Source organism: Ranitomeya variabilis, chromosome 2 (genome assembly GCF_051348905.1).
Source record: "Ranitomeya variabilis isolate aRanVar5 chromosome 2, aRanVar5.hap1, whole genome shotgun sequence".
Classification (NCBI taxonomy): domain Eukaryota; kingdom Metazoa; phylum Chordata; class Amphibia; order Anura; family Dendrobatidae; genus Ranitomeya; species Ranitomeya variabilis.
This window is the reverse complement of record NC_135233.1, coordinates 1078303082-1078407180: the sequence shown is the minus strand read 5'-3', so window position 1 is coordinate 1078407180 and position 104099 is coordinate 1078303082. Positions and strand designations below refer to the sequence as shown.

Below are 104099 nucleotides of genomic sequence, written 5' to 3'. Positions count from 1 at the left end.
GTGGCTGGCAGATATGCCACTAACAGGACTGGCGCAGATGCACAGATTTGGCAATATTAAACTCCCTTTTTTTGTTTCTGGGAAACTAGTGAATAAATCAGGCCCACGGTATTACAGCACAGTTTCTATGTCAGAAAATGACTGACAGAGATACCACAGACAGGACTGGCGCAGATGCACTGATTGGCAATATTAATCTCCTTTTTTTTTTGTTTTTGGGAGACTACTGAATAAATCAGGCCCACTGTATTACAGTATAGTTTCTGTGGTAGAAAATGACTGACAGAGATACCACAGACAGGACTGGCGCAGATGCACAGATTTTGCAATATTAAACTCCCTTTTTTTGTTTCTAGGAAACTAGTGAATAAATCAGGCCCACGTTATTACAGTATAGTTTCTGTGGTAGAAAATGACAGACTGAGATACCACAGACAGGACTGGCGCAGATGCACAGATTTGGCAATATTAATCTCCCTTTTTTTGTTTTTGGGAGACTACTGAATAAATCAGGCCCACTGTATTACAGTATAGTTTCTGTGGCAGAAAATGAGTAACAGAGATACCACAGACAGGACTGGCACACATGCACAGATTTTGCAATAATAAACTCCCTTTTTTGGGGGGAGAATAGTGAATAAATCAGGCCCACTGTATTACAGTATAGTTTCTGTGGCAGAAAATGACTGACAGATACCACAGACAGGACTGGCACACATGCACAGATTTTGCAATAATAAACTCCCTTTTTGTTTTGTTTTTGGGAGATTAGTGAATAAATCAGGCCCACTGTATTACAGTATAGTTTCTGTGGCAGAAAATGACTGACAGAGATACTACAGACAGGACTGGCGCAGATGCACAGAATTGGCAATATTAAACTCCTTTTTTTTGTTTTTGGGAGACTAGTAAATAAATCAGGCCCACTGTATTACAGTATAGTTTCTGTGGCAGATAATGTCTGACAGAGATAACACAGACAGGACTGGCACAGATGCACAGATTTGGCAATATTAATCTCCCTTTTTTTTGGGGGGGAGACTAGTGAATAAATCAGGCCCACTGTATTACAGTATAGTTTCTGTGGTAGAAAATGACTGACAGAGATACCACAGACAGGACTGGCGCAGATGCACAGATTTTGCAATATTAAACTCCCTTTTTTTGTTTCTGGGAAACTAGTGAATAAATCAGGCCCACGTTATTACAGTATAGTTTCTGTGGCAGAAAATGACAGACTGAGATACCACAGACAGGACTGGCGCAGATGCACAGATTTGGCAATATTAATCTCCCTTTTTTTGTTTTTGGGAGACTACTGAATAAATCAGGCCCACTGTATTACAGTATAGTTTCTGTGGCAGAAAATGAGTAACAGAGATACCACAGACAGGACTGGCACACATGCACAGATTTTGCAATATTAATCTCCCTTTTTTGGGGGGAGAATAGTGAATAAATCAGGCCCACGGTATTACAGTATAGTTTCTGTGGCAGAAAATGACTGACAGAGATACCACAGACAGGACTGGCACACATGCACAGATTTTGCAATAATAAACTCCCTTTTTGTTTTGTTTTTGGGAGATTAGTGAATAAATCAGGCCCACTGTATTACAGTATAGTTTCTGTGGCAGAAAATGACTGACAGAGATACTACAGACAGGACTGGCGCAGATGCACAGAATTGGCAATATTAAACTCCTTTTTTTTGTTTTTGGGAGACTAGTAAATAAATCAGGCCCACTGTATTACAGTATAGTTTCTGTGGCAGATAATGTCTGACAGAGATAACACAGACAGGACTGGCACAGATGCACAGATTTGCACAATATTAATCTCCCTTTTTTTTGGGGGGGAGACTAGTGAATAAATCAGGCTCACTGTATTACAGTATAGTTTCTGTGGCAGAAAATGACAGACTGAGATACCACAGACAGGACTGACACAGATGCACAGATTTGGCAATATTAATCTCCCTTTTTTTGTTGTTTTTGGGAGTCTACTAAATAAATCAGGCCCACTGAATTACAGTATAGTTTCTGTGGCAGAAAATGACTGAATGAGATACCTGTTATGGACCTGGTGGTTAGGAGCACCTGAAATGACCTGATAGTCAAACTGCAAAAATAGGACGAGCTCTGGGAAGTGGGAGCTCTGCTGACCGCAACCCTAATCCTATTATCACACACACTAGAATTAGCCGTGGATCGTGCCTAACTCTGCCTAGATGACTCTTCACAGCCTGAGAGGTAACTACCCCTAAAGAGAAACAAGCCTAACCTTGCCTCAGAGAAATTCCCCAAAGGAAAAGGCAGCCCCCCACATATATTAACTGTGAGTTAAGAGGAAGGTACAAACACAGGAATGAAACAGGTTTCAGCAAAGGAGGCCAGTCTTACTAAATAGACAGAGTATAGATAAAGGGATCTTTGCAGTCAGCACAAAAATCTACAAAAAGCCACGCAGAGAGTGCAAAAAGACCCCCGCACCGACTCACGGTGCGGTGGTGCCACTCTGCTACCCAGAGCTTCCAGCTAGCAAGACAATATCATGATAGCCAGCTGGACAGAAACTTAGCAGGTACTAAGGAAAATATCCAGTACACAAATGAACAACAAATGAGCTTAGCAGGGACTTAGTTTCTGCTGAAGTAGACAGGTCATCAGAAAGATCCAAGAGAGATCTGAACCAGTACTGATACATTGACAGCTGGCATCAAGTAATGATCTGAGCGGAGTTAAATAGAGGAACCAGCCCAGTCCTAAACGATGCAGCTGAGGAAGCCACTTGAAGACCAGCAGCTCCACTTTCAGCCACAAGAGGGAGTCCACGGACAGAACTCACAGAAGTACCATTCCTGACCAAAGGAGGGAGTTCGAGAATGGAGTTCACAACAGTACCCCCCCTTGAGGAGGGATCACCGAACCCTCACCAGAACCCCCAGGCCGATCAGGACGAGCCAAATGAAAGGCACAAACTAAATCGGCAGCATGGACATCGGAGGCAAGAACCCAGGAATTATCCTCCTGGCCATAACCCTTCCATTTGACTAGATACTGAAGTTTCCATCTCGAGATACGAGAATCTAAAATCTTCTCCACCACATACTCCAATTCTCCCTTGACCAACACCAGAGCAGGAGGGTCAACGGAAGGAACCATAGGCGCCACATATCTCCGCAACAACGACCTATGGAACACATTATGGATGGCAAAAGAAGCTGGAAGGTCCAAACGAAATGACACAGGATTGAGGATTTCAGAAATCTTATAAGGCCCAATAAAACGAGGCTTAAACTTAGGAGAAGAAACCTTCATAGGAACATAACGAGACGACAACCAAACCAAATCCCCAACACGAAGTCGGGGACCAACATGGCAATGGCGGTTAGCGAAACGTTGAGCCTTCTCCTGTGACAATGTCAAATTGTCCACTACATGAGTCCAAATTTGCTGCAACCTGTCCACCACAGAATCCACACCAGGACAGTCCGAAGGCTCAACCTGCCCAGAAGAAAAACGAGGATGGAAACCAGAATTACAATAAAAAGGTGAAACCAAAGTAGCCGAACTGGCCCGATTATTAAGGGCGAACTCAGCCAATGGCAAGAAGGTCACCCAATCATCCTGATCAGCAGAAACAAAGCATCTCAGATAGGTCTCCAAAGTCTGATTGGTTCGTTCAGTTTGCCCATTTGTCTGAGGATGGAAGGCCAAAGAAAAAGACAAATCAATGCCCATCTTAGCACAAAAGGACCGCCAAAACCTCGAAACAAACTGGGAACCTCTGTCCGACACAATGTTCTCCGGAATGCCATGCAAACGAACCACATGCTGGAAAAACAACGGAACCAAATCAGAGGATGAAGGCAATTTAGGCAAGGGTACCAAATGGACCATTTTAGAGAAACGATCACAAACCATCCAGATGACCGACATCCTTTAAGAGACAGGGAGATCTGAAATAAAATCCATGGAAACATGCGTCCAGGGCCTCTTCGAGACCCGCAAGGGCAAGAGTAACCCACTGGCACGAGAACAGCAGGGCTTCGCTCGAGCACAAGTCCCACAGGACTGCACAAAAGAACGCACAAAGAAGGCCACCAAAAGGACCTAGCCACCAAATCTCTGGTACCAAAAATTCCAGGATGACCAGCCAACACCGAACAATGAACCTCCGAGATAACCCTACTAGTCCATCTATCAGGGACAAACAGTCTCTCTGCTGGACAGCGGTCAGGTCTATCCACCTGAAACTCCTGTAGAGCCCGCCGCAAATCAGGGGAGATGGCAGACAAAATTACCCCCTCTTTGAGAATACCAGCCGGCTCAGAAACTCCCCGAGAATCAGGCACAAAACTCCTTGAAAGGGCATCAGCCTTCACATTCTTAGAACCCGGAAGGTATGAAACCACGAAATCGAAACGGGAGAAAAACAGTGACCATCGAGCCTGTCTAGGATTCAGCCGCTTGGCAGACTCGAGATAAGTCAGATTCTTGTGATCCGTCAAGACCACCACGCGATGCCTGGCGCCCTCAAGCCAATGTCGCCACTCCTCGAATGCCCACTTCATAGCCAACAACTCCCGATTGCCAACATCATAATTACGCTCAGCAGGCGAAAACTTTCTAGGAAAGAAAGCACATGGCTTCATCACAGATCCATCTGAACTTCTCTGAGACAAAACAGCCCCTGCTCCAATCTCAGAAGCATCAACCTCGACCTGAAAAGGGAGCGAAACATCTGGCTGACACAACACAGGGGCCGAAGAGAAACGACGTTTCAGTTCCTGAAACGCCTCAACGGCCGCAGAGGACCAATTCACCACATCCGCACCTTTCTTGGTCAAATCAGTCAGTGGTTTAACAACACTAGAAAAATTAGCGATAAAGCGACGGTAAAAATTTGCAAAGCCCAGGAATTTCTGAAGGCTCTTTACAGATGTAGGTCCAATCATAAATGGCCTGGACTTTAACTGGATCCATCTCGATAGTAGAAGGGGAAAAAATGAAGCCCAAAAAGGAAACCTTCTGAACCCCGAAGAGACATTTAGACCCCTTCACAAACAAGGAATTAGCATGAAGGGCTTGGAACACCATTCTGACCTGCTTCACATGAGACTCCCAATCATCCGAAAAGACCAAAATATCATCCAAATATACTATCATGAATCTATCCAGATACTTTCGGAAGATGTCATGCATAAAGGACTGGGACACAGATGGCGCATTAGAAAGCCCGAATGGCATCACCAGATACTCAAAATGGCCCTCGGGCATATTAAACGCGATTTTCCATTCATCGCCCCGTTTAATACGCACCAGATTATATGCCCCTCGAAGATCTATCTTGGTAAACCAACTAGCCCCCTTAATCCGAGCAAACAAATCAGACAATAGAGGCAAAGGGTACTGAAATTTGACCGTGATTTTATTAAGAAGGCGGTAATCTATACAAGGTCTCAGAGAACCATCCTTCTTGGCCACAAAAAAGAACTCTGCTCCTAACGGTGATGACGACGGGCGAATATGCCCTTTTTCCAAGGACTCCTTTATATAACTCCGCATAGCGGCGTGTTCTGGCACAGATAAATTGAAAAGTCGGCCCTTAGGAAACTTACTACCAGGAATCAAATTAATAGCACAATCCCTATGAGGAGGCAGGGCACTGGACTTGGGCTCATCAAATACATCCTGGTAATACGACAAAAACTCGGGTACTTCAGAAGGAGTGGAAGAAGAAATTGATAACAATGGAACATCACCATGGACCCCTTGACAACCCCAACTGGACACAGACATTGATTTCCAGTCCAATACTGGATTATGGACCTGTAGCCATGGCAAACCCAACACGACCACATCATGCAAATTATGCAACACCAAAAAGCGAATATCTTCCCGATGTGCAGGAGCCATGCACATGGTCAACTGGGTCCAGTACTGAGGCTTATTCTTGGCCAAAGGCATGGCATCAATTCCCCTTAATGGAATAGGATGCTGCAAGGGCTCCAAGAAAAAACCACAGCGCCTGGCATACTCCCAGTCCATCAAATTCAGGGCTGCGCCTGAATCCACAAACGCCATAACAGAGTAGGATGACAAAGAGCAAATCAGAGTAACGGACAAAAGAAATTTAGGCTGTATAGTACCAATGGTGACAGACCTAGCGGACCGCTTAGTGCGCTTAGGACAATCTGAGATAGTATGAGGAGAGTCACCACAGTAAAAACACAGCCCATTCTGACGTATATGTGTTCTTGCTGTTCAGCTCTGGTCAAAGTCCTATCACATTGCATAGGCTCAGGCCTCTGCTCAGAGGACACCACCATATGATGGAGAACTTTACGCTCCCGCAAACGCCGATCGATCTGAATGGCCAAGGACATTGATTCATTCAGACTAGCAGGCGTGGGGAACCCCACCATAACATTTTTAAGGCCCTCAGAAAGACCCATTCTGAAAATTGCTGCCAGGGCACACTCATTCCATTGAGTAAGCACAGACCACTTTCTAAACTTCTGACAATACATTTCAGCATCATCCTGACCCTGACATAGAGCCAGCAAGATTTTCTCTGCCTGATCCACAGAATTTGGTTCGTCATAGAGCAATACATGCGCCAGAAAAAACGCATCTACATTAAGCAATGCAGGATCTCCTGGCGCAAGGGAGAATGCCCAGTCTTGAGGGTCGCCCCGCAACAAGGAAATAATGATTTTTACTTGCTGACTAGGGTCACCAGAGGAGCGAGGTTTCAGAGCAAGAAACAGTTTACAATTATTCTTGAAATTCAGAAACTTAGATCTATCCCCAGAAAACAAATCAGGAATTGGTATTCTAGGCTCTAACATAGGATTCTGAACTATATAATCCTGAATGCTTTGTACCCGTGCAGTGAGATGATCCACACAAGAGGACAGACCTTGAATGTCCATATCTACACCTGAGTCCTGAACCACCCAGAGGTTAAGGGGAAAAGAAAGACAAAACACACTGCAGAGAAAAAAAATGGTCTCAGAACTTCTCTTATCCCTCTATTGAGATGCATTAACACTTTATGGCCAGCTGTACTGTTATGGACCTGGTGGTTAGGAGCACCTGGAATGACCTGATAGTCAAGCTGCAAATATAAGATGAGCTCTGGGAAGTGGGAGCTCTGCTGACCGCAACCCTAATCCTATTATCACACACACTAGAATTAGCCGTGGATCGTGCCTAACTCTGCCTAGACGACTCTTCACAGCCTGAGAGGTAACTACCCCTAAAGAGAAACAAAGCCTAACTTTGCCTCAGAGAAATTCCCCAAAGGAAAAGGCAGCCCCCCACATATATTAACTGTGAGTTAAGAGGAAGGTACAAACACAGGAATGAAACAGGTTTCAGCAAAGGAGGCCAGTCTTACTAAATAGACAGAGTATAGATAAAGGGATCTTTGCGGTCAGCAAAAAAATCTACAAAAAGCCACGCAGAGAGTGCAAAAAGACCCCCGCACCGACTCACGGTGCGGTGGTGCCACTCTGCAACTGTTGTGAATTCGCTTTTTGCTCCCTCTAGTGGTTACTAGTTTTTTGACTCTGGTTTTTCTGTCATTCCTTTTATCCGCACCTGGGTCGTTAGTTAGGGGTGTTGCTATATAAGCTCCCTGGACCTTCAGTTCAATGCCTGGCAACGTAGTTATCAGAGCTAGTCTGCTGTGCTCTTGTCTACTGATCCTGGTTCCAGTTATATCAGCTAAGTCTGCCTTTTTGCTTTTGCTATTTGTTTTGGTTTTGTATTTTTGTCCAGCTTGTTCCAAATCTATATCCTGATCTTTGCTGGAAGCTCTAAGGGGCTGGTGTTCTCCCCCCGGACCGTTAGACGGTTCGGGGGTTCTTGAATTTCCAGTGTGGATTTTGATAGGGTTTTTGTTGACCATATAAGTTACCTTTCTTTATTCTGCTATCAGTAAGCGGGCCTCTCTGTGCTAAACCTGGTTCATTTCTGTGTTTGTCATTTCCTCTTACCTCACCGTTATTATTTGTGGGGGGCTTCTATCCAGCTTTGGGGTCCCCTTCTCTGGAGGCAAGAAAGGTCTTTGTTTTTCCTCTACTAGGGGTAGTTAGATTCTCCGGCTGGAGCGTGTCATCTAGAATCATCGTAGGAATGATCCCCGGCTACTTCTAGTGTTGGCGTTAGGAGTAGATATATGGTCAACCCAGTTACCACTGCCCTATGAGCTGGTTTTTTGTATTCTGCAGACTTCCACGTTCCTCTGAGACCCTCGCCATTGGGGTCATAACAGCAACCCAGAGCTTCCAGCTAGCAAGACAATATCATGATAGCCAACTGGACAGAAACTTAGCAGGTACTAAGGAAAATATTCAGTACACAAATGAACAACAAATGAGCTTAGCAGGGACTTAGCTTCTGCTGAAGTAGACAGGTCATCAGAAAGATCCAAGAAAGATCAGAACCAGTACTGACACATTGACAGCTGGCATCAAGTAATGATCTGAGCGGAGTTAAATAGCGGAACCAGCCCAGTCCTAAGCGATGCAGCTGAGGAAGCCACTTGAAGACCAGCAGCTCCACTTTCAGCCACCAGAGGGAGTCCACGGACAGAACTCACAGAAGTACCATTCCTGTCCACAGGAGGGAGTTCGAGAACTGAGTTCACAACAGATACCACAGACAGGACTGGTGCAGATGCACAGATTTGGCAATATTAAAATCACTTTTTTTTGTTTCTGGGAGACTAGTGAATAAATCAGGCCCACTGTATTACAGTATAGTTTCTGTGGCAGAAAATGACTGACAGATACCACAGAGAGGACTGGCGCAGATGCACAGATTTGGCAATATTAAACTCCCTTTTTTTGTTTCTGGGAAACCAGTGAATAAATCAGGCCCACTGTATCACAGTATAGTTTCTGTGGCAGAAAATGACAGACTGAGATACCACAGACAGGACTGGTACAGATGCACTGATTGGTAATATTAATCTCCCTTTTTTTGTTTTGGGAGACTAGTGAATAAATCAAGCCAACTGTATTACACCACAGTTTCTATGTCAGAAAATGACTAACAGAGGTACCACAGACAGGACTGGCGCAGATGCACTGATTGGCAATATTAATCTCCGTTTTTATGTGTGGGAGACTAGTGAATAAATCAGGCCCACAGTATTACAGTATAGTTTCTGTGGCAGAAAATGACAGACTGAGATACCACAGACAGGACTGGCACATATGCACAGATTTGGCAATATTAATCTCCCTTTTTTGTTTTTGGGAGACTAGTGAATAAATCAGGCGCACTGTATTACAGTATAGTTTCTGTGGCAGAAAATGACAGACTAAGATACCACAGACAGGATTGGTACAGATGCACAGATTTGGAAATATTAATCTCCTTTTTTGTTTTTGGGAGACTACTGAATAAATCAGGCCCACTGTATTACAGTATAGTTTCTGTGGCAGAAAATGACTGACAGAGATACCACAGACAGGACTGGTGCAGATGCACAGATTTGGCAATATTAAACTCCCTTTTTTTGTTTCTGGGAGATTAGTGAATTAATCAGGCCCAAGGAATTACAGTATAGTTTCTATAGCAGAAAATTACAGACTGAGATACCACAGACAGGACTGGCACAGATGGACAGATTTGGCAATATTATTCTCCCTTTTTTGTTTTTGGGAGAATACTGAATAAATCAGGCCCACTGTATTACAGTATAGTTTCTGTGGCAGAAAATGACAGACTGAGATACCACAGACAGGACTGGCACAGATTTGGCAATATTATTCTCCTTTTTTGTTTTTGGGAGACTACTGAATAAATCAGGAACACTGTATTGCAGTATAGTTTATGTGGCAGAAAATGAGTAACAGAGATACCACAGACAGGACTGGCACAGTTGCACAGATTTGGCAATATTAATCTCCCTTTTTTTGGGGGACTAGTGAATAAATCAGGCCCACTGTATCACAGTATAGTTTCTGTGGCAGAAAATGACTGACAGAGATACCACAGACACGACTGGTGCAGATGCACAGATTTGGCAATATTAAACTCCCTTTTTTTGTTTCTGGGAGATTAGTGAATTAATCAGGCCCAAGGAATTACAGTATAGTTTCTATAGCAGAAAATTACAGACTGAGATACCACAGACAGGACTGGCACAGATGCACAGATTTGGCAATATTATTCTCCCTTTTTTGTTTTTGGGAGAATACTGAATAAATCAGGCCCACTGTATTACAGTATAGTTTCTGTGGCAGAAAATGACAGACTGAGATACCACAGACAGGACTGGCACAGATTTGGCAATATTATTCTCCTTTTTTGTTTTTGGGAGACTACTGAATAAATCAGGAACACTGTATTGCAGTATAGTTTATGTGGCAGAAAATGAGTAACAGAGATACCACAGACAGGACTGGCACAGTTGCACAGATTTGGCAATATTAATCTCCCTTTTTTGGGGGGACTAGTGAATAAATCAGGCCCACTGTATCACAGTATAGTTTCTGTGGCAGAAAATGACTGACAGAGATACCACAGACACGACTGGCGCATATGCACAGATTTGGCAATATTAAACTCCTTTTTTTTGTTTTTGGGAGACTAGTGAATAAATCAGGCCCACTGTGTTACAGTATAGTTTCTGTGGCAGAAAATGACTGACAGAGATAACCCAGACAGGACTGGCACAGATGCACAGATTTGGCAATATTAATCTCCCTTTTTTTGTTGTTTTTGGGAGACTACTTAATAAATCAGGCCCATTGTGTTACAGTATAGTTTCTGTTGCAGAAAATGACTGACAGAGATGCCACAGACAGGACTGGTGCAGATGCACAGATTTGACAATATTAAACTCCCTTTTTTTGTTTCTGGGAAATTAGTGAATAAATCAGGCTCACGGTATTACAGTATAGCTTCTGTGGCAGAAAATGACAGACTGAGATACCACAGACAGGACTGGCACAGATGCACTGATTGGCAATATTAATCTCCCTTTTTTTGTTTTGGGAGACTAGTGAATAAATCAGGCCCACTGTATTACACCACAGTTTCTATGTCAGAAAATGACAGACTGAGATACCACAGACAGGACTGGCACAGATGCACTGATTGGCAATATTAATCTCCCTTTTTATGTGTGGGAGACTAGTGAATAAATCAGGCCCACTGTATTACAGTATAGTTTCTGTGACAGAAAATGACTGATAGAGATACCACAGACAGGACTGGCGCAAATGCACTGATTGGCAATATAAATCTCCCTTTTTAGGTGTGGGACAGTGCAGAAAAATACAGGCCCACTGTTTTACACTACACCGTTTCAGGGGCAGAAAGTGGCTGGAAAATATATATATATATATATATATATATATATATATATATATATATATATATATATATATATATATATATATATATATATATATATATATAAAAAGGGACTGTACTACAATTACTATCTCCCTATAACAATCTCAGAAAAGTATGGCAGGCAACAATAAAAAGGACTGCTGCACACAAAAGTGTGGACAAACAAACAAGATAGCTGTGCAGAAAGGAGGGAGCAACTAGATTTGTGCTTTTAAAAAAGCAGTTGGTTTGCACAGCGGCGTACACACAGCAACGCAGCTATCAGGGAGCCTTCTAGGGCAGCCCAATAGGCTACAGAGCTGATGAAGAACAATCTAGCCTCCACTGTCCCTGCAAAGAAAAGGTGGTGTTGGACAGTGGAAATCGCTACAGCACAAGCGGTTAATGTACCCTGCCTAATGCTATCCCTGCTTCTGACGAAGTGGCAGCAACCTCTCCCTATGCTCAACTCGGCAGCAGTAAGTTGGCGGTTGGCATGCACACCCCTTTATAGCCCCTGTGACGCCGCAGAAAGCAAGCCAATCACTGCCATGCCCTTCTCTAAGATGGTGGGGACCGAGACCTATGTCATCACGCTGCCCACGCTCTGCGTCCACCTTCATTGGCTGAAAAAAAGGCACTGAAAGCATCATACGAAATGCGACTTTGGCGCGAAGATCACCGACCGCGTGGCCGACCCCACACTAGGATGGGGTTGGGTTTCACGAAACCCGACTTTGCCAAAAGTCGGCGATTTATGAAAATGACCGAGATGTTTCGCTCAACCCTACTGTTTATCAATGTTAATAGACTGTTTCAGTGTATAGTGGGCGGGGGGGATGGGGGATAGGTCTGTGCTGAAATAATGCCAATCTCCATTTTTTTTTTCTTTCCCGCATTTACAGTGGGGTGGTGCAGTCTCTCAGCCTATCAGCAGTGCACACACACAGCAATGTGCATGTGATGCACACAAGCAAGGGCATGTGTCATTGGCTGTGTATATCACATGTCTTTGCCCTATAAGAACCAGCCATTTGCCCCATCGCCACCATTTCCTCACTGCTGCAGCTTAGTGTTAGACGGCACCGCTGCTGCTGTGGGCGCTATACAGACTAAGAGTGTTTTTGGGAGCAAATTGTAAGAGAGATAGATTTAGGGAGTCGGGAGTCAGCCCTTTTCAGGGTAGGTTGCGGCAGTTCATAGCACTTTTTGCCAGGCAGGTCTGAGCCAGTGCTGTGCAAGTGTTAGTCACAGCATTTGGTGTAATCTAGCTCAGCCAATCCTTTTGGGCTAGTAGCATTGTCTGATAGTCATCTGAGGAGCCCACCTGTGAAGCTAGCTACACCACCTGTGTATCTCAATATTTACTGCATTTAACCCAGTAACTAGTTTTGGGTCTAGGAGCAGTGTCTGCACGTCAGCGGAGTAGCCCACCTGTGAAGCTAACTACACCGCCTGTGTATCTAAATTCTTACTGCACCTAACCCAGTAATTAGTTTTGGGCCTAGAAGCAGTGTCTGCATGCCTGTGTATCTAAATTTTTACTGCATCTAACCCAGTAAATAGTTTTGGGCCTAGGAGCAGTGTCTGCAAGTCAGCGGAGTAGCCTGCCTGTGAAGCTAACTACACCGCCTGTGTATCTAAATTTTTACTGCACCTAACCCAGTAATTAGTTTTGGGCCTAGAAGCAGTGTCTGCACGTCAGTGGAGTAGCCCCCCTGTGAAGCTAACTACACCGCCTGTGTATCTAAATTTTTACTGCATCTAACCCAGTAATTAGTTTTGGTCCTAGGAGCAGTGTCTGAACACCTGTGTATCTAAACTTTTACTGCATCTAACCAAGTAAATAATTTTGGGCCTAGGATCAGTGTCTGCACGTCAGCGGAGTAGCCCGCCTGTGAAGCTAACTACACCGCCTGTGTATCTAAATTTTTACTGTATCTAACCCTGTAAATTGTTTTGGGCTTAGGAGCAGTGTCTGTACGCTTGTGTATCTAAATTTTTACTGCATCTAACCTAGTAAATCATTTTAGGCTTAGTAGCAGTGTCTGCACGTCCGTGGAGTAGCCCGCCTGTGAAGCTAGCTACACCGCCTGTGTATCTAAATTTTTACTGCACCTAACCCAGTAATTAGTGTTGGTCCTAGGAGCAGTGTCTGCATGCCTGTGTATCTAAATTTTTACTGCATCTAACCCAGTTAATAGTTTTGGGCCTAGGAGCAGTGTCTACAAGTCAGCGGAGTAGCCTACCTGTAAAGCTAACTACACCGCCTGTGTATCTAAATTTTTACTGTATCTAACCCAGTAAATTATTTTGGGCCTAGGAGCAGTGTCTACACGCCTGTGTATCTAAATTTTTTCTGCATCTAACCCAGTAAACCATTTTAGGCTTAGTAGCAGTGTCTGCACGTCCGCGGAGTAGCCCACCTGTGAAGCTAGCTACACCGCCTGTGTATCTAAGTTTTTACTGCATCTAACCCAGGAAATAGTTTTGGGCCTAGGAGCAGTATCTACACGTCAGCGGAGTAGCCCACTTGTGAAGCTAACTACACTGCCTGTGTATCTAAATTTTTGCTCTGCACATGTTGCAGCGACTGTGGCAGCACTGACGAGCCCTGGTGCAGTATGTTATGACATATAGCCTTGGCCAAAAAGATCCAGAGGTGGGGCAAATCACACTGCAGGAGTGGTGTCAGATCAGGGACCTATGCACCCTTCTGCACAGTTTTGAAATAGCGATGAAGATGTTTAGTGCTGATGATGCCATTATCAGCATGACTATGCTGGTGATTTACATGCTGGAGCACACCTTAAACAATATTCGGAGTCAGGTGGTGGAACAAGAGGAGGAGGAGGAGGAGGAGAAGGAACAGGAGGAGTCATATGTGGAAGGGATAATATCTCCAAGGTCCAGATGGTCGGCAGCACCAAGGCGGCTGGCATTGGAGGTTGGGGGAGAGGGATTACCGAGGGCGCATGGTAGCAGCCAAACTGTTGAGTAAGGTGCAGGAGGTGAGGAAGAAGTGGAGGACGAACTGGCGTTGGGCATGGAAGACTCATCAGATGAGAGAGACCTTGAACAAATTCTTGTTTTCCGTGGTTGGGGGGAGAGGGCAGACAAAGGAAGCATAATTCTCACCTCGCCGCCACCAAGACAACAAGGATTTGGTCCTCCTGGATGCGCAATACACATTAGTGCCTTTTTGCTGCACTACCTGCAACATGACCCTCGGATTGTCAGAATCCGAAGTAATGCCGATTACTGGGTTGCCACACTCTTAGATCCCCGGTACAAAAGTAAATTTGTCGAAATAATTTCTGCCATAGAAAGTGATTCACGCATGCAGGCGTATCAGCAGAGCATGTTACAGAATCTTACATCTGCTTTTCCACAAAACACCAGTGGTGCATGTAGTGAATCTCTGAGTTCTAACTTGCCAACCATGGGACTATCGAGTCATCACTCAAACCGTAACAGTAACATCGTATCTGGTGGTAACAGCAATTTTTTCCAATTGTTTCAAGATTTTTTTAGACCATCCTTTGCAAGGCCACAGGAGACAAGAAGTCAGACGCACAGCCAACGCCTAGAGAGGATGGTACAATAGTATCTCCAAGTTAACATCGATGTCATGTCTGTGGAAATGGACCCTTGCTCATTTTGGGCTTCCAATTTTGAAAAAATGGACTGAGCTCGCCACTCACACCTTGGAGATCTTATCGTGCCCACAGCCAGCGTTCTCTCTGAACGTGTGTTCAGCGCTGCTGGTGGTGTGCTGAAAGATAAGCGCACGCGGCTGTCCAGTGACAATGTAGACAGACTAACGTTCATCAAGATGAACAAATCCTGGATCCGCAAGGACTTTTCTACCCCTGTGTCATTCTGAGGAGACTAAAAGCTTGATGATTTTTGAAAATCACCTCACCAACCGTTTTAAAAAACTCTGGCAAAATTGATGCCACTTAAGTGGTGTCTGTGGCCGAAATTTTTGGAAAAAATGGAGACTCTTTATTGAGTCCCCTTGCTGTGTGTTACATGACGTTGCCATCTTCAATTCCAGGTGGGTGGGGTCATCTATAGAGTTGTTTACTCATACTATGGCCTGGGATTCAGAGGTCTGCTCCAAAGCTTTAGTGTTTGCTAGTCAGCAGAGTAGCCCACCCACCCACCGTCTGTTTAGCTAAGTAATATTTTTTAACGGCATCTTGCCCAGGAAATCCTTTTGGGCCTAGTAGCATTTTGTGCTACTCAGCAGAGTACCCCACCCATGAAGCAAGATACACCGCCTCCTTCCTTTCTCAGTCTAACCCCTCGGCTCTGGGGTGTCCACTCTCCCTCCAGCTCTCTCCTTCTCACAGGTGGACTACGACGTGTATTCACACTGTGGCAAATCTTTTGGGCCCAGGCATAAGAAGTCGTAGAGGTAATGAATAATATGTGCCGCCTTACAAAAGTCCATGATGACCCATTCGAGGAAGCAACTAAACGCCTCAAATAGTGAGCAGGATATGGAGCACCCCATGGGCAAACAGCGATCTATGTAGTATGCTCCTTCACAGAAGCAGTCCAATGGGAGGACACTATTCAGAGGCACAGGTAATAACCGGAATGCCCCCTCAATGTCTGTTTTGGCCATTAGGGTGCCCCTTCCCAACTTCTTGACCTGCCTGATTGCCTCGTCAAAGGAGGTACAGTACATAGTACTGTAATTGGTTCCACGTCGATGTTGTCTTTTACTGACCTGCCCCTTGGATATGACAAATGGTGGATTAGTCTGAATGTATTGGGTTCCTTTTTTGGCACAACTCTCAACGGGGGTACCACTATGTCTTCTAAGGAAAGTGTTCTGAATGGACCCGCCGCCATTCTACCTAAAGATATTTCTTTTTTTTTTCTTTTGTCATGACGTCTGGGTGTTGGTAGGGTGATTTTAGATTTTTACTCCAGCCTTTCTTGATTTTAGAAGGGCATGACATGCCTATATCTGTGTCTCCTCCTCCTTTTACTCCTCCACCTCTTTTCCTTTCGCATGACTATATGTAGTTGTGACTAGGGTTGAGCGAAACGGGTCGATCATTTTCAAAAGTCGCCGACTTTTGGCTAAGTCGGCGTCTCATGAAACCCGATCCGACCCCTGTGCTTGTCGGCCATGCGGTACGCGACTTTCGCGCCAAAGTCGCGTTTCAATGACGCGAAAAGCGCCATTTCTCAGCCAATGAAGGTGAACGCAGAGTGTGGGCAGCGTGATGACATAGATCCTGGTCCCCACCATCTTAGAGAAGGGCATTGCAGTGATTGGCTTGCTGTCTGCGGCGTCACAGGGGCTATAAAGGGGCGTTCCCGCCGACCGCCATCTTACTGCTGCTGATCTGAGCTTAGGGACAGGTTGCTGCCGCTTCGTCAGAAGCAGAGAGAGCGTTAGGCAGGGTCCACTAACCACCAAACCGCTTGTGCTGCAGCGATTTCCACTGTCCAACACCACCTTCGGTGTGCAGGGACTGTGGAAGCTATTTTTTTTTTTTTCCCCTCAGCGCTGTAGCTCATTGGGCTGCCCTAGAAGGCTCCGTGATAGCTGTATTGCTGTGTGTACGCCACTGTGGAAACCAACTGCTTTTTTCAAAGCACATATCCTCTTGTTCCTTCCTTTCTGCACAGCTATCTTTTTTGTTTGTCCACACTTTTTATTTAATTTGTGCATCAGTCCACTCCTATTGCTGCCTGCCATACCTGGCTTACATTACTGCAGGGAGATAGTAATTGTAGGACAGTCCCTGCTTTTTTTTTGTTTTTTTTGTGGGAGATTAAGATTGGCATTTCTGCTACAGTGCCATCCCTGTGTGTGCCATCTCTCACTGAGTGGGCCATAGAAAGCCTATTTATTTTTTCCGTGATTTGTGTTCTAAATTCTACCTCAACACAAAAACACTACATCAATCAGTGGGAGAAAAATATTGGCCTCAGTCAGGGCTTGTGTGCCACTGCTGTGTGTGCTATCTCTCATTCAGTGGGCTATAGCAAGCCTATTTTTTTATTTTTTTTTTTTAATATTATTTGGTTTCTAAAGTCTCCCTGAAAAAAAAAAAAAACCTAAAAAAACAGTGGGAGAGTAATATTGCCCTTTCAGCTTGTGTGCCAGTCTTGACTCCTGGGTGTGCCACCTCTCTCCCTCTCATTCAGTGGGCCATAGAAAGCCTATTTATTTATTTTTTTTTAAATATTATTGGGTTTCTAAAGTCTCCCTTAAAAAACAAAAAATACATAAAAAAACAGTGGGAGAGTAATATTGCCCTTTCAGCTTGTGTGCCAGTCTTGACTCCTGGGTGTGCCACCTCTCTCCCTCTCATTCAGTGGGCCATAGAAAGCCTATTTATTTTTTTTTTTAAATATTATTGGGTTTCTAAAGTCTCCCTTAAAAAACAAAAAATACATAAAAAAACAGTGGGAGAGTAATATTGCCCTTTCAGCTTGTGTGCCAGTCTTGACTCCTGGGTGTGCCACCTCTCTCTCATTCAGTGGGCCATAGAAAGCCTATTTATTTTTTCCGTGATTTGTGTTCTAAATTCTACCTCAACACAAAAACACTACATCAATCAGTGGGAGAAAAATATTGGCCTCAGTCAGGGCTTGTGTGCCACTGCTGTGTGTGCTATCTCTCATTCAGTGGGCTATAGAAAGCCTATTTATTTATTTATTTTTTTTCTTATTATTTGGTTTCTAAAGTCTCCCTGAAAAAAAAAAATACATAAAAAAACAGTGGGAGAGTAATATTGCCCTTTCAGCTTGTGTGCCAGTCTTGACTCCTGGGTGTGCCACCTCTCTCCCTCTCATTCAGTGGGCCATAGAAAGCCTATTTATTTATTTTTTTAAATATTATTGGGTTTCTAAAGTCTCCCTTAAAAAACAAAAAATACATAAAAAAACAGTGGGAGAGTAATATTGCCCTTTCAGCTTGTGTGCCAGTCTTGACTCCTGGGTGTGCCACCTCTCTCCCTCTCATTCAGTGGGCCATAGAAAGCCTATTTATTTTATTTTTAAAATATTATTGGGTTTCTAAAGTCTCCCTTAAAAAACAAAAAATACATAAAAAAACAGTGGGAGAGTAATATTGCCCTTTCAGCTTGTGTGCCAGTCTTGACTCCTGGGTGTGCCACCTCTCTCCCTCTCATTCAGTGGGCCATAGAAAGCCTATTTATTTTTTTTTTAAAATATTATTGGGTTTCTAAAGTCTCCCTTAAAAAACAAAAAATACATAAAAAAACAGTGGGAGAGTAATATTGCCCTTTCAGCTTGTGTGCCAGTCTTGACTCCTGGGTGTGCCACCTCTCTCCCTCTCATTCAGTGGGCCATAGAAAGCCTATTTATTTTTTTTTTAAATATTATTGGGTTTCTAAAGTCTCCCTTAAAAAACAAAAAATACATAAAAAAAACAGTGGGAGAGTAATATTGCCCTTTCAGCTTGTGTGCCAGTCTTGACTCCTGGGTGTGCCACCTCTCTCCCTCTCATTCAGTGGGCCATAGAAAGCCTATTTATTTTTTTTTTTTAAATATTATTGGGTTTCTAAAGTCTCCCTTAAAAAACAAAAAATACATAAAAAAACAGTGGGAGAGTAATATTGCCCTTTCAGCTTGTGTGCCAGGCTTGACTCCTGGGTGTGCCACCTCTCTCCCTCTCATTCAGTGGGCCATAGAAAGCCTATTAATTTTTTTTTTTAAATATTATTGGGTTTCTAAAGTCTCCCTTAAAAAACAAAAAATACATAAAAAAACAGTGGGAGAGTAATATTGCCCTTTCAGCTTGTGTGCCAGTCTTGACTCCTGGGTGTGCCACCTCTCTCTCATTCAGTGGGCCATAGAAAGCATTTTTTTTTTTCCTTGATTTGTGTTCTAAAATCTACCTCAACACAAAAACACTACATCAATCAGTGGGAGAAAAATATTGGCCTCAGTCAGGGCTTGTGTGCCACTGCTGTGTGTGCTATCTCTCATTCAGTGGGCTATAGAAAGCCTATTTATTTATTTATTTTTTTTCTTATTATTTGGTTTCTAAAGTCTCCCTGAAAAAAAAAAAAAAACATAAAAAAACAGTGGGAGAGTAATATTGCCCTTTCAGCTTGTGTGCCAGTCTTGACTCCTGGGTGTGCCACCTCTCTCTCTCATTCAGTGGGCTATAGAAAGCCTATTTTTTTTTTTTATTTTTTTTTTTTTTTTTTTTTTATATTATTTGGTTTCTAAAGTCTCCCTGAAATAAAAAAAAAACTTAAAAAAACAGTGGGAGAGTAATATTGCCCTTTCAGCTTGTGCGCCAGTCTTGACTCCTGGGTGTGCCACCTCGCTCTCTAATTGTGGGCCATAGAAAGCCTTTTTTTTTTTTTTTTTTTTAATATTATTTGGTTTCTAAAGTCTCCCTGAGAAAAAAAAAAAAATAAATTAGGTGGGAGATTAATATTGACATTAGTGCTTGAGTGACAGTCCTGCGTGTGTGTCATCTCTGTGATTTTGTGCCACAGAAAACAGAGTGTGTAACATTGTGCCTGATTTTCCTTGTGGTCTCACCAACCTGTTAAGGGATATTGAAATCATACTGAAGTTATAGCTCACCGTGTAAGTTGTTTGACAGCAACAAATAAAGTTACTTTGGTTAAGATTTTAAAACAATGAGGAAGTCTGGTGCAAGAGGTCGTCGTGGGCGTTCATTGTCAGCTGGTAATGATGGTAGTGGTAGTGGAGCATCAGGTGGTCGTGGGGATAAAAATATTCCACCTAAGTCTGGAGCTGTGGAGCCAGTTTCGTCGTCAGGCTGCACAAGGCCTCGAACGCTCTCTTTTCTGGGAGTAGGAAAACCGCTTTTAAAGGCGGAGCAGCAACAGCAAGTTTTGGCTTACATTGCAGACTCAGCCTCTAGCTCTTTTGCCTCCTCTTCCGAAACTGGTAAATGTAAAAGCAGCGCGTCGCTTGTGGATGTTCACGGTCAGGGACAAGTCGCTTCCTTGTCCTCCTCAGCAAAAACTACAACAAGAGAGAAGGATGCAGCAGGCGACACAACGGGTCACTCCATGGAGCTCTTTACACATACCGTCCCTGGCTTAGAAAGTGAAACATTTAACAGGCCATGCCCATTACAAGTATATTCTGACATGGAGTGCACTGATGCACAGCCACAGCCAGAGTACTATGCTGCTCCTTTGACTCAGACCACCACATTGCCCTCTCAGGGTACAGATCCACAATCAGACCCTGATGAGACTATGTTGCCGCGCCACGAACGCTATACCACCGACCGACACAGTGACACAGACGAAGTTGCACACGAGCTCGAAGAGGAGGTAATAGATGACCCAGTTATTGACCCCGATTGGCAGCCATTGGGGGAACAGGGTGCAGGCGGCAGTAGTTCAGAAGCGGAGGTGGAGGAGGGGCCGCAGCAGGCATCAACATCGCAACAGGTTCCATCTGCCGGGCCCGTATCTGGCCCAAAACGCGTGTCAAAGCCAAAACCTGTTGGAGCACAGCGTTGCCATCCGGTTAAAGCTCAGTCTGCAATCCCTGAAAAGGGATCCGAGTCTAGGAAGAGTGCAGTCTGGCATTTTTTTAAACAACATCCAACTGATCAGCGCAAAGTCATCTGTCAAAAATGTTCAACTAGCTTAAGCAGAGGTCAGAATCTGAAAAGTCTAAATACTAGTTGCATGCATAGACACTTAACCACCATGCATTTTCAAGCCTGGACTAACTACCAAACGTCCCTCAAGGTTGTAGCACCCTCGGCCAATGAAGCTAGTCAGCAACGCAACATCCCTTCCGTCACTGTAAGGCCACCATTTTCCGCACCACCGGCAGTATCTGTGCAGGTTTCTTTGCCAGCCAAAAGCAGTCAGGGTCAGGGAATCACCAGTTTTGTAGGAGGAAATATTGCATCTAGGGCACCGGCGGAAACAATACCGTCTCCAACCGTCTCTCAGTCTGCCATGTACACCGGCACACCCGAAAGTTCCACGATCTCCAGCTCTCCAGTCCAGCTCACCCTACATGAGACTCTGGTTAGAAAAAGGAAGTACTTATCCTCGCATCCGCGTACACAGTGTTTTAACGCCCACATAGCTAGACTAATCTCGTTAGAGATGATGCCCTACCGGTTAGTTGAAAGCGAAGCTTTCAAAGCCCTGATGGAGTACGCTGAACCACGATACGAGCTACCCAGTCGACACTTTTTTTCCAGAAAAGCCATCCCAGCCCTGCACCAGCATGTTAAACAGCGCATCGTCCATGCACTCAGGCAATCTGTGAGTACAAAGGTGCACCTGACTACAGATGCATGGACCAGTAGGCATGGCCAGGGACGTTATGTGTCCATCACGGCACACTGGGTGAATGTGGTGGATGCAGGGTCCACAGGCGACATCAATTTAGGGACAGTTGTGCCTAGCCCACGGTCTAGGAAACAGTTGGCTGTAGGCGTTCGCACCCCCTCCTCCTCCTCCTCCTCGTCCTCCTGCAGAAGCTACAGCTCTTCCACAGAACGCAGTCTGCCAACCACTCCATCGGCAGATGACACTGTTGCACACCAGTTGTCCCATTATGGGCCAGCTACTGCCAAGCGTCAGCAGGCTGTATTGGCTATGAAGTGCTTGGGCGACAACAGACACACCGCGGAAGTTCTGTCCGAGTTCTTGCAACAAGAAACACAGTCGTGGCTGGGCACAGTAGATCTTGAGGCAGGCAAGGTAGTGAGTGATAACGGAAGGAATTTCATGGCTGCCATCTCCCTTTCCCAACTGAAACACATTCCTTGCCTGGCTCACACCTTAAACCTGGTGGTGCAGTGCTTATTGAAAACTTATCCTGGGTTCTCCGACCTGCTCCTCAAAGTGCGTGCACTTTGCTCACATATCCGACGTTCGCCTGTACACGCCAGCCGTATGCAGACCTATCAGCGGTCTTTGAACCTTCCCCAGCATCGCCTAATCATAGACGTTGCAACAAGGTGGAACTCAACACTGCACATGCTTCAGAGACTGTGCGAACAGAGGCGTGCTGTTATTTATTTGTGGGAGGATACACGGGCAGGCAGTAGGATGGCAGACATGGAGTTGTCAGGTGTGCAGTGGTCTAAGATACAAGACATGTGTCAAGTCCTTCAGTGTTTTGAGGAATGCACACGGCTGGTTAGTGCAGACAATGCCGTAATAAGCATGAGCATCCCCCTAATGCGTCTGCTGATGCAAAGTTTGACGCACATAAAGGAGCAGGCGTCTGCACCAGAGGAAGAGGAAAGCCTTGATGACAGTCAGCCATTGTCTGGTCAGGGCAGTGTACAGGACGAGGTAGCGGGCGAAGAGGAGGTGGAGGACGAGGAGGATGATGGGGATGAGTATATTTTTAATGCCGAACCTTTCCCGGGGGCACAGGAAATTGGTTGCGTGTCACGGCCGGGTTCTGGTTTTTTGAGGGACACAAGTGACGTAGATTTGCCTGCAACTGCCCCTCAACCAATCACAACCGGAGATTTGACAACTGGAACTTTGGCCCACATGGCGGATTATGCCTTACGTATCCTAAAAAGGGACACACGCATTACGAAAATGATGAACGATGACGATTACTGGTTGGCCTGCCTCCTTGATCCACGCTATAAAGGCAAATTGCAAAATATTATGCCACATGAGAACTTGGAACTAATATTAGCAACCAAACAATCAACTCTTGTTGACCGTTTGCTTCAGGCATTCCCAGCACACAGCGCACGTGATCGTTCTCACACGAGCTCCAGGGGGCAGCAGACTAGGAGTGTTAGGGGTGCACACATCAGAAGTGGCGTTGGACAGAGGGGTTTTCTGACCAGGTTGTGGAGTGATTTTGCTATGACCGCAGACAGGACAGGTACTGCTGCATCAATTGAAAGTGACAGGAGACAACATTTGTCCAGTATGGTTACTAACTATTTTTCATCCCTTATCGATGTTCTCCCTCAACCGTCATTCCCATTTGATTACTGGGCCTCCAAATTAGACACCTGGCCAGAATTGGCAGAATATGCATTGCAGGAGCTTGCTTGCCCGGCAGCAAGTGTCCTATCAGAAAGAGTATTCAGTGCTGCAGGTTCAATATTAACCGAAAAAAGGACTCGTCTGGCTACCCAAAATGTTGACGATCTAACATTCATTAAAATGAACCACAACTGGATTTCGAAATCTTTTGCCCCACCTTGCCCGGCCGACACCTAGCTTTCCTATGAAAGGCTCTTGCCTGTGAATTACTTTTCTAATGTCTAATTTGCTGCAGCTGATTGTACAGCATACGACATGTTTACACCTCCCTAAATGGCCAAACTCCCCACACGGGGCCGTGGTATCGCGACTTGGCGCAAGCACCCGTGAGACTGCTGTTTGTCTGAAGAGGTGGGTGTGCTCGCTTTTGGTTGACGGCATTGCTACTGGGTCCCTCATAGTACAATGTAGTGTCTCTGGCGGTGGTGGTGCACACCCAACGTCAGACACACCGTTGTAACATGAGGGGCCCTGGGGCGGTCCCGCCGGCCTCTAGAGAGTTCCCCCCTACCCCAGCTCAAAATGTGCTCTACCACATGCAAAATTATGTCGCACAGCTCCACCAATCTTTAGTCTATTCGCTGACATCATTCAATGTCTGGCACTGACAATACAAATTTGTAGACATCTACGATGCAACTTAAAGTAGTCTGTGTCTGTGTCCTATATTGGCACCATTAAATAGTTACTGCCAAATTACTATGTCAGAAACTCAGCAGATGAGCCCACCCCTGTACCTAAGTATGCCACCTTTTTTTTTGTTTTGGTTGTTTTGCGAGACATTAACATCTATTTATATTTTGGGAGTACTGGGACAGACACTCCTTGCACTACTCCTCCACTCACCACCAAGCTGCCCGTGTATCCATGTAACCGCTGTAAAACTGCCATGAGCCTATTGTTTGTTATTTTAGGCCTTTGAAGCCTGTCTGCGGTCCCTCCTTCCACTAGTCCTCCACTGACCAGACCACTGCTGCCCGTGTACCCCTGGAACCAATTATAAAGTGCCTACAGCCAGCCCATTTTCTTATGTTAGGCCTTTGAAGCCTGTCTGCGGTCCCTCCTTCCACTAGTCCTCCACTGGCCAGACCACTGCTGCCCGTGTACCCCTGGAACCAATTATAAAGTGCCTACAGCCAGCCCATTTTCTTATGTTAGGCCTTTGAAGCCTGTCTGCGGTCCCTACTTTAAATACTCCTCCACTGACCACCAAGCTGCCTGCCCGTGTATCCATGTAACCGCTGTAAAACTGCCATGAGCCTATTGTTTGTTATTTTAGGCCTTTGAAGCCTGTCTGCGGTCCCTCCTTCCACTAGTCCTCCACTGACCAGACCACTGCTGCCCGTGTACCCCTGGAACCAATTATAAAGTGCCTACAGCCAGCCCATTTTTTTATGTTAGGCCTTTGAAGCCTGTCTGCGGTCCCTCCTTCCACTAGTCCTCCACTGGCCAGACCACTGCTGCCCGTGTACCCCTGGAACCAATTATAAAGTGCCTACAGCCAGCCCATTTTCTTATGTTAGGCCTTTGAAGCCTGTCTGCGGTCCCTACTTTAAATACTCCTCCACTGACCACCAAGCTGCCTGCCCGTGTATCCATGTAACCGCTGTAAAACTGCCATGAGCCTATTGTTTGTTATGTTAGGCCTTTGATAGCCTGTCTGCGGTCCCTACTTTAAATACTCCTCCACTCACCACCAAGCTGCCTGCCCGTCTATCCATGTAACCGCTGTAAAACTGCAATGAGCCTATTGTTTGTTATTTTAGGCCTTTGATAGCCTGTCTGCGGCCCCTACTTGCAATACTCCTCCACTGACCACAATGCTGCCTGGAGTGCCTGCCTGTGTATCCATGTAACCGATGTAAAACTGCCATGACTGCCTACTGTTTGTTATTTTAGGCCTTTGATAGCCTGTCTGCAGCCCCTACTTGCAATACTCCTCCACTGACCACACCAATGCTGCCCGTGTACCCCTGGAACCTATTTAAAAGTTCATAGAGCCTAGTTATATATTTTATTTACTATTAATAAGGCCATGATGGACTACGCTGTACCACGCTACAAGCTAACCAGTCGACACTTCTTTTGCGAGAAAAGCCATCCCAACCCTCCACCAGCATGTAGAAGACCGCATTGTCCATGCACTCTGGCAATCTGTGAGTACAAAGGTGCACCTGACAACAGACGCATGGACCTGTAGGCATGGCCATGGAAGATTACGTGTCCATTACGGCGCAATGGGTTAATGTGGTGGATGCATGGTCCACAGGGGACAGCCTACTAAGTCTGTCTGCAGTCCCTAATTCAAATTGCCCTCCACTGTCTAAATCGGAGCTTCCACCTTCTGGCTTTCGGCCTATAGTATCAGAAATTAAACTGCATTTGGCCTTCAACTTTGGTTAGGGCCTACTAACGGCTTCTGCCCCTCCCTGGTGTTGCCCTCAACTAAATAAAGCTGAGCTTCAACCTTCCGGCTCTCATTAAGTGGTTTTAAAAAAAAAAAAATGGTGGTTAGGGCCTACTAACGGCTTCTGCCCCTCCCTGGTGTTGCCCTCAACTAAATAAAGCTGAGCTTCAACCTTCTGCTCCAAATTACCATTTTAAAAAATGCAATAGGCTTTTCCGGCCTACTAAAGGTGTCTGCCCCTCCCTGGTGTTGTCCTCAACTGAACAAAGCTGAGCTTCCACATTCTGGCTTTTGCCCTATACTATCAGATATTAAACTGCATTTGGCCTACTAGTGTGGTTAGGCCCTTGAAACAGTGTCTGCTGCTCTTGGGTTTGCTACTCCACTGAACAAAGCAATGCCGCCTGTTTAGTCCTGTTACCAATTTTGAACTGCATGTAGCCTACTTTATTCTTTGGCCCTATATCTGTTTCCTCCTCATCCTGCCCATTGCCCAGCCACTGCTAAATGAGTCTGCTGGTACATTGACCTAGACCACTACATTCCCCTTGTACTCTACACAGCCAGAATCTGACCCTGCTGAAAGTAAGGTTCCCCTTCCCGCATGTTATACCACCTTACACAGGGACAAAGAGGAAGGTGCAGATGAAAGTGCAGGTTCCTTCATCAGGTGGGGGGGCATACTCGTTGGCGACGTCACTGGCACAGGGCCCCTCAGAGTACGCAAAAGTGTCGCTGCTGGTGGGAGGCGCCCCCGCCATGCAAACACACCGCCGTACTTTGAGGGGCCCTGTGCCAGTGGCAATGCGAACGAGTGGGCCCCCCCCTGCTTGCTCAGGATCACAGCACTTGCAACTTTTAAATACTTACCTTTCCCTGCAACACCGCCGTGACGTAGTCCGCATTTCCTGGGCCCACGAAAAACTTGAGCCAGCCCTACTCCCCCCACAACTTTCCCCCAATTCCCTATGCCCAACTATTATTATACAGTTAATTAAGATTGGCAAGCTTCAGAAACAAGAATGGATGTTTTTGGCATTAAAATGGGCACTGTAGGTGTTTTCCTGGCCTCTACTCACTGCCGACTATGCTTCCCCATTGACTTGCATTGGGTTTCGTGTTTCGGTCGATCCCCGACTTTTAGCGATAATCGGCCGACTGCACTCGACTCGACTCTGGACAAAATCGGGTTTCCCAAAACCCTACTCGATCTTAAAAAAATGAAAGTCGCTCAACCCTAGTTGTGACTTTTCCATGTGTTTGTTGTGTCTTCTGAGCAGTTTGTCAGCTTTTGGACAACTTTTAATGTGTTTTTTATGTGTTTTCTATGTGTTTGTGTTTGCCTGCCATTGGTTTCAATGGTGTTCGACGGTGTTCGTCGAATGTTCGATGAACATTCATTGAACATGCCCCAGTTCGACGAACAGAACTCGAACACTAGGGGGGTGGCTCAACACTAGTCACAAGCTCTCAATGTACGTCTATGAGAGCCTTGTTCTGGCCTTCTTCAGACTGACATTGTGTTATGCCTTCCAGCTGGCCCAGCAGACACTGCATCTATCCAACAAGTCAAAAACTGCTGTGTGGAGAATAGATAAATTATAGATAGAGAATAGATAAAGATAAAGATGGCAGCCGGTGAGTGTAATGCTAGGGACAAGGAACTTGCATTAGTAGCACCACTCCAGTGGTAAAATAAAATAAAAAAACAAGAAAACATTGGAGTAGTGCTTTTAGACCAAGATCAAGTCCTACTTTGCTTGGGGTTGCCGTAATCAGAAACAGAGGGGATTAGTTAATAGCCCTGGGGTCACATATTGAAAGGTAAAAGCTTTAACCCCATTTTAAAGCAATGTTGAAGTAACGACCCTAACCAATTACTTACAGAATACATTTATTTAGGTCACTATAGTGTACCTATCATATAGATTTGAAACCAAGCAACAAAAAGCTAAAATACCATATATGAGGTCATTATTCCCGTTACCAATATGACCCTCATTTTCACCTATCTCTATGTCACACATCCTCTAATCTTCTCCTCTCTAATCTCTATTGTCTTCTCTCTTCTTCTGATTCCCAACCTCCAATGTTGTCATTCCCCACTAGGCTGCATATCATCATGTGGGGTGTGTAGATTATGTAGGGTCTAGTGAAGAACATCAGCACTGGAGACACGAAAACAAAAGAAGAAATAAAAGAGAAGATTCAGGAGCTGATGGAAGGATGCGTAGCAGAAGGGCAGGTGTGGAGAGAACTCAGGAGACGTGCATATCAGATATATTTTTACTCCTTCCTGACCCTTACTGGTTGTCCCCTATTTTACTGGAATTTGTGGTACTAAAACCAGATTAAGGCAAATATTAAGTTTGGGGGGAATTTGTAATGAATTTGATTTGCTATGAATTCATTTGCTCATGTGCTGTTTTATTCTTATGATAGACCATCACTGTTTGTTTTGTGGGAGTTTTGCCAGTTAAACTCCCAGCTGATCAATGGAATGAAGGACCTCCATTATTTTTTAACCCCAAACAGCACCATACATAGTTGCATACATACAAATGGGATGTAACTGTGTTCACTTATAGTACTGGACACAACCTCAAGAGTGTTTGTAGAGCTTGGAAAGGGTAAAAGGTCCATAGGCTACTTTGGTTAGCTGGTCAGCAGGGATTATGGATCTCGATTTCCTCAGTCACCAATCCCTTATTGATGGACATCCTTAGAATAAACCTTTAAAGCCAGTTTTATAGATAATCATATGATCTAAAGATAAGACCCCCCACTTCATAGTCATAAATATTTTTAGCATATATTTCAAATACATAAAAGTGAAAGCCGCATAAATCTTAAACATATCTGCTTTATTCCATATGTAATTTTCCATGTTCACATTACCATTAAACAATTTAGGCAATTTCTGGGAATTTGAGCCGTCCATCTGTAATTGATGGGGTTACAAGACCTGGAGTTGGAGCGCCCCCACTGCCGCAGGGCCAAGGGGTACCCGTTACCGGGCCTCTGAGTCTCTGCTCTGGGGTTGTCACGGTGGCTAGACCCGGTCCGTGACACTGCTGAGGGGCGTCCAATGAAAGGGTGTGGATGGTGGTGTGCGGTGCAGGTCGCGGTAAATAACGAGGACATCAGGTTGCAGTCTCTTTACCTCTTTACTGAAGGCTTCTGGGTCCTCAGTCCGGAATACGGTTAACCAGGCTGTCTGAGACCGGCCGGTCCAATGGCACCTCCAGAGTTCCCTTTGCAGGTGGAAATCTGTGCCTACCTTCTAGCGCTTGTATGTTGTAGTCCTTCCCTGCTGAGCTTACGGGATAGTCCTCACAACTGTTGTGTCTGTTTCTGAAGTTCCCTCACAACTTATTCTGTTTTTCTTCGTCCCCTCAGATGATATGGCTAGGACGCACCCGTATGACCGGTAGGCTCGGAGGTCTTCCGGGACCCTAGAGTCGCCCCTCTCCAATTGTTGCCCCCTATGTCTGCTTAGGTGATTGGGGTGAAACAGCCAGCCTATAACTGACTGTCTTGCCGTAGGTTTGAAGTATGGCCTGGAGCTCAATACTTCCTTGGCGTTTCTGACCACCGGCTTCGCGCCTCAGTAGGATGTTGCCTCGTCTTACAGCACGACTCCTACTGGTGTTTCTCCTTGTTGCGTTGATCTCGTTTCTCACTCAGCACAATAAACCTTGCTTCTTGTCCTTTCTTGGGGTACCGCCGCAATGAAGTGCAGGCGCGGTCCCGTAATGTTCTTTCTGTTCGCTAGGCCTCTGTCAGGCTCCCACCCCTGACAGGGACCCCCCTGAATCTTCCCCTGCAACACCCTCTGCCACAGGATGTTGCCTGGTCCCAACCCAGTCAGCTTTCTGTCTTACTTCCTATCTAACCCCCAGTTTTACCAGATTGTGAGGAGTGGCCTAATACATAGCACCCTTAGCTCCCCCTGGAGGCCAGACTGTGAAGTGTATTGGTGTCTGTGATACCTGGTCAGGTGAACTCCTTCAGTGCCATTGGACATACCATAGCCCCCCTTAGTGGCGGAGCATCAGTACTGCAACTACCAGGACTCTGGGGCGCTGCAGAACCATGTCAAGTCACCGAGCAAATTGTCAATTATGCTCCATTGTCTTCTTTAGTGTTCATCCAAGAACAAGGGTGGAATTGGTACGAAGACATCCACTGGTACCAAAGTTCAGCAGCAGGTACTGATTTGGGGCAAGATAAAGACTAACGAAGCTGTGGTACCGTTAGGTACATTCTACTGAAATGTGAACTTCTTGGATGACAGACCCCAACTTCCCACAATGATGGCTTATCCCAAGGACAACAAATCCTCAGTGTAGGTTGGTTGCTCCGGCTTCGATGCAGCGGAGGCAGATTTTTAAAATTTTTAAATAATGGAGACAGACTGTTTTTTTTTTTTTTTTTTTAAAGAAAATGTATCAGCTAGGTATGGCACAAATTTCATGTGATTGAGGAGCATTTGTAGTCCCCTGCCAAGGTGTGAGGTCCAATTTTGCACCAGGAGGGGCCTGGAACATAAAGTTTTGTAATAATGTTGTGAAGAACAGGAAGAGCTCCATTTTAGCCAATGTTTCCCCAGCACAACTTCTCTTTCCTAGAAATAGATAAAAGAAAAAAATGTTTATTGAGAGTTACATTGTTTTTTAAATTAATAATACATTTTTAGGAGGCCACAAAATCTAGATATTGGAAAGAAATTATGCTTTTTGTGGAATTCTAGTAGGTAGTGTAAGATTGTACTTACTTGCGGGTTGGGGAATACTCGCTTGGCAGCGATAAAACACTCAGCAATATGTTTTCTTCTAAAGAGTCAACTGGGTTTATTGCTCCATAAACCTCAGTGGCAGAAAACACAAAACAACAATCTTCATATCAGACAAAAAAAAGTAACAATGTTCACAGTGTGATTCTGTTCCATCAGGACAGTGACCATACTCTCTTGGTCGAGTCCAATATTCAGGCTCGCTCTGGATCCAAATGCACAGTCTGGTATTACCTGCTGACTCTTTGTCAGTGCTGCAGGCTTTCCAATGCAGTTCCACATGGGACCTGTTTCTGGCTCTGCGGATTCTTGTCCTCACCTCGTGCTATTCAGGGATCCAGTCCTCCTCCCAGGACCTCCCAACACCCAGGTTACTCGGGATCACACAGATGGCCTGTCCGGGTACTATTCAGGTCTACACACTCAGACCTACAGGAACCAAACACTCTCTCAGCCATGTGCCAAACACACCTCCATTATGTAGGTGTAGCCACACCCAGGTACCTGTCACATGGCTAGTCAGGTGAGTGTGACATCACCACAGGTCCTTCAAGATATACCATCTTAGGTGTTGAAACACGCCTCTTTGGGTGGGTTTGTAGGTGACTGAACCCACCCATCTCTCCAGTCACCTGGAAGCCTTCCCAATGTAAACAAAGGCCTCAGCAGTAGATCTGCTTGAGCAAAACATACCCAGGCTTCCATCACGGGGCCACCCACCTCTGTGATACATACCGTCCATCAATCACATGACCAGTTGCTGTTTCAACACAATTATGTCTCCAAGTGCATCTTGAAGTGCACATACAGCGCCCCCTGGCTGTAACATTGGTCACTGCACCACATACCTCCCTCCTTTGTTCAACCCTATTGGGGTGGACACATGACATAAACCCAGGGTTCCGATATCGGGAACCCACGTCACCTTTGATAGGCCTCCCCCAGCCCCAGCGGTCAGGTTGTCGGTCCTGGGCTTCAACCCTTGAGTCACCATCCATTTGTGTCAGCAGACCCTTTTTGGTCAACCCACTTACAGTCGAGCTGACTGTCTGGTCTGAGTCTGAGCCTCCGCTACTACCAGGTCTCCCACCTCGGTCACTCAGCCCTGAGTTACCAGAAGAGTCATTTCTTTGGACTGTTCTACTCTTTAGGGTGCCTTTTCGTATCCCCATACTCTGGGTTGGAAGTGGTCGCCATCTTATATTCTGCAGTAGTTTATTAATCTTCCGACGTTCCAGTCTTAGCTGCTCTATCTCCTTTAGATACGTCACGCGGTATTCAAGAAGCACTCTAATGTTCCTAAGGCTATCTACTGAGCCAATTACAACAAATGGAACCATGTCATCTTCACCACTTACCTGGACTTCACCATCATCCGGAATCCTCAGTCTTACCACACCGGATCTATTCACCAGGTCTTGCATCACTTTTCCAAGTCTTCCAATGACTTTCCCCACCAGACTTCTGGGTACTTGAACAATGTCTTCCACAAAGCCCAGCTGACTTTGAGCTTTCCTGGCATGCTCCAAACGTCGAGCGGCTTCCTTATTTCTCGACAAGATCAACTGTTTTGTCCAGAGACATTGTAGGTGCATATCCTTCAGGATAGCCACCCGCTTCACTGTGACTTCCATAGTCGACAGTATCACCAACTGTTTAGACTCTGGTGCCCAGTGCACACTACATGCTTCCACTGCTTTTCTGAAGGCCTCATGCACACCTTCACCAGTACAGGCTTCTTGCACTTCTTTGGGTACACCAACTACGGTCTTGAAGAGCGGGGTCTCACTCTCTTCATGGACAGACGGCTCCCCTTTTGCCATGGACTTTTCCATTAAGACATCTGCCATGACCGGGTGACTGTCTTGTTCTGTTTTTAGTGCCAATTCTTCCTCCGCTTTACAGTCTTCCAGAACCCTGGCCAGGACGGGCACTGGCAACTTCACCTCGTTACCACTCTGGTACCACTGCTGTGAGTCTGTGACCAGCATCTCCTTCTCTTGCAGAAGACCATTTAATGCTTCCCTGAGCACATCCACATCTTCCCTTAAGGCTTTGTTCACACTTTGCCATGTTGACAGGTGATGTTTGAGCTCAGAGACTTCCTTCTCCAGTTCATCTACTCTGTGCTCAGTGGCTTGTTTCAGATGCCTTAACTCAGCCTTGACTGCTGAGAGCTCGGACTCCAGGTAATGCACCTGATCCAGCTGCGCGGAGTTTGTAACTTCTATCTCAGGGACATTATCTTTGTTGGCACCTGTCCCTGTCTCCTCTTTAACACTCTTCTCGGAGGGTGCAATTTGTTCAGCCCCTTTCCCTCTTTTACGTCTCCGGCGACGGGAGGAAGCTTTGCCATTTATTCGAGAGCCAGTCTTACTGTCTTCTTTTCCACTTTCGTCGCCGTCTGACTGGGAGTCACCACCACCCGATCGGTCATCCGGGAACCAGCCGTCCCCATCTAGACAGGTCACATTTTCTGGAATGGCTGCCACCGCTATCATGACTTCAGCCTGTGGAGCCCTGATGTCATTTCTCTGTGTCAGTACCTCTGATAGCACAGCGTCACACTCCGCTCTAGCGCCCGTTACTGGCCAAGACATGTCACAGTCACCCCCAGAGCCAGTCTCACCCCCCACAATATGGTGAACCTTCCCGCTGTTCCCTAACCGGGTGTCAGCTTCAGGGTTTTTTTTAACCACGTCATTTACAGTCTTCTTGGGGTACACATCAGGTGACATGTCCGTAAGTTGGGCAGACACTCCCTTCTCCCACAAGTCTCTGAACAACTCAGAGTCCCGACCAATTATCACTGGGCAGGGTAAGGTTGAGACTATGGCCACATCATGGAGTGCATGGTCCTTGGCCGTCTCTAGGACCACCCTGACTACTGGAAAACTCTTAGTGTGCCGATGGATGCAGGTGACCTTGATCTTCCTACCGGGTATTTCGAGTCCCTCAGGTGCAACCCTCAGTAGAGTCACCGGGCCCCCAGAATCAACCAGTCCATACATTTCCATGTCATGCATCCGCAGGATACACCCCCGTAAATTTTCACCAGGTGGATAGTTCACAGAGCATACCAGACACACATAACTTACAGGCCCCGGGCCCCAATTTGTCTGCGGTACCTCTTTGGGACGCTCTGCCCCCTTTTGGGAAACCTCTATTTCCAAAGATTCCACCTCTTTTTGGGCTACTACCCCTCTTCGGGTTACCGCCCCTTTTCGGGACTCCGCCCCCTTTTGGGCAATCATCCCCATTTGGGTCACCGCCCACTTTTATGGACACCACCCCTTTTAGGGACACCCCGTGGACTTCCCCACGGCACTCAGGCCCCAGTTCGCCCAGTACACCCTAATGTCTCTGGGCTTGTACTGGCCCTTTAAGAGTCTACACGACTTGAGAGAAAAAAAAATAATTAATTATTTTTTTTCTTCCTTTATATGTCCCTTCACCAGCTGCTGCTGGTACTCCGGCAGCTCCTGCTGCAGTCACATACAACCGGCACCTCCGGGCGCTGACCACAAGCCACCGCTGCAACCGCGGCTACACTCCACAAGGCTCTACCGTAGACTTCGTGGACCCGCCGATCCACAGCAAGCCGCTTGTCACCTTCGTGGACCCGCCGATCCACAGCATGACGCTTGTCACCTTCGTGGACCCCCCGATCCACAGCAATTAACTCCACCTGTGCGTGCTGGATCGTTGCCCGCTTCGAGCACCATATGTAAGATTGTACTTACTTGCAGGTTGGGGAATACTCGCTTGGCAGCGATAAAACACTCAGCAATATGTTTTCTTCTAAAGAGTCAACTGGGTTTATTGCTCCATAAACCTCAGTGGCAGAAAACACAAAACAACAATCTTCATATCAGACAAAAAAAAGTAACAATGTTCACAGTGTGATTCTGTTCCATCAGGACAGTGACCATACTCTCTTGGTCGAGTCCAATATTCAGGCTCGCTCTGGAGCCAAATGCACAGTCTGGTATTACCTGCTGACTCCTTGTCAGTGCTGCAGGCTTTCCAATGCAGTTCCACACGGGACCTGTTTCTGGCTCTGCGGATTCTTGTCCTCACCTCGTGCTATTCAGGGATCCAGTCCTCCTCCCAGGACCTCCCAACACCCAGGTTACTCGGGATCACACAGATGGCCTGTCCGGGTACTATTCAGGTCTACACACTCAGACCTACAGGAACCAAACACTCTCTCAGCCATGTGCCAAACACACCTCCATTATGTAGGTGTAGCCACACCCAGGTACCTGTCACATGGCTAGTCAGGTGAGTGTGACATCACCACAGGTCCTTCAAGATAAAACCATCTTAGGTGTTGAAACACGCCTCTTTGGGTGGGTTTGTAGGTGACTGAACCCACCCATCTCTCCAGTCACCTGGAAGCCTTCCCAATGTAAACAAAGGCCTCAGCAGTAGATCTGCTTGAGCAAAACATACCCAGGCTTCCATCACGGGGCCACCCACCTCTGCGATACATACCGTCCATCAATCACATGACCAGTTGCTGTTTCAACACAATTATGTCTCCAAGTGCATCTTGAAGTGCACATACAGCGCCCCCTGGCTGTAACATTGGTCACTGCACCACAGTAGACACTGACTTATGTTGGTTTCACATGTTAAAAAAGGAATAACCGTCCGTGTATGGACTGCGATGTGTGGACCAGGCATGAGTCTCTTGAGATAAACTCAACAGTCTGAATTACATAAAAAACTGTGAACTCGGATATGTAAGAGTTGCTACTTGAAACAGTTATACTCCCCCTGGAGGAACACTATGTTGCTTAGTCAAAATCTAACATAATTTTTTGAATGTTTACATTATTTTTACATTGAGCCCATGTTTTTATATTTCCATAGAATCTAACTGATTCTTTAAAAGGGTTAAAATAATGGACACATATATTTTTTCATTTTTGCCAATATAAGCCACTTTTAAATCTGCACTTTCTATATATCACCCCCTATGTATGATCCCCCATGCCCTCTTTACCCTGCAATTGCCACTGGAACTAATGCACAGTATTTATTGTTGCCTTGGTCGATCATGCACAAGTACAGTCTTTCTCAGCTGCCTTCCTGTCACCATAGCTCTGCTTCACGATTTGTCTAGATCAAATCTTTTACTGTGAGGGATAAGGTCATGGAAAGGGGGGATGCCTTCTTCATTACAGTGCAGAGATCTCATGCAGTAGTGTGTAGGCTCTGTACATAGGGGTCTGAGAGGAGAGATATACTGCAGGATAGAGCTCTGCATACAGAGGGCTGAAAGAAGAGATACAGGATGGGAATCTGTATTTAGGCACTGGGTGGAGAGATATACTTCAAGATGGTGCTCTGTATACAGGTGTTTTAGAGGCGAGATATACTGCATGTAAGAGAGGATTGTATAAAGAGACTGAGATTAGTTTAGCTGTATTTGTTTGCTAATGCTGAGAGAATAGTGATGTGGAACTGCAAACACCATTGTATTGATTCATATGGCAGAGGATTATCTTCTAATACAAGCATCAATAGAGAGTTATATGCAGTTACACAAAACTTATCTGCAACAAATGTCAAAACCCTAACCATGGCATACAAAGCCATCCACAACCTGTGTCCTCCATACATCTGTGACTTAGTCTCCCATTACTTATCTGCACGCATCCTCCGATCCTCCCAAGTTCTCCTTCTCTACTCTCCTCTTTTCTCCTCTCCCCACAATCACATACAAGATTTCTCCCCTGCATCCCCCTACTCTGGAACTCTGTAGCCCAAATTCATTTCAAATTAACTGACGTGTGTAATGGAACAAGAAGAGCAGAGTCATTAATATCCTTAGCGAGTATGCAAGTTAATTGCAGAGTTATTGTACTGCTTGAGACCTAGTTGCAGCAGTATTGTTAAGGCCAGTTTACATGGACATAATGAAAAAAATCAACTAGCCCTCACTAGAGGCCCTCAGACCAATAAATTATCTATGAGAACTAAACAAACCATAGTGCCAGTTACTCATACTTAATAATCTTCACTTTTTTTGGCAGCACATCCCCTCTTTAAATGGGAAAATGTGCTGCTGAAAATGATGATATTTAGACTGCATGAAAAAGGCCATAAGATGTCAAGTAAGTACCGTAATTTTTGCTGATAAATCTGTTGTCATGACTCTGGACAGGATGGTTCCGGCTCCATCCTGGTCAGGTCAGGGTTAATTTTGGTCCGCCTCTCTTTGGTTCTGGGGCGGCTATTTAATGTTGGCAGTTCCTGGATTTGGTGTCGGTGATATTTCTGTATACTCGATTTGTGTTTGCTGACCCAGGTTACTCGTCCGTAAACGTTGTGCCTCTGTGCTTTAGAGCTTTGCGTGTATGACCCGGTTTGTCCCCTAACTTTTACCTCTGTATCCTGCTTTGTACTGCCCTGTCCCTCCTGGTTATCTGACCCTTTGGCTTGTCTCCATTTACTCTTTGTCTTATCCCTAGGTACTACTCTCTCCAGATTTTTGACCCTCGGCTTTCTTTGACCACGTTTTCTGTCTGTGCCCTGCACTCTGCGTGCCCAGTTTTCTTCCCTGTACTCCTTAGCTGACTGCTTAGTGCCAGGTCCTGCGCTTGCTGCATTAGTTTCAGGTCATTGTGCACTGTGTGCCTTGTTCCTGCATTTCCTGCGGTCATTCATGCGCCCCCTGACAGCGCCATCTAGGAAGCGCCAGTGACATCTTTGGTGTCATTACATCTGTGGAAAAGGACCTTACACACAGATAAAGCTCAGCATGCAGTCTCAGGGAGCAGAGGCTGCACTCTATTATTATCTGGTGGAAAAGTCCACGACATTTGTCTAGTGACTGTCTCGCATCAATTGCAGCTTCACGCACAAAAATTCCCTAAATTAATTTCAATGTATTTATCATCCAGATCTCGGATTGTTATTACCTAGCGAGAATGGTATGAAGGCCTCGTTCTTCAAGAAGTTTCCACTGGAGTCAAGAAAGTGTTCTGGATAAAATTCATCAGCTTTCTCAAAACAAGTTTTATCTCTCAGTACTGAATGCAGTAATGGGATAACAATAGTGCCCTGTGGGGAAAAGTCATACATTGTATCACAGAAAAAGGATTTACAACTTCACCATTACAAGGTCTTTAAAAACAAATATAGCATCAAGGAAATCTAAGGCCATGTGCACACGTTCAGTATTTTTCACGTTTTTTTCACGTTTTGTCACTATAAAAACGTGATAAAAACGTGAAAAAAACGCGAAAAAAACGCTTACATATGCCTCCCATTATTTTCAGTGTGTTCCGCATATTTTGTGCACATGCTGCTTTTTTTTCCGCGAAAAAAATCGCATCTCGGAAAAAAAAGCAACATGGTCATTAAAATTGCGGAATTGCAGGGATTCCGCACACCTAGGAGTGCATTGATCTGCTTACTTTCCGCACGAGGCTGTGCACACCATGCGGGAAGCAATCAGATCATGTGCGGTTGGTACCCAGGGTGGAGGAGAGGAGACTCTCCTCCACGGACTGGGCACCATATAATTGGTTAAAAAAAGAATTAAAATAAAAAATAGTCATATACTCACCTTCGATGGCCCCCGGAGTGTTCCCGCCTCTCACCGCTGCATGCTGCCGCTTCCATTCCTATAGATGGTGTGGTGAAGGACCTGCGATGATGTCGCTGTCTTGTGATTGGTCGTGTGACCGCTCACGTGACCACGACGTCATCGAAGGTCCTGAACCACACCATCTATAGGAACGGACGCCGCTGAGGAGATCGGCTGTCTGCAGGTGAGTATAACCATTTTTTAATTTTTTTTAATTATTTTTAAACATTCTATCTTTTACTATTGATGCTGCATAAGCTGCATCTATAGTAAAAAGTTGGTCACACTTGTCAAACACTATGTTTGACAAGTGTGACCAACCTGTCAGTCAGTTTTCCAAGTGATGCTACAGATCGCTTGGAAAACTTTAGCATTCTGCAAGCTAATTATGGTTGCAAAATGATAAAAAAAGTGAAAAAACAGGAAAAAACCGCAAAAAAAAATACGGATTTCTTGCAGAAAATTTCCGGTTTTCTTCAGGAAATTTCTGCAAGAAATCCTGACGTGTGCACATACCCTGAAAACGTGATAAAAACGCGAAAAAAACGATTACATATGCCTCCCATTATTTTCAGTGTATTCCGCATATTTTGTGCACATGCTGCATTTTTTTCCGTGAAAAAATCGCATCGCGGAAAAAAAAGCAACACGTTCATTAAATTTGCGGAATTGCGGGGATTCCGCACACCTAGGAGTGCATTGATCTGCTTACTTTCCGCACGAGGCTGTGCACACCATGCGGGAAGCAAGCAGATCATGTGCGGTTGGTACCCAGGGTGGAGGAGAGGAGACTCGCCTCCACGGACTGGGCACCATATAATTGGTAAAAAAAAAAAAGAATTAAAATAAAAAATAGTCATATACTCACCTTCGATGGCTCACGGATTGTTCTCGCCTCTCACCGCTGTATGCTGCCGCTTCCGTTCCTATAGATGGTGTGGTGAAGGACCTGCGATGACTTCGCTGTCTTGTGATTGGTCGCGTGACCGCTCACATGACCACGACGTCATCGAAGGTCCTGAACCACACCATCTATAGGAATGGACGCCGCTGAGGAGATCGGTTGTCTGCAGGTGAGTATAACCATTTTTTTATTTTTTTTATCATTTTTAAACATTCTATCTTTTACTATTGATGCTGCATAGGCTGCATCTATAGTAAAAAGTTGGTCACACTTGTCAAACAGTATGTTTGACAAGTGTGACCAACCTGTCAGTCAGTTTTCCAAGCGATGCTACAGATCGCTTGGAAAACTTTAGCATTCTGCAAGCTAATTACGCTTGCAAAATGCTAAAAAAACGGAAAAAAACGGAAAAAAAAGCAGAAAAATGCGGATTTCTTGCAGAAAATTTCCGGTTTTCTTCAGGAAATTTCTGCAAGAAATCCTGTCGTGTGCACATACCCTCAATCTTGCTCAGGAGACCAGCAGGGATTTGGGATATCAGTTAGATGGGTCCAAATACTAATCTGGAGACCCCATCCATTGACCTCAATGATGCCACTTTAGGTAAAATCATTGTGATGGCAGGAATAACACTATACTATATGATGCACAATGCTTGCCAGAAACTATAGCAGTGACTATGAAATCATATGTGAACAGAGCCTTTAAAAAGCAAAACTAACAAACATGGCATATTGATGAACACAATAAAAACATTAGTTTATCTAATCCTCACCTTTGGTATAAAATACCCTCTAAATCTGACATCTTCAGAAGCCACATGAGGGACATTACGCGGCAAAATATCACCAAACCTCTGAATTTCATGAATGACGGCATCCGTATATGGCATTTGTTTCCTATGTTCTACATGAGGTTGAGCCGATCCGATCACTCGCTCAATTTCTTTTTGGACTTTTTCTGTTTGAGAAAAAAAAAAGGTTCTGTGTACATGGGATGGACTTCCTACATAAACAAACTGAAGGAAACCACTAGATCCTCCTGGACTTAAGCTCATGTATGTACTATGGTAGCATTATCATATGTTCTGTACAAGTGGATGGTGGACTTCAGAATAATTTTCTCTGATAGGTTCAAGAAACCACAGTAGTCATGAGCATATCAATTCACAATTTATCAAATTCGTTATGAATTTCTCTTAAAATTAAGGTTTGACAGAATGTATATTTTTTAGATTCAATTTACACAATTCAAAGGTAAAATTAAAATGAAAAAAAATGTTATTCTCAACTTTCCTGGACAGTTCTGCCACCTCATCCACCCAGGCACCTTCGGTCCTCCTCACTGGTCTTCTGTTCTTACGTCACTTTTGTGACTGGCCTTACAAGTTCATGTTATTATCTAATCTCAAAGGAGTGATGGTAGAAAAGAAGACAAAAGCAGAGGACTGGAGCTATGCTGGCAAATGCCTCAGAACAGGTGACGAACGTTGAGTGTAATTTTTTTTTTGTAACCCCTTCCACTCCTATTGGCAATTTAAAAAATTAAACTTGCCTGTTGAATTCCTGTGAATCTGACCAAATTAATTTTCTGGAAACTTGCTCTTCACTAAACCCAGTCAAACACTAAAAAGACCACTTTAGCTACTTGACAAATGTATTTAACAGTTTTGTATAAAATACAGGATTCCAAACACATTAAAAAAGAGAGATTACTAATGATTCTAAATCAGATCTTGAGTAGTGTTGAGCGATACCGTCCGATACTTGAAAGTATCGGTATCGGAAAGTATCGGCCGATACCGTCACAGTATCGGAATCCAATCCGATACCCGATACCAATACAAGTCAATGGGACTCATGTATCGGACGGTATTCCTGATGGTTCCCAGGGTCTGAAGGAGAGGAAACTCTCCTTCAGGCCCTGGGAACCATATAAATGTGTAAAAGAAAGAATTAAAATAAAAAATATCGCTATACTCACCTCTCCGACGCAGCCGGGACTTCAGCGAGGGAACCGGCAGCGTTGTTTGTTTAAAAATCGCGCTATTACTTGGTTACGTGAATTCCCGGCTTGTGATTGGTCAGGTCGGCCTTGTTGCCGGGACGCGGACCAATCACAGCAAGCCGTGACGAAATTACGTCACGGCTTGCTGTGATTGGTCCGCGTCCCGGCAATATGGCCGCCCTGACCAATCACAAGCCGGGACGTCACGGGAGGCTGGACACGCGCTCATTTTAAAATGGGCGCGTGTCCAGCCTCCCGTGACGTCACGGCTTGTGATTGGTTGCGCCGCGATCAACCAATCACAAGCCGGGAGGCTGGACGCGCTCATTTTGAAATGGGCGCGTGTCCAGCCTCCCGTGACGTCACGGCTTGTGATTGGTTGCGCCGCGATCAACCAATCACAAGCCGGGAGGCTGGACGCGCTCATTTTGAAATGGGCGCGTGTCCAGCCTCCCGGCTTGTGATTGGTTGACCGCGACGCAACCAATCACAAGCCGTGACGTCACGGGAGGCTGGACACGCGCCCTTTTTAAAATGAGCGCGTTTCCAGCCTCCCGTGACGTCACGGCTTGTGATTGGTTAATGGCGGCCATGTTGCCGGGCCGCGGACCAATCACAGCAAGCCGTGACGTATTTTCGTCACGGCTTGCTGTGATTGGTCCGCGGCCCGGCAACATGGCCGCCCTGACCAATCACAAGCCGGGACTTCGCGTAACCATGTAAAAGCGGGAATTTTAAACAAACAACGCTGCCGGTTCCTGCGCTGAGGTCCCGGCTGCGTCGGACAGGTGAGTATAGCGATATTTTTTATTTTAATTCTCTATTTTACACATTTTAACATTAATGTTGTTCCGATACCTGATACCCGATACCACAAGAGTATCGGAATCCCGGTATCGGAATTCCGATACAGCAAGTATCGGCCGATACCCGATACTTGCAGCATCGGAATGCTCAACACTAATCTTGAGTTTCAACACTCTGGAAAAGTTATGCAATAAACCCTTTATTTGATGACTGGTATAGCCTTTCATCTTACCTTGAACTTCTGGATATTTCATCATGAGCAGAATACCCCATCTCAATGTGGTTGATGTGGTTTCCATTCCAGCAATAAACAGATCGGCCACCAGAGCAATCAGGTTCTCGTTGTGGTAATACTGGGTTGATTCTGGCTTTCCCTGTAAATGATGTTCACGTCATACTGTTATTACTGTACCTTAGTACAGATGACATAAATAAAGTAGGTCTTGACCTGGATGTAGATAGAACCTGTATGCCTTAATATGATTGGTGATAGCTAAACCAAAGAGATAAGTCTATGACTATGTGCAAACCAAGATATTTTGCACAGATGTTCTCCAAAGACCACTATACAAATACCTTGAAAAGCACTTGAAAGACGACTACTCTTCATTTCAATGTTAATCCATTTTTCTGCTCTTATGAGCAGTTTTGAAACTATTTTTTTCCCTCTTTAGCTTATGAAAATTGCTTGGGGGGGGGGGAGAAAGTGCATGACAATTCTTTGCAGAAGCTCCAGATTGAATCCATGGTAAACTCAGAACTGTCCAATCACAAGGCATCAGAAAAAACTTCAGGAAAAAAATATTTTTCAGAAGTCTGCAAAAAACTTTTTAAAACTGCTTCAGGAAATGAAAACCTCCTGTAAAAACTTCCTTAGAAGGCGTGTTTCCTGAACTGGTATTCACTAGTAGAGATGAGCGAATATTTCAATGTTCAGTTCGGATTACGATTGTCAAATTTGCAATATTCGCCAATTTATTCGTCAAATATTTGCCAAACATAACCGAACACCATTAAAGTAAATGGGTGGCAAAAACAAATGCATAAACAAACCTGCAAAGGGACCCAAAAGCTGCCAAAACACATGAAATGAAGGACAGACACCAGGTAAGTGGCCTCAATTCACCGACAGTACAAATTGTAGCATGGCATGGCAGCAACAAGCCAGGCATGAGGTATCTGGGTGAGGGCCAGCATTTACAGCTTTGAAATGAACATCACAGTAAGACCAGGTGGGTGAGGGATCAGTGTAGGCCTGCTGTGCTTGGAGCCCTGATACTACATGCAAAAGCTCAACCTGATTTGATGCTCAGGATAGTGACATGGGTAATTGACTCAAAGGAAGTGGAGGCCTGCCTGTCTCGGAATCCTACTGCTACAGGCAACACGCATGAAGGAGACCCAACCAAGAGTTAAGACATTTACAAAAATTATTGGTAGACACCAACAAAATTGCATCAATTGCAACAGAGTATTATGGGGATAGACACCTTTTCTGCTACAGCCAACCCAGCAGATAGAGACTGTAACAGGCAAGGTGGTGGAACCACTGTGCTGTATCCCTTGGAAAGCATGGTTTGGCGTAACTAGGTGGCATCTGATCCCCTAGAGAGGATAGGCTGCTACAGCCCGAAGGAGGGATGAAGAATGCAGGCAGTCACTGTAGGGACACTGGAACCAAGGGTGCAGATGGGACCAGCTGACGTACAGAAAAGCACTGGCAGGTGCGATCTGGACCTGCTGATGGACAGAAGAGCAAAGACAGGTTCAAGCAGACGGGTACAGCTTAGACAAGTAGACGGGCGGACCTGACAACTAGCAAGGGAAAGGCAAACTAACAACTAGCTTAGGCAACTCCATATTGGAAAAGGAGCCTAATAAAAGGTGTCTCCCAGCTATTGGCTTGGAACACCATAGGTCGATGTGGATGGTCCCTTTAAGAGGGAGGAAGTGCGCACCCTAAGCATAGTGTCGGGTCTACAACTGTACCTTTGGAGACACCGCCACATAGGGAGAGAGATGAGGAGGTGGTGTGTGAGTGGGAGAACCTGAATGTCCTGTCTGTTAGGTACAAGGAGATCCAACAAAGGGCCAAGTCTGTAATGCCGAAGGACAACTAAAGCACTAGACAGCAATGTGTCACTAGACATCAAGTCTTGGAATCCCCTGGGCTTGCGGAACAAACTTCTGTATCTAATACTTCTTCGAAGGGATTCTCCCTCCTCCACCGCTTTTAGGGCCTCCACCTGAGCCCTCAAACTCTGCCTTAACGAAACACACATTCCAACACCGCAGAGAGAATTCCCCCCATTTCTGTTCTGTGCATCCAGGGCTCACTGCAATCAGGCAGTGTTTATAATTAATATGCCTTGGAGATTGCAGTCATACAGATCAACAGTTGTGGACAGCTATCCATGACGAGTTTCAACAATGGCTGTCTACACTCAACCTGGAGCGAACCTGGTGACAGCCCTATGCAGGGGCAACCCCACACAATGGCTTGGTTGATATGCGATGTGACCACACCGTGGAATTCAACTCTTCACATCTTGCAGCGACTATGGCAGCAGCACTGATAACTGGTGCATACATTTTGCATAGCCTGGCACAATGTAATATGGACATGGTGCAATTCAAACTTGCGGAGTGGACACAGATAAAAGACCTCTTCACCCTTCTTCACGTTTTCAAAATGGCTGCTACATGCTGGTGAAACTGGGTGTATGTGTCCAAATCTGCGCTGCTGATAAAGATGAATGGCGGACAAAATTCTTCAAAACAGGCCAAGTTACAAGGTAACATAGGAACCCTTCTTTGATATCACCTTCACAATTCTTGCATCCATTGAACTTGTGAGTTTTTGGAGAGTTTCTGCTAGTATTTCTTTGCATGAAGTCAAAATAGCCTCTCAGAGCTGCTGTTTTGATGTGAGCTGCCTCCCACCCTCATAGATCTTTTGCTTGATGATACTCCAAAGGTTCTCTATAGGGTTGAAGTCAGGGGAAGATGGCGGCCACACCATGAGTTTATCTCCTTTTATATGCCCATAGCGGCCAATGAGTCAGAGGTATTCTTTGCAGCATGAGATGGTGCATTATCATGCATGAAGATGATTTTACTCCTGAAGGCATGTTTCTCCTTTTCATACCATGGAAGAAAGTTGTCAGTCAGAAACTCTATATACTTTGCAGAGATCATTTCTACACCTTCAGGAACCTTCAAGGGCCCTACCAGCTGTTCCCCCATGATTCCGGCCCAAAACATGACTCCTCCACCTCCTTGCTGATGTTGCAGCCTTGTTGGGACATGGTGGCCATCCACCAACCATCCACTACTCCATCCATCTGGAGCATCCAGGGTTGCTCGACACTCATCAGTAAACAAGACTGTTTGAAAATTAGTCTTCATGTATGTCTGGGCCCACTCCAACCGTTTCTGCTCGTGAACACTATTTAGGGGTGGCTGAATATTAGGTTTATGCACCACATCAAGCCTTTGAAGGATCCTACACCTTGAGGTTCAAGGGACTCCAGAGTCACCAGCAGCTTCAAATATCTGTTTGCTGGTTTATAATGGCTTTTAACCCCTTCACCCCCAAGGGTGGTTTGCACGTTAATGACCAGGCCAATTTTTACAATTCTGACCACTGTCCCTTTATGAGGTTATAACTCTGGAACGCTTCAACGGATCCAGGTGATTCTGACATTGTTTTCTCGTGACATATTGTCCTTCATGATAGTGGTAAAAATTCTTTGATATTACCTGCGCTTATTTGTGAAAAAAACGGAAATTTGTCGAAAATTTTGAAAATTTCGCAATTTTCCAACTTTGAATTTTTATGCAATTAAATCACAGTGATATGTCACACAAAATACTTAACAAGTAACATTTCCCACATGTCTACTTTACATCAGCACAATTTTGGAACCAAATTTTTTTTTTGTTAGGGAGTTATAAGGGTTAAAAGTTGACCAGCAATTTCTCATTTTTACAACACCATTTTTTTTAGGGACCACATCTCATTTGAAGTCATTTTGAGGGGTCTATATGATAGAAAATACCCAAGTGTGACACCATCCTAAAAACTGCACCTTTCAAGGTGCTCAAAACCACATTCAAGAAGTTTATTAACCCTTCAGGTGTTTCACAGGAATTTTTGGAACGTTTAAATAAAAATGAACATTTAACTTTTTTTCACACAAAATTTACTTCAGCTCCAATTTGTTTTATTTTACCAAGGGTCGCAGGAGAAAATGGACCGCAAAAGTTGTTGTACAATTTGTCCTGAGTACGCCGATACCCCATATGTGGGGGTAAACCACTGTTTGGGCGCATGACAGAGCTCGGAAGCGAAGGAGCGCCATTTGACTTTTCAGTGCAAAATTGACTGGAATTGAGATGGGACGCCATGTTGCGTTTGGAGAGCCCCTTATGTGCCTAAACATTGAAACCCCCCACAAATGACACCATTATCTAGAGGTGTAGTGAGTACTTTGACCCACCAAGTGCTTCACAGAAGTTTATAATGCAGAGCCGTAAAAATAAAACAAAAATTTTTTCCCACAAAAATTTTTTTTTAGCCCCCAGTTTTGTATTTTCCCGAGGGTAACGAGAAATTGGACCCCAAAAGTTGTTGTCCAATTTGTCCTGAGTATGCTGATACCCCATATGTGGGGGGAACCACTGTTTGGGTGCATGGGAGGGCTCGGAAGGGATGGAGCGCATTTGGAATGCAGACTTAGATGGAATGGTCTGCAGGCATCACATTGCGTTTGCAGAGGCCTTAATGTGCCTAAACAGTAGCAACCCCCACAATTGACACCATTTTGGAGAGTAGACCCCCTAAGGAACTCATCTAGATGTGTTGTGAGAGCTTTGAACCCCCAAGTGTTTCACTACAGTTTATAAAGCAGAGCCGTGCAAATAATTTTTTTTTTCCACAAAAATTATTTTTTAGCCCCAGTTTTGTATTTTCCAGAGGGTAACAGGAGAAATTGGACCCCAAAAGTTGTTCTCCAATGTGTTCCGAGTACGCTGATACCCCATATGTTGGGGTAAACCCCTGTTTGGGCGCACGGGAGCGCTCGGAAGGGAAGGAGCACTGTTTTACTTTTTCAACGCAGAATTGGCTGAAATTGAGATCGGACGCCATGTCGCGTTTAGAGAGCCCCTGATGTGCCTAAACAGTGGAAACCCCCCAATTATAACTGAAACCCTAATCCAAACACACCCCTAATCCTAATCCCAACCCTATTCCCAACCGTAAATGTAATCCAAACCCTAACCCTAACTATAGCCCCAACCCTAACTGTAGCCTTAACCCTAGCCCCAACCTTAGCCCCAACTCTAACCCTAGCCCTAAACCTAGCCCTAACCCTAGCCCTAACCCGAGCCCAAACCCTAACCCTAGCCCTAGCCTTAACCCTAGCCCTAACCCTAGCCCTAGCCCTAAGCCTAGCCCTAACCCTAGCCCTAACCATAACCCTAACCCTAGCCCTAACCCTAACCCTAGCCCTAACCCTAGCCCTAACCCTAATGGGAAAATGGAAATAAATACATTTTTTAAATTTTTGAATTTTTCCCTAATTAAGCGGGTGATGAAGGGGCGTTTGAATTACTTTTATAGCGGGTTTTTTAGCGGATTTTTAAGATTGGCAGCCGTCACACACTGAAAGACGCTTTTTATTGCAAAAAATATTTTTTGCGTTACCACATTTTGAGAGCCATAATTTTTCCATATTTGAGTCTACAGAGTCATGTGAGGTCTTGTTTTTGCGGGACGAGTTGATGTTTTTATTGGTAACATGCTCGAGCACGGGAGATTTTTTGATCGCTTTTTATTCCGATTTTTGTGATGCAGAATGACCAAAAACCAGCTATTCATGAATTTCTTTTGGAAGAGGCTTTTATACCGTTCCGCGTTTGGTAAAATTGATAAAGCAGTTTTATTCTTCGGGTCAGTACAATTACAGCGATACCTCATTTATATCATTTTTTTATGTTTTGGTGCTTTTATACGATAAAAACTATTTTATAGAAAAAATAATTATTTTGGCATCGCTTTATTCTGAGGACTATAACTTTTTATTTTTTTGCTGATGATGCTGTATGGTGGCTCGTTTTTTGCGGGAAAAGATGATGTTTGCAGCGGTACCATGGTTATTTATATTCGTCTTTTTGATCGCGTGTTATTCCACTTTTTGTTTGGCGGTATGAGAATAAAGCATTGTTTTTTGCCTCTTTTTTTTTTTTTACGGTGTTCACTGAAGGGGTTAACTAGTGATATAGTTTTATAGGTGGGGTTGTTATGGACACGGCGATACTAAATATGTGTACTTTTATTGTTTGATTTTTTTTATTTAGATATAGAAATGTATTTATGGGAATAATATTTTTTTTTCTTTATTTAGGAATTTTTTTTTTCTTTTTTTTTTTTTTTACACATGTGGGAATTTTTTTTAAACTTTTTTACTTTGTCCCAGGGGGGGACATCACAGATCGGTGATCTGACAGTGTGCACAGCACTCTGTCAGATCACCGATCTGACATACAGCCGTGCAGGCTTACCAGCGCCTGCACGGCACCCAGAAGTAATCCCTGCAGGACCCGGGTGCAGCCCCGTGGCCATTTTGGATCAGGGGCCTGCAGGGATAGGAAGTAAGAGACCCTCGCAGCAACGCGATTACATTGCGTTGCTCCGGGGGTCTCAGGGAAGCACGCAGTGAGCCCCCTCCCTGCGCGATGCTTCCCTGTACCGCCGGCACACCGCAATCATGTTTGATCATGGTGTGCTGGGGGTTACTGTGCCGGGGGCGGTCCGTGACCGCTCCTGGCACATAGTGCCGCGTGCCAGCTGCGATAGGCAGCTGACACTCGGCCGCGATCGGCCGCGCTCCCCCCGTGCCGATCGTGCTGGATGTACTATTCCATCCTTGGGAATTAGGACCCACCCCACATGGACGGAATAGTACGTCCAATGGCAGAAAGGGGTTAAGCAGCATCTCTCTTATTCTGATGAACTTGCCTGGCAGAAAACTTCCTCATTCTGCCTTTATCAGCACTAACATGTATGTGCTCAGATTCAGCCACAAATCTCTTAACAGTGCGATGATCATGCTTAACTTTTCGGGAAATATCTAATGTTTTCTTCCCTTGATTAAGGCATTGCACTATTTGATGCTTTTCAGCAGCAGAGAGATCCCTTTTATTTCCCATATTGTTTGAAATCTGTGACCTGCTTAATAATGTGGAACATAATTTTTAAGTAGTTTTCCTTTAATTAGATTCACCCGGAAAACTAATTATGTGTTTAAGATTGATTTCAGTGATCCATTGAGCCCTGAGACACAATACCATCCACGAGTTTATTTGAAAAACAAAACAAGTAAATCTTTATGACACTTCCAATTTGCATAATAATTTGGAACATGGTGTATATATCTGTTCTATCCTGTCAGCTCCTGGAGTGATTTTACGGAACACGGCAGATGAATTGCCGGCTTTTCTTCTATCTATGTATGTAATATATATATATATGTGTGTGTGTGTCACTGACATGTATATATCTATGTATTCTGTATGTATATATCTATTCTATATATTCTATTCTAACCTGTCACTCTGTGATTTTACTGCATGCGGCAAATGAATTGCTGGCTTTTCAAAGGACACCGGTGCGTTCAAATCGGACAGCACTCACATGGTCCGAGTGCTGTGTGATTTTTTATCGCACCCATAGGCTTGCATTGGCGAGTCTTGGCTGAGTCTTGGTGACAATGGCAGCATGCTGCAATATTACATGCACACTGAATACGCCCGAGAAAATAAATGGTGATGTGAGCTGCCCCATAGATTAACACTGGGTCGAGAGCTATGTGATGCTTTCTCGCATAGCAAAGCACTCGCCCGTATTCTCCGGTAGTGTGACGCCGACATAATAGTTTAACTTTCTCTCTACCAGTTGTAAATAATTAGTTTTTTTAGTTTTGAGTTGATTAATTAAAATACCTCTTGCTGCTTGGTTAGGTAGGCATCGATTAGATTGCGCTGGTTGTTCATATCTAGTTCTTTTCTCTGTTTAGCAAATGTTGACTCTAAAAATGCGTGAAACTCTTTGATGTTGGCAAGAATTTTGTGGTGAGCTCCTGGAAGCCAATGTATCAGCAGAGGAAAAGTGTTATACAGCTAAAAGATGAAAAAAAGGTAATACAAAAATAAATAACGTGATTAAATTTATATAAAAACACATAAATCATTGATTATAATTAATATGTAATTAATAATTTATTAAATTCATAAATAACAATTAAGAATATTTTAGTAAAAGAAAAAAATAGAAAGCTACAAAACAGAACATGTAACCTTCTCACGACAAATACAGCGGCTTGTGAAACTATTCGCTCCCTTGGCCTTTTGCCTATTTTGTTACATTACTACTGGTGTTTAAATATTTTTGTAATCTGATTTGTGTTTGATGCATCAACACTAAGTAGTCTAAGTTGGTGAAGGGAGAAACATATGGACATGAATTAACTTTATGGGATCAAATGCCTAAAAACTGGCATATACATTATATTCACCCCTTTTGCTATGAAGCCTCTAAATATTTCGGGTGAAAGGAAGTCCACCTTTGTGCAGTCTAAGTGTCCCATGTCTGTCAATATACAAACTTTACCTTTTCTGAAAGGTCACATAGGCTGCAGCACCTATTAAGCAAGAGGCACCACTAACTAAACACCATGAATACCAAGGAGATCTCCAAACAAATCAGGGACAAAGTTGTTGAGAACTCAGGGTTGGGTTATATAAAAAAATCCTTAAATTCTTTGATCTCCCAAAGCACCATCAAGTCCATTATCATTAATTTTCAGCAAAATGGTACCAAAGCAAGCCTGCCAGTAGAGGGCCACCCACCGAGGCATCACTTAGACCAAAGGTAAACCTGAAGGAGCTGCAGAGTTCCCAAATAGATTGGAGAATCTGTCCATATGACCACAATAAGCCATACGTTCCATAGAGGTAGCCTTTATGGAACAGGGGGCAGAACAAAGTCTTTGTTTACAAAAATTGTAAGGCTCATTTTGATTTTGCTAAAATACATGTAGGAGATTCCCCCTATGTATGGAGTAAGGTGCTGTGGTCAGATGACACCAAAATGGAACTTTTTGGCCATCAAGATAAATGCTGTATCTGGTGCCAAACTAACATAGTTCATTACCCCAAGAACAACATCCTCCCAGTGAAACATGGTGGTGTTAGCATCATGATATGGGGATTTTTTTTGCAGCAGGGAAGGGGGTAAATGGTTCGAACCGAGGGAAAGATAGATGGTGCGAAATACAGAGATATTCTTCAGCAAACCCTGTTTCAGTCTGCCAGTGATTTGAGACTGGGATGGAGGTTCACTTTCCAACAAGCCAATGACTTGAAGATTGCTGTACACCAGAGAAAACCATCTAACTTGAAGGAGATGGAGCAGTTTTGCCTTGAGGAATGGGCAAAAATCCCAGTGGCCAGATGTGGAAAGCTCATAGAGACTTATCCAAAACGACTTGCACCTCTAATTGCTACAAAAGGAGGCTCTACAAAGTACTGACTTTAAGGGGGTAAATAGTTATGCACATTGAAGTTTTCAGTTATTTGTTGCATTTGTTGTTTGCTTCACAAGAAACATAAAGCCAAATGTTCACAGTTTTAGGCATGTTCTTTAAAACAACAAATGTCAATCCTAAAAAAAAAACAAAACTGTGAAATTCCAGGTGGTAAGGTAGCCAAACACAAAAATTGCCAAAGGGGGTAAATACTTTCACAAGAAACTGTATATGCACAATAATAACAGTGTGTTTATAAGATCTGAGAAAAATCTCAATCTTCATAATAGCATCTATTTCCATATACACAAAGGCAATGGGAGCTGAACATTCAAATCCAAATAAAAACATGAACAAAATATTAATTTTTAAACTCAAAAGGAAGAAAAAGGATTAAGGCTACGTTCACATTTGCGTTGTGCGCCGCAGCGTCGGCGACGCAACGCACAACGCAAATGTGAACGCATGCACAACGCTGCGTTTTGCGCCGCATGCGTCCTTTTTTTAATTGATTTTGGACGCAGCAAAAATGCAACTTGCTGCGTCCTCTGCGCCCGGACGCGGGCGCCGCAGTGACGCATGCGGCGCAAAACGCAAGTGCGACGCATGTCCATGCGCCCCCATGTTAAATATAGGGGCGCATGATGCATGCGGCGACGCTGCGGCGCCCGACGCTGCGGCGCTGACCGCAAATGTGAACTTTGCCTAATAGGCTGCTCGGAAAATAGCAGTGAGTGGATTTCCATTTACAAAATTTAATATTTACAGTATATACTGAAACTCATCTCCAGGCTTTGCTTTTCTGCTAATCACTAGGGTTGAGCGAAACGGGTCGATCATTTTCAAAAGTCGCCGACTTTTGGCTAAGTCGGCGTCTCATGAAACCCGATCCGACCCCTGTGCTTGTCGGCCATGCGGTACGCGACTTTCGCGCCAAAGTCGCGTTTCAATGACGCGAAAAGCGCCATTTCTCAGCCAATGAAGGTGAACGCAGAGTGTGGGCAGCGTGATGACATAGATCCTGGTCCCCACCATCTTAGAGAAGGGCATTGCAGTGATTGGCTTGCTGTCTGCGGCGTCACAGGGGCTATAAAGGGGCGTTCCCGCCGACCGCCATCTTACTGCTGCTGATCTGAGCTTAGGGACAGGTTGCTGCCGCTTCGTCAGAAGCAGGGAGAGCGTTAGGCAGGGTCCACTAACCACCAAACCGCTTGTGCTGCAGCGATTTCCACTGTCCAACACCACCTTCGGTGTGCAGGAACAGTGGAAGCTATTTTTTTTTTTTTTTCCCCTCAGCGCTGTAGCTCATTGGGCTGCCCTAGAAGGCTCCGTGATAGCTGTATTGCTGTGTGTACGCCACTGTGGAAACCAACTGCTTTTTTCAAAGCACATATCCTCTTGTTCCTTCCTTTCTGCACAGCTATCTTTTTTGTTTGTCCACACTTTTTATTTAATTTGTGCATCAGTCCACTCCTATTGCTGCCTGCCATACCTGGCTTACATTACTGCAGGGAGATAGTAATTGTAGGACAGTTTTTTTTTTGTTTTGTTTTTTTTTTGTGGGAGATTAAGATTGGCATTTCTGCTACAGTGCCATCCCTGTGTGTGCCATCTCTCACTGAGTGGGCCATAGAAAGCCTATTTATTTTTTCCGTGATTTGTGTTCTAAAATCTACCTCAACACAGAAACACTACATCAATCAGTGGGAGAAAAATATTGGCCTCAGTCAGGGCTTGTGTGCCACTGCTGTGTGTGCGCTATCATTCAGTGGGCTATAGCAAGCCTATATTTTTTTTTTTTTTTTTTTTTTAATATTATTTGGTTTCAAAAGTCTCCCTGAAAAAAAAAAAAAACCTAAAAAAACAGTGGGAGAGTAATATTGCCCTTTCAGCTTGTGTGCCAGTCTTGACTCCTGGGTGTGCCACCTCTCTCCCTCTCATTCAGTGGGCCATAGAAAGCCTATTTATTTTTTTTTTTAAATATTATTGGGTTTCTAAAGTCTCCCTGAAAAAAACAAAAAATACATAAAAAAACAGTGGGAGAGTAATATTGCCCTTTCAGCTTGTGTGCCAGTCTTGACTCCTGGGTGTGCCACCTCTCTCCCTTTCATTCAGTGGGCCATAGAAAGCCTATTTTTTTTTTTTTAATATTATTTGGTTTCTAATTCTCCCTGAAAAAAAAAAAAAAACCTAAAAAAACAGTGGGAGAGTAATATTGCCCTTTCAGCTTGTGTGCCAGTCTTGACTCCTGGGTGTGCCACCTCTCTCCCTCTCATTCAGTGGGCCATAGAAAGCCTATTTATTTTTTTTTTTAAATATTATTGGGTTTCTAAAGTCTCCCTGAAAAAACAAAAAATACATAAAAAAACAGTGGGAGAGTAATATTGCCCTTTCAGCTTGTGTGCCAGTCTTGACTCCTGGGTGTGCCACCTCTCTCCCTTTCATTCAGTGGGCCATAGAAAGCCTATTTATTTTTTCCGTGATTTGTGTTCTAAATTCTACCTCAACACAAAAACACTACATCAATCAGTGGGAGAAAAATATTGGCCTCAGTAAGGGCTTGTGTGCCACTGCTGTGTGTGCTATCTCTCATTCAGTGGGCTATAGCAAGCCTATTTTTTTTTTTTTTTTTTTTTTTTTTAATATTATTTGGTTTCTAAAGTCTCCCTGAAAAAAAAAAAAAACCTAAAAAAACAGTGGGAGAGTAATATTGCCCTTTCAGCTTGTGTGCCAGTCTTGACTCCTGGGTGTGCCACCTCTCTCCCTCTCATTCAGTGGGCCATAGAAAGCCTATTTATTTTTTTTTTTAAATATTATTGGGTTTCTAAAGTCTCCCTGAAAAAAACAAAAAATACATAAAAAAACAGTGGGAGAGTAATATTGCCCTTTCAGCTTGTGTGCCAGTCTTGACTCCTGGGTGTGCCACCTCTCTCCCTCTCATTCAGTGGGCCATAGAAAGCCTATTTATTTTTTTTTTTAAATATTATTGGGTTTCTAAAGTCTCCCTGAAAAAAACAAAAAATACATAAAAAAACAGTGGGAGAGTAATATTGCCCTTTCAGCTTGTGTGCCAGTCTTGACTCCTGGGTGTGCCACCTCTCTCCCTTTCATTCAGTGGGCCATAGAAAGCCTATTTTTTTTTTTTTAATATTATTTGGTTTCTAATTCTCCCTGAAAAAAAAAAAAAAACCTAAAAAAACAGTGGGAGAGTAATATTGCCCTTTCAGCTTGTGTGCCAGTCTTGACTCCTGGGTGTGCCACCTCTCTCCCTCTCATTCAGTGGGCCATAGAAAGCCTATTTATTTTTTTTTTTAAATATTATTGGGTTTCTAAAGTCTCCCTGAAAAAACAAAAAATACATAAAAAAACAGTGGGAGAGTAATATTGCCCTTTCAGCTTGTGTGCCAGTCTTGACTCCTGGGTGTGCCACCTCTCTCCCTTTCATTCAGTGGGCCATAGAAAGCCTATTTATTTTTTCCGTGATTTGTGTTCTAAATTCTACCTCAACACAAAAACACTACATCAATCAGTGGGAGAAAAATATTGGCCTCAGTAAGGGCTTGTGTGCCACTGCTGTGTGTGCTATCTCTCATTCAGTGGGCTATAGCAAGCCTATTTTTTTTTTTTTTTTTTTTTTTTTTTAATATTATTTGGTTTCTAATTCTCCCTGAAAAAAAAAAAAAAACCTAAAAAAACAGTGGGAGAGTAATATTGCCCTTTCAGCTTGTGTGCCAGTCTTGACTCCTGGGTGTGCCACCTCTCTCCCTCTCATTCAGTGGGCCATAGAAAGCCTATTTATTTTTTTTTTAAAATATTATTGGGTTTCTAAAGTCTCCCTGAAAAAACAAAAAATACATAAAAAAACAGTGGGAGAGTAATATTGCCCTTTCAGCTTGTGTGCCAGTCTTGACTCCTGGGTGTGCCACCTCTCTCCCTTTCATTCAGTGGGCCATAGAAAGCCTATTTTTTTTTTTTTTAATATTATTTGGTTTCTAATTCTCCCTGAAAAAAAAAAAAAAACCTAAAAAAACAGTGGGAGAGTAATATTGCCCTTTCAGCTTGTGTGCCAGTCTTGACTCCTGGGTGTGCCACCTCTCTCCCTTTCATTCAGTGGGCCATAGAAAGCCTATTTTTTTTTTTTTTAATATTATTTGGTTTCTAATTCTCCCTGAAAAAAAAAAAAAAACCTAAAAAAACAGTGGGAGAGTAATATTGCCCTTTCAGCTTGTGTGCCAGTCTTGACTCCTGGTTGTGCCACCTCTCTCTCTCTAATTGTGGGCCATAGAAAGCCTTTTTTTTTTTTTTTTAATATTATTTGGTTTCTAAAGTCTCCCTGAGAAAAAAAAATAAATAAATTAGGTGGGAGATTAATATTGACATTAGTGCTTGAGTGACAGTCCTGCGTGTGTGTCATCTCTGTGATTTTGTGCCACAGAAAACAGAGTGTGTAACATTGTGCCTGATTTTCCTTGTGGTCTCACCAACCTGTTAAGGGATATTGAAATCATACTGAAGTTATAGCTCACCGTGTAAGTTGTTTGATAGCAACAAATAAAGTTACTTTGGTTAAGATTTTAAAACAATGAGGAAGTCTGGTGCAAGAGGTCGTCGTGGGCGTTCATTGTCAGCTGGTAATGATGGTAGTGGTAGTGGAGCATCAGGTGGTCGTGGGGATAAAAATATTCCACCTAAGTCTGGAGCTGTGGAGCCAGTTTCGTCGTCAGGCTACACAAGGCCTCGAACGCTCTCTTTTCTGGGAGTAGGAAAACCGCTTTTAAAGGCGGAGCAGCAACAGCAAGTTTTGGCTTACATTGCAGACTCAGCCTCTAGCTCTTTTGCCTCCTCTTCCGAAACTGGTAAATGTAAAAGCAGCGCGTCGCTTGTGGATGTTCACGGTCAGGGACAAGTCGCTTCCTTGTCCTCCTCAGCAAAAACTACAACAAGAGAGAAGGATGCAGCAGGCGACACAACGGGTCACTCCATGGAGCTCTTTACACATACCGTCCCTGGCTTAGAAAGTGAAACATTTAACAGGCCATGCCCATTACAAGTATATTCTGACATGGAGTGCACTGATGCACAGCCACAGCCAGAGTACTATGCTGCTCCTTTGACTCAGACCACCACATTGCCCTCTCAGGGTACAGATCCACAATCAGACCCTGATGAGACTATGTTGCCCCGCCACGAACGCTATACCACCGACCGACACAGTGACACAGACGAAGTTGCACACGAGCTCGAAGAGGAGGTAATAGATGACCCAGTTATTGACCCCGATTGGCAGCCATTGGGGGAACAGGGTGCAGGCGGCAGTAGTTCAGAAGCGGAGGTGGAGGAGGGGCCGCAGCAGGCATCAACATCGCAACAGGTTCCATCTGCCGGGCCCGTATCTGGACCAAAACGCGTGTCAAAGCCAAAACCTGTTGGAGCACAGCGTTGCCATCCGGTTAAAGCTCAGTCTGCAATCCCTGAAAAGGGATCAGAGTCTAGGAAGAGTGCAGTCTGGCATTTTTTTAAACAACATCCAACTGATCAGCGCAAAGTCATCTGTCAAAAATGTTCAACTAGCTTAAGCAGAGGTCAGAATCTGAAAAGTCTAAATACTAGTTGCATGCATAGACACTTAACCACCATGCATTCTCAAGCCTGGACTAACTACCAAACGTCCCTCAAGGTTGTAGCACCCTCGGCCAATGAAGCTAGTCAGCAACGCAACATCCCTTCCGTCACTGTAAGGCCACCATTTTCCGCACCACCGGCAGTATCTGTGCAGGTTTCTTTGCCAGCCAAAAGCAGTCAGGGTCAGGGAATCACCAGTTTTGTAGGAGGAAATATTGCATGTAGGGCACCGGCGGAAACAATACCGTCTCCAACCGTCTCTCAGTCTGCCATGTCCACCGGCACACCCGAAAGTTCCACGATCTACAGCTCTCCAGTCCAGCTCACCCTACATGAGACTCTGGTTAGAAAAAGGAAGTACTTATCCTCGCATCCGCGTACACAGGGTTTTAACGCCCACATAGCTAGACTAATCTCGTTAGAGATGATGCCCTACCGGTTAGTTGAAAGCGAAGCTTTCAAAGCCCTGATGGAGTACGCTGAACCACGATACGAGCTACCCAGTCGACACTTTTTTTCCAGAAAAGCCATCCCAGCCCTGCACCAGCATGTTAAACAGCGCATCGTCCATGCACTCAGGCAATCTGTGAGTACAAAGGTGCACCTGACTACAGATGCATGGACCAGTAGGCATGGCCAGGGACGTTATGTGTCCATCACGGCACACTGGGTGAATGTGGTGGATGCAGGGTCCACAGGCGACATCAATTTAGGGACAGTTGTGCCTAGCCCACGGTCTAGGAAACAGTTGGCTGTAGGCGTTCGCACCCCCTCCTCCTCCTCCTCGTCCTCCTGCAGAAGCTACAGCTCTTCCACAGAACGCAGTCGGCCAACCACTCCATCGGCAGATGACACTGTTGCACACCAGTTGTCCCATTATGGGCCAGCTACTGCCAAGCGTCAGCAGGCTGTATTGGCTATGAAGTGTTTGGGCGACAACAGACACACCGCGGAAGTTCTGTCCGAGTTCTTGCAACAAGAAACGCAGTCGTGGCTGGGCACAGTAGATCTTGAGGCAGGCAAGGTAGTGAGTGATAACGGAAGGAATTTCATGGCTGCCATCTCCCTTTCCCAACTGAAACACATTCCTTGCCTGGCTCACACCTTAAACCTGGTGGTGCAGTGCTTATTGAAAACTTATCCTGGGTTCTCCGACCTGCTCCTCAAAGTGCGTGCACTTTGCTCACATATCCGACGTTCGCCTGTACACGCCAGCCGTATGCAGACCTATCAGCGGTCTTTGAACCTTCCCCAGCATCGCCTAATCATAGACGTTGCAACAAGGTGGAACTCAACACTGCACATGCTTCAGAGACTGTGCGAACAGAGGCGTGCTGTTATTTATTTGTGGGAGGATACACGGGCAGGCAGTAGGATGGCAGACATGGAGTTGTCAGGTGTGCAGTGGTCGAAGATACAAGACATGTGTCAAGTCCTTCAGTGTTTTGAGGAATGCACACGGCTGGTTAGTGCAGACAACGCCGTAATAAGCATGAGCATCCCCCTAATGCGTCTGCTGATGCAAAGTTTGACGCACATAAAGGAGCAGGCGTCTGCACCAGAGGAAGAGGGAAGCCTTGATGACAGTCAGCCATTGTCTGGTCAGGGCAGTGTACAGGACGAGGTAGCGGGCGAAGAGGAGGTGGAGGACGAGGAGGATGATGGGGATGAGTATATTTTTAATGCGGAAACTTTCACGGGGGCACAGGAAATTGGTTGCGTGTCACGGCCGGGTTCTGGTTTTTTGAGGGACACAAGTGACGTAGATTTGCCTGCAACTGCCCCTCAACCAATCACAACCGGAGATTTGACAAGTGGAACTTTGGCCCACATGGCGGATTATGCCTTACGTATCCTACAAAGGGACACACGCATTACGAAAATGATGAACGATGACGATTACTGGTTGGCCTGCCTCCTTGATCCACGCTATAAAGGCAAATTGCAAAATGTTATGCCACATGAGAACTTGGAACTAATATTAGCAACCAAACAATCAACTCTTGTTGACCGTTTGCTTCAGGCATTCCCAGCACACAGCGCACGTGATCGTTCTCACACGAGCTCCAGGGGGCAGCAGACTAGGAGTGTTAGGGGTGCACACATCAGAAGTGGCGTTGGACAGAGGGGTTTTCTGACCAGGTTGTGGAGTGATTTTGCTATGACCGCAGACAGGACAGGTACTGCTGCATCAATTGAAAGTGACAGGAGACAACATTTGTCCAGTATGGTTACTAACTATTTTTCATCCCTTATCGATGTTCTCCCTCAACCGTCATTCCCATTTGATTACTGGGCCTCCAAATTAGACACCTGGCCAGAATTGGCAGAATATGCATTGCAGGAGCTTGCTTGCCCGGCAGCAAGTGTCCTATCAGAAAGAGTATTCAGTGCTGCAGGGTCAATATTAACCGAAAAAAGGACTCGTCTGGCTACCCAAAATGTTGACGATCTAACATTCATTAAAATGAACCACAACTGGATTTCAAAATCTTTTGCCCCACCTTGCCCGGCCGACACCTAGCTTTCCTATGAAAAGCTCTTGCCTGTGAATTACTTTTCTAATGTCTAATTTGCTGCTGCAGATTGTACAGCATACGACATGTTTACACCTCCCTAAATGGCCAAACTCCCCACACGGGGCCGTGGTATCGCGACTTGGCGCAAGCACCCGTGAGACTGCTGTTTGTCTGAAGAGGTGGGTGTGCTCGCTTTTGGTTGACGGCATTGCTACTGGGTCCCTCATAGTACAATGTAGTGTCTCTGGCGGTGGTGGTGCGCACCCAACGTCAGACACACCGTTGTAACATGAGTGGCCCTGGGGCGGTCCCGCCGGCCTCAAGAGAGTTCCCCCCTACCCCAGCTCAAACTGGGCTGTACTACGTGCAAAATTATGTCGCACAGCTCCACCAATCTTTAGTCTATTCGCTGACATCATTCAATGTCTGGCACTGACAATACAAATTTGTAGACATCTATGATGCAACTTAAAGTAGTCTGTGTCTGTGTCCTATATTGGCACCATTAAATAGTTACTGCCAAATTACTATGTCAGAAACACAGCAGATGAGCCCACCCCTGTACCTAAGTATGCCATCTTTTTTTTTGTTTTGGTTGTTTTGCGAGACATTAACATCTATTTATATTTTGGGAGTACTGGGACAGACACTCCTTGCACTACTCCTCCACTCAGCACCAAGCTGCCTGCCCGTGTATCCATGTAACCGCTGTAAAACTGCCATGAGCCTATTGTTTGTTATTTTAGGCCTTTGATAGCCTGTCTGCGGTCCCTACTCCTCCACTGACCACCAAGCTGCCTGCCCGTGTATCCATGTAACCGCTGTAAAACTGCCATGAGCCTATTGTTTGTTATTTTAGGCCTTTGAAGCCTTTCTGCGCTCCCTCCTTCCACTAGTCCTCCACTGACCAGACCACTGCTGCCCGTGTACCCCTGGAACCAATTTTAAAGTGCCTACAGCCAGCCCATTTTATTGTGTTAGGCCTTCGAAGCCTGTCTGCGGTCCATACTTCCACTAGGCCTCCACTGACCAGACCACTGCTGCCCGTGTACCCCTGGAACCAATTTTAAAGTGCCTACAGCCAGCCCATTTTATTGTGTTAGGCCTTCGAAGCCTGTCTGCGGTCCCTCCTTCCACTAGGCCTCCACTGACCAGACCACTGCTGCCCGTGTACCCCTGGAACCAATTTTAAAGTGCCTACAGCCAGCCCATTTTATTGTGTTAGGCCTTCGAAGCCTGTCTGCGGTCCCTCCTTCCACTAGGCCTCCACTGACCAGACCACTGCTGCCCGTGTACCCCTGGAACCAATTTTAAAGTGCCTACAGCCAGCCCATTTTATTGTGTTAGGCCTTCGAAGCCTGTCTGCGGTCCCTCCTTCCACTAGGCCTCCACTGACCAGACCACTGCTGCCCGTGTACCCCTGGAACCAATTTTAAAGTGCCTACAGCCAGCCCATTTTATTGTGTTAGGCCTTCGAAGCCTGTCTGCGGTCCATACTTCCACTAGGCCTCCACTGACCAGACCACTGCTGCCCGTGTACCCCTGGAACCAATTTTAAAGTGCCTACAGCCAGCCCATTTTATTGTGTTAGGCCTTCGAAGCCTGTCTGCGGTCCCTCCTTCCACTAGGCCTCCACTGACCAGACCACTGCTGCCCGTGTACCCCTGGAACCAATTTTAAAGTGCCTACAGCCAGCCCATTTTATTGTGTTAGGCCTTCGAAGCCTGTCTGCGGTCCCTCCTTCCACTAGGCCTCCACTGACCAGACCACTGCTGCCCGTGTACCCCTGGAACCAATTTTAAAGTGCCTACAGCCAGCCCATTTTATTGTGTTAGGCCTTCGAAGCCTGTCTGCGGTCCCTCCTTCCACTAGGCCTCCACTGACCAGACCACTGCTGCCCGTGTACCCCTGGAACCAATTTTAAAGTGCCTACAGCCAGCCCATTTTATTGTGTTAGGCCTTCGAAGCCTGTCTGCGGTCCATACTTCCACTAGGCCTCCACTGACCAGACCACTGCTGCCCGTGTACCCCTGGAACCAATTTTAAAGTGCCTACAGCCAGCCCATTTTATTGTGTTAGGCCTTCGAAGCCTGTCTGCGGTCCATACTTCCACTAGGCCTCCACTGACCAGACCACTGCTGCCCGTGTACCCCTGGAACCAATTTTAAAGTGCCTACAGCCAGCCCATTTTATTGTGTTAGGCCTTCGAAGCCTGTCTGCGGTCCCTCCTTCCACTAGGCCTCCACTGACCAGACCACTGCTGCCCGTGTACCCCTGGAACCAATTTTAAAGTGCCTACAGCCAGCCCATTTTATTGTGTTAGGCCTTCGAAGCCTGTCTGCGGTCCCTCCTTCCACTAGGCCTCCACTGACCAGACCACTGCTGCCCGTGTACCCCTGGAACCAATTTTAAAGTGCCTACAGCCAGCCCATTTTATTGTGTTAGGCCTTCGAAGCCTGTCTGCGGTCCCTCCTTCCACTAGGCCTCCACTGACCAGACCACTGCTGCCCGTGTACCCCTGGAACCAATTTTAAAGTGCCTACAGCCAGCCCATTTTATTGTGTTAGGCCTTCGAAGCCTGTCTGCGGTCCATACTTCCACTAGGCCTCCACTGACCAGACCACTGCTGCCCGTGTACCCCTGGAACCAATTTTAAAGTGCCTACAGCCAGCCCATTTTATTGTGTTAGGCCTTCGAAGCCTGTCTGCGGTCCATACTTTAAATACTCCTCCACTCACCACCAAGCTGCCTGCCCGTGTATCCATGTAACCGCTGTAAAACTGCCATGAGCCTATTGTTTGTTATGTTAGGCCTTTGATAGCCTGTCTGCGGTCCTTACTTTAAATACTCCTCCACTCACCACCTAGCTGCCTGTGTATCCATGTAACCGATGTAAAACTGCCATGACTGCCTACTGTTTGTTATTTTAGGCCTTTGATAGCCTGTCTGCGGCCCCTACTTGCAATACTCCTCCACTGACCACAATGCTGCCTGGAGTGCCTGCCTGTGTATCCATGTAACCGATGTAAAACTGCCATGACTGCCTACTGTTTGTTATTTTAGGCCTTTGATAGCCTGTCTGCGGCCCCTACTTGCAATACTCCTCCACTGAGCACAATGCTGCCTGGAGTGCCTGCCTGTGTATCCATGTAACCGATGTAAAACTGCCATGACTGCCTACTGTTTGTTATTTTAGGCCTTTGATAGCCTGTCTGCAGCCCCTACTTGCAATACTCCTCCACTGACCACACCAATGCTGCCCGTGTACCCCTGGAACCTATTTAAAAGTTCATAGAGCCTAGTTATATATTTTATTTACTATTAATAAGGCCATGATGGACTACGCTGTACCACGCTACAAGCTAACCAGTCGACACTTCTTTTGCGAGAAAAGCCATCCCAACCCTCCACCAGCATGTAGAAGACCGCATTGTCCATGCACTCTGGCAATCTGTGAGTACAAAGGTGCACCTGACAACAGACGCATGGACCTGTAGGCATGGCCACGGAAGATTACGTGTCCATTACGGCGCAATGGGTTAATGTGGTGGATGCATGGTCCACAGGGGACAGCCTACTAAGTCTGTCTGCAGTCCCTAATTCAAATTGTCCTCCACTGTCTAAATCGGAACTTCCACCTTCTGGCTTTCGGCCTATAGTATCAGAAATTAAACTGCATTTGGCCTTCAACTTTGGTTAGGGCCTACTAACGGCTTCTGCCCCTCCCTGGTGTTGTCCTCAACTAAATAAAGCTGAGCTTCAACCTTCCGGCTCTCATTAAGTGGTTTTTAAAAAAAAAAAATTGGTGGTTAGGGCCTACTAACGGCTTCTGCCCCTCCCTGGTGTTGTCCTCAACTAAATAAAGCTGAGCTTCAACCTTCCGGCTCTCATTATGTGGTTTAAAAAAAAAAAATGGTGGTTAGGGCCTACTAACGGCTTCTGCCCCTCCCTGGTGTTGTCCTCAACTAAATAAAGCTGAGCTTCAACCTTCCGGCTCTCATTAAGTGGTTTTAAAAAAAAAATGGTGGTTAGGGCCTACTAACGGCTTCTGCCCCTCCCTGGTGTTGTCCTCAACTAAATAAAGCTGAGCTTCAACCTTCCGGCTCTCATTAAGTGGTTTTTAAAAAAAAATGGTGGTTAGGGCCTACTAACGGCTTCTGCCCCTCCCTGGTGTTGTCCTCAACTAAATAAAGCTGAGCTTCAACCTTCCGGCTCTCATTAAGTGGTTTTAAAAAAAAAAAAATTGGTGGTTAGGGCCTACTAACGGCTTCTGCCCCTCCCTGGTGTTGTCCTCAACTAAATAAAGCTGAGCTTCAACCTTCCGGCTCTCATTATGTGGTTTAAAAAAAAAAAATGGTGGTTAGGGCCTACTAACGGCTTCTGCCCCTCCCTGGTGTTGTCCTCAACTAAATAAAGCTGAGCTTCAACCTTCCGGCTCTCATTAAGTGGTTTTAAAAAAAAAATGGTGGTTAGGGCCTACTAACGGCTTCTGCCCCTCCCTGGTGTTGTCCTCAACTAAATAAAGCTGAGCTTCAACCTTCCGGCTCTCATTATGTGGTTTTAAAAAAAAAAAAAATGGTGGTTAGGGCCTACTAACGGCTTCTGCCCCTCCCTGGTGTTGTCCTCAACTAAATAAAGCTGAGCTTCAACCTTCCGGCTCTCATTAAGTGGTTTTAAAAAAAAAAAAAATGGTGGTTAGGGCCTACTAACGGCTTCTGCCCCTCCCTGGTGTTGTCCTCAACTAAATAAAGCTGAGCTTCAACCTTCCGGCTCTCATTAAGTGGTTTTAAAAAAAAAATGGTGGTTAGGGCCTACTAACGGCTTCTGCCCCTCCCTGGTGTTGTCCTCAACTAAATAAAGCTGAGCTTCAACCTTCCGGCTCTCATTATGTGGTTTTAAAAAAAAAAAAAATGGTGGTTAGGGCCTACTAACGGCTTCTGCCCCTCCCTGGTGTTGTCCTCAACTAAATAAAGCTGAGCTTCAACCTTCCGGCTCTCATTAAGTGGTTTTAAAAAAAAAATGGTGGTTAGGGCCTACTAACGGCTTCTGCCCCTCCCTGGTGTTGTCCTCAACTAAATAAAGCTGAGCTTCAACCTTCCGGCTCTCATTATGTGGTTTTAAAAAAAAAATGGTGGTTAGGGCCTACTAACGGCTTCTGCCCCTCCCTGGTGTTGTCCTCAACTAAATAAAGCTGAGCTTCAACCTTCCGGCTCTCATTAAGTGGTTTTAAAAAAAAAAAAAATGGTGGTTAGGGCCTACTAACGGCTTCTGCCCCTCCCTGGTGTTGCCCTCAACTAAATAAAGCTGAGCTTCAACCTTCTGCTCCAAATTACCATTTTAAAAAATGCAATAGGCTTTTCCGGCCTACTAAAGGTGTCTGCCCCTCCCTGGTGTTGTCCTCAACTGAACAAAGCTGAGCTTCCACATTCTGGCTTTCGCCCTATACTATCAGATATTAAACTGCATTTGGCCTACTAGTGTGGTTAGGCCCTTGAAACAGTGTCTGCTGCTCTTGGGTTTGCTACTCCACTGAACAAAGCAATGCCGCCTGTTTAGTCCTGTTACCAATTTTGAACTGCATGTAGCCTACTTTATTCTTTGGCCCTATATCTGTTTCCTCCTCATCCTGCCCATTGCCCAGCCACTGCTAAATGAGTCTGCTGGTACATTGACCTAGACCACTACATTCCCCTTGTACTCTACACAGCCAGAATCTGACCCTGCTGAAAGTAAGGTTCCCCTTCCCGCATGTTATACCACCTTACACAGGGACAAAGAGGAAGGTGCAGATGAAAGTGCAGGTTCCTTCATCAGGTGGGGGGGCATACTCGTTGGCGACGTCACTGGCACAGGGCCCCTCAGAGTACGCAAAAGTGTCGCTGCTGGTGGGAGGCGCCCCCGCCATGCAAACACACCGCCGTACTTTGAGGGGCCCTGTGCCAGTGGCAATGCGAACGAGTGGGCCCCCCCTGCTTGCTCAGGATCACAGCACTTGCAACTTTTAAATACTTACCTTTCCCTGCAACACCGCCGTGACGTAGTCCGCATTTCCTGGGCCCACGAAAAACTTGAGCCAGCCCTACTCCCCCCACAACTTTCCCCCAATTCCTTATGCCCAACTATTATTATACAGTTAATTAAGATTGGCAAGCTTCAGAAACAAGAATGGATGTTTTTGGCATTAAAATGGGCACTGTAGGTGTTTTCCTGGCCTCCACTCACTGCCGACTATGCTTCCCCATTGACTTGCATTGGGTTTCGTGTTTCGGTCGATCCCCGACTTTTAGCGATAATCGGCCGACTGCACTCGACTCGACTCTGGACAAAATCGGGTTTCCCAAAACCCTACTCGATCTTAAAAAAATGAAAGTCGCTCAACCCTACTAATCACTAGTGATGATTGAGCGTGCTCGCCACTGCTTAATACTCGATCAAGTATCGCGGGTGATCAAGCGCCTTGCTTGAGTCTCTGCCCCTCATGTTTTGTGCCTTTTAGACAGCCAATAAACAGGTGGGGATTGCTGACATGCACAGTAGTGCCTTAGCCATGCTGGCTATTAGCATTACTGTTATTGGCCGACGGCATCGCTTCATTGGATCTTATATAAGATCCAGTGATGTGCTGCTCGCACCTTCTCCTCAGAAAGCAGTTCAGGGAGAGTTGTAAGAAGAAGAGTGTATTTTAGAGCAGGCATATAGGCAGGGTTTAATAGTGCCATTACAGTACTTGTATATGGCTGCTGCACCATTAAAAGTCATTTTTAGGCTTACATACAGTCCGTTCTCTGGTAAAACCGCTGTTTCCTGCATACAAGTAGGGATAGCTGGTGGAGGAGGAATCATTTTGGATTAGAGGCATAAAGGCAGGGTTTATTGTCATCCAGTCCTTATATACCGTATATACTCGAGTATAAGCCGACCCGAGTATAAGCCGAACCCCCTAATTTTGCAACAAAAAACTGAGAAAACGTATTGACTCGAGTATAAGCCTAAGGTGGAAAATGCAGCAGCTACTGGTAAATGTCAAAAATAAAAATAGATACCAATAAAAGTAAAATTAATTGAGACATCAGTAGTAGTGTTGAGCGATACCGTCCGATACTCGGTATCGGAAAGTATCGTCCGATACCGGCAAAGTATCGAATCCAATCCGATACTGATACCCGATACCAATACAAGTCAATGGGACTCAAGTATCGGACGGTATCCCTGATGGTTCCCAGGGTCTGAAGGAGAGGAAACTCTCCTTCAGGCCCTGGGAACCATATTAATGTGTAAAATAAAGAATTAAAATAAAAAATATTGCTATACTCACCTCTCAGACGCAGCCTGGACTTTACCGCCGTAACCGGGAGCCTTCTTTGCTTAAAATGCGCGCGTTTAATGGTTTCCGTGATGTCACGGCTTCTGATTGGTCGCGTGCCGCCCATGTGACCGCGACGCGACCAATCACAACAAGCAGTGACGTAATTTTCAGGTCCTTTCAGGCATTCAGGATTTGAAAATTACGTCACGGCTTGTGATTGGTCGCGCCGTGGTCACATGGGCGACGCGACCAATCACAAGCCGTGACGTCACGGGAGGCAGTAAACGCGCGCATTTTAAAATTACGTCACGGCTTCTGATTGGTCGTGTGCCGCCCATGTGACCGCGACGCGACCAATCACAAGCCATGACGTAATTTTAAAATCCTGAATGCCTGAAAGGACCTGAAAATGACGTCACGGAAACCATTAAACACACGCATTTTAAGCAAAGAAGGCTCCCGGTTACGGCGGTAAAGTCCAGGGGCCTCCGGACAGGTGAGCATATCCCTATTTTTTATTTTAATTCTTTATTTTACACATTTATATGGATCCCAGGGCCTGAAGGAGAGTTTCCTCTCCTTCAGACCCTGGGAACTATACACTGGAAACTTCCGATTCCGATTCCCGATACCACGAAAGTATCGGATCTCGGTATCGGAATTCCGATACCGCTAAGTATCGGCCGATACCCGATACTTGCGGTATCGGAATGCTCAACACTAATCAGTAGGTTAAGTGTTTTTGAATATCCATATTGAATCAGGAGCCCCATATAATGCTCCATACAGTTCATGATGGCCCCATAAGATGCTCCATATACAAATTTGCCCCACATAATGCTCCATTCAGTTCTTTATGGCCCCATAGATGCCCCATATAATGCTCCATGCAGTTCTTTATGGCCCCATAGATGCCCCATATAATTCTCCATGCAGTTCATTATGGCCCTAAAGATGTCCCATATAATGCTCCATGCAGTTCTTTATGGCCGCATAGATGCCCTATATAATGCTTCATGCAGTTATGTCCCCATAGATGCTCCATATAATGCTCCATGCAGTTCTTTATGGCCCCATAGATGCCCCATGTAATCCTCCATGCAGTTAATTATGGCTCCATAGATGCCCCATATAATGCTCCATGCAGTTATGGCCCCATAGATGCTCCATATAATGCTCCATGCAGTTCTTTATGGCCCCATAGATGCCCCATATAATTCTCCATGCAGTTCATTATGGCCCTAAAGATGTCCCATATAATGCTCCATGCAGTTCTTTATGGCCGCATAGATGCCCTATATAATGCTTCATGCAGTTATGTCCCCATAGATGCTCCATATAATGCTCCATGCAGTTCTTTATGGCCCCATAGATGCCCCATGTAATGCTCCATGCAGTTAATTATGGCTCCATAGATGCCCCATATAATGCTACATGCAGTTCTGTATGGCCTCATAGATGCTCCATATAATGCTGCATGCAGTTATGGCCCCATAGATGCCCCATATAATGCTCCATGCAGTTACGGCCCCATGGATGCTCCACGTAATGCTCCATGCAGTTCTTTATGGCCCCATAGATGCCCCATGTAATGCTCCATATAATGCTCCATGCAGTTAATTATGGCCCCATAGATGCCCCATATAATGCTCCATGCAGTTCTTTATGGCCGCATAGATGCTCCATATAATGCTCCATGTAGTTATGACCCCATGGATGCTCCACATATTGCTCCATGCAGTTCTTTATGGCCCCATAGATGCCCCATATAATGATCCATGCAGTTCTTTATGGCCCCATAGATGCTCCGTGCAGTTCTTTATGGCCCCATAGATGCCCCATATAATGATCCATGCAGTTCTTTATGGCCCCATAGATGCTCCGTGCAGTTCTTTATGGCCCCATAGATGCTCCATATAATGCTCCATGCAGTTCATTATGGCCCCATAGATGCCCCATACAATGCTCCATGCAGTTCCTTATGGCCGCATAGATGGCCCATATAATGCTCCATGCAGTTATGTCCCGATAGATGCTCCATATAATGCTCCATGCAGTTCTGGCCAAAAGGATGCTCCACATATTGCTCCACATATTGCTCCATGCAGTTCTTTATGGCCCCATAGATGCTCCACATAATGCTCCATGCAGTTCTTTATGGCCCTAAAGATGTCCCATATAATGCTCCATGCAGTTCTTTATGGCCGCATAGATGCCCTATATAATGCTTCATGCAGTTATGTCCCCATAGATGCTCCATATAATGCTCCATGCAGTTCTTTATGGCCCCATAGATGCCCCATGTAATGCTCCATGCAGTTAATTATGGCTCCATAGATGCCCCATATAATGCTACATGCAGTTCTGTATGGCCTCATAGATGCTCCATATAATGCTGCATGCAGTTATGGCCCCATAGATGCCCCATATAATGCTCCCTGCAGTTACGGCCCCATGGATGCTCCACGTAATGCTCCATGCAGTTCTTTATGGCCCCATAGATGCCCCATGTAATGCTCCATATAATGCTCCATGCAGTTAATTATGGCCCCATAGATGCCCCATATAATGCTCCATGCAGTTCTTTATGGCCGCATAGATGCTCCATATAATGCTCCATGTAGTTATGACCCCATGGATGCTCCACATATTGCTCCATGCAGTTCTTTATGGCCCCATAGATGCCCCATATAATGATCCATGCAGTTCTTTATGGCCCCATAGATGCTCCGTGCAGTTCTTTATGGCCCCATAGATGCCCCATATAATGATCCATGCAGTTCTTTATGGCCCCATAGATGCTCCGTGCAGTTCTTTATGGCCCCATAGATGCTCCATATAATGCTCCATGCAGTTCATTATGGCCCCATAGATGCCCCATACAATGCTCCATGCAGTTCCTTATGGCCGCATAGATGGCCCATATAATGCTCCATGCAGTTATGTCCCGATAGATGCTCCATATAATGCTCCATGCAGTTCTGGCCAAAAGGATGCTCCACATATTGCTCCACATATTGCTCCATGCAGTTCTTTATGGCCCCATAGATGCTCCACATAATGCTCCATGCAGTTCATTATGGCCCCATAGATGCCCCATATAATGCTCCATGCAGTTCCTTATGGCCGCATAGATGCCCCATATAATGCTCCATGCAGTTATGGTCCCATAGATGCCCCATATAATGCTCCATGCAGTTCTTTATGGCCCCATAGACGCTCCATATAGCAATGTGCCAAATGTAATGCTGCTGCTGCACTAAAAAGAATACATACCTCTCGTCGCTGCCTGCTGTTCCTCAGCGTCCCATCTCTCTGCACTGACTGTTCAGGCAGAGGGCGGCGCGCACACTAATACGTCATTGCGCCCTCTGACCTGAACAGTCACTGCAAAGGAAGCGGAAGTCGAGATGGTGGTGGAATGCGGAAAGGTGAATATGACATACTCACCTGCTCCCAGCGCTCCTGGCGTGGTCCCTGCATGTCCCATGGTCTCCGGGACCTGCAGCTTCTTCCTGTAGTGAGCAGTCACGTGGTACCGCTCATTACAGTAATGAATGTGCGGCTCCACCCCTATGGCAGTGGAGACCATATTCATAACTTTAATGAGCGGTACAAGTGACCACTGAACAGGGGAAGAAGCTCCCGTGCCCGATGGCAGTGGGACATGTGGGGACCACACCAGGAGCACTGGGAGCAGGTGAGTATTTGACAGGCATCGCTCCCCGTCACCCGCCGACCCCCTCGCCTTCCATGACTCGAGTATAAGCCGAGAGGGGCACTTTCAGCCCTTTTTTTGGGGCTGAAAATCTCGGCTTATTCTCGACTATATACGGTATTTATATTCCAGATGCAACCTGAAAATAAACCTCCTTTTCAGGACTCCATATTTTCTTTTCCATATTATTACCGGAAAGTTTGCAGGCATATAAACATATACCTAATATAAAATCTTATCTGTCCCACTTTTCTCACAGCTCACCTTCCCGATCTCTGCTCCTCTGCTTTTTCCTTTCCCCTGTTGCAAACATCTTCTTCAGCCTCTTGGCTTTAGGCCATGGCTTTCTGCATGACTTGGTCTCTGACATTATTGCATGTCATACCTTTGTGGCACATTTTGTGATGTCATGACATTACAACATGCATTTCCTCCTTGAAAGAATGGTTTGAAACAATTTCTAAAGCCAAGTTGTGATGGAAGCCATGGCCTAAAGTGAAGAGGGTGAAGAGAATATGTGTGACATTAATAAAGGAAAAGATGTGCAGAAGAGCAGATGGCGAGCTGTGGGGATGGTGGGACAGGTAAGCGATGAGGTGAGTATTAAGGACATTTTTTACATTTTACATGTTATATGCATGGCCCAGAGCTGAATAACAATTTACGTCTAATAACTCCACCATGAATCAAATTTCCTTGCGGAATTTGGCGAATACAAATCTGGGCTCTTACCCGGACCAGAGGGCTCCCAGAGAGTCTCATATTTTCATTAATTAGGTCTATAAGCTTTAGTATGGTGGGATCTTCATAGTCAAACCTCTCACTGAGCAGTATGGACACAATTATATTGGCCACAGCAGAATTCACATTTTTATGGTTATTGAAAGGTTTTCCTAAAAATACAAAATGAAATATTGTAAGATAATATAGGAATACAGTGGGGAAATAAAAATTTGACACACTGCTGATTTTGCTAATTTTCCTACCTACAAAGAATGGAGATGATTCTGAGAATGTTTTTCATGACATATTGTACTTAGTGGTAAAATTTATTTGATACGACTTGTGTTTATTTTTGAAAAAAATTGCAATATGGTGAAAATTTCGCAATTTTTAAACTTTGAATTTATATGCCCTTAAATCAGAGAGTGGGGTCACACAAAATACTTAATAAATAACATTCCCCACATGTCTACTTTACATCAGCACAATTTTGGAAACAATTTTTTTTTTTGTTAGGAAGTCATAAGGGTTAAAATGTGACCAGCTATTTCTCATTTTTCCAACAAAATTTACAAACCATCTTTTTTTTAGGGACCACCTGACATTCAAAGGGACTTTAGGGGGTCAATATAGCAGAAAATACCCAAAAGTGACAGCATTCTAAAAACTCCATCACTCAAGATGCGCAAAACCACATTCAAGAAGTATATTAACCCTTCAGGGTTAATATTTGAGAGAGCTAAAGCAATGTGGAAGGAAAAAATGAACATTTAACTTTTTTCATAAAAAAGTAACTTTGGAACCAAGGGCTCAGAAGAGAGGGAGCACCGTTTGACATTTGAATGCAACATTGGCTGGAATCAATGGTGGCACATGTTACGTTTGGAGACCTCCTGATGTACCTAAACAGTGGAAACCCCCAATACAAACTCCAACTCTAATCCCAAAACACCCCCAACCCTAACCATAACCCTAACCACAACCTAACCCCAACACACCCCTAACCCTAATCCCAATCCTAACCCTAACCCTAGCTCTAACCCTAGCCCTAAGTTTAGCCCAACTCACTTTAGCCCAACTCTAACCCTAATGGAAACATGGAAATACATTTATTTTTTTATTTCATTATTTTTCCCTAACTAAGGGAGTGCTAGAAGGGGGGTTTATTTACTATTTTTTTTATTTTGATCGCTGTGATCAAAATGAACCAATAGAAAAATGTTCCTATTGTTGCAAGGTGCCATCTAGCAAATCTCGGCGGGCGCACTGCAATCGCATCATAGGAGAGAGAAATTAAATGGAAAATCTGACTTTCTTTTGTGCAATAACCATTATACCGTTAATAACGGCGATGGCAACACCGACTTTGGCAAAAACCAACTCAAATCATTTTCTCTGGGGTCTCAGCTACTCCCGGTAGCAGAGACCGCGCAGAAACTCCAACTCTGGGGGACACTACACACTCTTTCCACAGCGTCATTAAAAAGCGGCACTCTGGTCTAAGTATTCTTAACTATTGCCGTTAAAAGGCGTGTCAGCGGTCGTTAAGGGGTTAAAAAAAATCCAGAATACCATGTTGTATGATTTTTACAGAATTAATTTGCATTTCATGGCATGAAATAAGTAAGCTCTGAGGTCCCAGAACATAATAAACATTTGTTTTAAAAAATCTATAATAATAATAATACTCACCCAGCATTCATCTGTCACATTTTGGATCCCAGCTCCAGTCTGGTTACCCTCTTTGGTTTAGTTACCAGTGTGATCTTCACTGGGCCATCTCTGATGTATGTTGATGCCTGTTATCTTCTTCATCCCTTGTGCTGATTAAACTGTGACTTTACAACATTGCATGATTCACAATATGATATGATGTCAGAAGACGGGCAGCGCTAACTTTGCATGCCCAAGCGATAACATTACAGCGCAGGCTCCGGGACAGATTCAAACAATGCTGAGGAGGCGGCGCCCGGCACCAAAAGGGTATGAATGACGGCTGTGCTGCGTCTCATTAAAAAGGAAAGTCCCGCCTCCAGGACGGTTCCATGGTATGAGGGGGCACATTTTATAAGTGTTTTCTTCAGCGTGTGAAAGGAGGATTACTAAAAGAGCCACCTTTTCCTTGTGCAGCATTAGTGCTGCACAAGGTGGCTCGTTTAGTTGCAAATGCCTGGAGGGTTACAGGTTCCCTTTCTACTTGCTCCAATTAGGCCTCAGCCTTCACTCTGTTTCTCCTGTAATCCCTGGGGCTCCAACACTGCCAGTTGCTGCTCAGAAGTGTCTTTAGCATGGGTACTCCCTCCTGCCCAGCCTGGTTCCAGCACGCCAGCTGTTTCCAGATAGTGTCAAGGTCACTTTGCCTCCAATACATCGTCCTGTCGGGTTGCGGTCGGTTTAGCCAACTCTATGGTGCCTGCAGTTTAGGTGCTTCCTATCTGGACTGCGGGAACTGGCAATCAAGGCTGGTTCCGTAGTGCCAATAGGACAAGCTCCCCCTATAGGACTGTGGGTTTTCGGTAACTATGGCCGGCTGCTGAGGATGATGAAGAAGAAAGTGTGATAGAAGTAAAAAAGAAGGTGAAGAGCAAGGAAGTAGTGAAACATAAATATCTGACAAAATATAAAAAATCTTAACATAGTCAATATCTTTGTAACTCAGAACATCTTAAAAAAAATAATTCCTGCTATTCCATTTGATTGGGATAAACCTCTATGACTTTAGTGTCTCCTCCACCTCCCCCAATACATTCTACATTATTCTTAGTTGTTTTCCTTCATGTAGAATGAACCTACAAGGAAAGAAAGGGTTTATTTTAATTCCGATATTTTTGTCCCATTGACTTGCATTGGTATCGAATATCGGTATCGGCGAGATCCGATTTTTTTTTTTATATCGGCCAATCCAATCCGATACCGATATTTTCGAATTTCGGAAGGTATCGATCAACACTAGTGCCAACACTTTCATCCATGAATGTACATATATACAGAGCACATGTATACAGTATATGCCTTCCAGAAGCTCATACATTTTAACGTCTCCACTAATATATACCACTAGTAGTCCACACATTCTGATATCTTCAATAATATACACTACCAGGGATATTGGCACAAATATACCACCAGGAGCCCATACATTCTGATGTTATCACTAATATATACCACTAGGAGCTTATCCATTCTGACGTGGTCACTAATACATACCTATCAGGAGTCCACACAAACACACACACACACAGAGACAAACATTCACAGATAGATACAAAGACAGACAGACAGACAATAGAGGAATTACCACTAGTCCATCTCCTCTTTATTTCATCCCTCTCTCACAGAGCACAGGATCTGTGGTGACATCAGAGTCACATGACCGGTTAAATAATTGTGATTTTAGCAATATTCCTGAAGTCTCGCAGAGTACAAGACCTGTGTGGTGACATCATGGTCACACGCTCAGTCACAAGATAGTGATGTCACCAAACGTCCTGAAGCAGTCTTCACATCAGTAGCTACTTTGATAATTGCAATTGTCAACACACAAAAAAATCATCCGCAAAGGTAATTTGTCTGTTTTATGGAGTTAGATATGTTTAGTTTTGCTCTATCACATAAAGTTTCTGAGATAGAAGTATTTCTGTTATTAAGTTATTTCTATTTTCAGTGTATGTGGTTTTCCTATGTTATTCCCATTTCTTTTCTTGTCTTACTTAATTCTGAATTTTCTTACAGGGAAAACATCAGTAAAGGTTTAACCCCTTCGCGCCACCCGCCGTACTAGTACTGTGCTGCCGGCACTGCATTTGTGCCAGCCGCAGTACTAGTACGGCTGCTCGATCACCGCGGTCTCGCGCTGAGCGCCGCGGTGATCGGGTGCGGGTGTCAGCTGTATATGACAGCTGACACCCCGCAGCAATGCCCACGATCGGCGCTATCGCCGATCGCGGGCATTTAACCCCTCTGATGCCGCTGTCAGTAGTGACAGCGGCATAGAGGGGGATCGCGCAGGGACGGGGGCTCCCTGTGCTCTCCCACCGGAGCAGCGCGATGAGATCGCGCTGCTCCGGTGACCTGGAAGGAGTCCCCGGATCCAAGATGGCCGCGGTACTCCTTCCGGGTCATGAAATGACCCTGCTTGCCGGCGCCTGCTGAGAGCTGCTGAGTGCAGGCGCCGGCAAGCCTCTGTAAGTTCCCTGCCAGATCGTTGATCTGACAGAGGGCTATGCACACTGTCAGATCAACGATCTGATCTAAAACAGTGATGTCCCACCCTGGGACAATGGTAAAAAGTAAAAAAAAATAAAAAAATACAATGTATAAAAATAAAATAAAAAAATCCCCAAATAAAGAAAAAAAAAACATTTCCCAGTAATTCCATTTATTTTTGTAAATAAAAAAAAAACAATAAAAGTACACATATTTGGTATCGCCGCGTCCGTAACGACCCGCTCTATAAAACTATCCCACTAGTCAACCCCTTCAGTGAACACCGCAAAAAAAATAAAAAACAAGGCAAAAAAACAACGCTTTATTATCATACAGGCGAACAAAAAGTGGAATAACACGCGATCAAAAAGACGGATATAAATAACCATGGTACCGCTGAAAACGTCATCTTGTTCCGCAAAAAAAAAAGCCACCATACAGCATCATCAGCAGAAAAATAAAAAAGTTATAGCTCTAAGAATAAAGTGATGCAAAAACAATTATTTTTTTATATAAAATAGTTTTTATTGTGTAAAAGCGCCAAAACATAAAAAAATTACATAAATGAGGTATCGCTGTAATCGTACTGACCCGAAGAATAAAACTGCTTTATCCTTTTTACCAAACGCGGAAAGGTATAAACGCCCCCCCCCTAAAAGAATTTCAGGAATTGCTGGTTTTTGTTCATTCCGCCTCCCAAAAATCGGAATAAAAAGCGATCAAAAAAGTCATGTGCCCGAAAATGATACCAATAAAAACGTCAACTCGTCCCGCAAAAAACAAGATCTCACATGACTCTGTGGACCAAAATATGGAAAAATTATAGCTCTCAAAATGTGGTGATGCAAAAACTATTTTTTGCAATAAAAAGTGTGTGATGGCTGCCAACCATAAAAATCCGCCCAAAAAATGCTATAAAATAAATCAAACCCCCCTACATCATCCCCTTAGTTAGGGAAAAATAATAAAAATTTAAAAAATATATTTATTTCTATTTTCCCGTTAGGCTACTTTCACACTAGCGTCGGCCCGACGTACCGACGCATACTGTGCAAGCGCCGCACAACGGGGGCAGCGGATGCTGTTTTTCCACGCATCCGCTGCCCCATTGTGAGGTGCGGGGAGGTGGGGGCGGAGTTCCAGCCGCGCATGCATGGTCGGAAATGGTGGACCGTCGGCACAAAAAAAGTTACATGTAACGTTTTTTGCTGCCGGCGGTCTGCCACAACACGGCGCAACCATCGCACGACGGCACATCAGGGGCTCTCCAAACGCGACATGGCGTCCAATCTCAATTCCAGCCAATTCTGCTTTGAAAAACTAAAACAGTGCTCCTTCCCTTCTGAGTTCTCCTGTGCGCCCAAACAGTGGTTCCCCCCATATATGGGGTATCAGCGTACTCAGGACAAATTGGACAACAACTTTTGTTGTCCAATTTCTCCTGTTACCCTTGGGAAAATAAAAACGTGGGGCTAAAATATCATTTTCGTGGAAAAAAAAATATTTTTTATTTTCGCGGCTCTGCGTGATAAACTGTAGTGAAACACTTGTTGGTTCAAAGTTCTCACAACACATCTAAATAAGTTCCTTGGGGGGTCTAGTTTCCAATATGGCGTCACTTGTGGGGGGTTTCTACTGTTTAGGTACATCAGAGGCTCTGCAAACGCAACATGACATCTGCAGACCAATCCATCTAAGTCTGCAATTCAAACGGCGCTGCTTCCCTTCTGAGCTCTGCCGTGCGCCCAAACAGTGGTTCCCCCCCATATATTGGGTATCAGCATACTCAGGACAAATTGGACAACAACTTTTCTTGTCCAATTTCTCCTGTTACCCTTGGGAAAATAAAAATGTGGGGGCTAAAATATCATTTTCGTGGAAAAAAAAATTTTTATTTTCACGGCTCTGCGTGATAAACTGTAGTGAAACACTTGTTGGTTCAAAGTTCTCACAACACATCCAGATAAGTTCCTTGGGGGGTCTAGTTTCCAATATGGGGTCACTTGTGGGGGGTTTCCACTGTTTAGGTACATCAGAGGCTCTGCAAATGCAACATGACACCTGCAGACCAATCCATCTAAGTCTGCAATTCAAACAGCGCTCCTTCCTTTCCGAGCTCTGCCGTGTGCCCAAACAGTGGTTCCCCCCAATGTATGGGGTATCATTGTACTCAGGACAAATTGGACAATAACCTTTGTGGTCCAATTTCTCCTGTTACCCTTGGGAAAAAAAATTGCGGGCTAAAACATCATTTTGTGGAAAGAAAAAATGATTTTTTAATTTTCACAGAGCTACATTCTAATCTTTAGTGAAACAATTGGGGGTTAAAAGTGCTCACCACACATCTAGATATATTCCTTAGGGGGTCTTCTTTCCAAAATGGTGTCATTTGTGGGGGTTTCCACTGTTTAGGCACGTCAGGGGCTCTCCAAACACGACATGGGTTCCGATCTCAATTCCAGCCAATTTTGCATTGAAAAGTCAAATGGCGCTCCTTCCTTTCTGAGCTCTGCCATGCGCCCAAACAGTGGTTTATCCCCATATATGAAGTATCAGCGTACTCAAGACAAATTGCACAACATCTTTTGGGGTCGAATTTATCCTGTTACCCTTGGGAAAATAAAAAATTTGGGGCAAAAAGATCATTTTTTGTGAAAATTAATATGAATTTTTTTTATGGCTCTACATTATAAACTTCTGTGAAGCACTTGGAGGTTTAAAGTGCTCACCACACATCTAGATAAGATCCTTAGGGGGTCGTCTTTCCAAAATGGTGTCACTTGTGGGGGTTTCCACTGTTTAGGCACGTCAGGGGCTCTCCAAACACGACATGGGTTCCGATCTCAATTCCAGCCAATTTTGCATTGAAAAGTCAAATGGCGCTCCTTCCCTTCTGAGCTCCGCTATGTGCCCAAACAGTGGTTTATCCCCATATATGAAGTATCAGCCTACTCAGGACAAATTGCACAACAAATTTTGAGGTCCGAATTATCCTGTTACCCTTGGGAAAATAAAAAATTGGGGGCAAAAAGATCATTTTTTGTGAAAATTAATATGAATTTTTTTTATGGCTCTACATTATAAACTTCTGTGAAGCACTTGGAGGTTCAAAGTGCTCACCACACATCTAGATTAGTTCTTTAGAGGGTCTACTTTCCAAAATGGTGTCACTTGTGGGGAGTTTTCACTGTTTAGGCACATCAGGGGCTCTCCAATCGCGACATGGGTTCCGATCTCAATTCCAGCAAATTTTGCATTGAAAAGTCAAATGGCGCTCCTTCCCTTCCGAGCTCTGCCATGTGCCCAATCAATGGTTTACTCCAACATGTGGGGTATCGGCGTACTCAGTACAAATTGTGCAATGACTTTTTTGGTCCAATTTCTCCTGTTACCCTTGGTAAAATAAAACAAATTGGATCTGAAGTAAAAATGTTGTGAAAAAAAAGTTAAATGTTCAATTTTTTTTAACATTCCAAAAATTCCTGTGAAGCACCTAAAGGGTTAATAAACTTTTTGAATGTGATTTTGAGTACCTTGAGGGGTGCAGTTTTTAGAATGGTGTCACTTTTGGGCATTTTCTGTCATATAGACCCCTCAAAGTCACTTCAAGTGTGAGGTGGTCCGTAAAAAAAATGGTTTTGCAAATTTAGTTGCAAAAATGAGAAATCGCTGGTCAACTTTTAACCCTTATAACTCCCTAACAAAAAAAAATTGTTTCCAAAATTGTGCTGATGTAAAGCAGACATGTGGGAAATGTTGTTTATTAACTATATTATGAGATATAACTCTCTAATTTAAGGGCATAAAAACTAAAAGTTTGAAAATTGCTAAATTTTCATAATTTTCGACAAATTTTTGTTTTTTTCACAAATAATTGCAAGTCATATCGAAGAAGTTTTACCACTATCATGAAGTACAATATGTCATGAGAAAACCATGTCAGAATCACCAGGATCCGTTGAAGCGTTTCAGAGTTATGACCTCATAAAGTGACAGTGGTCAGAATTGTAAAAATTGGCCCTGTCACAGGTGAAAACAGGCTTCGGGGTGAAGGGGTTAATTGAGTTTTATCAGAAGGAGTATTGACAGTGCAGCCAACCAATGACTGCTTCTCAGAAAGTCACATGTTAAGGGGAGGAGCTAACTGTTATGAGGCAGTAAGATTTGAGTCAGTCAGAAAAGGATGGTGATGGCAGCAAGGACTGGTATGTCAGACTCTGATAAGAGACAGGCCTCTACAGGGATCTGAGCCTTGCCACAGGGAGATAGAAAGGAAGGCAGCGGACAGCCACCAATGTGAGAGGATTTTCACTGCATTTCTGGGAGGGCAAGTCACCTCAGAGGGAAGAAAATAGCTCAGCCACTGAGGTGTTACTGAGTGAGGGTTTCCACAAAGAGAGAACCTGAAGGTAGCCAGTGTCACAATGAGAAACTGCCTGTCTGTGAATGTTCATCTGTAAGGAAAAGGCCGACCCGTTTACTTCACAACTGTATATAGTTATCTACCGAAATACCTCCAGTAAAATCAGTTCTAAATACCCCTATCCCCCATTATAATCTGTGACAAAGTCAGACAGTGCCATCAAAGGAAAAATGTAGTATTGCATATTGAATCAATGGGCTGCTCCTCCTGATGGAGACATGCTGCCTGTCACTGCTGATATAGACAAAAAAGTAGGGACTTAAACATTGGATTCCCTTATAACTCAGATTTTGCTAATAAGGTAAATGAAAATTAGTTTTCTATACCAGACACTTCTTAACTAAAATGATGAATATTAGCTTACCCTTATATGTCCTAAACTTCTTCACCAGAGACTCGGCCTCTTCAGTAATCTTGTCCTCTATACGATTCTTTCCCATTCCATAGTCTCGTAATGTGGACAGAGTGAATCTTCTCATCACTTTCCAGTTCTCTCCATTAGCAAGGATGATGCCTGAATACAACAAAGACATGTTACATTCCCGTGTTATAAGATAAGACAACCGGTATGGACCTGAAACGGAAAATACGAGGCAAGCAACTATTCACTCCTATATAACAGAGGAATGCATCGGTGAGTGGAGGATGGGGAAAATCCATGGCTATGATGGCTCCCGAAATGGCCACAGCCTAAAAACTTATTGATTGGCTGCACCACAGCTGTTCAACAAGTTTTATTTGGCACCAAACCTGAACAGTAAAAAGACTTTCCAGGAAAAATATTGTGTTCTAAGTTCAGCACCGGACACTAGGTGTCCGGTAAAACCCCGAACTTTACCTTTGTTTATGTTTGGCTTTTCCAACATGTAGTCCAGTTTATTACTCTCTCTTAGTTTCTCAAAGCTAATTGAATGCTCCTGTTACTAACTGCACTGCATTTTATATTGGTTCAATATGTAGTTTAAAGTACTGGTGTTAAATTCAAATCATAGAGGTCAGGAAAGAGAAGGACCATTTCTACACCTTCCCCATTCGGAGAAATGGTCTGCCAAAGCTCAAAATCCAAGATGGCAACCTCTCTCTGCACTGGCCCTGCTGTTGTGAACTATAGTTCTTGGCTCCCTCTTGTGGTCATTAGCGGTATGGCACTTTGAGTGTCTTTCCCCTGGTTGGCACTCACCTGCTTCGTTTGGTCTGGGTGTGCCTATATAAACTTCCTGGATACTCTGTATTGTGCCTGGATTCGTTGTTATCAGACCTTGTCTGTTTTCTCCTGTCTCCTGGTCTCCTGATTTTGCAAGATAAGCTAAGTCCTGCTTTCTTATTTTTGTGCATTTGAATTTCCCTTATTTTGTTCCAGCTTTGTTTAAAATGTGATTCCTGATTTTGCTGGAAGCTCAAGGGGGGCTGTTATCCTCCCCCCACACCGTTAGTCGGTGCGGGGGTTCTTGGATATTCAGCATGGATATTTTGTAGGGTTTTTTGCTGACCGTATAAGTCATCTTTCTATTTTCTGCTATTAGTCAGTGGGCCTCTCTTTGCTAAATCTATTGCAGCGCGGAAAAAATGGAGTTGATGTCCACAGAATACTTAAAAAATAATTTATTATTACCAAAAAATGTCAAAACAACACATTATAATAATTTAAGAATAACAATAGAACCGGCTAGACAAGAATGGCTATAGCACAGAAAAACATAGAACGGTGCAGCCCTCGGGCTGATGCCAAATATACACCAATTACATGCCAAGTGCAATGTCCTATATTGGTAGGTAAACGGGGGGAGCCTAATTACAAATATACAATGTCTGATAGAGCCCTGTACACTGACTCTTCATATATCACAGCACACCCATATCCCCGGATGCTTACCAAGTTACAGGCACCAGGACCGAGCCGCACCGTCGCCCCAACGCGCGTTTCGCGTTGGCTTCGTCAGGGGGCGGTGCTGCTCACTGTCCGGCGTTACAATTTATAGGGGCCTCCTAGACATTACCGAGACCACCTGTGTCGGCGCATGTCCGAGACGCGCCCAGCCGGGTGCTGCATCGAGAGCGACAGCAAAGATGGCGGTGCGGTCCAGTGGCCACAGGACGTGACCTCATTGAACCGCAAACGCCATCACACCGCGCCGCCCACAATGCCCCGGGACATGGACGTTCCCGGACATGCGCTCAGTGGATCTCGCTGCTAGCCCACATAAAGGACCCGGCAGGACTCAGGGCTGCCCCTATATTAACGAGGGAGGGGCCAAGGAAAATGGAGAAAGGAAAAGAGAAGAAAAAAATAGAATAATATACGTAGTCGTCCAAGTGAATACGTGAACCATAGAAGGCTACCTCCATATATAAGGCTATCCACGCATAAATGCCAAACATATGCATATGTGCCGAAAATACCAATAAATGTGCATAATAAATATACGTGATGCATACAAACAAATGATAATACAAACAGCAATGAGATGACATAAAAGACAATTAGGAATAAATATATATACAGCACTTAATTGCTCGTGTAATACATACATAATAATATAGCATGTGAAAATTGTGCTAATAAAAACAGACCCATTTCATTACATGTGTTAAAATAAGAATCCATATATAGTAATATAACATGTGACATATTATGCTAATAAAAACATCTTCTCTTTTTATTCAGCAAATTCCTGTCAGACCGAAGATATCACGAGGAATGATATTTGGGAGAACAGCCCGTCAAACGTCCATATTTTCTCAAAAGGCCTGGCCTTCCGCAGCAAGGGAACCATTTAATGAACGCCTAAATCTAAGGTAAAATGCTACAAATAAATCAGAAAAAAACACTGTTAAAAAACATAAAGAAAAAGGACAGACAAACATCACATCAAATAAAAACACATAATATACACTCTGGAGATAGGCTATAGGAAAGGACTAAAACTCAAGCTCTCATTTAGGCCTGCGGGGGCTAAAGTGTTTAGTACCGTAATCCAACGACACTCCCTTTGAGCTAGTTTCTGTTTTGCGTCCCCTCCTCTTATGCCCATTCGGATCTTCTCAATACCCCATGCCTTAAAATCTTTGGGGTTACACCTATGGTGTTGCCGAAAGTGTCTCGGAATTGGTTTCAGACTGTCAACATCGTCAACTTCCCGTGCTGCTTCTATATCTCGTACGTGTTCACGTATGCGGACACGTAACTCTCTCGATGTAAGTCCAATATAGACAAGATTACAGGTGCACACTGCGTAATACACCACGTGTGTCGTACTACACGTAATGTATTGATTTATTCGGAATTGTCTCTTACCATTTGATGAACAGAAGGTAAAGGATCTACTCAAATTCTTACATGCAAGGCACCCACCGCATGGGAAAAACCCATTTTTTTGTTTTCCAGCCTGAAACGGATCTGGTGTATTAGCCACATAGTGGCTATGTACCAGTATGTCTTTGAAATTGCTGCTCCTCCTAGCAGTCATTAGGGGTTGGTCAGACAAAAACCTACCAAGTAGGGGATCTGTGGCAAGAACAGCCCAATGTTTGTTCAGGATGCTCCGCATCTCACCCACCTATGATTAAAGGTGGATATGAATCTTGGTTGCTCATCCCAGGTTTTTTCTGTTTTACGTCTCTCCACCAAGAGTTCACTCCTCCTGGTTTTTTTCGCCCTCAGATACCCCTTCTTTATAGATCGGCCACTATAGCCACGTTGTTTAAACCGCTCCCCAAGGTCCACTGCCTGTCTCTCAAAAAGAGTGTCTGAGGCACAGATCCTCCGGGCCCGAAGGAACTGACCAATAGGGATGGCTCTTATCGTGGAGGGTGGATGGGATGAGGTTGAGTGCAGCAATGCGTTAACCGATGTCTCCTTCCTATACATATCAATATAGAGCAAAAATCTCTCGAGAGGTTGATCCATGTCCATCTCTTCTGTATCCTCGGCTGAGGAAAGAACACAAAGGGTGGATAACGCGAGATCTGGTTGGACAAAAAAGGATTCAGAGAGAAATAATGACTGGAGAGAAGGACGTTTGAGGAATAAACGGAAAATGAATACTCCTCCCTCCATGGATAAAAAATAAAAAACTAACATACTAGAGGTAATCAATCTGTCCAGTCATATTCTCTCTGAACCACAAAAACAAGTCTTGGAACTCGGTTTGTCTTTTTCTCCCTGTAACAATTTTGACTTTTTTGTAGCAGTAAAGGATTTACATCTGTATGCCCGGAAGATCGTCCTAAAGAGGATCCATCTGCGTTCCTCAGGCAATTCTGCAATAAGTGATCCCATTGAATTAGAGACTCTCAGAAATTTGGAGGAGCTGGAGCGAGAATCTTCTGGTGAAGGGGTAAGTACCTCTCCACCTTGTATATCTGCCAGATGCACCACTTTTCCCCCCCTGTCCCTCTGCCCACAGGTAGAAATCTTCACAAAATTGGTGATGGAGGATTTCAATAAAATAACTAATTATAAAAAGAGGGATAACCTTTCAACTGCACAGAGAGAAGCTTTGCAGGAGATTAAAATGTGGGAGGATGTTGTCATCAAACCGGCGGACAAGGGGGGAAACGTGGTCATCTGGCCTGTGGAGAGGTACGAGAAAGAAGCCTTTCGACAATTAAGGAACAGGGACACGTATACCCCATTGCCACAGAGTCCTTTGACCAAATTTCAGACCCAATTACAAAACATCTTGGAGTTGGCTTATGAAAGAGGTATTATCAGTAAGAAATTGTTGGGTGGTCTACTAGTACAATATCCAGTGATACCAACCTTCTATTTGCTCTCCAAGGTCCACAAAGACCTGGTCTCTCCTCCTGGACATCCGATTGTCTCTGGCATGGGAGGGTTGTGTGACGCAACATGTAAATTTATTGTACATTATCTACGGCCACAGGTTGAGACTCTGCCCTCCTATGTCGGGGACACTACGGACGTCCTGAGACAATTGGATGGCATTGTCGTGGAGAGGGACATGGTTTTAGTCACGGCGGATGTTGAGTCATTATATACCAGCATCCGCCATGTGGATGGGATGAGGGCTTCTAGATTTTTTCTTGAGTCCAGCAATTTGGATCCGGACTTACGTGAGCTGGTGTTGGAGCTGTTGGAGTTCATCCTTACACATAATTTTTTTGTTTTTAAGGACCGCTTCTTCCTCCAGAGACAGGGCACTGCCATGGGGGCGGCCTGTGCGCCATCGTACGCTAATTTATTTTTGGGTTACTGGGAGCGTGAGGTCTTTCATGATGGCGCACAGTCTGCCCCCCAAATTCTTGGATGGTATAGATACATAGATGATGTTCTCTTTATATGGCATGGCCCTGTCCTGGAGTTACAGAAGTTCATGGTGGGATTGAACGACAATGGCTCCAACATCAGACTCACATATACTTACCATGAAAGTGAGATCTCCTTCCTTGACATAACATTAAGGGTACAAGCAAATGGAGACATCTATACTGATATGTATAGGAAGGAGACATCGGTTAACGCATTGCTGCACTCAACCTCATCCCATCCACTCTCCACGATAAGAGCCATCCCTATTGGTCAGTTCCTTCGGGCCCAGAGGATCTGTGCCTCAGACACTCTTTTTGAGAGACAGGCAGTGGACCTTGGGGAGCGCTTTAAACAACGTGGCTATAGTGGCCGATCCATAAAGAAGGGGTATCTGAGGGTGAAAAAAACCAGGAGGAGTGAACTCTTGGTGGAGAGACATAAAACAGAAAAAACCTGGGATGAGCAACCAAGATTCATATCCACCTTTAATCATAGGTGGGGTGAGATGCGGAGCATCCTGAACAAACATTGGGCTGTTCTTGCCACAGATCCCCTACTTGGTAGGTTTTTGTCTGACCAACCCCTAATGACTGCTCGGAGGAGCAGCAATTTCAAAGACATACTGGTACATAGCCACTATGTGGCTAATACACCAGATCCGTTTCAGGCTGGAAAACAAAAAAATGGGTTTTTCCCATGCGGTGGGTGCCTTGCATGTAAGAATTTGAGTAGATCCTTTACCTTCTGTTCATCAAATGGTAAGAGACAATTCCGAATAAATCAATACATTAGGTGTAGTACGACACACGTGGTGTATTACGCAGTGTGCACCTGTAATCTTGTCTATATTGGACTTACATCGAGAGAGTTACGTGTCCGCATACGTGAACACGTACGAGATATAGAAGCAGCATGGGAAGTTGACGATGTTGACAGTCTGAAACCAATTCCGAGACACTTTCGGCAACACCATAGGTGTAACCCCAAAGATTTTAAGGCATGGGGTATTGAGAAGATCCGAATAGGCATAAGAGGAGGGGACGCAAAACAGAAACTAGCTCAAAGGGAGTGTCGTTGGATTACGGTACTAAACACTTTAGCCCCTGCAGGCCTAAATGAGAGCTTGAGTTTTAGTCCTTTCCTATAGCCTATCTCCAGAGTGTATATTATGTGTTTTTATTTGATGTGATGTTTGTCTGTCCTTTTTCTTTATGTTTTTTAACAGTGTTTTTTTCTGATTTATTTGTAGCATTTTAACTTAGATTTAGGCGTTCATTAAATGGTTCCCTTGCTGCGGAAGGCCCGGCCTTTTGAGAAAATATGGACGTTTGACGGGCTGTTCTCCCAAATATCATTCCTCGTGATATCTTCGGTCTGACAGGAATTTGCTGAATAAAAAGAGAAGATGTTTTTATTAGCATAATATGTCACATGTTATATTACTATATATGGATTCTTATTTTAACACATGTAATGAAATGGGTCTGTTTTTATTAGCACAATTTTCACATGCTATATTATTATGTATGTATTACACGAGCAATTAAGTGCTGTATATATATTTATTCCTAATTGTCTTTTATGTCATCTCATTGCTGTTTGTATTATCATTTGTTTGTATGCATCACGTATATTTATTATGCACATTTATTGGTATTTTCGGCACATATGCATATGTTTGGCATTTATGCGTGGATAGCCTTATATATGGAGGTAGCCTTCTATGGTTCACGTATTCACTTGGACGACTACGTACAGTGGGGCAAAAAAGTATTTAGTCAGTCAGCAATAGTGCAAGTTCCATCACTTAAAAAGATGAGAGGCGTCTGTAATTTACATCATAGGTAGACCTCAACTATGGGAGACAAACTGAGAAAAAAATATCCAGAAAATCACATTGTCTGTTTTTTTATCATTTTATTTGCATTTTATGGTGGAAAATAAGTATTTGGTCAGAAACAAACAATCAAGATTTCTGTCTCTCACAGACCTGTAACTTCTTCTTTAAGAGTCTCCTCTTTCCTCCACTCATTACCTGTAGTAATGGCACCTGTTTAAACTTGTTATCAGTATAAAAAGACACCTGTGCACACCCTCAAACAGTCTGACTCCAAACTCCACTATGGTGAAGACCAAAGAGCTGTCAAAGGACACCAGAAACAAAATTGTAGCCCTGCACCAGGCTGGGAAGACTGAATCTGCAATAGCCAACCAGCTTGGAGTGAAGAAATCAACAGTGGGAGCAATAATTAGAAAATGGAAGACATACAAGACCACTGATAATCTCCCTCGATCTGGGGCTCCACGCAAAATCCCACCCCGTGGGGTCAGAATGATCACAAGAACAGTGAGCAAAAATCCCAGAACCATGCGGGGGGACCTAGTGAATGAACTGCAGAGAGCTGGTACCAATGTAACAAGGCCTACCATAAGTAACACACTACGCCACCATGGACTCAGATCCTGCAGTGCCAGACGTGTCCCACTGCTTAAGCCAGTACATGTCCGGGCCCATCTGAAGTTTGCTAGAGAGCATTTGGATGATCCAGAGGAGTTTTGGGAGAATGTCCTATGGTCTGATGAAACCAAACTGGAACTGTTTGGTAGAAACACAACTTGTCTTGTTTGGAGGAAAAAGAATACTGAGTTGCATCCATCAAACACCATACCTACTGTAAAGCATGGTGGTGGAAACATCATGCTTTGGGGCTGTTTCTCTGCAAAGGGGCCAGGACGACTGATCCGGGTACATGAAAGAATGAATGGGGCCATGTATCGTGAGATTTTGAGTGCAAACCTCCTTCCATCAGCAAGGGCATTGAAGATGAAACGTGGCTGGGTCTTTCAACATGACAATGATCCAAAGCACACCGCCAGGGCAACGAAGGAGTGGCTTCGTAAGAAGCATTTCAAGGTCCTGGAGTGGCCTAGCCAGTCTCCAGATCTCAACCCTATAGAAAACCTTTGGAGGGAGTTGAAAGTCCGTGTTGCCAAGCGAAAAGCCAAAAACATCACTGCTCTAGAGGAGATCTGCATGGAGGAATGGGCCAACATACCAACAACAGTGGGTGCCAACCTTGTGAAGACTTACAGAAAACGTTTGACCTCTGTCATTGCCAACAAAGGATAGATTACAAAGTATTGAGATGAAATTTTGTTTCTGACCAAATACTTATTTTCCACCATAAAATGCAAATAAAATGATAAAAAAACAGACAATGTGATTTTCTGGATTTTTTTTTCTCAGTTTGTCTCCCATAGTTGAGGTCTACCTATGATGTAAATTACAGACGCCTCTCATCTTTTTAAGTGGTGGAACTTGCACTATTGCTGACTGACTAAATACTTTTTTGCCCCACTGTATATTATTCTATTTTTTTCTTCTCTTTTCCTTTCTCCATTTTCCTTGGCCCCTCCCTCGTTAATATAGGGGCAGCCCTGAGTCCTGCCGGGTCCTTTATGTGGGCTAGCAGCGAGATCCACTGAGTGCATGTCCGGGAACGTCCATGTCCCGGGGCATTGTGGGCGGCGCGGTGTGATGGCATTTGCGGTTCAATGAGGTCACGTCCTGTGGCCGCTGGACCGCACCGCCATCTTTGCTGTCGCTCTCGATGCAGCACCCGGCTGGGCGCGTCTCGGACATGCGCCGACACAGGTGGTCTCGGTAATGTCTAGGAGGTCCCTATAAATTGTAACGCCGGACAGTGAGCAGCACCGCCCCCTGACGAAGCCAACGCGAAACGCGCGTTGGGGCGACGGTGCGGCTCGGTCCTGGTGCCTGTAACTTGGTAAGCATCTGGGGATATGGGTGTGCTGTGATATATGAAGAGTCAGTGTACAGGGCTCTATCAGACATTGTATATTTGTAATTAGGCTCCCCCCGTTTACCTACCAATATAGGACATTGCACTTGGCATGTAATTGGTGTATATTTGGCATCAGCCCGAGGGCTGCACCGTTCTATGTTTTTCTGTGCTATAGCCATTCTTGTCTAGCCGGTTCTATTGTTATTCTTAAATTATTATAATGTGTTGTTTTGACATTTTTTGGTAATAATAAATTATTTTTTAAGTATTCTGTGGACATCAACTCCATTTTTTCCGCGCTGCAATAGTGATCATAGGAGTGTCCCCCCTATTTGCTTGCGAAAGCATGCCTCCCTGATAGGCTCCCCCACTGTGGTTGTGAGCATGTGGAGGAATAGTGTACTATTTTCTTTCATTTTGGGTTGTTTTCTATTACTTTGCTAAATCTAGTTCATTCTTACGTTTGTCATTTCTTCTTACCTCACCGTTATTATTTGTTGGGGGCTTGTATTATAACTTTGGGGTCCTTTCTCTTGAGGCAAGAGAGGTCTTATTTTCTCTGAAAGGGTTAGTTAGTTCTCCGGCTGGCGCGAGACGTCTAGAACCAACGTAGGTACGTTCCCCGGCTGCTGCTAGTTGTTTGTGTTAGGATCAGGTATACGGTCAGTCAAGTTACCACTTCCCTATGAGCTGGCTTTTTGTGTTTGCAGACTTAGCTGGTACTCCTGAGATCCTCTGCCATTAGGATCATAACAGTAATCCAGGCCTAAAAAGTGCATTGCTGAAGTGGGACTATAAGAAAAGAAGTCTGAGGTTTTTTTTTTTTCTTCCTCCCCTTTATCTCTGAGTGGCTTGAAGCTCTGCTGCAGACATGAATGTTCAGACTCTGATTACTAGTGTGGATCAGCTTGCTGCACGTGTGCAGGGCATTCAGGATTTTGTTATTAGCAGTCCTATGTCAGAACCTAAGATACCTATTCCTGAGCTGTTCTCTGGAGATCGATTTAAATTTGGGAATTTTAGGAATAATGGTAAATTGTTTCTATCTTTGAGACCTCGTTCGTCTGGAGACTCAGCTCAACAAGTTAAAATTGTTATCTCCTTCTTGTGTGGCGACCCTCAGGATTGGGCTTTCTCATTGGCGCCAGGAAATCCGGCATTGGCAAATATTGATGCGTTTTTTCTGGCGCTCGGATTGCTTTATGAGGAGCCCAATCTTGAAATACAGGCAGAAAAAGCATTGCTGGCTATCTCTCAGGGCCAGGATGAAGCTGAGGTGTACTGCCAAAAATTTCGGAAATGGTCCGTGCTTACTCAATGGAATGAGTGTGCTCTGGCCGCAAATTTCAGAAATGGCCTTTCTGAAGCCATTAAGAATGTGATGGTGGGTTTTCCCATTCCTACAAGTCTGAATGATTCTATGGCTCTGGCCATCCAGGTTGATCGGCGTTTGCGGGAGCGCAAAACTGCTAATCCTCTGGCAGTGTTGTCTGAACGGACACCTGACTCAATGCAATGTGCATGTCTCCTGAACATCGGGAGGTGATTCGTTTTCTTTTTTTGCATAAAATGCAGGATTTGGTCGTTCTGGGTCTGCCATGGTTACAGACCCATAATCCAGTTTTGGATTGGAAGGCTATGTCCGTGTCAAGTTGGGGTTGTCAGGGAATTCATTGCGATTCCTCGTCAGTGTCTATTGCTTCTTCTACTCCTTCTGAAGTCCCTGAGTATTTGTTGGACTATCAGGATGTATTCAGTGAGTCCAGGTCCAGTGCCCTTCCTCCTCATAGGGACTGTGACTGCGCTATAGATTTGATTCCTTGTAGTAAATTTCCTAAGGGACGACTATTTAATCTGTCTGTACCTGAGTATGCCGCGATGCGTGCTTATATTAAGGAGTCTTTAGAGAAGGGATATATTCGTCCATCCTCTTCCCCTCTTGGTGCGGGATTCTTTTTTGTGGCCAAGAAAGACGGCTCTTTGAGACCGTGTATAGACTATCGGCTTTTGAATAAAATCACTGTCAAATTTCAGTATCCTTTGCCACTATTGTCGGACTTGTTTGCCCGGATTAAGGGTGCCAAGTGGTTCACCAAGATAGATCTTCGCGGTGCGTACAACCTTGTGCGCATTAAGCAGGGAGATGAATGGAAAACTGCGTTCAATACGCCCGAAGGTCATTTTGAGTACTTGGTGATGCCTTTTGGGCTTTCTAATGCCCCCTCAGTGTTTCAGTCCTTTATGCATGACATTTTCCGGAAGTATCTGGATAAATTTATGATTGTTTATCTGGATGATATTCTGGTTTTCTCTGATGATTGGGATTCTCATGTAAAGCAGGTCAGGATGGTGTTTCAGGTTTTGCGTGATAATGCTTTGTTTGTGAAGGGCTCAAAGTGTCTCTTTGGAGTGCAGAAGGTTTCCTTTTTGGGTTTTATTTTCGCCCCTTCTACTGTGGAGATGGACCCAGTCAAGGTCTGAGCTATTCATGATTGGACTCAACCCACGTCCGTTAAGAGTCTTCAGAAGTTCTTGGGTTTTGCTAATTTCTACCGTCGTTTTATTGCTAATTTTTCTAGCATTGTAAAACCTTTGACGGATATGACCAAGAAAGGTTCTGATGTTGCTAATTGGGCTCCTGCGGCCGTGGAGGCTTTCCGGGAGCTGAAGCGCCGGTTTACTTCGGCGCCTGTTTTGTGCCAGCCTGATGTCTCACTTCCCTTTCAGGTTGAAGTAGACGCTTCTGAGATCGGTGCAGGGGCTGTTTTGTCGCAGAAAGGCTCTGGTTGCTCTGTGATGAGACCATGTGTTTTTTTTCTAGGAAGTTTTCGCCTGCTGAGCGGAACTATGATGTTGGAAATCGGGAGTTGTTGGCTATGAAGTGGGCATTTGAGGAGTGGCGTCATTGGCTCGAGGGAGCTAAGCATCGTGTGGTGGTCTTGACTGATCATAAAAATCTGATGTACCTCGAGTCCGCTAAACGCCTGAATCCTAGACAGGCTCGTTGGTCGTTGTTTTTCTCCCGTTTTGACTTTGTGGTCTCGTACCTGCCTGGTTCAAAGAATGTGAAGGCTGATGCTCTTTCTAGGAGTTTTGTGCCTGACTCTCCTGGAGTCGCAGAGCCAGCGGGTATTCTTAAAGAGGGAGTAATCTTGTCGGCCATTTCTCCTGATTTGCGACGTGTGTTGCAGAGATTTCAGGCTGGTAGACCTGACTCTTGCCCACCTGACAGACTGTTTATTCCTGATAAATGGACCAGTAGAGTTATTTCCGAGGTACATTCCTCAGTGTTGGCAGGGCATTTTGGGATTTTTGGTACCAGAGATTTGGTGGCTAGGTCCTTTTGGTGGCCGTCCCTGTCGCGGGATGTGCGATCTTTTGTGCAGTCCTGTGGGATTTGTGCTTGGGCTAAGCCTTGCTGTTCTTGTGCCAGCGGGTTACTTTTGCCCTTGCCCGTCCCGAAGAGGCCTTGGACGCACATTTCCATGGATTTCATTTCAGATCTTCCGGTGTCTCAAGGAATGTCTGTCATCTGGGTGGTCTGTGATCGTTTTTCCAAGATGGTCCATTTGGTGCCCTTGCCTAAGTTGCCTTCCTCTTCCGATTTGGTTCCTTTGTTCTTTCAGAATGTGGTTCGTTTGCACGGCATTCCTGAGAATATCGTGTCTTACAGAGGATCCCAGTTTGTGTCCAGATTCTGGCGATCCTTTTGTGCTAGGATGGGCATCGATTTGTCATTTTCATCTGCCTTTCATCCTCAGACTAATGGCCAAACGGAGCGAACTAATCAGACGCTGGAGGCTTATTTGAGATGTTTTGTTTCTGCGGATCAGGATGATTGGGTGACTTTCTTGCCACTGGCTGAGTTTGCCCTTAATAATCGGGCAAGTTCCGCTACTTTGGTTTCGCCATTTTTCTGCAACTCTGGTTTTCATCCGTGGTTTTCCTCGGGTCATGTTGAACCTTCTGACTGTCCTGGGGTGGATTCCATGGTGGATAGGTTGCAGCAGATTTGGAATCTTGTGGTGGACAACTTGAAGTTGTCACAGGAGAAGGCTCAGCGCTTTGCCAACCGCCGCCGCGGTGTGGGTCCCCGACTTCGTGTTGGGGATTTCGTTTGGTTGTCTTCTCAGTATGTCCCTCTGAAGGTTTCCTCTCCTAAGTTTAAGCCTCGCTTTATTGGTCCTTATAAAATTTTGGAAGTCCTTAATCCGGTGTCGTTTCGTTTGGATCTTCCGGTGTCGTTTGCCATTCACAATGTGTTCCATAGGTCTTTGTTACGGCGGTACATGGTGCCTATGGTTACTGCTGTTGAGCCTCCTGCTCCGGTGTTGGTTGAGGGCGAGTTGGAGTATGTGGTGGAGAAGATCTTGGACTCTCGTCTCTCTAGACGGAGGCTTCAGTATCTGGTCAAATGGAAGGGCTATGGTCAGGAGGACAATTCCTGGGTGGTCGCCTCTGATGTTCATGCGGCCGATTTGGTTCGTGCCTTTCACGCTGCTCACCCTGATCGCCCTGTGGTCTTGGTGAGGGTTCAGTGACCCCTCCTTAAAGGGGGGGTACTGTTGTGAACTATAGTTCTTGGCTCCCTCTTGTGGTCATTAGCGGTATGGCACTTTGAGTGTCTTTCCCCTGGTTGGCACTCACCTGCTTCGTTTGGTCTGGGTGTGCCTATATAAACTTCCTGGATACTCTGTATTGTGCCTGGATTCGTTGTTATCAGACCTTGTCTGTTTTCTCCTGTCTCCTGGTCTCCTGATTTTGCAAGATAAGCTAAGTCCTGCTTTCTTATTTTTGTGCATTTGAATTTCCCTTATTTTGTTCCAGCTTTGTTTAAAATGTGATTCCTGATTTTGCTGGAAGCTCAAGGGGGGCTGTTATCCTCCCCCCACACCGTTAGTCGGTGCGGGGGTTCTTGGATATTCAGCGTGGATATTTTGTAGGGTTTTTTGCTGACCGTATAAGTCATCTTTCTATTTTCTGCTATTAGTCAGTGGGCCTCTCTTTGCTAAATCTAGTTCATTCTTACGTTTGTCATTTCTTCTTACCTCACAGTTATTATTTGTTGGGGGCTTGTATTATAACTTTGGGGTCCTTTCTCTTGAGGCAAGAGAGGTCTTATTTTCTCTGAAAGGGTTAGTTAGTTCTCCGGCTGGCGCGAGACGTCTAGAACCAACGTAGGTACGTTCCCCGGCTGCTGCTAGTTGTTTGTGTTAGGATCAGGTATACGGTCAGTCAAGTTACCACTTCCCTATGAGCTGGCTTTTTGTGTTTGCAGACTTAGCTGGTACTCCTGAGATCCTCTGCCATTAGGATCATAACACCCTGCCCCCTTTGCTAAGTAGTGGCTGCATTTTACATCAATGCCCACACAGGGAATGGTTGCTATCTAGGAATCTGAGCTGATGAAGTCAACTAGTTCTTAGCAGAGGGGAGTGGCAAAAGCACAGGGAGCAGTTCATCTTGGACTCTGAACTCCAGCACAGCTCTCTTAGCCCTACTATCCATGGACACTTCTTTTTGTCCTAGTATCCAGAGACAGTACTCTTAACCCTACTACCCAGGGACAACTCTCTTATAGCCCTACTACTACTTTTATCCCTACTCTCCTGGAACAGCTCTCTTATAGCCCTACTACCTTGGGACAGCTCTTTTATACCCCTACTACCTAGGGACAACTATCTACCCAGGGATGATAATGTGTTCAAACTGTAAAGCACTGTGGAATAAGATAGCACTATATAAAAATATAGATTATTGTCCTACCCAGAGACAGCTCTCTAAGAGCTCTTCTACCCAGGAACAGCTCTTTTATAGACCTGTTACTTAACCAGAGACAGCTCTCTTTTAAACCTACAACCCAGGGAAATCTCTCTTATAGGCTTACTACCCAAGGGCAGCTCTTTTATTGCCATAATACCTAATAAACAATATGATGCTGTCACACTCAGGCTGAGAGACCCCTGGCCAGTTTATGTTGCATGGACAACTGCATAAACACTTACAATTTCAAACTGACCTTTGAAAGAAGCCATAATGCGGATGAAGCCTTCTCTGAAAATGAGTTTCACATCCCTGGTCTATCTGTCATGCAGTTGAGTTATCTGTTAGAACTGGTGTAATGCGGATGCAGTGCAGTTTAGCGCAACCTCTACCAGGGTGTGCTGGTGAGGGAAGAGAGATTGCACACTAACAGCGTAGCAACACTGTTCAGCTGCACAAGTGTCACAGGTAATGAAAGAGTAATCAGATAAGCAGAGCCAGAAACTGTCAGGAGCAAAGGTACCAGAGGTCACAGCATGCATGAAGTCAGAGACAAGCCAACAGTCAGAGCCAAACAGAAGCACAGTATACAAAATGTGAGACGCAAGACGAAGTCAGGGTACAAGCCAGAATTCAAAGCTGGTCGGGGAACGAGGTACCAGAGATGGAAAGCAAGAGGCAGGTTTAAGAGATTAGGCCGAGTCATACACTGTAAGGAAAACCAACTGACGAACACTACGTCAGGGATAGGGAACGAGTCTCACACAAATACAGGAAGTCAGAGGCAGAAGGATCACCAGGGTATACGGGTCAGCTGCTCTAGCCTGGAAGCATGAACTATCACTGACGCTGGCCAGCAGACTGCAGAGGACTGAAAACGCCCAGCCAGCTTCAAAACGAGGCAGAGGGTGTTAACCCCCACTTGACCAGTCCAGAGAGGGAATAACAGAAAACAAACTCCGGACTGGATCATGACACCTGTTAATAAAAATGCTAATATTCTCTATACTTAGGACTGATTTATCTGCATTTATTTTGGGTATGTCTTAAAGGAAAGGACCTACCGTGTGATATACAATTTATCTAAAGATGACCTGTAAATGTCTTTCTTCACCTAAATTTGGAGATGTTTTTGTCTTGTTCCTGTGCCTCTCCATTCCAGAGATATGGTTCTTTCTTCCCTGTATATAAATCTACTTTAAATAGCCAACTGCTCCTTGTGGGTGTGTTCTTGAGGTACATGTCCTCTTGTCAAACAGGACTAGATATATACAGGTTAATGGAGGCCATATCTCTGGAACAGAAAAGAGTGGGAAGAAAAGGAAAACAACGCAGGATTCACGAGAAGAGTGGTATTTACACCAGATAAAAAAATGAAACTTTTATGGCAAATAGCATGTTTTATTTTAACAGACAAAGCACTTACCATGATTCTTCGAGGTTTTAGAAAATAGAGATTCTACAGGCCTGTTGATAAATTTTTCCCCATGGTTGATTAAGGCATCTTTAATGGTATCATAACCACACAGGACAACCATTTTTGAGAGGCCTACCTTGATGCTAAAGATGGTGCCGTACGTTTTAGATAACTGTGAATACAAAAGTAAATTAATTTTTGAATGAATGGTTAACACTATAATTGTTTCAAATACTGATACTGAGGCGTGAAGAGGAACACAGGTCAGCTCTTTGTATATTGGATTCTCTTTAAAGGATATCTGTCATCCTTTTGAGGTTTTTGATTTATGAATATGGGAATACAGGTTATATACAAGTGAAATTATCATACCTGTATGGCTCTTGAATGTGACCATGTTAGGCAAAAGTCCTCTTTTATAGCTTCGATCTTCTGGGGTGAAGGCTTTCTGGAACGTAAGTCTGATTCGGGTCTTCATTATGCAAGTTTTCTCCTCCCAGTCTCTTCAGACGTCATTTGCCTGCGCATTCTCACTTCTGTCACTCCTCTTCACTGTTCCGCCCTTCTGAGGGCATGGTCTTCAATTTTGTCACCGTAGAGTCACTGTAACTTACAGTAATGGTTTTCTCTGGTGCACAGAAGGTGAGTTCTCCACAATGCAGAGGAGTGACGGTAGGCAGCATGCTCAGGATTTCCAGCAGCGTACATGATGTGAAAGACATGTCAGAAGAGAAGGGGAGGAGAAAACTTGTATAACAAAGGCCAAAAGCAGTCTCATCTTCTGGGCAGCCTACACCACATAGTCTGGAAAATGTAAGGTATAAAAGATTATTTTTGGTTAACAAGGCCACATCCAGGAGGAATACAAGTAAGACCTCATTCACACGTCCTGATATTTGCAGTACCGGAAATAAACACCTACAGAAAGAGGGATCAGAGGACCCCATTTTGAAAATGGTTTGGGTCTCAGATGTGAGAACTACATCTAACAGATATTTATAGCATATCCATATGATTTAACCTCTTTAGATATGATAGGTGCAATGTCTAGAAAGCTCATATTTTTCTAGCAGTTTCCTACTGTACAAGAAAGTCCACGTTACCTCCACAAATGTCTTGTGTGGCTTTGACATATTAATCTTGAGAATATTTCCTATGATTGGTAAGGGCCTTGGTCCAGGGGGGAAATCTTTGTGAATTCCTTTATTCCAATTTTTAGTGGTAAAGAACACAAAAAGGATTATGAAGACAGACAGGAGGATGGTGATGGTGTCCATGGTGATGTCTTCTTAGAATCTGGAGAAGAAATGATTAAAGAAAAAAAGGAGCAAAAAAGTAGTTACAGTCACTGTTTGGTGATCAACGTATTTTCTGTGGAGAGCAGAGTGATGAGCGGACTTTCTATTGAGAGTGAACCACTCTCTTTCGGGCTTGAGCATAACTAGAAGACAGCCTCTGCCCCAATTAGTGAGGGTCTGAGGAACCCAAATTTCCAATGATTACTGAACAGAACTTATATTTGTCTCAAAAATTGTTTCAAAGTTTAATTACTAGAGATGAGCGAGTCTTCCAATATTAATTTTGGGCAGATTTGTTTGAATTGACAGACGGATTTGATTCTGTGCAAATAAAATTCATTTCAAATCAAATCTGCCACAAAAAATCTTTTATATTTATTGTGCTCCTAGATTTCTATAAACCCCAAATACAGGGGAGGGAAGGGACTAAAATATGACAATAGATTATACTCTTCTCTCCTGCTGGTGAAGCTCCCTGCCCTGATCACAGATCACTAAGGGTTTTTAATTTTCTCTTCGGTCTTCACGTCTTCTGGTTTCCGCTCTTCTCGTCTTCTATCTGTCGCCCTTCCCTCTTTGTGTCTTTTGTCTGGAATCCTCTGGTACTGACTAGGTCTCACAACAAAGTCACATTTGTCATGTCCCATGTTATTAATGCTGGTTACGCCCCACATGCCAACATTGTGAGGCCTAGTTAGCACTCCAAGATTTCCTCCAGAAGACCAAAAACGAGAAGAATGAAAGTCAGAAGAATAGACAAAAAAAGACCCAAAGTGAGAAAATGGTCAAGCTTGGCAGTAGGAGTGGAAAGCATAATCATATCATTATTTTCTAACACGTTCCTGGCTCAAGAAAACATCCAGGAAAATTGTGACCTTCTAGTATTCATTGTGCTGGATTTGCTCAAATTAAATCCCGAAAAATTTTGTTTCTGACAAATCTAATTTTTCTGAGTAATACTTACTGAGATCAGTTTGCTCCTCTTTGTTACTCTTTCAAAATAAAAACATTATTTGTGCTTAAAATGGATAGGTCTTCAAATTTCACGATACAGAGCTCTGATGAGGTTGGTGTAGTTATTTTTAAAACCCATGTCAAATTGACTGCGTGAATTATTTTTGAGAGTTTTCATCACTGATTAAAAATTTTGTCACTGATGTTAAAATTATGATTTTGGTATCTGGATTACACAGCCACATGAATTTTCAAAGTAAGTGCATCAGTCTCATCAGGTCTAAAAGATGTATTTATTGTAATGATGGCTGGTCTATACACGAAAAGCACTTTTTACATGTTGTATATATGGAAGTTCTTGCTTATAGATTGTAGCGTTCAATCAGGACCTTACACCTTTTGTAACTAATGAATTATGCGTTACTCTGCAATGCCTTTATTGTCTGTACATGTCCCCACTTATTATTTGGTATTTTTTTTTAAATGCCTTATGTGCTAAAGAATTAAGATTTCATATCACTTGAACTAAGGGGGTATGGATGAAATCTGAAAAACATTCTATTGCATTATCCCCCTCCACCATCCGTACAGTGGGCACAATGCATTCATGGGGGTAAAGTTCTCCTGGAATCACCAAACTCAGACTCTTCCATCAGACACAGGTAGAGAAGTGTGATACATCACTATATAGAACACGTCTCCTCCAGAGTCCAGTGGTGGCAGCTTTACATCACTTCATCCGATGCTCAGCATTGTGCTTGGTGATGTACGGCTGCATTCAGCTGCTCAGCCATGAAGCTCCCGGCGGGGGTGCAGTGTTTGTGCTGATGTTATACCAGACGAAGTCTGGACTCTGCAGTTATGGATTTAGCAGAGCGGTGGTGACTTTTCTGCCCTCTTCTCCTCAGCACTCAGCCCCGTGCTCTGTAACGTTATGGGGTCTCCACTTCATGGCTAAGTTGCTGTGGTTCCTTCCACTTCGCAATAATATCACTCACAGGTGATGGAAGAAGATTTGTGAGGAAGAAATGTCATGAACGGACTTATTACCCCGGTAGCTCCTGTTATAGGACCATGCTAGTATCAGTGAGATCTGCACCAACAGTGATTGTGTCACATGTTAATAAAGGCATATGGTATGGTGGGGGGCTGGAGATTATATACTTGTGGCAGAAGTGCCAGATGTTATACACTGGGAAAGAGGGTCTGGATGCTATATACTAGGGGACATCGGCCGGATGCTATACACTGGTGAAGAGAGGCTGGATATTATACACTGGTGAAGAGGGGCCAGATGTTATATACTGGGGGAAGAGGGTCCAGATTCAATACACCAGGGAGATGGGCCGAATGTTATACACTGAGGGAAGAGGGGCCAGATGCTATTCACCGGGTGAGCGGGCCAGTTGCTATACACTGGGGGAGATGTGCTGGATGTTATAGACTGGGGAAGAGGGGCTGGATGTTATACACTGGGTGAGGGGGGCCAGATGCAATACACCGGGGGGAGATGGGCCGAATGTAATACACTGAGGGAAGAGGGGCTGGATGCTGTACACCGGGGAAGAGGGGCCGGATCATAGACGAGGAAGAGGGGCCGGATGCTATACACTGGAGAAGATGGGCTTGATTTTATACACGGGGGAAGAGGGGCTGGATGTTAGAAAATGAGGGAGAGAGGCCGGATGCTATACATTGGGCGAGAGGGACCGGGTGTGTTACACTGAAGGAAGAAGGGCTGGATGCTATTCAGTGGGGGAAGAGGGGCCATTTGCTATAAACCGGGGCAGAGGGGCTGGATGTTGTACATTGGAGAAGAGGGACCGTATGTTATACAACGGGAGAGAGGGGCCGGATGTTATACAGTGGGGGAAGATGGGTCGGATGTTAAACACTGGGTGAGAGAGGCTGGATGTTATACACCGGGGGGGGGGGGGGGAGAGACACGATGTTATACACTAGAGGTGAGGGGACAGATTATATACATCGGGGCCATGTGGCTTTACTCCACAGGCTTTAGCAGCAGCTATGAAATGTACATATATTACATTATAGCATAGAATTTTACTATATATATCATTAATATGAAAATGTTGTTCCTTACTTGTTTGTCTGCTGAAAGTGGAGGTGGCACAAGACCTGAAAGAGTCTCCACTTCCTGGCTGTGATCGCTGTGCTTATAATCCCCAGAACAATACTTCGCTCATGTAACAATAACAACTTGACCACAGTCTATAAATGCAGCTCCACCTACTCCTGAAAATATGGACTGAAAGTCTCTCTTTTGTATTGAGATCTCTCTCCTGTAGAGTGTCAGATCTTATGGGCAGGGTCCTCTCTCCTGTAGAGTGTCAGCTCTTATGTGCAGGGTCCTCTCTCCTGTAGAGTGTCAGCTCTTATGTGCAGGGTCCTCTCTCCTGTAGAGTGTCAGCTCTTATGTGCAGGGTCCTCTCTCCTGTAGAGTGTCAGATCTTATGGGCAGCGTCCTCTCTCCTGTAGAGTGTCAGCTCTTATGTGCAGGGTCCTCTCACCTGTAGAGTGTCAGCTCTTATGTGCAGGGTCCTCTCTCCTGTAGAGTGTCAGCTCTTATGTGCAGGGTCCTCTCTCCTGTAGAGTGTCAGCTATTATGTGTGAGGTCCTAAAATAGGAGAATCCTGCAGAGATTTTCTTAACACAACAAAAGTAATTGTACCAACCAATGCTGGGCTGCTAAACAGTTTATGAACTACCCCATGATATTAATGCCTTTGATCAGTTTGCCACCTACTTTTTTATAGAACTTAAGACACTGTAATTGTATCTAATGTAAGAGATTTATAATGTTTCTGTTGTAAAATATAGAAATTACTATTATGCAAGACAGGAACTAGACAGTAAAAGAGGAAAACAGTGACACGAGACTGCAGAACGCAGGGCGTAAGGATCATATGTCATCCTCGTAGGGAGAGGTGAACAGAGTTTTTTTTCCAAAGTAGTTAAACAAGTTTAGTTCATGAAATAAGGTAAAGTGAGTTGTTTGTAATCTATTTACAGTGGGTACGGAAAGTATTCAGACCCTTTTAAATTTTTCACTTTTTGTTTCATTGCAGCTATTTAGTAAATTCAAAAAAGTTCATTTTTTTTTCTCATTAACCCCTTTACCCCAAAGGATTGTTTGCACGTTAATGACCGGGCCAATTTTTACAATTCTGACCACTGTCCTTTTATGAGGTTATAACTCTGGAACGCTTCAACGGATCCTGGTGATTCTGACACAGTTTTCTCATGACATATTGTACTTCATTATAGTGGTAACATTTCTTTGATATTACCTGCGTTTATTTGTGAAAAAAAAACAGAAATTTAGCGAAAATTTTGAAAATTTTGCAATTTTCCAAATTTGAATTTTTAGACAATTAAAGCACAGAGATATGTCAAACAAAATACTTAATAACTAACATTTCCCACATGTCTACTTTTCATCAGCACAATTTTGGAACCAAAATTTTTTTTTGTTAGGGAGTTATAAGGGTTAAAAATTGACCAGCAATTTCTCATTTTTACAACACCATTTTTTTTAGGGACCACATCTCATTTGAAGTCATTTTGAGGGGTCTATATGATGGAAAATACCCAAGTGTGACACCATTCTAAAAACTGCACCCCTCAAGGTGCTCAAAACCACATTCAAGAAGTTTATTAACCCTTCAAGTGTTTCACAGGAATTTTTGGAATGTTTAAATAAAAATTAACATTTAACTTTTTTACACAAAAAATTTACTTCAGCTCCAATTTGTTCTATTTTACAAAGGGTAACAGGAGAAAATGGACCCCAAAAGTTGTACAATTTGTCTTGAGTACACCGATACCCCATATGTGGGGGTAAACCACTGTTTGGGCGCATGGCAGAGCTCGGAAGCGAAGGAGCACCATTTGACTTTTCAATGCAAAATTGACTGGAATTCAGATGGGACGCCATGTTGCGTTTGGAGAGCCCCTGATATGCCTAAACATGGAAACCCCCCACAAGTGACACCATTTTGGAAACTATACCCCCTAAGGAACTTATCTAGATGTGTGGTGAGCACTTTGACCCGTTAAATGATTCACAGAAGTTTATAATGCAGAGCCATAAAAATAAAAAATCATATTTTTTCACAAAAATGATTTTTTTGCCCCCAATTTTTTATTTTCCCAAGGGTAAGAGAAGAAATTCGACCCCAAACGTTGTTGTACAATTTGTCCTGAGTACGCTGATACCTTATATGTGGGTGTAAACCACTGTTTGGGCGCATGGCAGAGCTCGGAAGGGAAGGAGCGCCATTTGACTTTTCAATGCAAAATTGACAGGAATTGAGATGGGATGCCATGTTGCATTTGGAGAGCCACTGATGTGATCAAACATTGAAACATCCACAAGTGACACCATTTTGGAAAGTAGACCCCCTAAGGAACTCATCTAGTTGTGTTGTGAGAGCTTTGAACCCCCAAGCGTTTCACTACAGTTTATAACGCAGAGCCGTGAAAATAAAAATTCTTTTTTTTCCCCACAAAAATTATTTTTAGCCCCCAGTTTTGTATTTTTCTAAGGGAAACAGTGTAAATTGAACCCCAAAAGTTGTCCAATTTGTCCTGAGTACGCTTATACCCAATATGTGGGGGGGGAACCACTGTTTTGGCGCATGGCAGAGCTCGGAAGGGAAGGAGCTCCATTTGGAATGCAGACTTAGATGGATTGGTCTGCGGGCGTCATGTTGCATTTGCAGAGCCCCTGATGTAACTAAACAGTAGAAAACCCCCATAAGTGACCCCATATTGGAAACTAGACCACCCAAGGAACTTATCTAGATGTGTTGTGAGAACTTTGAACCCCCAAGTGTTTCACTACAGTTTATAATGCAGAGCCGCGAAAATAAATAATATTTTTTTTTGCACAAAAATTATTTTTTAGCCCCGAGTTTTGTATTTTCACAAGAGTATCAGGAAAAATTGGACCACAAAAGTTGTTGTCCCATGTGTTAGGGCTGGCGGAATGCACCAAGTATAAGGTGAAATAATATTAGGTGCGTTCGCAGACCGGGGTTTACCGTGCAGGAGTAACCTGCTGCTAGTAAATGGCTGCGCTATATGGCGGTGGAAGCGAACCCTGTTACTTCACAGGGCCGCAATACCGCAATAACTTCCTGGAGGACCAATGGGATCCGCTGCAGTATCTGAGCATGTGACCCTCTATCTCCAACGGGGACTAAGCAGGACTTAGTCCCAAAAGCGTCTGCTCCCTGCTGCCCAGCACTGGCTTTAAAGGTAGAAGCTGGAAAAGCACCAGCAACCCTAAGCACAGAGTGAGACTGAGCCAGACGCTGGGACTGACGTCTCCGCTGAGCAGGCTCCACTGCGGCAGAAGAAGAATGGGAGACCGCAGCAGAAACGGCCCAAGATTCCCCCTGTCCAGAAGCAGGAACTCGGCCCCTAACATGGCCCCCTGTTGTGAATTCTGTTCTCGAACTCCCTCCTGTGGTCATGAATGGTACTTCGGCGAGTTCTTGTCATGGACTCCCTCTGGTGGCTGTGAG

At 44.5% G+C, this 104099-nt stretch overlaps 1 protein-coding gene across 1 annotated transcript; it reads right to left on the bottom strand.

Moving 5' to 3' along the window:
* Window positions 1-30161: 30161 nt before the first annotated feature.
* LOC143808708 (cytochrome P450 2K1-like) lies at window positions 30162-100759 on the bottom strand. Its single transcript, XM_077291639.1, has 10 exons — window positions 100652-100759; window positions 97399-97591; window positions 96305-96467; window positions 80402-80551; window positions 71418-71578; window positions 49938-50114; window positions 42163-42304; window positions 39892-40076; window positions 37542-37683; window positions 30162-30441 (listed from the first exon to the last, which is right to left on the bottom strand). The coding sequence occupies exons 2-10, from the start codon at window positions 97570-97572 to the stop codon at window positions 30266-30268; spliced, it is 1470 nt and encodes a 489-aa protein (XP_077147754.1). The 5' UTR covers window positions 97573-97591; window positions 100652-100759; the 3' UTR covers window positions 30162-30265.
* Between the last annotated feature and the right edge of the window lie 3340 nt (window positions 100760-104099).

Excerpts from the sequence above, each read along its gene's own strand:
- LOC143808708 (XM_077291639.1), bottom strand. The coding sequence starts at position 97,572 with ATGGACACCATCACCATCCTCCTGTCTGTCTTCATAATCCTTTTTGTG. Across the intron at positions 80,552-96,304 it reads TAAAACCTCGAAGAATCATG|GCATCATCCTTGCTAATGGA; the intron begins GTAAGTGCTTTG and ends TGTTGTATTCAG. Across the intron at positions 30,442-37,541 it reads CTTCATACCATTCTCGCTAG|GAAAGAGAAGTTGTGCTGGG; the intron begins GTAATAACAATC and ends ATCTATTTCTAG.